We start from the raw sequence: 144179 nt of genomic DNA on the forward strand, positions 1-144179 counted from the left end.
AGTTTCGGAGCCACTGGGAATCATCCCAGACCTGCAACACTATGTGGTCCCAACAGTCTGTGCTTGTTTCCTGGGCCCAGAATTGGCGTTCCATGGCATGAACCTGCCCCATTACCATCATGATGTCCAAATTGCCAGGGCGCATGCTTTGAGAGAAGTCTGTGTCCATGTCCTCATCACTATCATGATCGCGCTGTCGTCGCCTCCTCACCTGCTTTTGCACATTCTGCACATACTGAAGGATAATGCGCGAGGTGTTTGCAATGCTCACAACAGCAGCAGTGAGTTGAGCGGGCTCCATGCTTGCCGTGGTATGGCATCTGCAGGAGAGCAGAGTTGCTGCAGAAGCGGTGGATGACGACGGATGCCATGAGAATAGATATTTATACAGATCGACGAGAGGAACTGCGAGGTGAATTCATGGCACTAGGAGAGCAGAGTTGCAGCAGAAGCAGTGGATGACGATGATGATGGTGGAGGAGGATGATGGTTAGCAGTCCTACTGCACCATCTGCTGACAGCAGTATGGTGACTGCGTGGAAAAAAGGCGCAAAACGATTGTCTGCCATTGCTTTTACGGAAGGAGGGGTGACTGACGACACGTACCCAAAACCACCCATGACAATGTTTTTGCCCCATCAGTCATTGGGAGCTCAATCCAGAATTCCGCAGTCTCCGGGAACTGTGGAATAGCTACCCACAGTGCAACACTCTTAAAGTCGACGCTAGCCATGGTAGTGAGGACTCACTCTACCAACTTAATGCGCTTTGTGTGGACATACGCAATCGACTGTATAAAATCAATTTCTAAAAATTGACTTCTATAAGATTGACCTAATTTCGCAGTGTAGACATACTCTTAGGTACAGCACACTTACTTGCATTAATCTTTTATCAGACGGAATTGCTGTGTTCCCGCTGATTCACTCCTGACACCACCTGGAGTTAAGCAGTTAAGTTACCACTGCTGCGGGTTCTGAAAACCATAGGTAACAGCAGTGCATAAGCAAATCTCACTCAACTCAGGAAGACAAGAATCATCTCTCCAAGAATTGCTATAAGAATCAGCAATTTTAATTATTTAAAACTAAACATTTTTAAGAGTTATTTAATTTACAAAGACTGTTATGAGAACTAAAACCTTTATATAAAAGAATAGGAGTGTTTCAACTTTTTGAAAACAGAATTTCATTTCCTGTCAAATGCTAATAAAATTGGAAGAGTATCTCAGAAAATGGACCAAATAGAAAGTTTTAATTCTCCCTAACTTTAAAAGTTCTCTGATGTTTTCCTGCCACAAGAAGAACAAAGGTAATTAAAGAAATGCAGCATATTCTTTAGGCAGGTTGTATATTCAGAAACTGAAGGTGTCACCTAAGCAAACCTGAAAGGCATGCAACCAATGAAAGTGACACCAACCAACCATGGATCTAAATCAGCTTGAAAGAGGTGTGTTTTCCTATAATTTCTTGGAAATAGGAATGAGAAAAGTATTTTTTTTTAAAAACCTATGCTTAGACAGCAACCCTCAGCAACAAGCACCTCTGCTCAGATAGCAAGCATATCACAATTCAGTCTGTTCATCTCTACAAACAAGCTGCCACTGCCATATAAGAAAAGAAAGAGAAGACCCAAGAAGAAACCATGCTAAGGAGAACCTCCCCAAAACGTCAGTGTGAATTGGTGAGAGAAAGTTAACTAAGAAACTGCCAAGATTGTAGATTTAAATTCATATAATGATTTTACTGGACTATGGAAATATTGTTGTAACTGACCATACTATGTTTCTCCTACTAGTCGCCCAGTGGCTAGACCAGGTGTTCCTGGAGAGGAGACAGGAGCTAAACAAAGAAATAAGACTTAATTAGATTTAAGATTATTAATATTCATAAATTGGCCTCTCAAGACAGTTTCTTAAATGACTTCTTCTAAGTAACTGACTTTTCTTCAACTTCATAGGATGTAGTTAGATTGGTTTCCCATCCTGCCGTTAAACAAATTATTTTGCAGAATTATAAACAGTTTGAGTATGTAATAAGATACTAAAACTGAATTCACAATAATTTGGGGAATCAATATATTCTGATCTTACTTTACCAAACAAAGAATGCCCCCAGGAGGCAATCCACTCAAAGGTGTAATCTCTGCTTCAAACTCTCTGCTCCACAGAGACAAAGACAGAAAAGATTGTGACAGAAGTTGTGTTTTGTCTTGTTTAAAGTTTTCTTTTCCTTGCTTCAATAATAAAATAGCCATGGTTAATAATGGACTTTCTGCGTAGGTGTTCCTTAGGTATGTAAAAGAACCATGACTAAAATAGTGGGGGCCACACCCCTAAGTCGGCAGTAAGAGAAACAATTGGAAGAGCTGCCAACCATTTCTTGTTTCTCTAAACTAAATAGTTCTGGCCGTTCAGTACCAGACTTAAGGATGGCAATTTTGCAACAGAAAAACTTCAAAAACAGACTCCAAAGAGAAACTGCTGATCCTGAATTAATATGCAAACTAGATACCATTAACTTGGGTTTGAATAGAGACTGGGAGTGGCTGGGTCATTACACATATTGAATCTATTTCCTCATGTTAAGTATCCTCACACCTTCTTGTCAACTGTCTAAATGGGCCATCTTGATTATCACTACAAAATTTTTTCTCATGCTGATAATAGCTCATCTTAATTAATTAGCCTCTTACAGTTTGTATGGCAACTCCCACCTTTTCATGATTCTCTGTATGTATATATATATCCTCTTACTATATGTTCCATTATATGCATCAGATGAAGTGGGCTGTAGCCCACGAAAGCTTATGCTCAAATAAATTTGTTAGTCTCCAAGGTGCCACAAGTACTCCTGTTCTTTTTGCGGATACAGACTAACACAGCTGCTATTCTAAATAGTTTTAGTAATTTTTAAAATAAGAGTGACTTGGGATCCCATAGTTAAAATTATCCCTTTCCACTCCATACTTATACACTACAGATTTAGTGTCTTCCATTTACATACTGCCAAATATCCACTTATTTAATGGCTACATATAAACGGTGCACTTACAGACTGGTCAGTTTGGAATGCCTTGGAACTGAAACTGTCAGTGGGAGGAGACTAACACTAATTACAGCCACACAGTACTCAGAGACAGCACACTTTTCTCAAAGATGTAGTAAATTTTTGCTCCCATTCCCAGATGGGCAGGACAGAAGGGATACCTCTCAAGTTTCAGTACATTCAAGAGAGGCAGAGAGAAGATCAGCCACAAGTGCTGCTTCCCCTTTTATCCCAAGCTGGAAGAAACCTCTCCCTTCTTAGTCAACTCTCTGTCTTCCAAGACTTACTTTGGCTCTCTTGTTGCACTTGAGTGTCATTGGTAAGTTCATTGATGAAGCTTTCCCTGCAGCTCAGAGACCAGATCCTCCACAGAACAAAATTCCTAAACACGTGATTCGAGAATAGGAAATGTTTTATTACAATCCCAGCAGTGTGTGAGCTTTGAGAAAACTATTTAAACTGGAAAGAGGTATTGATGTAGAATTTAAATGTGGTCCCACTCTGAAAAGTGACTATTTGAAGATGTTTCTTTTGCACTTAACATATCTGTTCCTTGTGTGTATTCAGTTTTGTAACTGCCTCCTTCCCTGGCCAAAAAAACAAACGAACCAAAAAACCCCCCATTTTTCCCTCTTTTTTCTTCTTGTTGGCTCTGCAGAGCTAACACTACTGAGAGAGCATGAATTGAAGTCTATTCAGGGTCACAGATCAACAGAATTTCTCATTACATTTCAAATATAGGGCCAAATTCTGGCCTCAGTTGTAGCCACTCAACCAAAATGAAAGAAGAAACTGAGGGGGTTGCATAAGATATACCATGCTGAGTCTTTATTATTGATAATGATGCACAAGCCAGAAAGAACCCATCTTGGCCTCCAGCGCCTCAGCTGAGTGTTCTGGGCGCTTCAGCAGTAAGGCCACCCCACTGGAGTTTGCTCATGAGGCCACGCCTGCAATTGCACAGGTGGTACTAGTACTGGGTCCCAGATCCCTCCAGTCCTGGCCAACTCCGGCTGACGCTTCAAGGCCTTGTCCTTCACAGCACTCCTCTTGACAGACTTCCGGGAGTCTCTGACATGTCCCAAAGAAAGAGCCACTCCTCATGTTTCTTGATTGTAGAGGGCTACCTCTGTGGGAATATGATGCACACACCGATCCTACTCCCCCATATACTGTAGAGAATGCAGAGAATGCACCTTATGTGGTCATCTGTTCTTGACACTGTTCAGTCATAGGGGCAGTTCTTGAAGCTGAAGAGCTTGTATCCTTCCCTTTCAAGGACATTCTGTCTATAAGAAAAACTGATAAAAGGGGTGAAGGCTTCAAGGTGGCAAACCACCAAAACAGGCTTCAGGGTGCCAGGGCACCAGAACAGGCCAAAGTCTAGAGACCACAAGTTTGCTGAAGTCATAAAACACTGGAACACTGAGGGCTTGGAGGTGCTGGAGCACTGAAGCTGATGCCCTGCAGCTCCACAGCAGGTATGCTGAAGCACTGAACACCACACCACGGGAATCTTAAAGCAGCTGGACACTGACTAGGAACAGGCCAAAACAATAAAAAGGTATGGTGATCTGTTGATAGCAAAGAGCAGCAGGGAGCTCCTCTGCTCGCCACGATCAAGCGGAAACTAGCATGGAACATCTGGACAGGGGTGTGTGTATATAACCTAAAAGAGGGGTTTGTGAGCGCTAATATGGAGTCTGGCTTACACTCTACCCTACTACTGCTGCCAAAAAGGACCAAAAATCTAGGAAGCGCAAACCCAGAAGTAAGAGTGTTGTATGGGTGGTGTGTTTAAAGGACTTTTTTGCTCTTTACCATCCCCTGGTGATGTCTGGGCCTTCAGCTGTTGATTGCAGGCAACCAACTTCAGGAACACCAAAAAGAAAAAGCAAATGGGAAAGGGTGATTTTTTTGTGTGCATTGCATCCTCAGGAGACATTCAACAGCTTATTTCTGGCCTTAGACAATGACTGGATGAAGACGTATCCTGCAGTGTGATATCCCCCCATCTCCCTCCTGGACAGTGGTGGAAGCAACACTGGAGAAACATTAAGAAAAAAGAAGTTTTAAGACCTAATCAAGCCAAAGCTTGCTATTTAATGATCAATGTCAAATCCTTAGTAGTGTTTCTTTCTTTGCTTGGCTCAAAGAGGACATCACCCAGTGACAACAGGCTGTCTATGAGAATCCCCAAAACTAGAAAGTACACACACCCCAGGGCACCTTGTCCCAATTTTCCTTCAGTTGAGATTCTTCTTTGCTTCTCTCAGCCTCCACCTCAATCTATATAAGTGACTGCAGTATTGCCACTCACTCTCTTGGGTCACTCTGAAGCCAAACAGCTACAAGCATGGCTGAAAGCTCTTTTTGTTCAGAATATCACCACATTCAGTCATCACTAGGATTCATGGTCTATTACAGTCTAGTTTTTAAGTTCTCAGTCATTTTGACATCAGAGCTAAATCAAGCAATCACCATCCTTACTCTACAGCTAATTTGCAGGCAACAATTTCATTAGTTGTACGAGGGAGACTGCACAGATAGTGGATTACTTGGCCCCACTGCCCCACTCATGAGACAGCACAGGCTTTTGGCTACTAGTAATATTAGAGTTACTCTCTTCTTACAAAAAGAAAAGGAGGACTTGTGGCACCTTAGAGACTAACAAATTTATTTGAGCATAAGCTTTCATGAGCTACAGCTGTAGCCCACAAAAGCTTATGCTCAAATAAATGTGTTAGTCTCTAAGGTGCCACAAGTCCTCCTTTTCTTTTTGCGGATACAGACTAACACGGCTGCTACTCTGAAACCTATCTTCTTACAGCACTTTTAAGCCACAGATCACAAAGCTCTTTACAAAAGTGGGCAAGTATCCACATTTTACAAATGGAAAAACTGAGAAATGAAGCAACTTGCCTAAAGTCACACTGCAAGTCAGTGGAACTGCTACAACTAGAACCTAGGTCTTCTGTCCCCCAGCCAGTGCTCTTTCCATGGGAGCATGTCATCTCCCTAAGTTTCCATTAGGGGAGGTACAAGTGTAATCCTCGTGGCTAATAGGGAGATATCTCATTAAGGAAGCTAGAGGGGAAGGAGGAATGAGTTGTGTCTGGGCTACTGTTGTTAGGCAGATGCACAGTTAGCATTTCACACCCATAAGTTTCTGGGCATGCTCAATAGGTTCTTTGTAGCTGGCCTCAGACATTGAGGGCAAGTAGTCAGAGTAGCTGCTTTAGCAAAAGATGTATGACCTGCATGGGTGGCTTGGGAGAAGCTCAGCTGCAGGAGCAGAAGGTAGGCAAGTTGTTTTTCTCCAACTCTGGAGTATTTTGGAGCAGGTTAATGCTATTGTTAACCTCCCAGCACAGGGAAGCCCTGGCAGTACTGGGTTTCATTTATGTACTTAATACTGGTTGGTTCAGTAGTTAGCTAACTGAGTGCGTCCATAGTCTGGCAGAGGAGGAGGAAGAGTCTGCCTGGGTTCTAGTTGGAGATTTCTGCAAGCAAGAGGAGAGAAATAGGATTGCAGTGCTTTTGACTCAGCAGACCGTATAGAACTGATGAACAAAGACTCAGGTGAACTCAACCTAAACTTTTAGAACTCACTACATGTGAGGGAGGGGGGAACTAATCTGTTTAGATTTCATTTGTTTCTTCTATTTACATTGATGTAAACCATGAAGATAATGTATGTGGATTATGAAGTAACCTTGTTATGTAGTAAAAATTAAGTAATTTATTTCTTTATCATTATAAGATTTTTATAAAGTTGGTATTTAAAAATTAAGTTAATTCCTTTTGTTCTTTTGGACCTGACTGAGGGGAGGTTGACCCTGCAATCCTTGCTAAAAATCCTCAGTGACTGAATTCTGGGTTTCCTTGTGCTTTTCTGTGGGAGTTGTGTTTAAGTGCTAGGAGACGGCCAGTAAAGTAAATTCTAGCCCAGGGGTTCTCAACATTTTTCTTTCTGAGGCCCCCCAAACATGCTTTAAAAACCTCCATGGCCCACCTGTGCCACAATCACTGTTTTTTCTGCATATCCAGTAGATTAAAAGCCAGGGCTGGCCTTAAGAGGTGTCAAGGTTCCTCCCCCACTCTGAACTCTAGGGTACAGATGTGGGGACCTGCATGAAAACCTCCTAAGCTTACTTTTACCAGCTTAGGTTAAAACTTCCCCAAGGTACAAATTAATTTTATCCTTTGTCCTTGGAATATCCACTGCCACCACCAAACTCTAACTGGGTTTACTGGGAAACGCAGTTTGGACACGTCTTTCCCCCCAAAATCTTCCCAACCCTTGCACCCCGCGTCCTGGGAAAGGTTTGGTAAAAATCCTCGCCAATTTGCATAGGTGACCACAAACCCAAACTCTTGGATCTGAGAACAATGAAAAAGCATTCAGTTTTCTTACAAGAAGACTTTTAATAGAAGTAAAGAAATCACCTCTGTAAAATCAGGATGGTAGATACCTAACAGGGTAATTAGATTCAAAACATAGAGAATCCCTCTAGGCAAAACCTTAAGTTACAAAAAATACACACAGACAGAAATAGTCATTCTATTCAGCACAATTCTTTTCTCAGCCATTTAAAGAAATCATAATCTAACGCATACCTAGCTAGATTACTTACTAAAAGTTCTAAGACTCCATTCCTGTTCTATCCCCGGCAAAAGCAGCATACCAACAGACACACAGACCCTTTGTTTCTCTCCCTCCTCCCCGCTTTTGAAAGTATCATGTCTCCTCATTGGTCATTTTGGTCAGGTGCCAGCGAGGTTACCTTTAGCTTCTTAACCCTTTACAGGTGAGAGGATTTTTCCTCTGGCCAGGAGGGATTTTAAAGGGGTTTACCCTTCCCTTTATATTTATGACAAGGAGTAGCAAGCAGGGCAATTGTCTGTGGCCCGCCACCACAAGGGGTCCTGCAATGCTGAGTTGCTTGGGTTTTGGCTTCAGCCCCGCGTGGCTTGGGCTTCAGCTTTCTATGCTGAGCCCCAGGGAGTCTAACGCCGGCCCTGCTCTCTGGTTTATTTTGGAGGACCCCCTAAAACCTGCTTGCGGATCCTTAGGGGGCCCCGGACTCATGGTTGAGAACCGCTGCTCTAGCCCACCCAAAGGGTACACAAGGACTCTTCTTTATTTCAGAGGAAGATCTGTTACAAAGCTCACAAAAGTCTTATTACTTTGTCCTTTTGAGATTTTGCAGATTAAGCTTCTTGGAGCAACCCAAGAATGTGGGGATGTCACTAATTTACTCTGGCTGGCTGGCCTGCTCAACACTTCTTATCTTGTTCTCCTCACAACACTCTTACGTGTATTGTGCGGAGAAAGCCTTAAGTACATGTCAGACGGTAATCAGCAGCATTCTGTACATGCAGGAATCTAGACAACTGGACTTGAGGAGGCCAAAAGAGTTGCACTGCTGAAAGCAAAAGGGGATGAAGGATGAATGAGGATAATCTAAGTACTACTTGAAGTACAAGTTTAAGTTTAAGTGTATCAAATAAAGGCAAATTAAGTTTAGTTACCTACTAACTTCTTATATAGGATTTGCCTATCGGTTCTCAACAGTTAGATTGCTCTTCTGCTATGCAGCAACAAAGACACAGTAAAACAGTTAAAGAGCAGAGAGCATCCCTTAACCCTTGTTCTTTGACTCAACTGCAAATTCCCTACCTCCTTTGAAGGAAAAGCACTTCCAAAGAGAGCAAAATACTGGAAAAAATGCAACAGTTATTGTGAGTTATACCCAGATGAAGGGTCTCTTCCCTTTATACCCAAAGAAGAGGAAGGAAAGTCTGGCAACCCAAAGTTATCAGGCTAGATTTTCAAAGGAGCTTCAACCTGGCCGTGGTTTATCTAGATGTAATTTTGCACATGCAGATGCTTGTGTATTCATTCCTTGAGCACTCTCCCCTGTGTGTACAGCTGATAAAGTCTAACATTTGCACATCAAAGTGATGGTGCTCCAAAATAGCCTGTACGGATATTTGGACATGTCCAAATGGAGGGGATGCTTTGAAATGTTCACCCACTATTGTATCATCTTCAAAAGAAACACGTGTATAAACTAGACTGGTCTCTCTCTGATGGGAGTGTGACAGTTTTACCCAACTGTAAAGTAACTACCAGTGAAATACCATGAAGGGAGAGGGAAGAGAAGAAAATAGAAAAACCTCTCTTCATTCTAATCTCCTAGGGAAAATATTAATGATTTATTGCTCTACCATAATTAGTACGGAACACCCTTTGTCTTAAAGCTGCATCTGCCATGGCCCTCAGAACAAACTTGTAATGCTTAGAAACTATGCAGATGCTGGGCCATGTTCCAAATTTCCCATGCCTTAGGTGAACTTTAGGAGGAGGAAGATGAGAATCCATCCCTCGTAGTCCCCTCTAGCTTCTCCATCTCTGACTGCACAGTTGTAGTCTGTTTATTTTTAAAGTCACTTAAACAAATTGACTTACCTGAGGGGGAAGTTACATTGGCAGTTACCGTAAAGCAAAACTCTTAAAAAATAAACAAACCACACTGTGCTGAATGGCAGTATTATTGCCTGAAGATGCTCCTTCTCTGCATTGATTTTGCTGGAGTCCTTGAAGAAAAAGAGAGGAAACAATTTAGATTTTGCCTGTAGAGAATTCAACCCCAACCTGTGCTTAGGGTGACCAGATGTCCCATTTTTATAGGGACAGTCCCATTTTTTGGGACTTTTTCTTATATAGGTGCCTATTACCTCCAACCCCCTGTCCCGTTTTTTCACAGTTGCTATCTGGTCACCCTACCTATGCTAAAACTCGTCACAATCACCCCTAACGTATTTAGTACCAGGGGAAGTGCATTAATGTTAGTTTGCAAGGGGAGGGAAGTGGTTAGGAGAAGCAACTGCAAGGTAGAAAGGTTCACCCTGCCCTGAAAATGCTGATTCGAGTGAGAAGGAGTGGATAGGTCAAGCAGAGGGTGCAAAGCAGTGCTAATTGATTGGAAGGATCTCAGTGGGAGATGCTTCCAATGGGGGAAAAATTTTCCCCATCTGTGGAATGATGTGAGCTAATCAGGCCTGTCCACTGGCATGTATGTATCATATCTGGGGAGCAGCCACCAGAGCCAAGGGTCTGTGTTACTTGTAGTGGAGGCCAAGATCAATAACAAAGGAAGATGCTCATTTATAGTCCATAAGCACTGTGTGGAAATGGGCAACATGCAATGGTTTCATTTTGCAAATCTGCTGCTTTTTTGGAAACTGGTAGTAGGTATTTGTTGTGATCTAAGCCTGGCACTGAATCTCTAGATTCTTTGAAGGCTTTTTATTTTTTCCTTGAAAGCTTTTGGATGGGACTGTCACCAGTGACCAATGTCCATAGGCCTACAGAAATAATAAACAAAAATTGCACCAAATTAAACTTCTGTGCCAAGTTGCTTTAAGAGTATTTAACTCCACTCTTCACAAATAAATGGAAATGAGTAAATATTATTTTTCCTAATTTACAAAAATAAACCTTGGTCTCTGGTTACATATATACAAGCTGTAGCAATGTAGATATAATTCATCCATTGAAATAACATCCATTAACAATATTATGGAGCTCCCCAAAACTACTAAATGTTAAAAAAAAATTAGAAGCAAATTCTCTTAAGCCACACACCTTCTGGGTGTGCTTTTGTGTCCCATCTAGTGGCACTGAGACCACTTAGAGAGAGAGAGAGAGAGAGAGAAAATGAGTCTGCTCTACAGCTTTTGCTAACATCCAGTTGGCTTTTAGCTCATGCAGTAGAGGCTCATGCACTAAGCTCCAGAGGTCCCCAGGTCAGTCCTGCCCACCATTACACGTCCTCTTATCCGACTGAGAGAAATTCCTTAACCCAGTCCTCTCTCGGGGTAGTCAGTCCCCTTTTGTTTCACAGTGCCTTACTTATGCAGGAATCCCATTTTAAAACAACTTATTTTCTTTAATCTTCAAACCTCTTTTTGTTTAAAATTAGAGGTTTTCTTAAATTCCTTGTATACCAGACCCCCTTTTGCAAAACTCTGCTTCTGACATAAACCCCCCCATCCCAAATCTCCTCCTCTTCATCTCTGCTCTCACTGAAAAAAATCCTCTTCACCATCACCCCCAGTCCATACTTGATATCTGATTGGGTAAATTGTATGGTATCACTGAGGATTCAGCCACGCAGCAAAGGGACTCAAGCTAGTGGATTCTACAGCATTCCTTCATGACAATGTTGCAGCTTCAACAGGAACGTGCTGTCCTGGCCAAAGCCCAGACTTGGCTTTAATACTGAAAAGCAGCAGTACAGCTCTGCTGCAGAGCCCTGTGCTACTCTGCCTGGACAAGGGCAGCTGGTTCAAGGAGCAATGGTGCCATAATTGTGCAGACCGTTAACTCAGAGGCCCTTAGAAACCTTGTGGCTATCACAGTATTGGTAACACTACATGAGCTGGAAAATCAGCAGACACAACCAAGAAAAAGAGTTTTTTGTTAAAATCAAAATCCTTTTCTAGGACTATATTTTCTGTGGCTTCCAGGTTGTGAGCCTGGGGTGGGGGTAGCTCCCCTTCCTCCCTCGTGTTGTGTTTATTTCATGTGGAAAATGTGACCTGGACTCCACACGCCAACATGGGGAGGGGCTCCCACTCTTCTTCCTTACCGGTGGGAAGAGCCCTTCCCCCAGTGTCCCATGGGTGCTTCCCTGAACTCCTTTCCCTGCTCCTCCCATGGGCATCCTCTTCTTTTGCTCCTAAGTATCTTTATCTACTCCCCTGTCACCTTCTCGTACTCCCCCAGAGGTCAGTCTTCCTTATCCCCCCACCCGTTTCCTTGCTGGCTACCCTCCTTCCCGCATACAGGAGCTGGGCAGCAGCAAGAGAGGCAGAAGGCAGAGTAGGGGCAGCTGGCCCTGCAGAGAGTTACTTCACCGGGCGGGGGGGGGTGGGGGGGAGGATTTCTACTTTGTTTGTCTCTCTCACTGTAGCAGTAAGTGGGGTGGGAGAGGAGGGGATACAACATGGTGCTACCTTCTCTGCTGCTCTCCCAGCTTGGGCCGGGCTGCCCCACCACAGGCAGCATGTGCAGGGGAGCTGAGTTAGGATAACAGCAACTAGGCAAGGGCAAACAACCTCTGGCAGGAGCTGGAAACTGCAGCCTAACCCAGTAGTGCACCCTTAAAATTCCACCAGGTACCTGCAGCTGCTTGCGTCATTATGAGCACTACAGCATTTAGAAATGCCGTCAGACTGTGAGGCCAATTATAGTTTTGCAAGTCAACAGCACTGGAACCAACTCTCCCCAGAAGTCCTATGGGTGAACACCTGGTGCCCAGTGTTTACTTGGTGCCCAGTGATTCCTTGTGAAGAATCCACATGATACAAATAGACACAATTATTAGATGAAACATGCATGCTCTCATTTGGGAAACGAGGTTAAGAACCTTGGTCCTTTGGCACCAGAAACACAGGCTTTTACCTGTCTTAAAAGAGCATAAGACATCCAATGAAAGCTTGATCCTGCATAGGGCAGGTACAGACTGTTGTATGTGCATCCTGGAAAGGAGATGGCCAGGGGAAGTGTCCTTAACACAACATTTCAGATCCTCATGAAATGTTCGGTTCATATTTAAGTCTAAAAAGGGGAACCAAGTTGGGAAAGGGGAAGGAGGGATATGGGGTGGATCATCTTTTCCAAAGAAAGTTTGCCTTTCTCTTATGGAAAAATGTATTTTTTAAAAGTTATCACTAAATGTATTGTAGCTTTAGATGGTGTCTTATAGTCATGTCGGTGTGAGGATATTAGTGAGAAAAGGTGGGTGAGTAATATCTTTTATTGGACCAACTTCTGTTGGAGAGAGAGAGAGAGAGAGAGAGAGAGAGAGAGGCTTTCAAGCTTACACAGAGCTCTTCTTCAGTTCTGGGAAACTTAAGTCAGAGTATCTAAATACAAGATGGAAGAAGAGTTCTGTGTAAACTCAAAAGCTTCTCTCTCTCTCCAACAGAAGTTGGTCCAATAAAACAGGGGTGGCCAACCTGTGGTTCGGGAGCCCCATGCGGCTCTTCAGAAGTTAATATGCGGCTCCTTGTATAGGCACCAATTCTGGGGCTGGAGCTACAGGTGCCAATTTTCCAGTGTGCCGGGGAGTACTCACTGCTCGACCCCTGGCTCTGCCACAGGCCCTGCCGCCACTCCACCCCTTCCCGCCCCCTCCCCTGAGCCTAATTACTTAGATTAAGACACTCTGACTTAAGTTTCGCAGGCCTAAAGAAGAGCTCTGTGTAAGCTCGAAAGCTTATCTCTCTTTTTCCAACAGAAGTTGGTCCAATAAAAAAATATTACCTCACCCACCTTTTCTTTCTTATAGGTTTAGGGACAGATTTCCCAAAGCTGATATTACTTTTTGTGCCCGCAAATGGGGGTCTTCAACATCTAATTGGCACATATGATAACTTCAATTAATTATAGACTAAGGGTATGTCTACACTAAAAATGCCACAGCAGCACAGCTATAGCCCTCCAACTGCACCGCTGTAGCTTGGACACTTACTATAGCCATGGAAGGGGTTCTTGTGTCACTGTTGTAAATCCATCTCTCTGTGAGGCAGTAGCTAGGATAATGTAAGAATTCTTCTATCAGCCTCGCGCTGCCTACACTGGGGTTTAGGTTGGCTTAACTACATTTCTCAAGGGATGTGAATTTTTCACACCCCTGAGTGATGTAACTAGGTCGACCTACCTTTCTAGTTAGACCAGCCCTAAGTATTGTCAGCTCTCATGATTTTATCACAAACCTCATGACATTTGGTCTTGTCTTAAAGTCCCCAGCTCCTGGAGTCATCTGATTATGTGAGAATCTCAGTATTCTTTTAAAAAAAAATTCAAGTTTTTAGCTGTCATGGTTGTTTGGAAAAGCTTGAAAATGTGACTCTTAAGCACTCAAAAAACAGAAGGCAAATAAAATCCTAACACAACCCACATCTAATTTTTTTTTTTTAAATAACTCATGATTTTTAAGCCTGTGTTGTGATTTTCTTTTTGAATACGTGGTATTCCACGGAACACGGGGCCATAAGGAAAGCCTGATTAAGACCAGGCTTTAAAAATTCATAGGCAGGAGTTGTAGACCAAGCTGGATGAGCAAGCATCTTAGAGAGGTAATTAAGAAAGCATATAGGGAGTGGAAGAAGGGAGGGATCAGTAAGGCAAGCTACCTTATTGAGGTCAGAATATGTAGGGATAAAGTGAGACAGGCTAAAAGTCAAGTAGAGTTGGACCTTGCAAAGGGAATTAAAACCAATAGTAAAAGGTTCTATAGTCATATAAATAGGAAGAAAACAAAGAAAGAAGAAGTGGGACCGCTAAAAACTGAGGATGGAGTGGAGGTCAAGGATAATCTAGGCATGGCCCAATATCTAAACAAATACTTTGCCTCAGTCTTTAATAAGACTAAAGAGGATCTTAGGGATAATGGTAGCATGATAAATGGGAATGAGGATATGGAGGTAGACATCACCATATCTGAGGTAGAAGCGAAACTCAAACAGCTTAATGGGACTAAATCGGGGGGCCCAGATAATCTTCATCCAAGAATATTAAAAGAATTGGCACAAGAAATTGCAAGCCCATTAGCAAGAATTTTTAATGAATCTGTAAACTCAGGGGTTGTACCGTATGATTGGAGGATTGCTAACATAGTTCCTATTTTTAAGAAAGGGAAAAAAAGTGATCCAAGTAATTATAGGCCTGTTAGTTTGACATCTGTAGTATGCAAGGTCTTGGAAAAAATTTTGAAGGAGAAGGTAGTTAAGGACATTGAAGTCAATGGTAAATGGGACAAAATACAACATGGTTTTACAAAAGGTAGATCGTGCCAAACCAACCTGATCTCCTTCTTTGAGAAAGTAACAGATTTTTTAGATAAAGGAAACGCAGTGGATCTAATTTACTTAGATTTTAGTAAGGCGTTTGATATGGTGCCACATGGGGAATTATTAGTTAAATTGGATAAGATGGGCATCAATAGGAATATTGAAAGGTGGATAGGGAATTGGTTAAAGGGGAGACTACAACGGGTCCTACCGAAAGGTGAACTGTCAAGTTGGAGGGAGGTTACCAGTGGAGTTCCTCAGGGATCGGTTTTGGGACCAATCTTATTTAATCTTTTTATTACTGACCTGGGCACAAAAAGTGGGAGTGTGCTACTAAAGTTTGCAGATGATACAAAGCTGGGAGGTATTGCTAATTTAGAGAAGGACAGGGATACCCTACAGGAGGATCTGGATGACCTTGTAAACTGGAGTAATAGGAATAGGATGAAATTTAATAGTGAGAAGTGTAAGGTCATGCATTTAGGGATTAATAACAAGAATTTTAGTTATAAGCTAGGGACGCATCAACTAGAAGTAACGGAGGAGGAAAAGGACCTTGGAGTATTGGTTGATCATAGGATGACTATGAGCTGCCAATGTGATATGGCTGTGAAAAAAGCTAATGTCGTCTTGGGATGCATCAGGAGAGGTATTTCCAGTAGGGATAAGGAGGTTTTAGTACCGTTATATAAGGCACTGGTGAGACCTCACCTGGAGTACTGTGTGCAGTTCTGGTCTCCCATGTTTAAGAAGGATGAATTCAAACTGGAACAGGTACAGAGAAGGGCTACTAGGATGATCCAAGGAATGGAAAACTTGTCTTATGAAAGGAGACTCAGGGAGCTTGGCTTGTTTAGCCTAACTAAAAGAAGGCTAAGGGGAGATATGATTGCTCTCTATAAATATATCAGAGGGATAAATACCAGAGAGGGAGAGGAATTATTTAAACTCAGTACCAATGTGGACACAAGAACAAATGGATATAAACTGGCCACTAGGAAATTTAGATTAGAAATTAGACGAAGGTTTCTAACCATCAGAGGAGTGAAGTTTTGGAATAGCCTTCCGAGGGAAGTAGTGCAGGCAAAAGATCTATCTTGCTTTAAGATTAAACTCGATAAGTTTATGGAGGAGATGGTATGATGGGATAACATGGTTTTGGTAATTAAATATTCATGGTATATAGGCCCAATGGCCTGTGATGGGTTTTAGATGGGGTAAGATCCAAGTTACCTGGGAAAGAATTTTCTGTAGTATCTGGCTGATGAATCTTGCCCATATGCTCAGGGTTTAGCTGATCGCCATATTTGGGGTCGGGAAGGAATTTTCCTCCAGGGCAGATTGGAAGAGGCCCTGGAGGTTTTTCGCCTTCCTCTGTAGCATGGGGCACGGGTCACTTGCTGGAGGATTCTCTGCTCCTTGAGGTCTTTAAACTACAATTTGAGGACTTCAATAGCACAGATATAGGTGTGAGGTTTTTTTTTTGTAGGAGTGGTGGGTGAAATTCTGTGGCCTGCGTTGTGCAGGAGGTCAGACTAGATGATCATAATGGTCCCTTCTGACCTAAATATCTATGAATCTATGAATCTATAAAAAGAAATCCGGTCCTTCGATGTACCTCTCTCTTGAGAGAAGACTGTTATGTGGTCCCATATTTATTTTGTCCTACTGAATTCCAGATGAAACTTGCTCATTGAAAAATGGAGGGGTTTTCTAACTGCCAACACCTCAAACTTTAACACGACTGTGAAAAATCAGGTTGGCCTCTTCCAGCATGTGCACCACAACCACACATTTTTGTGTGTATGCATCCGATGAAGCAGGGTTTTAGCCCACGAAAGCTTATGCTCTGATAAATTTGTTAGTCTCTAAGGTGCCACAAGTCCTCCTGTTCTTTTTGCGGATACAGACTAACACGGCTGCTACTCTGAAACCACACTTTTTTCAGAGCAGAACTATGCTTCTGATGTGCAAAAATCAAAATGGCCACATGGGGGCACCAAACCCTTAGCAGTAAGAAAGCAATGCAGCATGTCACACAGCCGGACTCTCCTGGGCATGTGTTTTATTCATCTACAGTTACACCTTCATTTTCTTCTAAATAGCAACAATCACAGGTATGGAGGGAGAGAGGAGGAGAAAGCGCTGTGGGAAAATGCAGAAAAATCTCTTCTACCAGCTCAGAGAAGTCAGCAGCAGGAACTCTGTGGCTTCGGCGACTGTTTCTTTTCAGTTTGGAGGACCGGTGGTTCTCAAAACTTCAGCTGTCCACTTTTAGGTTGCCGGGTGTCCAGTTTTCGACCCGAACACCCAGTCAAAAAGGGACCCTGGTGATTCTGGTCAGCACCACTGACTGGGCGTTAAAAATCTGGTTGGTGGTGCAGCAGGGCTGGCAAACTCCTTGCCCAGCTCCATGTGGCTCCCAGGAAGCAGCTGGCATGTCCCTCCAGCTCCTAAGAGAAGTGGCAGCCATGGGGCTCTATGCACTGCCCCTCCCTGAGCGCCTGCTCCATAGTTTGTATTGGCTGGGAACTGCGGCAAATGGGAGCTAAGGGGGTGGCACCTGCAGGCAGCGTGCAGAGCCCCCAGCCATCCCTCTGCCTAGGAGCTGAGGGACATGTCGCCAATTTCCAAGAGCCGCCTGAGGTCAGCACTATCTGGAGCCTGTGCCCCAACCCCATCCCGTGCCCCTGCCCCAGCCCTCTCCCTCACCCTCACCCAAAGCCCCAAACCCCCTTCTGCACCTCAAACCCCTGCCTCAGCCCAGAGCCCCCTCCTGCACCCTAAACCCATCATCCCCACCCCCAGCCAGCGCCCTCACCCCCTCCCACCGGCACCCCAAACCCTGCCCCAGGCCGGTGAAAATGAGCAAGTGAGCGAGGGTGGAGGAGAGAGAAGGGGGATGGAGTGAGCGGGGGCAGGGCCTCGGAGAAGAGGTGAGGCAGGGGTGGGGCCTCAGGGAACAGGTGGGGCAGGGGTTTTTGGTTTTCTTCCATTAGAAAGTTGGCAACCCTACGTCCAGTTAATATATTGTTAAAAGGAAACAGTCAGAGACTCTTGTGAAGTTGCAGGTGATTACATGAGCTGATACATCTCTGGAAAACTCCTTAGTATGAACAGTTAGAGAAGGTCCATCTGGACTCACACACGCAACTGGCCGTGAAGCCACATGCGTTCACTGAGGCAAAGGGAGCTAAATGCTCCTGATTTCTCATCTCTACTCTAGATATGGAAGGTGTCATTTCCAGCTTGAGGAGACATACATGCACTAGCTCTGATTGAGCTAGCACACTAAAAACAGAAATGTAGCTGTGGTGGAACAAGCCTGGGAGAGGCTAGCAGCCCTGAGTACATGCCTAGGTTTTGGATGGGCTCTCTCTCTCTCTCTCTCATATACACTATTCTAGGTTACGTCCCTGTTCCTTCCTAAATCTCCTTTCGGACTTTTAAAGGACATTGAATATCAGTGTAGCTAGGGGAGTTAATCACAAATAAATGATGCTCATTGCTAAAAATTGTCTAAGTACTAGTATGTGCTGCCACTGATTGGAGAAGTTTAATACATGTGTGAAGGTTCCTTCCCCACTCTGAACTTTAGGGTACAGATGTGGGGACCTGCATGAAAACCCCCTAAGCTTATTTTTACCAGCTTACGTTAAAACTTCCCCTAGGTACAAACTATTTTACCTTTTGCCCTTGGACTTTATCGCTGCCACCACCAAATGTCTAACAGATATATAACTGGGAAAGAGCCCGCTTGGAAACGTCTTTCCCCCCAAAATCCTCCCAAACCCTACACCCTCTTTCCTGGGGAAGGCTTGATAAAAGTCCTCACCAATTTGCATAGGTGAATACAGACCCAAACCCTTGGATCTTAAGAACAATGAAAAAAGCAATCAGGTTCTTAAAAGAAGAATTTTAATTGAAGAAAAAAAAGTAAAAGAATCACCTCTGTAAAATCAGGATGGTAAATACCTTACAGGGTAATCAGATTCAAAACATAGAGAATTCCTCTAGGCAAAACCTTAAGTTACAAAAAGACACAAAAACAGGAATATACATTCCATTCAGCACAACTTATTTTCTCAGCCATTTAAACAAGACAGAATCTAACGCATATCTAGCTAGATTACTTACTAAGTTCTAAGACTCCATTCCTGTTCTGTTCCCGGCAAAAGCATCACCCAGATAGAGAGAGCCTTTGTTTCTCCCCCCGTCCAGCTTTGAAAGTATCTTGTCTCCTCATTGGTCATTTTGGTCAGGTGCCAGCAAAATTATCTTAGCTTCTTAACCCTTTACAGAGGAAAGGGTTTTTCCTCTGGCCAGGAGGGATTTTAAAGGTGTTTACCCTTCCCTTTATATTTATGACAACATGGATCTATTATGCTGCTAGTGGATAATGTATAAAGAATTCAGTTAAATTAAAAGTACACATTTATAATGATTTATTAAAGCCTAATACAATTTTATGCTTAACAGCTCTGTTTTGTTGTCATGTGAGTGAAGTTTGTATACCCTTGCACAAAAATGCACACACAATTGCTTCAACTGAGAAGACAAATTGCTATTTTGCCACCTGATGAGCCATTTGCACATGCAAGCACCCTCTGATGCTAATAAGAATACGTTGGACTTTCATTATACTTTCCATCTGAGGCTCTCCAAACACTTTTCAGATGTCCATTATTCTAGCCTCACAACACCTGAGAAACTGAGTCACAAACTTACATGACATGCTCAAGGTCACAGAGGAAGTCTGTTGAATTGAAGCTGAGTCTCCCAAGTTGCAGACTAGCCCGCCAACCACTGGACCATCCTTTCTCTCCATGGGATGAAGAGTTGAGAGAGGGTGAGATTTTGATGGTGGTGGCAGATAGCATTGGAAGCAACATAAGAACTGCCATACTGGGTCAGACCAATGGTTTATATAGCCCAGTACCCTCTTTCTGACAGTGGCCAGTACCAGAGCTTCAGGGGCATACAGAACAGGGCAGTTGGAGTGATCCAAGCCTCTCTTCTCCTCCCAGTTTCAGAAGGGTTGCCCTGACCATTGGATTGCATCCCTGACTATCATTGTCAATAGTCATTCATCCTTCAGGAACTTACCTAGTTCTTTTTTTAACCCAGTTGTACTTTTGGCCTTCACAAGATCCCCTGGCAATGAATTCCACCATTAATTGTGCTATGTGTGAAAAAGTACTTTCCCTTGTTTGTATGAAACCTTCCGACTATGAGTTTCATCAGGTGACCTGTGATTTTTGTATTGTGGGAAAGGATAAATAACACTGCTCTATTCACTTTTTCCACACCATTCATGATTTCATAGTCCTCTGTTATATCTCACCCGTAGTAATCTCTTTTCCAAGCTGAACAGCCCTAATCTTGTTACTATCTCCTCTTATAGAAGTTGTTCTGTACGCTTGACCATCTTTATTGCTCTTCTCTGAACCTTTTCCTGTACCACTATATAGAGATGGGTCGACCAGAATAGAACACAGTATTCAAGGTGTGGATGCACCATGGATTTATATAATGGCATTATGATATTTTCTATCTCTTTCCTAATAGTGCCTAACATACTGTTAGCCTTTTTGACCACTGCTACACATGGAGTTGAAGGTTTCTGAGAACAATCTATGGTGACTCCAAGATCTCTTTTTTGAGCGGTAACAGCTAATGAACTGATTTTATATATGTGTAGTTCAGATTATTTTTTCAATGTGCATTGCTTTGCACTGATCAATGTCAAATTGCATCTGCCCAGTCACCTAGTTTTGTGAGATCCCCCGGTAGCTCCTTGCAATCAGCTTTGGACTTAACTATCTTGGATCATTGTATATAGTCTGCAGACATTGCCACTTAACTATTCACTTCCTTTCTCAGATCATTAATGAATATGCTGAACAGCACAGGTCCCATTACAGCTCCTTACAGGGTGCTGCCATTTACCTCTCACCATTGTGCAAACTGACCATTTATTCCTACCCTTTGTTTCCTATCTTTTAACCAATTACTGATCCCTGAGAGGATCTACCCTGTTACCCCTGACTACTTAGTTTCCTTAGGAGCTTTTGGTGAGGGACTTTGTCAAAGGTGTTCTGAAAATCCAAGTACAATATATCAGCTGGATCACCCTTATTCACATGCTTGTTGACACCCTCAGAAAATTTTACTTACAAAAACCATGTTGACTCTTCCCCAGCAAAATTTGTTGATCTATGTGTTCAATAATTCTGTTCTTTACTATAATTTCTACCAATTTGCCCTGTATGGAAGTTAGGCTCGCTCACCTGCCTGTAATTGTTAGGATCCAGCCCTAACTACCCTCCAGTCATCTGGTATAGAGGCTGATTGCAGTGATAGATTACATACCACAGTTAGTAGTTCTGCAATTTTATATGAGTTCCTTTGGAACTCTTGGGTGAATACCATCTGGTCCTGGGGTCTTAGTACAGTTTTATTAATCAATTTGTTCTAAAAACTCATTGACTGACACATCAATGTGGGAAAATACTACAGTGGCCACTAGAGATATTGCCATGACCATAGCTCTTAAAACATAAGTCTTCAGGTTTTTTTTTTCCTTTTTAAATTCTTCTATCTCAAAAAAGAAGGGAAATTCAAAATAGAAAATGTGAGATTAAATCAAAGGCTACTATTCTTACAAGTCAAAGGCTTTCATAGTAATAGCAACCCACAGTGCATACTTGTTATGATTTCCATTCCTGTCTGGTTTTTTTTTTTTTAAATTATTCTTATTTCTTTTGCTGCTACAGCCTTTTCCCGCTGGAATTCCTTGCTTTCTGATATAAGAAGTACTATGGATATAGTGTTGTTTAAATGGGGCTACTCATATGGTGAAATTTTTGCCAGAGGATCATTTGTGTAATTTTAAAAACAATTAGCAGTATTTTCGTTTTCCTGTCTCTTTTGGGTGAGGCATCTACTGCAGAATTCTTGAGCAGAATAGTTCTTGTATCACTAAAATCCACTATATTGTTACTGGTTGCTGCAGGTTGATCACCAATGTCTCATAGTTTCAGAGAATGAATGTTCTTGAAAAGTGGATGATCAGCATTTATAAAGAACTGACACTTGAAATCCCAGCATATCAGTGATATATAGAAGCTATATGATGTGCTGCACAAGCAAACAAACTTTTGACTTTCGTATTGAATTTCTAGCCTATTAATATCACTGCTACCCTGAGAAATGAAGAAAAGCACTAACAGTAGTTTAAAAACATTTCTCTAGTGCCAATGACATTATCAGGCATGAAACAGCTGACACTCCTTTGACCAAAAGAGAAAAACAAATTCACTCTGAGTCACGACATAGGATGTCCATAGAGTACAGTATTTGTCTATTTTTCCGTTGTAGAATGAGAGGTATTTAGTATTGAGTCCCCTTAGTATAATTGGTCTAACATGATTATTAAGTGCATATCGCATTTCTAAGAGATCAAACATTTGGCCCAGTCATAGGCACCTTTGATTAGAATGTCTTATGTTATAAAAGGTTACAAATAATAGATGCAGTGGCAATTCTTCCCCATGGGATAGGGTTATTTGGAGGGCTTTAAGTAGGTCAGGTATTTTACTTAAATAACCTTACAGAGAGCTAGTTGCTGCCGCAAACTAAGCTACACTTATCAAGTAAGTGAAGAAATTACTTTTGTGCTGCATTATCCTTGCTTTTTAAATTCTGTTTGCAGATGCTAACCAATAGGGTCTCCAGTCATTAGTGCAAGGGAACTACTGCAGTAATGGAAACTACACACACATCACTCCATGCACCTACCATTAAGTATGCTGGATACTCAGGTGCATCAAGTAATCCACACTTGGCCCATTGCTAGTAATAATCTTCTTTCTCCACTAAGAGAGATGGGCGACGAGAGAGCCCACAGTCAAATGCCCTGAGCTCACTGCCAGCAAAACAGTTTAAACTAAAAATATTTTCAGAATCATAGTGCTGTTCCAGTATGAGATTGATTTTAAAAGGAACAGAAATGGGGGATTTTTCTGTTACCTGAAAAATGAAAATGTCTTTTCCAGATCTTTCCAACATTCCAGAAATTGTCCCAAGAAAAGGAAGGCATTTTGCATCTAATGGTATTGTAGCAGAGAATCCAGAATATGCTACTGGAAAAACAATGTTACCTTGGAAAACATCTTGGCTGTTCAGTGAAAGAATTAGGCTGTCATTGTGATTGTTAAATTATCTGAAGCAGTGAAAGATACTATTGAAAGGGACATTGGAAATGATGGATTATACCTATTTTCTACGTGCTGGCAAAATAGATGAATAATACTGTATTTTCTAGTGTTCCTCCTTTTTATTTCTCATGATTTGTTGGCAGAACTCCTGTAATAATAAGGGGAAATTGTGTAACTGAAGAAAGCAACCACTTAATACAAAAATGAAAGAGTTTATCTGTTAGAAAACCACGTTTTTATTTGAAATAATATCACTTTTGAAGTGAGGTATAGTATTCTTTGTCTGAAGTCAAAGCAGGTATGCGTTGTTTGCATAATTTATACAGCACACAGTTTTCTTTGTTATTGCTGGAGGTAGAGAACAGCACTGGATGTAGAAGAACTCCAGGATTGCATCCTTAGGGGTGTGTTCTCTTCTTGAAACTCATGCATCTCTCCAACTGGACTTCACACAAATGACCTGTGTATACCTTTGTTGTTTAAACTTATGTGCTGAAAGTCTTCTTCGGGAGGTGATTCTGAATGAGTGGAAATGAAGCTAAACCCCTTTCTGTTTGACATATTCTGCCCTGTTAACAGAAGTACAGTACCTGAGTGGAAGGTCAAGATTATAAAACTACTTTTATGAAAATGAGAGAAAAATATATAAGAGGGAAACAATCGCTAATGCTGGGGTATCTAAACTGTGATTGAAGCCTTATTGCTGACACCCATGGAAATGCATGTTCTGCAGAGTGAGCTACCTCCAGACGTGGAGAAGGAACAAGATTGAAAAATGTCAGAAAATGTGCCAAGATCTAACTTTGTGAAAAGTTTAACTTTGTAGTCAAGTTTTTGTAGGCTGAGGAGCCCCATTTGAAATGTCTGTTTTGACGGTGAAGGATAAAAACTTACACATCAACCACTTAATCATAATCTTCAATAGTCTCTTGGCTGCCAGGCTAAAATTAGATTAACCATACAGCCTAATTTAGTTGGTTCAATTCTTCTCTTGATGGTTTGAATGGCTTAATATCTGCCTCTTTCAATACATGAGCTCCAGTAACACTCATTCCAATCTCTGGAGCATGGCTTCTTATGGAAGAAGGAGATTTCCCCCCCCCCCCAGCAGCAGCATCCCAACAGTTTTCTTATCTTTTAGATTAAGCTGCTGACACAAACACACATTATTTGTGAGATAGTTGTTGACTACATAATTTGATCTAGTTAAAACACTGCATGGACACCAGGAGTCACTAGACTCTTGAATCAAGGAAGGATAGGGTAATGAATTTGGTTGTTTGAGTGTATCTGACTTAAAGTCATACAGTATCACCAGAATGCAGTAATTGATTGATGCATATAATTAGTGTATTTCAGGAAGGCTGTGGGTGTCATGGTTACAGGGCTAGCTTTATGTCTTTCCCTTCTCTGGTCTCCAAGTGCATCTCCAAAGGTGTCAGGCCTTGTGTCTTTACCTCTTCTGGAGTGGAATCCTGCAATTCTCCTACTTGGAGACAGGCCCCTGAGTATCATCTGTGGGTGTCTGTGACCAGTGATGAATACAGTGAACAGACAGCCCCCATAAGCCAAAGGATTGCTTGCTCTTAACAGGAACAGAAGTATAACACAGGTAAGAGGATTTGTAAACAACAGAAGGGCTACATACATGCATGTCTGTCTTATCTAGAGGCCTGCCATCCTGTGGTTGGCAACGTGATGCCTGTGAAGGGTACCTGTCACCCCTAACCTCTGGGTTCTTAGTGTTAGTCTTTCCCTTAAATGTCTCTCCCTTGGTGGAGGGGGTGTGCCCTCTTATATCTAGTCAGATATGTGTTCTCCTGTGTTCACAAGCTTGGATGCCTTGAAAAACTATGACAGTGACTCCCACAGGGGGTCAGAGGTAGAACACCAAAGCAAACAGCTCTTGCGTATCCCTTAAGTCAATGGTGGCTGTATGAGAGGAGTCACCTCCTGTGCACCCTTCCCCCACCCCAAAGGCCTTGAGGTTACACGTCATAGAATCATAGAATATCAGGGTTGGAAGGGACCCCAGAAGGTCATCTAGTCCAACCCCCTGCTCGAAGCTTAAATCATCCCAGCCAGGGCTTTGTCAAGCCTGACCTTAAAAACCTCTAAGGAAGGAGATTTTACCACCTCCCTAGGTAACGCATTCCAGTGTTTCACCACCCTCATAGTGAAAAAGTTTTTCCTAATATCCAATCTAAACCTCCCCCACTGCAACTTGAGACCATTACTCCTCGTTCTGTCATCTGCTACCATTGAGAACAGTCTAGAGCCATCCTCTTTGGAACCCCCTTTCAGGTAGTTGAAAGCAGCTATCAAATCCCCCCTCATTCTTCTCTTCTGCAGACTAAACAATCCCAGCTCCCTCAGCCTCTCCTCATAAGTCATGTGTTCTAGACCCCTAATCATTTTTGTTGCCCTTCGCTGGACTCTCTCCAATTTATCCACATCCTTCTTGTAGTGTGGGGCCCAAAACTGGACACAGTACTCCAGATGAGGCCTCACCAATGTCGAATAGAGGGGAACGATCACGTCCCTCGATCTGCTCGCTATGCCCCTACTTATACATCCCAAAATGCCATTGGCCTTCTTGGCAATAAGGGCACACTGCTGACTCATATCCAGCTTCTCATCCACTGTCACCCCTAGGTCCTTTTCCGCAGAACTGCTGCCTAGCCATTCGGCCCCTAGTCTGTAGCGGTGCATTGGATTCTTCCGTCCTAAGTGCAGGACCCTGCACTTATCCTTATTGAACCTCATCAGATTTCTTTTGGCCCAATCCTCTAATTTGTCTAGGTCCTTCTGTATCCTATCCCTCCCCTCCAGCGTATCTACCACTCCTCCCAGTTTAGTATCATCCGCAAATTTGCTGAGAGTGCAATCTACACCATCCTCCAGATCATTTATGAAGATATTGAAGAAAACCGGCCCCAGGACCGACCCCTGGGGCACTCCACTTGACACCGGCTGCCAACTAGACATGGAGCCATTGATCACTACCCGTTGAGCCCGACAATCTAGCCAGCTTTCTACCCACTTATAGTGCATTCATCCAGCCCATACTTCCTTAACTTGCTGACAAGAATACTGTGGGAGACCGTGTCAAAAGCTTTGCTAAAGTCAAGAAACAATACATCCACTACTTTCCCTTCATCCATAGAACCAGTAATCTCATCATAAAAGGCGATTAGATTAGTCAGGCATGACCTTCCCTTGGTGAATCCATGCTGGCTGTTCCTGATCACTTTCCTCTCATGCAAGTGCTTCAGGATTGATTCTTTGAGGACCTGCTCCATGATTTTTCCAGGGACTGAGGTGAGGCTGACTGGCCTGTAGTTCCCAGGATCGTCCTTCTTCCCTTTTTTAAAGATTGGCACTACATTAGCCTTTTTCCAGTCATCCGGGACTTCCCCCGTTCGCCACGAGTTTTCAAAGATAATGGCCAATGGCTCTGCAATCACAGCCACCAATTCCTTCAGCACTCTCGGATGCAACTCGTCCGGCCCCATGGACTTGTGCATGTCCAGCTTTTCTAAATAGTCCCTAACCACCTCTATCTCCACAGAGGGCTGGCCATCTCTTCCCCATTTTGTGATGCCCAGCGCAGCAGTCTGGGAGCTGACCTTGTTAGTGAAGACAGAGGCAAAAAAAGCATTGAGTACATTAGCTTTTTCCACATCCTCTGTCACTAGGTTGCCTCCCTCATTCAGTAAGGGGCCCACACTTTCCTTGGCTTTCTTCTTGTTGCCAACATACCTGAAGAAACCCTTCTTGTTACTCTTGACATCTCTTGCTAGCTGCAGCTCCAGGTGCGATTTGGCCCTCCTGATATCATTCCTACATGGCCGAGCAATATTTTTATACTCTTCCCTGGTCATATGTCCAACCTTCCACTTCTTGTAAGCACGTCAGGCAGCCTGCCTCAGTTCCCCCCCCTGAAGCTGTTCAAAAATAGAACTTCATCCAGGCTTTCCTGTTGTCAAACTTACCCCTTTTTGGGCTGTGTTTGTTAATGTAAACAAAGCCCAAATCAAACTTAAAACCCCCAAAGTCCATCCAAAAGTCCACACCAAATAAAAATTTCTTTCTCTTCCCATGCCTTCCTGCCTGGGGCTTTTCCAAACAAAAGGTTCTCTTCCTTCCCCCAGTTTTCCTACCTCGGCTATTCATGCTTTGGCAGGTCACGCCACTGGCTGGAGTCTCAGCCCTAACCCCCAGGGCTCTCCTATATCTAGCACCTGCTCACTCCTGTCAGTCTCTGACCCCTGAGCATTTCTTCTTCTTCTGTTTTATGGCCTAACAGACTCACATTCTGAGTCCATAACCATCAAGTGCTAGATTTCATGAATATGTAGTTAGAGACTCTCTCTTTTCCCAGTGTTTTTAAAGAATTGTAATATTGCTTTCTTAGTTGTGCCCCATTTTTCTGATGCTCTTACTAGCTGTTTTGGGGCAAATTGTCACGTTTAAGTGCCTGAGTTTGTCATATAAAATCCCCCTACCAATGTTACATTCTTCATACTCCCAGAGGATGCGATCAACCATTTCTTTGACCTTCCATTTCTCACACAGCCCATCTTTGTATTTATTAATTAAGACCAAACTGTTGTTTAAGCCACAGTGTCCAGTAAGTATTTGGAGAAGAGCTATGTTTCCTCTTAGATTCTTGCACTAGGTCAGCATTTTTTATTCTAGGGCATAGTTCATGTAATCTTGCCCCCCTTGTTTCTTTTGTCCATTCTTCCTGCCACTCTTCTCTTAGTTCACTTTTATCTAGGTTTTTAAACTGTTTATTTAGAGATCCCTGTCAATTTTTTGCATTTTTACAGCATTTTTGCTACTTCGTCTGCCATGTGGTTTCCTGCTGTCCCAGCATGCCCTGGGATCCAGGCTATTTCAGTGTTTACTCCCACCTATGCCGATTCTGTCATTAGTGACTATTTCATTAATTATATTGTTTCTGCTCTCTGAATTCCCATTTTTGATAGCCAGTAGTACTGATAGTGAATCTGACAAGATGAAAACAGAGGCAGGTCATATGTCCAGGATCCAATATAATGCCAGCATTATCCCTACTAATATGGCTGTTTTAATTGCTAACGGTCTAATGAATTTCTTTATTCCAAGTGTTGGGACGCAGAATGCTTTCTCCACTCTCCCGGTTTCCTCATCTTTAGACTCATCCATACATATTTGGCACTGTTTGCTCCATTTATCACATATAAATTGAATATATGTAGTCTACTTTCCCCCTTTTAATTTCATTGTGTAGTTTCACATTTATATGGTGGTGGTGGGAGGGGGGTGATTTTCCACCCATAATACATTTTCCTATGGTTGTATATGCTAATTTCTTTTAGGTCTTTCTTTTCTTTAGCTCCTTTGCCCATACTTTAGTCAAGCATTCTTCATATATGCCTAGTGTTTCTATCTTCCCTGTTTCCTAGGAGTTTTGTCCAAAAGATTAAGTCCATGTGACATACGGTGAGTACCTTTAGGCTGACTTGCCACTCTGGGTACTTCCTCCTTAAGGGCTGAATGATTAACCAATTAACAATGTGGCTCAGCTCATCAGCTGAGGACAGCTAAAAGATGAACAGGAAGAGGGGTAAGTTGGAAGGAGGGTTAGAGAAACCCAGGATCTTAGGAAGGTGAGATCTCTGTCCCCTCTCACTCTGTGTCTAGGAAGAATGTCAGAACATCGAGTTGTGAGGAACTTGTTCTGTTATATTCACACAGTAAATAAAGCACTTGGTGTTTGAACTTGCCAGGAGTTCTGTGTGAGGACTGTTTGCAGTAAGGAACCCAGGGTGAGGGAACCCTGTCCTATCACAGTCCGATAATTTTGTTCTTATTGCTGCAGGCATTTCACCAGCACAACACAAAGAGGTCCTGATGAGGGCACTACATGCAATATGTAATGCTTGGGCTTGCATTGAGTCTAGCTTCCTTAGGTATGTTTTTGATGCTGAACTAAATGGTTGGCATCCATACTCAATGACTGGTTTTATTAATGCTCTATAAAGCATTACCATTGCTTTCTTTTCCACACCCCGGGTGGTTCTGGAAATATTTTTCAGTAGATTGATCACACTGAAAATATTGTAGATAAATGTAAAGGTAAAATCAGTCTGTGTTAGCTTGCTATTAAATGTCAAACCCAAGAATCTGTAGCTTTTAACTATGCCTATTTGCTGCCCATATAGAACCAGTTTACAATCTATTTTCCTTTTAGTGAATTTCATTCCTTTAGTTTTGAGAACTGAAAATTGAAAGCTGCACATTTCCCCATTCTGCATTCTTCCTAAGTACTTCATTAATTTGGTTCTCCTGGTTTCTGTTTTTAGCTCATATGGTGCACTCATCTGCAAATGAGGAAATGCCTATTCCTGCCATCATCCTTCTCAGGAGATTGTTTATCATTATGTTCAATAAGATAGGGCTGATGACACTCCGCTGTGGAGTGCCATTTGCGATCATATATATGCTGGAGTAGGCTTTCCCTGCCCTGACCTGCATAGTTCTTTTACTTAAGAAATCCTTTATCCACCTATATAGTCTTCCTTTTATGACCATGCACGCTGTTTTATGCAATAAGCCCTCTCTTCATACTGTATCATGCTTTTTTCAGCATCTGGGAAAGCTATTCTTTATTTCTCAGACTTTATGCTTCCATCTCCACTCTTACTTTATGATCAACTGTACTCCTTCCTCCTTTGAGCCCACTTTGTACATTGTCTATAAGTCCATTTCTCTCTAGCTATGTTGTTAATCTTTCTATTACCATTCTTTCCATAGCTTTACCCATACATGATATAAGGGCAGAGGGCCTGTAGAAATCACATCTTGTTCACAGCTTACGTGGTTTCTGCTCTGGAACTACAATCGTATGTTTCTACTCCATTGGTTGCTCACCTTTTCCCCATATTCTCTTGTATAGTTTTAGCAATATTTTTCTGACTCCCTTGATCCAGGTGTTTTAGCATTTTGTTACATACACCATCTCTACCTAGTGCAGAGATTTTGCTTTTAGCTATAGCTTTTTGAAGTTCCCTCATGGAAATATTTTTATTTAACATCATATCTTCATCTTCCTCCCATCTCATCTAGTTCTCATTATTCTTTAATGATTTATTTTTCCCTCACATGGATTTCTGAACTCTGATTTTCACCATTACTAATATTGTGGAATATTTCTGCTAAGACTTCTGCTTGTCTTCCTTAGAGCTTTTTATCACTTGGCCTTCTACAATGAGGCCTGTATAGAATTGATCTGACTCCATATTCCATTCATTGTCCTAATCTGCCTATATACACCTCTGATGTTTTAGTGTCTTTCTTTATTTTTCCGCAGTACTTTCTCCAGCTTTCTTTTTCTCCTTTTAAATAGCCCTATGCACAATTGCCTTGTTTCTTTTATATTTCATGAAGCGCTCATTATTCATCGTATTTTTGTCTTACCTTCTTCCTTTCTTTAATTGCCTTTTTACATTCATTTCACCATGTTACATGGGTTCTACTTGTTAGGGTGACTTGATATCTTAGGTATAGCTGGCTTTGCTGGCATTATGAGTCCTTTTGCTATATTGCTATTAACCTCCTCAGTGTCACTTATACATTGTTCATTAATATTTTTATTACATTTGCTTCTAAACAGTTCCCATTCCCTCCTCTTTATCAACGTCCCAGTTGTATTTGCTTGCTATAGTACTTGACACAATTCCCAGGTCTAGACAGGACAGATTTCCTTTGACTACATTAAACCTAGTGGGTGTACCATCATTCTGTTTTACTACATTTTTTTCATCCATGAATTGTTCTAGACATTTACCATTCTTACCATTTTTTCTCCTTCCCCATGATCTGTTATGGCTGTTTATGTCTCTGCATATAGTATACAGGCCTGTTGCATCTTCAGCTATATCTATCAAATCCTTAATCTCTAGCTATCTACAGAGGTTGTATATGATATGTATTCTCAAAGAGGAAGATTTATTTTGCAGTGGAATCTCAATAGCATTATGCTCTATATTTAGTTTCTTCACCTCCATTTCAAGATACTGTAGGTTTTCCTTAATGAGTGTACAAACCCCTCCACCACTTCTTTCTTCTGTCTTGCCTGTGGATGCCATATCCTGGGATTCTGAAATCCAGTTTTCCTATAAACTATGTTACTTATATGCAAATGATATCAAGTTTAGTAGCCTTATCGGGGTATTTTTCTTTAGTTCCTGTCCATGTGCTATTAGGCTGTGATGTGCAGTTTATTACTTTAGTCATACAAGCTATAAACTTCTTTTTGCCTATACATAATATGTCTTCTCCTATTTTCCCTGCATCACTCATTATATCCGTTGAGTTATTCTGTTGCGTGTTTGTCTTTCTCCCTACTGAGTTTCCTTTCCTCTTCCTCTTAAATGCCTCAGGTACCTTCTGCATAGGATATGCTATCTGAAACATGTTTTAAAATCTATCTTGCTTGCTTTGCTGCTATAGACCATCTCTATACTGCATTGTGCTTTCCTCCATAGTTGCTACACTTTAATTCACCCCCCCCCAAAAGAATTGTCATAAGAGTGCTCTCCTCCTCATTTACTTCATCTGATTTTCTCTTTACATATATTTGCCACATGTCCAAACCTTTGGCATCAGTAACACCACACTGGGGTGGGATATATGGCTTCATCCAAAAAATCTGGTATCCTATTTTTATGGTATCTGGAAGGGTTTCTCCTTTAAATGCAGCTGGCACAGCTATTGACGGCTTTTCTTTCCTGTCCTCTCTTGCTAATCAGCGGTTCAGCTATAGTATCTTATCATCCCGTGTCTTGCTTTACTTCATCTTCAGTCATTTTGATCAGTACCGTATATACTACAACTCCTGTCTCCATCAGATACTTGCTACAGTTGGCAGCTTACTTTGTTTGCCTAACAATCTAATCTTTAATAGCTTCCCCATTTGTTCCTTCCTTTTTCATTCAATTAACAGATCTCCTCCTTGTGGCTTTCTAGCTTTTTCTGTGTCTCCAGCACTTTAAAAATCCATTCTGCCACTTTCAGAGGTTTTATAACCCCTGTCTTCACATCTGTGACTAGTGATTTCATTCTTTTCATTTCATAACAGTTTGATTTTTCTCTTTATGCTTTCTGCCTGCTGTTTCTTTTTGTAAGTCTGGCATGTCCACCCTTATCTTTTTCCTAACCTATGACCAGTTTTCCCATCTGCTATCTCCTTCATCACCTTCTAGACTGGCTTCAGCATTCTCCCTTATGTCTTCTGTCTCTCCCCAAAGTGTAGGTCAGCCAGCCTATATCCAGGCATCCCCCTAGCCACCAGCCTTTCTGCTACAAACTTCCTGGCTTTATAATCCTGCCAGCACAGTTCTTCCTGCTGATCTTTACAGAGAAATCACCTGATGCCTATCAGGTCCAGCTCCTTCAGTAATCAGGGTTGGCTGGCTTTATAGGGCAAGCCATTCTGTTTAAAGTGGCTCTCGCATGCCACTGTCCCACTTTCTGCTTATTTGTCCAACAGCCTGCTATTGAATATTCATACAGTAAACATCCCAATAACCAGGTCAACATATAGTATTCAGAAATACTCATGGTCAAGCACAGTGGACAGAATTGGAAATGCTACCGATGAAGGTGACGAACCATTCCCTTCCTTGTCACTCTGGGTATGTCTACACAGCAAAGAAAAACCTGCAGCAGGCCTGTGCCAGCCGACTCAGGCTCACAGGGCTTGGGCTGCGGGGCTATTTCATTGCTGTGTAGATTTCTGGGCTCAGGCTGGAGCCCCAGCTCTGGGAACCTCCCACCCTGCAGGGTCCTAGAGCCCGGGCTCCAGCCCGAGCCCAGAAGACTATGCAGCAATGAAACAGTGCCACAGCCCAAACCCCATGAGCCCGAGTCGGCTGGCATCAGCCACCTGCAGGTGCCTACTTATTATGTAGACATATCTTCTGTAATCTGAGGAATGAAACGTCTTTGAAGCAACTCTTTCAGTCAGTACTTTGTGCTTTTACAATCAAAACTCTCATTGTATTTACATGGGACTTTTCACAAAGGACAGCCGTTTTTGACCCTTTTTATTTTATTAAAGAGCTAGTGTAACTGAATCTGGATAGCAGAGGAAAACAGGAAAAACCATTGGGACTATGCTATATCTGTAAGGGTAATAATGAACTTTCCAAAACATAATCTTTTTCCCACAGTAATGTGTGTGAAGGTACTTGGGTTCTTTATTCCTCACACTTTGAGCTATATCAAATAATTTTTTGCTTTATCCCTCCTGCTTTCATGTGGTGGATGACACAACGCAATATTGTTAAACAACTTTGCTTCTTTTATGTTTTATCTATTACAGTACAGTATAGAGCTCCAAACTTTGCAGAATGTGGTTGTAATGTTTTTCTTGAATATGGTAATACACTTTGCATGCACATAGTTTGATATGAACTAGGGAATGTGCTTTGTTTGTAACCTGGGGACCTTAAACACAGTTTTTAAACACCCATACAAATATGCAGAATTAATCTGAATTAGTAATTGGATGGAAGACCTCTTGGGAACACTTAGTTGCCTCTGGAAATGGTGTTGGTGATTCAATAGAGTGCATTTCATCCTCTGAGTCACAGTGAACCAATCCCCCAGCATGGTGCCAGGGAACACTGATATTGTATTTCAGATACAGCATAGAATTGAGGCCCTGTCTATGGTCATTAAAAAATTAATATTGCTTTTTGTAAGAGCAGGGGTTTGAAAACATGAATGTCCTGACCAAGTGCCCACTTGTGTCATTACATTCCACCTACTTAAATTCCCCTGTTGCTTCAACTGCATGCAATATTATTCTTCGCTTCCGGCTCTAAACTCTTGTAAAGATAACTGTGCATTGTTAAACAGCTGCTGCATTCCATCTCAGAAATGAGTCAAGTTGTCCCTACCTCTCAGGAGTGATGTTAGACTAGGAAATTAATATTTTGAAAGAACTTTGAGATTTCTCAGAAGAAAGACGATACAGAAGAGGAGAAAGGTGGGGGGGGGGAGGTGTGAGTGAGAGAGAGAGAGAGAGAGCAAACACACGTCCTAACTTTGTGAAAATTCAAATCTGGACCCAAAAGTCAGGCCATAACTACCATGAGCCAAACCAAGTCTCTTGAATCCAAACACTCCCAAACATAAAGAAGTTTGCGTCTAGATATGGATTTGAACTCTGTGTCTTGGTCTGTTTCTTCTTTTAACACTATTACCTTCCGTTGACAGATTCACTGAAATCTGCAATAAAATCCCTTAGCTTTCCATCAGATTTTCATATTTGGGATGATTTACTCTTCCAGCATCTCAACACATGGCACTGTGGAAATGACGAGGAAGTGGTGGACCAGGAAGCTGGCAGCCAGCCAGTTTCTCTTGCTGTAGAACACTGATAGCTGCAAGCTAGGACTGTGGCTTTTGGTACATTGCTGGGAGGTACCTTTTGAATTTAACAGCTTTTTTTATATACTGCTTATCTGCGTTGTACTAGCTCAGCCTGTTTTCTGGATTTTCCAGAGGGAGGGGATTGTATGTTGTCATTACTGGTATGTGCTTGCTGAGCTCTGTATATTTCAACCTTGCAAACTGAGCTTTTTTGGATCGTTTTGCCTTAATGTTAGCCACATTATGTCCACCTCCAAAAATGAACACGAACCCCCTGGGAAGCTCTTCCAGTACTTATGTTCATTGGAGCCTTTACTGAAGTCTGCTGCTGGTGCTCAGATTGGAAGCAGCAATCCAGTATGGCTTCACTGTGGCAGCTATTTATTTCTCCCCTGTACTCTGTTACAATGTCCAATGAGTTGTTTTGTTTTGAATGGAAACAAACCTGGCACAGCTTTTTTGCAAATAATCGGAGCAGGAATTATCTGACTGGAAACTTAAATGGATACTTATAAACCTTGCCTAAGTGGAATCTATGAGGGAAACCATCCTGGAAAATGTATTGGCTGCTAGTCATGTACAGACAAAAGTAGTGATAGTAGATTTAAGCCTCTTCAGAGAAACTTAAATCTCACCTACCTCCAGCCAAGGCAGTACGTGCTGCAGCTCCTGTAGAACACAAAATAACTGCCTGTTAAGAAAAACTGAGATATTAGTGCTAAATGCTCAACATCAGTGTGCTGGGTATGAAAGGTGGGACTGGTAGCATACAATCTACTGGAGGAAAAAGAGATGTAACTGAAACCTTATTTGAAACAAAATTCCATCAATCTCTGTCACCCAGCAAAGATTTTCAAATACCAGGGCCTTCTGCAGGTGCAAGAAATATCATGAGCGGGACAAGAAAATTTCAGTGGTGACTTACTTTATCTGGGCTAGAGAAAGTTATTGCTATAATGAGGAAAAATAAAGGTTATGTTTCAGTATTGTCAGATTAGTGTTTGTGCATCTGGAACATATTTCTGGATCTATAAATGCAGCTGGATCGTGATTCAGTGCCGGCTGAAGACAACAGGAGTCTCTCAATTGACTTCAGTGGGCTTTGGATCAGGCCTTTTAGAGCATTTTGTCTGGCACATCAGATACAGAAGTTCTAAATTAATAAGTGTCCAGCTAATTTCAGGGGTCTGTCTGGTGTCAGATATATTTTCTGGGATTTCTGATGGAGAAGGAGAAAAGTTGACATAAAAGGATTTTGCTTTTGTTGGAATATTGTGGGGCCTGAGGGGCAAAACCCTCAGCCACAAAAACAGGCTGCATGCATAGCCAGGCCACTACTAAAGGCCATAGGGAAGATTAGCACATGTGGCCTAGTCACTATAAGCTTGACCGTACAGAATGCTGAGTGCTCAGGCCCTGTGCATTTAACGTTAGGCATATGCTTAAAGGCTTCACTAGATCAGACCCCAAGTGCTCAACATTTTGCATGATCAAACCTTAAGTCCTCATTCAGCATGGGGATTCTGCAGAGACCTGCAATAGAAATCTCAAGGGTATAGGGTACTCACTGTTGCTACATCTCCTATGCAGCTGGCTTGCCATTTTTAAATATCTTTGGGGCCTTTCATGTGCAGGCAGTGACCCAGTATTTGACCCAGAATGAAGAGCAGGAGCATTAAATGCTCTTAAGTTCTCCAAAAAAGAAGCCATTATTGAAATACACTCATTTTATCCTAATTACAATGTATTTCCTGCCAATACCTTAAAATACACCTTTATTCTTCCTGGTAAAAAAATCAGGGTCTTAACTTTAAAATAAGACTCTGGGAATGATACAATGTAAACATGTGCTGACACTAATTACAGTAATATTTATCTATAAAACAGATGGTAACGCTTTCCAAAATGTGTAAGTAATGATCAGAATGAATTCATTAGGATTTATATTTCTGTCATGTACTTGCATAGGTGTTGCCTTGGATGCTGCTACATGTGAAGGGCTCGGTTTTGTTTTAAAAAAAAGTGAGGAGGTTTTACCAAACAGATGGAAAACATTATTAACTACTGGTTTCCTTTCATGTCAAAAATGTTTTATCTAATCATCAACATAATTACACAGCCACATTGTAGTAAATCACACTGTATAAACATTTAGAATAGAGAAGACTATTAGAGTGAAATGCACAGTATTCCAGACTTGAAAACAAAGTAAATATGAATTGGACTCTGCTGAATAAGAAAATTCCAAAAATCAAGGACAGACAAAAACGTAATTGTACAGATTTGGCATCACTTTCTTCCATCTATATCCTCTTATTCTGCATGTTACTGTGTGTGCTTTCAGTTGCTTTTCCCCAACTCTTTGTGTGAATGTTCTATTAGTGACGAGACATTCGCTTCCACGCTGTAGTTCATTTCAAAGTTTTGATATCTCCCATTGCTCCTTTCATTTAATACTTTCTCACAGTAACATTCAGGAACACAGGAAGACACAAGACCAATCTAATGCAGGTCCTTCTGCTTTCTCTGTTGTTCACAAAGTCCTGTGTTTCATATCCAGTGCATTGTATTTTATTGACATAGGGCACAGAGTGAAATTGAAAGGATGGTAATCAGTAAATGCGTCTGATCAGCTGAGTTAGGTATCTTTGGGTTAGATGTTTATTCTGTGTCCATTATCCATTAAGGGCTCAATCCTTCAATCATGGCCTATAAGAGACAGCACACTAAAATGGATGGGGCAGTGCACCTGAATAAGAGTTACAGGACTGAGCCCTAAGTTCTGTTTCACTGCAAACTTTGAGGTTATAATTGACACAGCATATCCACCCATTTGTTTCTTAATTAGAAGCAAAGCCATTGCTTTTTCAAATATCAGTCGAGATTTGCTTCTAGTAATACTTTGTAGCTTTCTTTATCCATTTTAATTTCTAACATGATTCATATTATAATGTATATCTTAAAGGCAACCTCTAAAGATGCACCCAAACCTGTTTGTTTGTGCAAATGCTGGCTATTGAGCACACGTGTGTAAATGCAAATTTTGGAAAGGTGCTATAGCAGTACAAAACGTTATTTTTTTTTGTATTGTTAGAAGTGTCATCCTGTAGATGAAAGGTTACACTAAAGTCCCCTCTGCCTACTTTTGGTGGCTGGTAGAAGTTAAATATTTCACGGTCCTTTAAAGAAAAAAAAAAGGGGGGGGGAACTGCCTAAACCAGATGTCATGGTTGATGACAACATTCCTCCCCCTCCCCCCTTCAATAAAACAAGTTTCTAATATCCAACATTCTGCATGAAGTCTTGCTGAGTGCATAATGGCTTCCCTGTTTGTCTCGTCAATGCATGTCCGGTATCTCTGTAATTTAATGCTCTCTAAAGTACTTTGGGATACCTCCCATATGGAAGGTGCCATACAAAACTAAATTCTGCGCTAAAAATGATATTTCCCAAAGGGTTCAGTGAGCCCATTCTTAACATTTTTTGAAAGCTATGGAAGAGGAACGAGCGCTGACATTCTTGTATGAAAGCCACCAGGAAAGATGAATTTGTCTGTACAACTTCCATAGGAAAGGTTCATAGATGGCCAGTGTTTGGAAGATCATTTGTTTACACACGCAAATATTCCTCCCTAGGAGAACATTAGAAGCTGTGAAATTTTCAGGACGGTGGCCTCCAGTTTAAAGGCACATGTTACACCCACATTTTTGTACCTACAATTCAGTTACAAGTATAGCTACTTATATGTACTCCCATGGTTCATCTTGTTTGTAGATAACTGCAAGTACAAATTACTCCAACTGCAGTGACTAGATCTTTGGCTAACTGAAAATATACTCCATAACATTTAAACTCCAAGTTGCTGGGTCTGATTCAAAACTGCATTACTGCAGTTTTAGGTCAGTGAAAGTCCAGTGATTTCCATGGAATTCAACTGACATAAGACTGGAACACAGTGATGAATCAAGCCCCTTATTAGAGCTGATTGAAACACTGGAAAACAATTTCATGAACAATTGTGATGTCATTTCCATTTGAGGAGTCTGAAATGGTGCAATTTACCATTTTTTTTTAAATTTTCAATTTTTTAAAATTATTTTTTCTCCTTTCTACCTGGTTTCTCTCTTTTTTTAAAAAAAAGTTTTCCCTTTTTTTTTTTTAAATTTCCACTGCATGAAATAAAATGAATACTGTCCAGGGTATTGCTCCCTCCAGACATTTATTCCTTTTCTACTTGAACTTTTCAAAACTTGTCCAACTTAACTCTGCCCCTCTAACTTTGTAAATATTGGGGAAGTTTTGAAAAGCAACAGAATAGAAAAAGTAAATTGGTGAGGGGGGGAAAAAACCCACTAAACAGGAAAAAAAAAAGGGAACCTTTCCCTGCATCATTCACTCTGTTGCTTTAAGTGACAAAAAAGAAAAAACTGTAAAGAGAAATATTTTAAAAAGGTGATTTTCAAAAACTGAAATACATTTTTCACTTTTTAAAACTAAATGAAAATTTTCATTTACAAATTTCCCATAGGAAAAATATAATTAAAGCACGTTTTCTGGTGAAAAATCTTACTTCCATTAAAATTCTGTTTTTGATGGGAACATTTTTCTGTCAAAAATCTCAGCCATCTCTACCTACTCTATATTTCTCAGAGACCTTTTATTTATTTGAGACCCAGTGTTCCCACTGTTTTCATGATATATATCTTCCAGCCACTGATGGCCTTAAAGCATGACAACCATCCCTTTTGTCAAAGAGGGCTGGGGGAAACTCCCTCTGGACCTTATCAGAATCACTCCAAGTGTTGCAAGAAAGACACATTAGAGATGAGCAAGGCACAGCCTCCAGTTAGGGTTAGCACAGGCAAGCTTAGGGGTTCAGGAACAAAACCTAGATCTGTATATGACAGTGCAACGTGTAGCCACTAGACCAACACACCACCACTCTAGCTGCTTTAAAGGTGACCTGAAAAAACAAATCAAGCAAATAAAAGGGGGTTGTGTCTTCACCCTTCTACCCCTCCCCCCCCCATGATGTGTAATGAAGACTTGGAAGGGTTGTGTTGTTTGGGTTTTTTTTTTACTTTTTCTGCATGTCTGTCCTGTTTTTCCTGGAAGAGTCTCTGGACAACTGGAGAACTAGTAGTTTTATGACATCACACATACCACACTAGTGCATTACATAAGTATATGCAGAAACAAAGAAAAAAAGGGAATTTAAACAATAAACATCAAATTTGCTATAAATAGTGTAAGAAAGGCTGTTTGTAAAGATTGGACTCTCCAGTCACGAAGTGCTTGATCCTACTCCTATTGATGCCAATGCTAAAACTCCCATTGACTTCTATGGGGCAGGATTAGGGCCTAATTAAGGGCTAAGAAATCTCCCAATTCAAATCTGTGTCCTCAAATACAGAAAATAAAAAACATGGAAAAGTTAGATTGAATATTCCTGATATTTCTAAGGTAAGAAATATATAGAAACATAGAATCATAGAATCATAGAATATCAGGGTTGGAAGGGACCCCTGAAGGTCATCCAGTCCAACCCCCCGCTCGAAGCAGGACCAATTCCCAGTTAAATCATCCCAGCCAGGGCTTTGTCAAGCCTGACCTTAAAAACTTCCAAGGAAGGAGATTCCACCACCTCCCTAGGCAACGCATTCCAGTGTTTCACCACCCTCTTAGTGAAAAAGTTTTTCCTAATATCCAATCTAAACCTCCCCCACTGCAACTTGAGGCCATTACTCCTCGTTCTGTCATCTGCTACATCTTCATCCCAACACTATTTTTAGACCTGTCAGGACGCTATATACATCATAGAGCAGCAAAAAAGGGCATAAACCATGTTTTACCTTTGCAGGTTAGTGTAATTATAACCACATACATTTACATTGCCATATCATTCCAGAAGAGGATCACAGTTTAGATTTTTAACAGCAGTGTTCTTTTTGCATTTGCCTTTGTTATTCTTCCATAAGTCATAAAGAAAAAACAAAGATAGTATGCAATAGTTGTTATTTATGCAACAAAACGGGAAAAAATCTAACACAATATGGGAGTTGGGGCCCTGATCTCTGATAGGGGCCCCAAAGTATTACTGCAGTACAAACAATAGCTATAATTACTAGTACAGTAAAATAAGGTGGAAGGTCAGTAACTCTTACACCTTCTTTCAGTTACTTTTCCAGCTATCACCCTTATGTACAACTCTTCGTATAAATTACACAACCTTACCTTCCCTTAGATTCAGTGGACCTACTTCTGATTTGTCTCTCACCAATTTTACAATGTTTCAGCATCATTAACTTCACTGACGTTGCTCCTGATTTACACCAGTGTGAGTTCATAATCAGGATGCCAAATTCAGAGGTGATGTGTAAATTACAGTATGTGAGTGTGAGTCTAAGGCAATCTAAGCTGATGTAACTTATATGCGGAGTGGGTGGAAGAAGGTGTAAGTTAAAGCAATTTAGACTCGCATCTCAGAATCTGATCCAGTGATTTGTGCTGCAAAGCAGAGCTTCTGAACTACCCAGGATGGCAGAGGCTGAAAGCACTGCAGTGGCAACACATCCAGCCCCTGATGTGTATATGGGAGCGGACAGGTCTCACATTCCACTTCAGCTACCTCCTCCTCCATATTGTATTCAGCATGAAGTTTACGAGCAATAGGAGAAGGAACCTCCATCTTCTCTTAGCTGGAAGGAGATTTTTCAGGAGATGGGGCTCACAGCAAGGTTGGGAAGGAAGTAAATGGAGAGGCTTTTTCAGACAGCAATTGTGTGTGTGTGTGTGTGTGTGTGTATTTAACAGCATATATATATGTGTATATATACACACATACTAGTCTATTAACTTAATTCTGAGGCACATATATATCTCCCAAAGGGCAGTTAAAGGCTGGATCAATTCAATACATAGGAAACAAGTTATGGACATATCATGTTCTATTTTTCAGCAGACTGAAGTCTGAGTCCATGGACACTAAATTGTCATATTATTTTACCAGCACATATATACCCCTTGCTGTGCCAAAAGGTGATGTGCCAAACAGTAGGATTGCAGACATACAAAGGTATGGGATGGAGAAAAAAATGTTTTTAAGCAGAACATTGTTTACATAATGGCAGCTTGACCCAAAACTTGGCTTAGAAACTGTGAAATGTATAACACAGAGTAGAGATGGCTGCATTGTGATACTGCCAATGAGCCATCCACACACTGAGAAACAAGTATTAATAAAGACTTTGCAGAATTAGTGGGAAAAATCAGCGTTATTTTATTGGTTTTCAAGGATGCATGCAATGAGATGATGAGGCATTCTAGCAGATAAAGTCCATCTGTCCATCCATCCAATGGATACTCAGGCGGAAGGATTATACAATTAAGACACAGATCTGACTCCTCTCAGTGTGGGAGCTGAGTATTATTGTCTTTAATTCAGTGCTTCAATCACACAGTCTTTCCAGCATGATCAGAGGTTAGTTCCACAGAGCACTTATTTTGCATGTTGGACCTGTTGAAACTTTGCATGCCTTTTGCTCTGAGAAGAAAGTACTAAGTCCACATGTTGTAGGTGCAATAAATCTTCACTGCGCTAGCACAAGATGAGAATTTTGATTATTTTGCATATTATTCATCCATTACTTAACTTTACAAGAATACAATTCATGTGCTGCTAAATTTTTCCTAGACATCTTTTGCTGCAACAGGAAAATTTTGAATTATTAGGACAATCTGTTATTTTAGGTTTTTGAAATATTGAATTATTGCTAAACCAAAACAATATTTAACTATATGGGGTGAAATTCTGACCCTATTGACTGCAAAAAGGACAGGATTTACTCATGGAATTCAAAGGAATGGAAAATCAGCAGCGCACAAGATTTATTAATACCTGTTTTAAAAATAATTCTGAATTATTCTTAGCAAGTGATCAAATTAAGAGTCTTTTGAACAGTGCTCTTGAACAAATAAGTCTTTAGAACCTTCCTGTTCTTACTTGGATTGCATCAGTCTCCAATCACTGCTGAAAAACCAGACAATAAGGCTGAGGTGACATGTGCCCCAGAATTAATTTAAAATTAAACTGGAAGATTATATCATCTCATGGATATATGAACTTCATTATACCAACTCCAGTGATATCACAGCGAGCACTGTGATGTATGTGACATGTAGAAGAGGGGTCATCACTTCACAGAAGCTGCTGGTTAACTGTTTCGTGCACCCAGGTCAGTCAATTAGAGTGTATTCTGAGGATGTAACACTTACAACTCTATATCCTGTTTCCATAGCTTTGGTAGGTGGCATTTCTGAACTGGACTTAGCTCTTTCCTGCTTGCATAGATGAATTAATTTCTCTTATTAAACATTTTTTTTTCTAATTTTCCTCCAAACAAATAAGTACATTCCTTATCACTATGCATGGACTCTGTATTACAGATTCATACTCATATTCATGAATCATGACAGAACAGTGGACTGTGCAAAAAATGTTGTTCCTGTTGAAGTCACTGGAAGATTTTCTATTAGCTTCAATAGGAGGAATCTCAAGCACTGTCTTAGTGGATAGAGACTGAAAATAAGGAGCTCTATACTGGGAATGTTAGGTGCTGAAATTCTCTGATTTCTGGTTTGCAGACCCAGATGTTAAAAAAAAACAAACAAACAAACAAAAAAAACCATGAACAAGTTCAGGCATCTGTAATTCTACAAGAAACCCACTAAGTAATCCAGATCACCATGGGAAAAAATAAGAACTGAGTTTTTGTTCTAATATGGAGCATTCAACAGAAAGTATATATTACTCTTCAGACACAAACACTGTACAGTTGTGTTTTATTTCTATATTGAGGTATTGTAAACCCAGAACCAATACTGCAACTAAAAAACTGGATTAGGGCCTTGTCTTGCTGACAGTGAAGTCAGAGATTTGTCCCACTGACCTCAATGGAAGCTGGATCAAGCTCGAAATCTGGAACCAGTATAACTCATGATGATCACTAATAACACAGTGGTGCTTTTTCATCTTTGACAGCCTCCAAATAAATGAACAACTGCAAAGCTGAAATTAAGTTAAAAAATAAGGTAATAGATTGCCGAGGGAAAATTCTGGAAACAAATTTGTTCAAATACCATAGGAATGAGTATTTATATATTGGCAAATCTCAGTAAAGCTATGTTGTATAACCCAAAAAGTTGATAAGGAAATGTTCTGCATGAGGAAGGCATCAGACTGTTAAAAGTTTAGAGACAGCAGGAAATGATTCATATCACAGTACTGTGGAATCTAGAATCACTTATATTGGTGAACATACTGTGCCTCACCAGCTCAGATTATCATGAAGAATAGTTTAGGTTTAAATCATCTTGTTAAAACAATTGCTAATAGCTAAAGATACTTAAGAGTCCCCTAGAAATTAGGGATCAAACAAAGGCATGAAGATCTGCAAAAGTGCTTCCAAAGTTCAGTTTGCTCTAAGTACTCTATGTACAAAAGCTCAAATGACAAATGAAAACCAGAGTCTTTTGAAGTCCATAACAAATACTTCATATTGACACATAATTGAAATACTCATTGAAAAGCTATCCAGACACAATGGATGGCATGTGATATGAACAGGAGAAGTTAAAAACAGAATACAAGACTCTGGGGACTATAGTGAAGACTATCCAAAGGCTAAATGACAAATCTAAAAAACTCTAACTGCATTCAAGTTACCAGATGCTTCATAAACAGACAATTGAGCAACGGAATCCAGAGAATCAAGGGGGAATACTACCAAGATGCAGGAAACCCAGTGGAAAAGTAATCTTTGCAAATTAACAAGACACAAAAAAAGTATGTGTAACTATATATACTTATAACAGGGATGGAATAGGTAAAACAGAGAATAATCCTCTCAATGCCAGGAAAACTCAGTCACCTAATTCAAACTCCTGATACAGAAGAAATGTCTTGGTTTATTTGTAAGCATTTTGGCTTACATGTTGTTATGAGAAGATGAAATTGCATATGTTGTTCTTGAAATTAGTACTGTGCATTGTATCACCACCAGGATTGTGACTGGGAATGTGAATGGGCGACAGGGGATGGATCACTTGATTACCTGTTCTGTTCATTCCCTGTAGGACACCTGACATTGGCCACGATCGGAAGACAGAATACTGGGCAAGATGGACCTTTGGTCTGACCCAGAATGGCTGTTCTTATCTCATGAGTTAAAGAGGGTCAAGCCTGGTCAGTATTTGAAGGAGCAGTTCACCAAGAAAACTCAAGGTGGCATAGGCAATATTATTCCCTACCTAATAGATGGTGCTTTTCTCTCTGGATCAGCTCTTCAGGACATAGACCTGTGGCCATACAGCACCTAAACACAGTAGGGTCCAATCCCGAGGCAAGCCTCTGAACACTAAAGCAATAGAAATATTAAAAATAATAGTAAATCAATATCCCAGCCTGGTGTGAAAAAGGATTGTTTAATTAGTAGGTATTTTACATCAAATAAAATGTAAAAACAAGGCTTTGAACATTAGTTGTGACTAAGGCTACATTTTAGTCATGGTATTTTTAGTAAAAGTAATGGACAGGTCACGGGCCATAAATAAAATAACAAAATAATTCCTGTCTATGACTTGTACGATACCCCTGACTAAATCTTGAGAGTGCCGCAGGTGCTTGTGGGGTGGGGACGGTGGGGGGGGAGGGTGTATTTTTCTTTGCTCCCTGTCCTAAATGGTACTGCAGTGTGTTGTTAAACAACTGCTGTCTTCTACAGCGGGGATAGCTTCACAACAAGCAGTTGTTAAAAAGATTCCTAAGGAGTTTGCAAATCACTTTGGGATTAAAGGCATTATGTAACTGTGAGACACTATAATAATAACTACAACTATAATAGACTTCATTGTGAAGGGTGAACACTCCCACTTCCCATTGAAAGGGAGTTGCAGCTGCTAAGAATGCTCCAGCATAAGCCCCCAAAATAATAAAATATTAGAAATGAAAAAGTAACATGATGAAACAGAAAACATAGATACTCAATAGCTATATAGAAGGAAATCTTTTCAAGACTCTTCGTTGCTGCAATTTTTATAGAGGAAGATGTAAGAAAGGATATACAATATGTGCTGTTATGCTGCCATGGCTACTTAGTGATGAAAGGGCATAGGAGAGAATTGAATAATGGCAGCTGACTTGGGCCAGCCTCGGCATCTAGTATTGGCCTTTTACATAATACACAGAAACTTGGGTTCCAATTCCCAGTCCTTGCTGTCTAAGCCTGGAAATATATGGATGCAGCATTATCTGCAACTACAGGAGAGAGCAGATATATTACTCAGGCATCCTTGCTTACGCTACACCTTCCATCCAGCACCTGAACTTTAGGGGCACTGCATTCAGACTCTCAACCTGTCAGACACAGCACTGCCAGATAGATGGGCCCATTCCCTCTGGTATCACGGGCCCTCGTCACTTCCTCACTTTCTCACATCCATATTCCTGTGCCAGAAAAGGATCTCTTCACTTGGTTGGTTGTATTCCTAACTTACCAGATGGCTTGTATTCTGTGGCAGCCTTTGAACCATATGTTGCAGACACATATGAGGGCAAAGGCTCTTGTGAGGTGCTGCATTATCCTTATTAAGTCATGAGACCAACTGGTAAATGAGGGTATTTGTTTTCAGGCCCATTGCTGACTTTCTTCCTTTTAAAAACCTCTAGTCCAGGGTCAATCTATTTTTTAAAAAAGTGGTCTATTTCTCTTCTTTCCCAGAACAATTACTCTCTAAAAAATGACTTGATTTAGTTTGCTTGCAGACACATACCAGCCTAATCTGCACCCAAAAGCAAGGGTTTCCTATAGTCAGAAAAATATTCTCCACCCACAAGCAAGAGTTTCCTATATTCAGAAAAATATCTCTTGCTCTACCACCACCATTATAAATCTGCAGGAAGTCTTGAGTTAGCCTTTCAGAAATGAATGCAGTGAGGTGGAGATAGTAAGCTTTGGAAATGTGTTACTAATTCTTTTTATAACTCCTCAAAACCCATGCATATATACTTTATGTGAAATTGACTTGTCATCTTGGTCTGTTCTATGAATAGTCCTTTCTTTAACTTCTACTTTTTTATGGTGTTAGGTAAATTATTTCTAAGATTACTGTACTGGATAAAAATATACTTGCTATGAACAAAGAAATGTCATCACAACCCTAATTGTTTCAGTATGCTTACAAGGCGCACACCTCTGCCTTACTGACATTTGGCTACCGTTCAGAAGTAGCCACGTGTGTCACTGGTCCTTCTGTGATCTTTTACTGATTGTTGCCCCATCCTTTTCACTGTTGGTACTTTTACTGTAATTAAAAATATAAAAGATATTTTGCTCCTTTTTAAGATGTAATGAATGCACAGCTGAAATTGATGCCTAAACAGAGGTACACTTGTGCATTGCTATGTTTATGCCTTTTTAATGATAGCTTTACAGATATTTTTAAAAGTGTATTTAGAGCATCCAGTCAGTGTCAAAAGTCAGTTCTTGCTTGAACTGAAAGGTTATTGACACAATGCTGAAAAATTTCAGGTTTCAGAGTAACAGCCGTGTTAGTCTGCATTCGCAAAAAGAAAAGGAGTATATGTGGCACCTTAGAGACTAACCAATTTATTTGAGCATAAGCTTTCGTGAGCTACGGCTCACTTCATCGGATGCATACTGTGGAAAGTGTAGAAGATCTATTTATACACACAAACATGAAAAAATACCTCCCCCCACCCCACTCTCCTGCTGGTAATAGCTTATCTAAAGTGACCACTCTCCTTACAATGTGTATGATAATCAAGGTGGGCCATTTCCAGCACAAATCCAGGGTTTAACAAGAACGTCGGGGGGGGGGGGGGTAGGAAAAAACAAGGGGAAATAGGTTACCTTGCATAATGACTTAGCCACTCCCAGTCTCTATTCAAGCCTAAGTTAATTGTATCCAATTTGCAAATGAATTCCAATTCAGCAGTCTCTCGCTGGAGTCTGGATTTCTAGTTTTTTTGTTGTAATATCGCAATTTTCATGTCTGTAATCGCGTGACCAGAGAGATTGAAGTGTTCTCCAACTGGTTTATGAATGTTATAATTCTAGACATCTGATTTGTGTCCATTTATTCTTTTATGTAGAGACAGTCCAGTTTGACCAATGTACATGGCAGAGGGGCATTGCTGGCACATGATGGCATATATCACATTGGTGGATGTGCAGGTGAACGAGCCTCTGATAGTGTGGCTGATGTGATTAGGCCCTGTGATGGTGTCCCCTGAATAGATATGTGGGCACAGTTGGCAACGGGCTTTGTTGCAAGGATAGGTTCCTGGGTTAGTGGTTCAGGTGTGTGGTATGTGGTTGCTGGTGAGTATTTGCTTCAGGTTGGGGGGTTGTCTGTAGGCAAGGACTGGCCTGTCTCCCAAGATTTGTGAGAGTGTTGGGTCATCCTTCAGGATAGGTGTAGATCCTTAATAATGCGTTGGAGGGATTTTAGTTGGGGGCTGAAGGTGACGGCTAGTGGTGTTCTGTTATTTTCTTTGTTAGGCCTGTCCTGTAGCAGGTGACTTCTGGGAACTCTTCTGGCTCTATCAATCTGTTTCTTCATTTCCGCAGGTGGGCATTGTAGTTGTAAGAATGCTTGATAGAGATCTTGTAGGTGTTTATCTCTGTCTGAGGGGTTGGAGCAAATGCGGTTGTATCGCAGAGCTTGCCCTAGGCAATGGATTGTGTGGTGTGATCAGGGTGAAAGCTGGAGGCATGTAGGTAGGAATAGCGGTCAGTAGGTTTCCGGTATAGGGTGGTGTTTATGTGACCATCGTTTATTAGCACTGTGGTGTCCAGGAAGTGGATCTTTTGTGTGGACTGGACCAGGCTGAGGTTGATGGTGGGATGGAAATTGTTGAAATCATGGTGGAATTCCTCAAGGGCTTCTTTTCCATGGGTCCAGATGATGAAGATATCATCAATATAGCGCAAGTAGAGTAGGGGCATTAGGGGACGAGAGCTGAGGAAGCGTTGTTCTAAGTCAGCCATAAAAATGTTGGCATACTGTGGGGCCATGCAGGTACCCATAGCAGTGCCGCTGATTTGAAGGTATACTTTGTCCCCAAATGTAAAATAGTTATGGGTAAGGACAAAGTCACAAAGTTCAGCCACCAGGTTAGCCGTGACATTCTGTGCCCACATATCTATTCAGGAGACACCATCACAGGGCCTAATAACATCAGCCACACTATCAGAGGCTCGTTCACCTGCACATCCACCAATGTGATATATGCCATCATGTGCCAGCAATGCCCCTCTCCCATGTACATTGGTCAAACTGGACAGGCTCTACGTAAAAGAATCAATGGACACAAATCAGATGTCAAGAATTATAACATTCATAAACCAGTCAGAGAACACTTCAATCTCTCTGGTCACGCGATTACAGACATGAAAGTTGCGATATTACAACAAAAAAACTAGAAATCCAGACTCCAGCGAGAGACTGCTGAATTGGAACTCATTTGCAAATTGGATACAATTAACTTAGGCTTGAATAGAAACTGCGAGTGGCTAAGTCATTATGCAAGGTAACCTATTTCCCCTTGTTTTTTCCTACCCCCCCTCCCCCCCACGACGTTCTTGTTAAACCCTGGATTTGTGCTGGAAATGGCCCACCTTGATTATCATACACATTGTAAGGAGAGTAGTCACTTTAGATAAGCTATTACCAACAGGAGAGTGGGTTTGTGTGTGCGGGGGGGAGAGAAAACCTGGATTTGTGCTGGAAATGGCCCAACTTGATTATCATATACATTGTAAGGAGAGGTTTCAGAGTAACAGCCGTGTTAGTCTGTATTCGCAAAAAGAAAAGGAGTACTTGTGGCACCTTAGAGACTAACCAATTTATTTGAGCATGAGCTTTCGTGAGCTACAGCTCATGCTCAAATAAATTGGTTAGTCTCTAAGGTGCCACAAGTACTCCTTTTCTTTTTATTGTAAGGAGAGTGATCACTTTAGATAAGCTATTACCAGCAGGAGAGTGGGGTGGGGGGAGGTATTTTTTCATGCTTTGTGTGTATAAAAGGATCTTCTACACTTTCCACAGTATGCATCCGATGAAGTGAGCTGTAGCTTATGAAAGCTTATGCTCAAATAAATCGGTTAGTCTCTAAGGTGCCACAAGTACTCCTTTTCTTAATGCTGAAAAAGTGGCTTTGAGTTTTAAAACTACTGCTTGCACTTGTTGGGATTAAATGATTAGTCCTGTCATAAATATAAGGGGAAGGGTAAACCCCTTTGAAATTCCTCCTGGCCAGGGGAAAGCTCCTCTCACCTGTAAAGGGTTAAGAAGCTAAAGGTAACCTCGCTGGCACCTGACCAAAATGACCAATGAGGAGACAAGATACTTTCAAAAGCTGGGAGGAGGGAGAGAAACAAAGGGTCTGTGTCTGTCTGTATGCTGCTTTTGCCAGGGACAGAACAGGAATGGAGTCTTAGAACTTTTAGTAAGTAATCTAGCTAGGTATGTGTTAGATTATGATTTCTTTAAATGGCTGAGAAAAGAATTGTGCTGAATAGAATAACTATTTCTGTCTGTGTATCTTTTTTGTAACTTAAGGTTTTGCCTAGAGGGGTTCTCTATGTTTTTGAATCTAATTACCCTGTAAGATATCTACCATCCTGATTTTACAGGGGGGATTTCTTTATTTCTATTTACTTCTATTTTCTATTAAAAGTCTTCTTATAAAAAACTGAATGCTTTTTCATTGTTCTCAGATCCAAGGGTTTGGGTCTGTGGTCACCTATGCAAATTGGTGAGGCTTTTTACCAAACCTTGTCCAGGAAGTGGGGTGCAGGGTTTTGGGAAGTATTTTGGGGGGAAAGACGCGTCCAAACAGCTCTTCCCCAGTAACCAGTATTAGTTTGGTGGTGGTAGCGGCCATTCCAAGGACCACGGGTGGAATACTTTGTACCTTGGGGAAGTTTTGACCTAAGCTGGTAAAGATAAGCTTAGGAGGTTTTTCATGCAGGTCCCCACATCTGTACCCTAGAGTTCAGAGTGGGGGAGGAACCTTGACATGGTGGCATAGTGGTGGGATTAACCTGAAATCATTTTGAGATCCAGTTGAGATTTTTTGAACTAGAAATACAGATTTTAAAAAGGAATTTTTTTTTCCTGTGGCTTTGAAGCAGCTTTGAAACTGAAAGCAGCTTGGGTTTTCCCTGCTTTGTGGCCAAGCAGAGACAAAAGGGGATTATCTTTGTGAATTGCAGGTTTTCTTTGCCTGGAGGCAGGGTACTTAACTCCTGCAGGGAAATTCACAATCTTCCAACCCAGAGTTTTTTTTTTTTTCTTTTCTTCCAAAAAGTAAATAGGGGGGGTGTGCTCTACCCATTTGCCTGGAGACAAAAGTGGCAGGGTGTTTTTTTTAGGATTTTGATTTTTTTTGTTTTACAAGGAGCACAGGTTTGAAAGGGAATTTTTTTTCTTTGGGCTGGGTAAGCAGGTTTCCAAGTAGTTGGAGGTTTTTTGCTTTAATTTGGGCCCAGAGCAGAGACAAGGGAATTGTCTTTTTCTGTAGGCTGACAATCACTATCAGAGAATAGGTATTCTATTCCAGCACAGCAAAATTTTACAGCCAAGTTTTGTTTGTTTATTTCTAAACCTCGGGTGTAAAGTTAGTTAAAAACAGAGAGGTTAGAATGGCAAAATCCGCGGCTCGACTACAGCTCGAATTAGCCAAATTTCAGGCTGAGGAAAGACAAAGGGAACATGAAAGACAGATAGAACTCATGCAGCTGAAGAAGGAACAAGAAAGGGAGGCAGAACAACACCAAGCGGCTGCTCACAGGAGAGCTATGGAAGCGAGGGACAAAGAACTGGAGGAGAAGGAAAAAGAGAGGAAGTATGTGGAGGAGATGGAGAAGATAAAGGCTCAGCAGAATATCCCAACAAACCCTAGTAATCCTTCTCCAAGTACCACTTCCCATCCCAGAAAGTTCCCCACCTACAAGGCAGGCGATGATACTGAGGCCTTCCTAGAAAACTTCGAAAGGGCCTGCCTTGGGTACAACATCTCTACTGACCAATACATGGTAGAGCTGAGGCCGCAGCTCAGTGGACCCTTAGCTGAGGTGGCAGCTGAAATGCCTAAAGAACACATGAACAAGTATGAACTGTTTAAATCCAAGGCGAGAGTCAGAATGGGGATAACACCCGAGCAGTCTCGTCGGAGGTTCAGAGCCCTAAGGTGGAAACCAGACATGTCATTTACCCGACATGCCTACCACATTGTGAAACATTGGGATGCCTGGATATCAGGAGCAAGTGTTGAATCTCCAGTAAATTTGCCCTTCCTAATGCAAATGGAACAATTCTTAGAGGGTGTTCCTGAGGAAATAGAAAGATACATCCTAGATGGGAAACCCAAAACTGTAATCGAGGCAGGAGAGATTGGAGCCAGATGGGTGGAGGTGGCAGAGAAGAAGAAAACTGGTCGCAGTTGGAGCGGAGACCAGAAGGGACCACCCCAGACCACACCCTATTACCGGGGGCCGCCCAAGGCCCCACCTACCTCCCAAAGAACCCTCCAGACCCCTTATCGTCCCACCACCCCGTTCTCCAGCAACCCTCCTCGCCCCAGTGACCCGTCAGCTGGACGATGTTTTAAATGTAACGAGCTGGGGCATGTAAAGGCCAACTGCCCCAAGAATCCCAACAGATTACAGTTCATTGCACCGGAATCACACCAGAGGTCCACAGGCCCAGATACTTCCCAGATACCCTTGGAGCGGAAGGAAACTGTGAGTGTGGGCGGGAAGAAGGTCACCGCGTGGAGGGACACCGGAGCACAAGTGTCAGCTATCCATGCTTCCTTAGTGGACCCCAATATAATCAACCCAGAGATCCAAGTGACGATTCAACCCTTCAAGTCCAACTCTTTCAATTTGCCTACAGCCAAGTTGCCTGTCCAGTACAAGGGCTGGTCAGGAATGTGGACTTTTGCAGTCTATGATGATTATCCCATCCCCATGCTGTTGGGGGAAGACTTGGCCAATCATGTGAAGCAGGCCAAGAGGGTGGGAACGGTCACCCGCAGCCAGGCTAAACAAGCCGTGAGGCCTAGCTCTGTTCCGGAAACTGCTATCAGGACCCAGTCAGAGGTGATGGACCTGGACCTTAGGCCAATGTCTGCAACAGCAGTAGTGGATCCAGTCCCAGAGACCCAGACGGAACCAGTCCCAGAACCGGAACCAGCCGAACAACCAACACCAGACCCTGTGTCAGCACTGAATCCAGTACTTGCAACCTCAACACCAGAGGGCCCCACTGAACCTGAACTGGCAGCAGCCGATAACCCTACACAAGAGGCTCAGCCGGAGCCTGAATCCCAACATAGTGCACCAGCGGAGAGCGGTTCACAGTCAACAGAAACAGCTCCATCCCCTATATTGCTTCCAGAGGGACCAAGCCTAGGTCCACAATCCAATGAGGGACTGATGTCTCCAGCATCAAGGGAACAGTTCCAGACCGAACAGGAAGCAGATGAAAGCCTCCAGAGAGCTTGGACAGCGGCACGGAGCAACCCACCGCCTCTCAGCTCTTCTAATCGATCCAGGTTTGTTGTAGAAAGAGGACTTTTATACAAGGAAACTCTTTCTGGTGGACACCAGGAAGACTGGCATCCTCAGAGACAGTTGGTAGTTCCAACTAAATACCGGGCCAAGCTCTTGAGCTTAGCCCACGATCACCCTAGTGGCCATGCTGGGGTGAACAGGACCAAAGACCGTTTGGGGGGGTCATTCCACTGGGAGGGAATGGGCAAGGATGTTTCTACCTGTGTCCAGTCTTGTGAGGTGTGCCAAAGAGTGGGAAAACCCCAAGACCAGGTCAAAGCCCCTCTACAACCACTCCCCATCATTGAAGTTCCATTTCAGCGAGTAGCTGTGGATATTCTGGGTCCTTTTCCGAAAAAGACAGCCAGAGGAAAGCAGTACATACTGACTTTCATGGATTTTGCCACCCGATGGCCGGAAGCAGTAGCTCTAAGCAACACCAGGGCTAAAAGTGTATGCCAGGCACTAGCAGACATTTTTGCCAGGGTAGGTTGGCCCTCCGACATCCTCACAGATGCAGGGACTAATTTCCTGGCAGGAACTATGAAAAACCTTTGGGAAGCTCATGGGGTAAATCACTTGGTTGCCACTCCTTACCACCATCAAACAAATGGCATGGTGGAGAAGTTTAATGGAACTTTGGGGGCCATGATACGTAAATTTGTAAATGAGCACTCCAATGATTGGGACCTAGTGTTGCAGCAGTTGCTCTTTGCCTACAGAGCTGTACCACATCCCAGTTTAGGGTTTTCCCCATTTGAACTTGTATATGGCCGTGAGGTTAAGGGGCCATTGCAGTTGGTGAAGCAGCAATGGGAGGGATTTACACCTTCTCCAGGAACTAACATTCTGGACTTTGTAACCAACCTACAAAACACCCTCCGAACCTCTTTAGCCCTTGCTAGAGAAAACTTACAGGATGCTCAAAAAGAGCAAAAAGCCTGGTATGATAAACATGCCAGAGAGCGTTCCTTCAAAGTAGGAGACCAGGTCATGGTCTTAAGGGCGCTCCAGGCCCATAAAATGGAAGCATCGTGGGAAGGGCCATTCACGGTCCAGGAGCGCCTGGGAGCTGTTAATTATCTCATAGCATTCCCCACCTCCAACCGAAAGCCTAAGGTGTACCATATTAATTCTCTAAAGCCCTTTTATTCCAGAGAATTAAAGGTTTGTCAGTTTACAGCCCACGGAGGAGACGATGCTGAGTGGCCTGAAGGTGTCTACTACGAAGGGAAATGTGCTGGTGGTGTGGAAGAGGTGAACCTCTCCATGACCCTTGGGCGTATGCAGCGACAGCAGATCCAGGAGCTGTGCACTAGCTACGCGCCAACGTTCTCAGCCACCCCAGGACTGACTGAACGGGCATACCACTCCATTGACACAGGTAATGCTCACCCAATTAGGGTCCAACCTTACTGGGTGTCTCCTCAAGCTAAAACTGCTATAGAACGGGAGATCCAGGATATGTTACAGATGGGTGTAATCCGCCCCTCTGAAAGTGCATGGGCATCTCCAGTGGTTCTAGTTCCCAAACCAGATGGGGAAATACGTTTTTGCGTGGACTACCGTAAGCTAAATGCTGTAACTCGCCCAGACAACTATCCAATGCCACGCACAGATGAACTATTAGAGAAACTGGGACGGGCCCAGTTCATCTCTACCTTGGACTTAACCAAGGGGTACTGGCAGGTACCGCTAGATGAATCTGCCAAGGAAAGGTCAGCCTTCATCACGCATCTCGGGCTGTATGAATTTAATGTACTCCCTTTCGGGCTGCGAAATGCACCCGCCACTTTCCAAAGACTTGTAGATGGTCTCCTAGCGGGATTAGGAGAATATGCAGTCGCCTACCTTGACGATGTGGCCATATTTTCGGATTCCTGGGCAGACCACCTGGAACATCTACAAAAAGTCCTTGAGCGCATAAGGGAGGCAGGACTAACTGTTAAGGCTAAGAAGTGTCAAATAGGCCTAAACAGAGTGACTTACCTTGGACACCAGGTGGGTCAAGGAACTATCAGCCCCCTACAGGCCAAAGTGGATGCTATCCAAAAGTGGCCTGTCCCAAAGTCAAAGAAACAGGTTCAATCCTTCTTAGGCTTGGCCGGTTATTACAGACGATTTGTACCGCACTACAGCCAAATCGCTGCCCCACTGACAGACCTAACCAAAAAGAAACAGCCAAATGCTGTTCAGTGGACCGGAAAGTGTCAGAAGGCCTTTAACAAGCTTAAAGCGACACTCATGTCTGACCCTGTACTAAGGGCCCCAGACTTTGACAAACCGTTCCTAGTAACCACAGATGCATCCGAGCGTGGTGTGGGAGCAGTTTTAATGCAAAAAGGACCTGATCAAGAATTCCACCCTGTAGTGTTTCTCAGCAAAAAACTGTCTGAGAGGGAAAGCAACTGGTCAGTCACTGAAAAAGAATGTTATGCCATTGTCTACGCTCTGGAAAAGCTACGCCCATATGTTTGGGGACGGCGTTTCCACCTGCAAACCGACCATGCTGCACTAAAATGGCTTCACACCGTCAAAGAAACTAACAAAAAACTTCTTCGGTGGAGTTTAGCTCTCCAAGATTTTGATTTCGACATCCAACACATCTCAGGAGCTTCTAACAAAGTGGCTGATGCACTCTCCCGTGAAAGTTTCCCAGAATCAACTGGTTAAAATCGTCCTTAAGATGTGGAAAATATTGTTAGTCTTTATGTAATTGGTAGTATATTTAGAGATGCATGTGTCTTATTAACTCTGTTTTTCCTAGAGCTCCAGGAAGAAATCCCAGCCAGTGTTTCACCCTAGCTGAGATTTGGGGGGCGTGTCATAAATATAAGGGGAAGGGTAAACCCCTTTGAAATTCCTCCTGGCCAGGGGAAAGCTCCTCTCACCTGTAAAGGGTTAAGAAGCTAAAGGTAACCTCGCTGGCACCTGACCAAAATGACCAATGAGGAGACAAGATACTTTCAAAAGCTGGGAGGAGGGAGAGAAACAAAGGGTCTGTGTCTGTCTGTATGCTGCTTTTGCCAGGGACAGAACAGGAATGGAGTCTTAGAACTTTTAGTAAGTAATCTAGCTAGGTATGTGTTAGATTATGATTTCTTTAAATGGCTGAGAAAAGAATTGTGCTGAATAGAATAACTATTTCTGTCTGTGTATCTTTTTTGTAACTTAAGGTTTTGCCTAGAGGGGTTCTCTATGTTTTTGAATCTAATTACCCTGTAAGATATCTACCATCCTGATTTTACAGAGGGGATTTTTTTATTTCTATTTACTTCTATTTTCTATTAAAAGTCTTCTTGTAAAAAACTGAATGCTTTTTCATTGTTCTCAGATCCAAGGGTTTGGGTCTGTGGTCACCTATGCAAATTGGTGAGGCTTTTTACCAAACCTTGTCCAGGAAGTGGGGTGCAGGGTTTTGGGAAGTATTTTGGGGGGAAAGACGCGTCCAAACAGCTCTTCCCCAGTAACCAGTATTAGTTTGGTGGTGGTAGCGGCCATTCCAAGGACCACGGGTGGAATACTTTGTACCTTGGGGAAGTTTTGACCTAAGCTGGTAAAGATAAGCTTAGGAGGTTTTTCATGCAGGTCCCCACATCTGTACCCTAGAGTTCAGAGTGGGGGAGGAACCTTGACAAGTCCATTTATTTTAACAGAATTCAATAGAATGGAGAGTTGGTCAGCCTTTTACAAAATCTTCCAGCTGAGATAAAAAGTGTGATGAGTCGCGAAATGAGCACTGAAGCCTAAAATTTAGTTAGTAAATTTGCCACATTTAACAGCACGCAACTAAACTTGAACACTATGTAAGGTAACCAAATTCCTTTAGCACAAAACCAGGATAGTCTATAAATGATTAATATAGAGTACCTTTTTAATTATCTTAAAAATGGTTGATTTTCACTACCAGCAAGGACTGAGTTTTCCTGAAAAATGTTCAAAGTTATGATGTCACTATCAAAAGCAGCCTTAGCATTTTTGGGTAGGCCTGTAACACAATTTCTCCTGTTACCCACCTAGCAAATAGCCAGTTCCTGTCCATCATTATCACAACAGTGTGTAATCCATCTCTTAAAAGTGTGTTGACTATGAGCAGTTTACTTTAATTGCTCAATGTTACATGCCTGGCTCCATAGTCCTCTGTGCTGGTCACGGAAACTCACTGAGCATGTGTAGGCTTGTGAATCTCTGCAGGAGAGGCAGTGCTCAATCTGGCTGCTGACAGGAGGCAGAGAAACAGTATTATCATGAATCTCCTTCATAAAAATAGGTTGGAGCCTTCAAAGGAGAGGTCAGCCACAGCAGGCTCATTTTCATTATACTCAGGACTCCAGAAAAGGCCTGGGCCCCAGCTGGGCCTCCTGAACGTTCCTCCACTCCCGCCCGAGGGGCACGCCCCACAATTTGGGGACCTCTGCTTCAGAGGGTTTTGTGTGCAACCCGGAGTAAATGCATAAATACTACCTAATCAATCGCTGGAACATCCTCTGAGGTAAGTTTTATTATCCCCACTTTACGGATGTAGCAATTAAAACAGAAAGGTTAAGTGATTTGGCAAAACTGTCAAAGGAGTCTGTCACACCCAGGACTAGAATGCAACAGCCCATAGTTGTTAATCCCATACTTTACATTGCATCTCACCTTACTGAGTCACCCATCCTTGTGGCTAGAAGTTACATCTTCTGCTCAGCATAGGAGCTGGTCCAGCTGCAGACAGCTGGCTGAGAGTGCCTCACAGAGTGGTATCAGCATTAAATCAGTAGTGACCTAGATGGCACTTATCCATGCATCCATCAATCAAGGAGTCCAGCAGCCCTGTTTTTCATAGATCAGCTCTAGGTAAAGGTGTGGAGAGGCTGTCACTGGCTTTCAGGAAAAGAAGCAACAAACCTTCAATCCTGGTAATCAGTTTATTTTTTCAAAGATATCTTTGAAAGCAAAACCGCTAGAAACTTTCTTTTATTTAAATGGAAACTGAGATGTAAGGTCTGATTCTGTGAGGTGCTAAGAGCCTTCAACAGGCCCGGATTAAACAATGTGCACTCAGTATATTAACTCAATATGCACTGGCATATGGTTCCCATCTCAGTGGAGCCCCCAACCACCGGAGGGAAAAAACACCCTCCCACACCCACACACAAAGCAACTCAGGACCACAAAGGGGATGTGACAGGGCATCACATCACAGTGGGATTGTCACTCCTGAACAATGTGGAGAAAGCCAACAGGTCAGAGTGAAGAGCCAGGCCGGTCAGGAGCTGCTGTGCGATGAGGGAAGGGAGGGCTTGCTCTCTCACCCTCCGGGAGCTCCCACCCTCCAGAAGCAGGGAAGGGGGGAGAGCAACTGCCACGGTGCACAGGGCCCCAAAATTCTATGGATTTATATACATAATATAATAAAATAATATGTAACATCTTCAACACATCTCAGAATATTACTATAAAGAGAGACAGCCATAGTAATCTATTTGCACAGGTTTAAATAAGGGATGTGCCTGTAACATCTAATAGTAAGATAATGATTGTTTTTGTGTTCATACAGTACAATCATTGGGAGTTAGGATCCCTGAGGGAATTACAGAACTTTAGGACTGAAAGGGACCTCAAGAGGTCATATAGCCCAGCCCTCTGTGCTGACGTGAGACCAAGTAGACTTAGATCATCCCCGATAGGTATTCATCTAACTTGTTCTTAAAAACCTCTAATTACAGGGATCCCACAACTTCCCTTAGAAGCCTATTCCAGTGCTTACCTATCCTTATAATTAGAACGTGTCCCCTAATGTCTAAGCTAAATCTCCCTTGCTGCAGATTAAACCCATTACTTCTTATCCCGATCAAGTGTCTCCCAGGGAAGGGCCTGTGTCATCAAGTGTGTCCAGAAGGGGGATGGGTCATGTTAACCTGAAAAAAAAGATATCTCAAAATATGCAATATGTGTGAGACAGGAGATGGGGGAAGTGAATGGAGAACATTGGGAAACCAATACATTTATTGATATACCTGTAACCAGCCCGGAAAAGCAGATACTGTATAGGCAAAGAGGTACAGTTGGTACAGAAAAGGTACTGGTACAATATTGTATCATGTCCATGTAACTTTTATATATGAGCTTGTATGCATTTATATTCCTAGATTCCATGGCTAGATGGAACTATTGTGATCATCTAGTCTGACATCCTGTATAACACAAGCCATAGACCTTCCCCCAAATAATACTCAGAGCATCTCTTTTAGAAAACATCTGCTATTGATTTAAAAATTGTCAGTGATGGAGAATCCACCACAATCCTTGGTAAATTGTTCCAGTGAACTACCTCGCTGTTAAAAAGGTACACCTTTTTTCCAGTCTGAATGTGTCTAGCTTTAACTTCCAGTCATTGGATCGTGTTATACCTTTCTCTGTTAAAGAGCCCATTGTTAAATATTTGTTCTCTATGTACGTACTTATAGACTGTAAACAAGTCACCCCTTAATGTTTTCTTTGTTAAACAAAATAGATTGAGCTAAATACTATCACTTTAAGGCAGGTTTTCTAATCCTTTAATCATTCTTGTGGCTCTTCTCTGAACCCTTTCCAATTTTTCAATATCCTTCTTGAACTGCGGACAACAAAATTGAATACAGTATTCCAGCAGTGATTGCATCAATATTAATGTTTGTAAGGATAGGATGACCAAATGCTCCAATTACGTACTGGAATATTTCAGTTTTGAGGGGTAGCATGGGTGCCCCAGCTCTTTGGGAGAGAACTTTGGGAGAGGTTTCATTCTCCATTTCAACATGATTTGCTTGCTAATCTCCATTTGGTAGCCCTGAGAATATCCTCTTGGGCGACTTGTCATCCACCCTTATCCCCAAATTTATCTAAGTAATCTGGGGAGGGGAGGGATAATTTAGACCTTATTTTAAATCAAGAAAATAATTTATTCTCAGTTTTCAGATGAAACCCTGAAGACAGGCAGGTATGGATGGCAACCCCTCCTCACTTTTAAAGGAATCATGGTGCTAAACTGCTTCTCAGCTGGACCCTGAAACTTCAGCCAGTACAGAATGGCTGTGAGAGCAGGATGGAAGGGGTCTATCTATCTATCTATCTATATGCACTTGCCCTTTTGGGTCTGAGTCAGGTGACTAGCCCGAGCTGCCACCCTCGTCATAACACCCATGCTGCAATTTTTGGCATGCTGGAGCGGAGCTAGCGCGAGTTCGTTTATGGGGGGGTGGGGAGGCTGATCCCCCAGCCGCAGCACAGCCATACCCCCGGGCAGCAGCCAATGGCCCCAGTCTGTGCGCGGGTGACGCAGCGCACGGGGCTGTTCGCTGAGGAGCTGAGCGGGGCGCGCAGACCCCGCCGCGCGGTAACAGCGCGTCGCCGAACGCACCTGTCTATAAGCTGCAAGAGACGTTCCCGTCAGCCTTCTCTGGCGCATGCGCCACAAGGGAGGCTTCGGAAATTCGGACTCAGATTGGAGGCGGGTCAAAGCGCATGCGTAGAAGGGCTGCAACAGAAAACAAAAAGGGTTGAGGGCGCATGCGCAATCTCGAGCGGAGTAAACTAGGCTGCGCAAGGAGACGAGAGTTGGGGTCGGCTGGGCTCGCTCGGGATGGACGAGGACATACTGACCACGCTGAAGATCCTCATCATCGGCGAGAGCGGCGTCGGCAAGTCCAGGTGAGGCGGCGGCGCCAGTCTGCCGGGCCGGCTTGTCACGACTGGGCCCGGTGCCGTGCTAGCCACCCCCTCCCGAGGGGCCCGGCGAGGCCTCCGGGTGCAGGGCTGCCGGTCTCGGGTTCCGTCTCGCCCCCTTCCCCCCCGGCCCTGTTGACAGCCTGCGCGGGGGGGCTCTAAGGTCCGGGCCCCTCCCCTCCCGCCCTGGTGACAGCCAGCGCCCCCTCCCGCCCCCAGGTCCGGACCGTCTCCCCTTCAGGTCCGGGCCCCTCCCTTGTTTACATTCAACGGGAGGATCCGGGCCCCTCCCCTCCGGCCCTGGCGACAGCAGAGGTCCCCCAGGTACGGGCCCCTCCTCCCCGGCCCTGGTCACGTCCTGGCCCTGGTCACAGCCTGCCTCAGGTTTGGGACTCTACCCTCTGCCCCTCCTCATTTAGGTGCCTCCTGTGCCTTGTCTGGGACCTTCCTCCTTGTTCCTCCTCACAGTCAGGCTATCTTCCCCCCTGTTTATCCTTGGCGGACCCTCTTACCTAGCTGTCTCCTCAGTTTCTGTTCAGAGGCAGGCTCCCTCTTCACTTCCCCACCCACGATGCTTTAGGTGCAACTTGTTAAATTTCTTCTGAACCACTGCTTCCCAGTACCCGAGGATCATACTAGCATGAACCTTCTGGCAGTGAGTGAGTAGGGGTTCTTTGAACAGTGCCCTGACCTAGTTAAAACAGGGACTAAATAAAAATATCAAAACTGTCCTACTCAGACATATCTGTTGATTCCCCTCCATTTTACTATGCATGCATCTTTCAAATGAGATCTGAAAAGAGGGTCCTGACCACACTGTGTCGAAAAGATGTATGTGCTGTACAGGTGAGGTTATCATAGTTAGGCTTGGCAGAATTTGATTTTTATTTTTTATCTTTTTGGTGGATAATAGTGTTTTTATTGATTTTAATTTATTTTCACAGTTGTGGGAAATTATGTGGGGTTGGACAGTTGCGGGTGTCACAGTAATTACTTAATGGCAGTTGACCTTGAGAGATACAATGTTCAAGCTTTAGAATATTCACTTATTGTGATTTTGTACATTTTGACTTGTAATGTTCAATATCCTTAAATCAAAAGCAGTTCTGAAGCATCATTTTTTCTTCTTTTGCCTATCTGTAAATTTCTGCTATTATCAAGTGAAATATTTTTTGGTTTCTGTTTGTTTTAAATTACTGTTTATTGACCTTTACTAATAACAAATCTAATCATTCCAAGCCTAACTATATTACATTTAGAAATAAATGCTTTTAAAAACAATAACTTAATTCTGCTATCTTGCATCAGATAAAAGGGAAGAGTCTTGCCTTCTAATAGTTTCAACAAGGTGACAGCTAGTCACTGCTTCTTTCTAATCCTCAATGTAAAGGATCTGTAAAGTTTTGCAATAATCCTGTGATGACAGACATGACTTGAGCAAATTTCTTTTAGATTAGGTAATGTCTTGTTCATGTGACTTTGTGAAAGTTTACACTTAGATAAATAACTCCCATGTCTTGGTTACCTATTATATGTATTTAATATCTCAAAACAGACGTTTTAAAATCTCTTATTTCTATGTCATAAGGATTTTAATATTTTGTATCCAAGAATAGCATTAAAGCCACTTAGCATTTAAAGTTCTCTTCATTTATTTGGAAGGTAAACTGCAGCTTTGTGTCAAGTAGTGTTGTTTTTAGTGTAAAAAATAACACTTCTTGTGCTCAGACAATTTAACCATTCCTTAATTAAGCTCTTTTTTTTTTTTTTTGTAGGTAAAAGAAGCAGTTAGGACTCGCAATACACCCATACAGCAGATAAAGTTGAGGAAGTACTGTAGTCACATTTCTGGCCATACCAACACTTTAAGTTCAAACTCTCTGTAAAATAAACTTGGCTTCTATATGTGACAGTATCACACTTCAGATGCCCTATATTTTGCTGCACTAGACAGTGAAATTCAATACAGGATGTCCATCATAGTTATCGGCTGTCTGCCACATGGTTATAAACTCTTGTCACAAACGTAAAATCACTGATCAGTATCTTAAAAGGAACTTTTTCAGTGTAGTATTATGGTTAGTATGCCAAAATGAGAATCTTTATACATAGGTTTCAGAGTAACAGCCGTGTTAGTCTGTATTCTCAAAAAGAAAAGGAGTACTTGTGGCACCTTAGAGACTAACCAATTTATTTGAGCATGAGCTTTGAGCTGTAGCTCACGAAAGCTCATGCTCAAATAAATTGGTTAGTCTCTAAGGTGCCACAAGTACTCCTTTTCTTTTTGCGAATCTTTATACATAGACTTTAAGGCCAGAAGGCACTATCCTGATCGTCTGGTCTGACCACCTGCATATTACAGGCCACAGAACCTCACCCTGTAACAGAAACACAACCTCTGGCTGAATTATTGAAGTCCTCAAATCATGATTTAAAGCCTTCAAGTTACAGAGAATCCACCATTTACACTAGTTTAAGTCTGAAAGTGACCCATGCCCCATGTTGCAGAGGAAGGCAAAAAAATCCCAGGGTCTCTGTCAGTCTGACCCAGGAGAAAATTCCTTTCCAACCCCAAATACAGGAATTAGTTAGACCCTGAGAATGTAGGCAAGACCCACCAGCCAGACACCTGGGAAAGAATTCTCTGTAGTAACTTAGAGCCCTCCCCATGTAGTGTTCCATGACCAACCATTGGAGATATTTGCTGCTAGCAGTCACAGATTGGCTGCTTGCCAGCGTAAACAGTCTTATCATACTAGCCCCTCTGTAAACTTATCAAGCTCAGTCTTGAAGCCAATTAGGTTTTTTGCCCCCACTGTTTCCCTTGGAAAGCTGTTCCAGAACCATCACTCCTCTGATAGTTAGAAACCTTTGAATAATTTTAAGCCTAAACTTGTTGATAGCCAGTTTATATCCATTTGTTTTTGTGTGCGTGTTTGGCACTTAACTTAAATAACCCCTCTCTCTCCCTGGTGTTTATCCCTCTGATGTATTTATAGAGAACAATCATATCTCCCTATAGCCTTCTTTTGGTTAGGCTAAACAAGCCAAGCTCTTTGAGTCTCCTCTCATAAGGTAGGTTTTTCATTCATCGATCATCCTAGTAGCCCTTCTCTTCACCTGTTCCGCTTTGAATTAATCTTTCTTAGTCCTTGTCTACACTACGAAATTAGGTTGAATTTATAGAAGTCAGTTTTGTAGAAAGCGTTTTTATACAGTCGATTGTGTGTGTGTGTCCACACAAATGCTCTAAGTGCATGTAGTCGGCGGAGTGCGTCCATAGTACCGAGGCAACCATCAGCTTCCAGAGCGTTGCACTGTAGGTAGCTATCCCACAGTTCCCGCAGTCTCTGCTGCCCATTTGAATTCTGGGTAGAAATCCCAATGCCTGATGGGGCTAAAACATTGTCGCGAGTGGTTCTGGGTACAATTCGTCAGGTCCCCCTTTCCTTCCTCCCTCTCTCCGTGAAAGCAACTGCAGACAATCATTTTGCGCCTTTTTTCCTGCGTTACCTGTGCAGACATCATACCACAGCAAGCATGGAGCCCGCTCAGTTAACTGTCACCGTATGTCTCCTGGATGCTGGCAGATGCGGTACTGCATTGCTACACGGCAGCAGGTTATTGCCTTTTGGCAGCAGACAGTGCAGTATGACTGGTAGCCGTCATCGACATAGTCCAGGGTTCTCTTTTAACCAACCTCGTTGCGGTCAGGGGCGCCTGGGAAAACATGGAATTGACTCAGCCAGGCCATTTCCCTTTTAAGTTTTGTCTCATGGCGATTCAGTCCTACTGGCAGTGTGCTGTCTTTTAATCAGCAGCCAGGAGAAGACGATGGCCAGCAGTCATGCTGCACCGTCTTTTGCCGAGCACCCAGGAGATAACTCTGGCTAGTACTGCACAGTCTGCTGCCAGCAAGATGTATAAAGATAGATGAAGTGGATTAAAACAAGAAATAGACCAGGTTTGTTTTGTATTCATTTTCTCCTACCTCCCTCCATGAAACGCATGGCCTGCTAAACCCAGTTTTGAGTTCTATCCTTGAGGGGGCCATTCTGTTTCTCGCAAAGCCACCCCCTTTGTTGATTTTAATTCCCTATAAGCCAACCCTGTAAGCCATGTTGTCAGTTGCCCCTCCCTCCATCAGAGCAACGGCAAACAATTGTTTTGCACCCTTTTCCCTGGATTGCCCAAGCAGGAGCAGACGCCATAGCATAGCAAGCATAGAGCCCGTTCAGCTCACCGGAGCAGTTATGACCATGGTAAACACCTCGCGCATTATCGTGCAGTGTATGCAGAACCAGCACCTGAAAATCCAGGCAAGGAGGCGACGGCAGTGCGGTGATGAGGACATGAACACACTTTTCTCTAAAACCGCGTTCCCCTGCAAGTTGGAGATCATGGTGTTAATGGGGCAAGCTCATGCCGTGGAACGCCGATTCTGGGCCCGGGAAACAAGCACAGAGTGGTGGGACTGCATAGTGTTGCAGGTCTGGGATGATTCGCAGTGGCTGCAAAACTTTCGCATGCGTAAGGGCATTTTCATAGAACTTTGTGATTTGCTTTCCCCTGCCCTGAAGCGCAAGAATAGCAAGATGAGAGCAGCCCTCACAGTTCACAAGCAAGTTGCAGCCCTGTGGAAGCTTGCAACGCCAGACAGCTACCGGTCAGTCAATAATCAATTTTGGAGTGGGCAAATCTACTGTGGGGGTTGCTGTGAAGCAAGTAGCCAATTCAATCATTGAGCTGCTGCTACTATCAAAGGTAGTGACTCTGGGAAATGTGCCGGTCATACTAGATGGCTTTGCTGCAAAGGGATTCCCTAACTGTGGTGGGGCTATAGACGGAACGCATATCCCTATCTTGGGACTGGACCACCAGAGCAGCCAGTACATAAACTGCCAGGGGTACTTTTCAATGGTGCTGCAAGCACTGGTGGATCACAAGGGACGTTTCACCAACATCAACGTGGGATGGCCGGGAAAGGTTCATAACACTCGCATCTTCAAGAACTCTGGTCTGTTTAAGCAGCTGCAGGAAGGGATTTACTTCCCAGACCAGAAAATAACTGTTGGGGATGTTGAAATGCCTATAGTTCTCCGTGGTGACCCAGCCCACCCCTTAATGCCATGGCTCATGAAGCCGTACGCAGGTACCCTAGACAGTAGTAAGGAGCTGTTCAACTATAGGCTGAGCAAGTGCAGAATGGTGGTAGAGTGTGCATTTGGACATTTAAAGGGTTGCTTGATCAGTTTGCTGGCTCACTCAGACCTCAGCGAAACCAATATTCCCATTGTTATTGCTGCTTGCTGTGCGCTCCACAATCTCTGTGAGAGTAAGGGGGAGACGTTTATGGCGGGGTGGGAGGTTGATGGAAATTGCCTGGCGGCTGAATACGCACAGCCAGACACGAGGGCGGTTAGAAGAGCACAGCAGGAAGCGCTGTGCATCAGAGAAGCTTTGAAAACCAGTTTCATGACTGGCCAAGGTACTGTGTGACACTTCTGTTTGTTTCTCCTTGATGAAAACCCGCCCCCTTGGTTGCCTCTAAATTCCCTATAAGCCACCTGCCCCCTCCCCCCTTCGATCACAGCTTGCTTGCAAAGGAAATAAAGTCACTATCGTTTAAAAAAATGTATTCTTTATTAATTATAAAAATAGGGAGATAACTCACAAGGTAGCCCAGGTGGGGTGTGGGAGGAGGGAAGGAAAAGGCCACTTTAAAACTTGTTGAATGCCAGCCTTCTGTTGCTTGGGCTGTCCACTGGGGTGGAGTCGTTGGGTGCCTGGAGCCTCCCACCCCGTGTTCTTGGGCATCTGGGTGATGAGGCTATGGAACTTGGGGAGGACGGAGGGCAGTTAAGCAGGGGCTGCAGTGGCAGTTTGTGATCCTGCTGCCGTTCATGAACCTCCACGAGACGCCAGAGCATGTCTGTTTGATCCTGCAGTAGCCCCAGCGTTGCCTCATGCCTCCTCTGATCTTCCTGCCACCACCTCTCCTCACGTTCATCGGCCACTGTCCTGTACTCTGCTATTGTGTCGCTCCATACAGCTCTGTCAGTGCCAGATGACTGCATGAGCTCAGAGAACATGTCATCGCGTGTGCGTTTTTTGAGAGAGCCTTTGGGACGGAGGAGGGAGGCTTGAAATATTTGCAGCTGTTGGAGGAAAAAAGAGAGTGAAATATTTAAAAAGATACATTTTACAGAACAATGGCTGTACTCTTTCATGGTGAACAACACTATTCACATTACAGAGCACATGTGATTTGGGTACAAGGTCGCATTTTGCATCTTATATTGAGTGCCTGCGGCTTTGGTGTTAGAGATCGCACACGCAGGGCCGGGCAACAGAATTCGGCTTGCAGGCGGCCATGGTAAGCTATGGCTTTTGGTTTTTTGGACTTCTGCAACCTTCATAACAGCAGTCCCCTTCTTTCCCGTACCAAGCAAAGCCCATTGAGTTGGCCATTTAGTGCTGCAGTTTTCCTGTTAACGTACAGCAGCAAAAACCAAACTGACCCCCTCCCGCCCCCCCATCCAGTTCTCTGGGATGATTGCTTTTCCCCTCCCCCCACCACCTGGCTGGCATCAGGGAAGATCCCTGCTAGCCAAACGCGAACAGCTCAGCGCCCTCCTCCCCCGTGCTCAGCGCCCTCCTCCCCCATGGTAAAGTGTCCTACCATCGAGGACAGAATAAGGTTGCTCTCCCCAAAAACCTTCTGCAAAGGGTTTTAGAGTACCTCCGGGAGAGCTTCATGGAGATGTCCCTGGAGGATTTCTGCCCATCCCCAGATACATTAACAGACTTTTCCAGGAGCAGTACTGGCCACGAATGCATCCCAAGTCCTCAGGGCTACTTAATCATGTTTAAAAAACGCTTGCTTTTATATGTATTATATTTAAAAAGGTACACTCACCAGAGGTCCCTTCTCTGGCTTCACTGGGTTGGGAAGGTATTTCAGTCAGGGTGATAAAAAGATCCTGGCTGTCAGGGAGAATGGTGTACTGTGTGCTCTCCCCAACCTCGTCGTCCTCCTCATCTTACCCATCTGCAAAATCCTCAGCCATGGTGGAGAGTCATTGGAGTCCACGGACAGGGGTGGGGTGGTGGTGGCAGCCGCCCCCAAGAATTGCATGCAGGTCAGCGCAGAAGCGGCATGTCTGCGGCTCTGTCCCGGAGCTTCCGTTTGATTCTTTGGTTTTCTGGTACACTTGTCTGAGCTCCTTAAGTTTCAGGCGGCACTGTGTTGCGTCCCTGATGTAGCCTTTGTCTCTCATGGCCTCTGAGATTTTTTTGAAATGTTTTGGCATTTTGTCTTTTGGAACGTAGTTCTGATAGCACGGATTCCTCTCCCCATACAGTGATCAGATCCAGTACCTCCCACTCGGTCCATACTGGAGCTCTTTTTCGATTCTGGGACTGCATGGTCACCTGTGCTGATGAGCTCGCCTGGCCAAAGAGGAAATGAGATTCAAAAGTTCCCAGGGCTTTTCCTGTACACCTGGCCAGTGCATCCGAGTTCAGAGCGCTCTCCAGAGCGATCACAATGGTGCACTGTGGGATAGCTCCCGGAGGCCAATACCTTCGAATTGCATCCACACTAACCCTAATTCGAAACGGCGATGTCGATTTCAGCACTAATCCCCTCGTTGAGGAGGAGTACAGAAATTGGTTTTAATAGCCCTTTATGTTGAAAAAAATGGCTTTGTTGTGTGGATGGGTGCAGGGTTAATTCGGATTTAACGCTGCTAAGTCCGACATAAACTCGTAGTGTAGACCAGGCCTTAAACATGGGAGACCAGAATTGCATACAGTATTCCAGATGAAATCTCCCCAGTGCATTGTATAATGATGCTAACGCTTCCCTGTCTACGAAAATACCTTGTCTGATGCATCGTAGGACTGCATTAACCTTTTTCACTGCCACATCACGTTGGCCGCTCATAGTCATCCTGTAATCAAGCAGTACCCCCAGGTCTTTCTCCTCCTCTGTCACTTCCAATGGATACGTCCCTAGCTTATAGCAAACATTATTTTTGTTCACTGAGTGCATGACTTTGAACTATTAAATTTCATCCCATTTCTATTAGTCCAGTTTCAAGGTCATCCAGATCTTCTTGTATGATATTCTGGTCCTCCTCCATATTGGCAATACCTCCCAATTTTGTGTAATCCACAAATTTTGTTTGCACACTCCCACTTTTTGTTTCAGGTTTATTAGTAAAAACGTTAAATAAGGTAGGTCCCAAGACTGATCCCTGAGGAACTCCACTAGTAACCTCCCTCCAGCCTGACAATTCACCTTTCATTATGACCTGTTGTAGTCTCCCTTTTAACCAGTTCCTTATCCTCCTTTCAATTCTCATATTAATCCCATCTTCTCCAGTTTAACTAATAATGTCTCAGGTGGAAGTATATCAGGTATCTTACTGGAACCAAGTAGATTAGATCTAATGCATTTCCTTTTGAGATGTTAACCGAGTTTTTAGATAAAGAAGGAGATCAGGTTGGTTTGGACGCTCTACCTTTTGTAAAACCATGTTGTATTTTATCCCAATTACTGTTTACCTCTATGTCCTTAGCTGCTTTCTCTTTCAAAATTTGTTCCAAGGCCTTGCATCGGTGGATAAAAATCAGTTATTTTTTTTATTTAAATAAAATGCTTTTTCAGGAAAAACTTATAAAAAAAAATCCAATCTAAAGATATCTTAATTAAAACTACATTATAGCTCAAAGATATCTCATCATAGAATAGGGATTATAAATTCTAATTCTATAGGATGAGACAATATATTCATGTAATGTTTAAGAAAAGTTTTATAAATGAGTTCCAATAGTTCATGGATTAGGGACCCAATCTTATGGGGTTCCAGGGGCTTCTGTACAGATTATTTAGGTTAATCTTTCTATGTACCCAGTGGGGCTCAGTGTAGAAGATACCATCAGAGATGCTCAGTTTTGCAGTTCTCAAACTGTGGATTTGTGATCTCCAGAGAAAACATGTTTGTTAACAGCAAAAATGTTTTAAATAAATAATATATAGAAGTGAGAAATAACAGACCTCTGCAAATTTGTGTACCCAGTGACAATCCCTTACCTCTCTCTAAAAGTGCAAAGGTTCAAAAAGTTCAATGAATAGAAGATTGAGGGTAGAATAGATCCGGACAAGGAGAAGAAGTCTGGAAATAAATGTGAGAAGGGGCGGACAGGCAGTAGAAACAAAAGTGAAACTGTTTGAGCAGTATATTCCAGAAATCTAGAGGTCTGAGCGTAGCCTTCGTTGATTTGAGATCTACCATACCATTCTCTCACGAGAAGGGAAAACCTATAATGGCAGCAGGCCGTAAAAGAGACCCAGTTTGGGAATAAGAACCATTCAAGAAGTATATATTTGCTGATGATCATTTAAAGAAAGTCACACCAGTGAACTGGTAGAAGTCACTTAAAAACTTGGATTTAGAGACTGAAGTGATAATCTCACTTTTAACAGTAGCAGCTGCTTCTGCCGGTGTAGAAAGAATATTTTCTTCCTTCGGACTAATTCATTCCAAATTGAGAAATTGGGACCTGAAAAAGCAGGAAAGATTGTTTTTCTTTTCCAGATTATGAGCAAACAGGAAAATGAAGGTGAAGACGACTGAGTTAGCTGCCGAAGCCAATATTTTAAGTTTCTCATGTTGACCTGACTGACATAGTAGATTTAATTTTTGTTTTTCATTAACAATTTTAGTTTTTTTAACAAATCAAACCTGATTTAAAAAAAAACTTGAATGTTAAAATAAATTCATATGTTTGTTTTGTTAAAATATGATATGTTTGCTGTTGAAGAAAAAAATCCAGAATACATAATATTGTTGTTTTAGTTAAATAAAACAATTTAAATGTCTGTCTGGTGGTGATCTCCTAATACAGCCTGGCAAGAAAATCCTCCAAATAATTAATTATTAACCTGTTGAATTGGAGATAACCAAACAATCATTCATTTCAGATTAGTTTTACAGCTATATCAGAAAAAGTTTTCAAAATAAATCACTCTAAAAATGTATTGTGTGTACCTTCTAAAAATGAAACCTATGTCTATCTCTGAGTTGTGAAGAATATGTATTAAGGTTATAACAACCAACAAGAATGCACTTTTATATAGAAATCCATGATTAAATCAAGTCTTCCTGACTAGTTACTTAAAATCAAATCCACCCTGCGTTGCATACAGTTCAAGTCAAACTAACAGCCCTGTAGTTTTCCAGATCTCTTTTTTTACCCTTTCTTATAAATAGGAACTGTATTAGCAATTTTCCAGTCATAGGATATAATCCCCAGGTTTACAGATGCATTAAAAATCCTTGCTATTGGGCTTGCAATTTCATGTGCCAATTACTTTAATGTTCTTGGATGGAGATTATCTGGGTCCCCAGATTTAGTCCCATTAAACTATTTGAGTTTGACTTCCCCCTCGGATGTGGTCATTTCTACTTCCATATACTCATTCCTATTAGCCACCCTGCCATTGCCCCTAAGCTATTCATTAGTCATATTAAAAACTGAGGCAAAGTATTCATTTAGGTGTCAGGACATGTCTAGATTATCTTTAATCTCCACCCCATCCTCTATGCTTAGCAGTCCCACTACTTTCCTTTTTTCATCCTACTTACAGGGTTATAGACCTCTTTACTATTGGTTTTAATTTCCTTTGCAAGGTCCAACTCTGCTTGGCTTTTGACCGTTCTCATTTTATACCTACACTTCCTGACCTCCAAGAGGTAGTTTTCCTTGCTCATCCATCCCATCTTCCATTCCTTGTAGGCTTTCTCTTAATTATCTGTTTGAGATGCTTGGTCTGCAACTCCAACAAAATTTTTCCCCTTGCTTGGGATGCAGGCTTCAGATAGTTTCTTCAGCTTTGACTTAAGGTAATTCCAAGCCTCCTCCACGTTCAGATCTTTGAGTTCTTCAGTCCAGTCCACTTCCCTAACTAATTCCTTCAATTTTATTTAAAGTTTGCCCTTTTGAAATCAAGGGCTCTAGTTGCAGATCTGTTTTTGTTTACCCTTCCATTTAGTTTATACTGGGTTAGCTCATGATCACTTGAACCAGGGTTGTCCCCTACAACCCACTCTTCTGTGAGGTCCTCACTATTTACCAATATCAAATCTAAAATGGCATCACCTCTTGTTCATTCAGCAACTGTTTGGTGAATAGATCTGTCAGCTATCATATGCAGGAAAATCTGGGCCCTACTATAATTAGTAGCAATTGTTCTCCAGTCTATATCTGGGAAGTTAACATCTCCCATAGTCACGCAATTCCTAGTAGTATTTATTTCACCAAAAACGTTAAAGAGATCTCTGTCTATATTCAAATTGGATCCTGGAGTTCTGTAGCATACCCCTAGTACTATCCCAGGGAAACCTCTAGTAGCTTTCTTCCCCAAAGTGATTTTGGCCAAAACCGATTCTGTCTTAGTCATTCCATCACTTCTGATTTCTTTACAGTCTACCTCATTATTAGCATACAGTGCTATTCTACCACCTTTACCTTTATTTCGGTCTTTCCTGAACAACATGTACCCTTAAATACCTGTACTCCAGTCATGACTACTGTTCCACCATGTTTCTGTTATCCCTATAATATCTGGTTTCACTTCCTGCCCCTGTCGTTCTAGTTCTTCCATTTTGTTACCAAGGTTCCTTGCAATGGTGTACAAACGTCTTAGTTAGTTCTACTTGGCGTCACCCAGATTCCTCAGCCAAATGCATAATCATTCTACTTTTACTATCCTCTACCTAACTGTTAGCTTCATTGGTATCAGCACTGTCTTTCCTCTTAATGTCCATTCTCCAGCCTCTGCTGTTCCTTTCTCCATTCCTGTATCCTTCCTTACTTGATTTTCCTCCTGTGTTCAAATCAGGCATGAAGATTACATGAGCATCTCCCAACTGTCTCCTCCGAGTTCCTATTTTAAATTCTTAATCAGTTGTGCCAGCACCCATCCCAGAAGTTTATTTCCTTCCCTGCTCAGGTGGAGTCCATCCCAGGAGAACAGTCCTCTGTCCACGACTGCCTTCCAGTGGTCAAACATCCCAAAGTTGTGCTTTATAACACCACTGCCTGAACCAACTGTTGATCATCATCATCATCTTGTCTCCCCTTCATTCTCCCACTCTAGGGGCAGGTAGAATCCCACTGAAGATCATTTAAGCCTCCATTTCCTTAAGCATCTTTCCTAGCCTCACATAACCTCCCTGATTACATTCCAGTGAGAATCTTGCTGTATCATTTGTTCCCACATGAAGGACAATCAGTGGATTCTTTCCTGCTCCCATCAGGATCAGTCCCAAGTCTTAGCTTCTGGCAGACATCACACCCTTCTGTTTTCCGGATCAGCTCTGGTGACAGGCCTGTCTGTTCTTAGTAGGAAGTCACCAATCACATAGATCTGCCTTTTCCTGGTGATAGGAAAAACAGGAGGAAGGCCAGAGAATCACACTGACTGCAAGTTCTCTTGTCTTTTATTCTCCCTTGCAATCTTCTGCAAGTCATCATGTATTCCTCCAGGGGCTCTGAAATCTGGGTGTCTTCATTGACTCTTCCCCTCTTCTTATAGGACAAGCTGCTCTTGGATAATAGATTTTAGCTGGCCCAGTTACTGAATTTTCTATAATTTGATATGCCATCCACACCTGTTCAATGTAAAATTTAACTTTAGTGCTCACAGTTTCATCAGAACTTTAATTTGTGTGAGGTTGCATTTGTATTTTTCAAAGTATTTTGGAACTTGTACATGAGGAATAGAAATAATTTTGGGGTTTTTCATAATACTTACCACTAAAGTTCTGTGGCTAAGAAGTTTTGCACATGTGTTGTTCCTTAGATTCTTCCTACTGTGGTAAGTTAACTTGCACTCTGGAACCTTCTTTCAAACTTTGAAAAATGTTGTGCTTTTTTTTGAAGTAGTTTTAACTCCCAACGAGTTTTAGGAGACTTGAAATAGAAATAAAATATTCTGAACAGTAGAGGATGTGACATTGTTTTGGACAACCCTAGTCAGGGACAGAGATTGAGGCCTACCCTCAAAGAGGCTTACTTGGTATTGGAATTGAAAAGTAAAAATAACTACTCCTTTTCTCAAAACATAGTTAATGGTAGTTATACAGCAAGCTGACATGCATTACTTTTATTTGCACTGTCTTGAAGATGACACTCAGGTTTACCTTGTTTTATATTAATGTAATGTTGCTTTCCGATTTGTAGTATACAATAAAGCACGCATCTGGCAAGCTACAGTTATGCTGCAACAACAAAATACTTAAGTGTTCTAATAGTATCTTTTTTTTCTCCCTCCATCAGCCTTTTATTGCGGTTCACAGATGATACATTTGACCCAGAACTTGCAGCAACAATTGGTAAGTGGGTGCTAACACTACTTCATAAAAATTCAAACTAACTTAGGTAGAAGACCATGACTTGCTGTGCTTGCATAACTGGTAATGAGGTTCAGCCTCATCTGCCCTTCAGTAAAGGGGGAGGGGATGATCTTACTCAGTCATTAGCCTGGTCTACACTAGAAATGAAGTCGGTTTAACTACGTTGCTTGAGGGTGTAAAAAATCCACACCCCCAAGTGGCGTAGTTTAGCTGACCTAGCCCCCACTGTAGACAATGCTAGGTTGACGGAAGACCTACCTACTGTCTGTTGGGGAGGTGGATTACCTACGCCAACGGGAGAATGCTTCCTGTCTGCATAGGTAGTGTCTACATTGAAGCACTACTGTGGCGCAGAAGTGCCGCTGAAGCCTTTTAGGCGTAGACATACGCATAGTGTATGGAGTTAAACACTACAGAAGTTGAGTGCTGTAATACTTTGCACAAAATTAGTTCAGAATTGAGACAATGTTGTCCTGTGTACTCTGTATTCTTGAAGATGGAAGCTATAGACATGGACTGTCACTGAAGAAGACCTGCATCTGTAGGCACTATAACCACATGCATGGTGTTAGTGAATTTATTAGATCCGTGTGCAAAAGATTGTTGCTAACCTCTGTGAGAAATCTGTAAAATCTCTCAAAAGTAATAGGAGATTGGAACTTAGTTTAATAATCATAAAAGTACTGCACAGGATTCCTGTTAGAGTAGGTTGCATAGATGGCCACCTAGGGAACTGAATATTTTGGAGAAAGATTCAAGCACTCTAGATCCAAGGCAGGTAGTTTCTCCTGCTCCAGAGAAACTCTAAGTTTTACTGGGCACTGAACTCTTCTCTCCCACTCCTCCCCCTTCAAGGAACAGATGTCTGAATAGTAGGAAGTGGCTCCTTTCTTACCTACCCCAAAACAACTATTAGCTCCTAGGCAAATGGCCCAAGAGGAGAGGGGAGTGCCCAGAGCTGCTAAAAAACTGTGTTCTGGGAGGGTGTGGATGATGTGGGCAGCAGTAAGGGCCAAGCATTAATTGAATTGTATTTAGGAGGAAGAGACAGACCCCAGAATGGGAGGGATGCTGGTGTGGATATTGAAGTTTGCAAAAGGCAGTAAAATGCCTACAACCCGTCCTGCTATTATGTGATATATCTCATGACCCATAATCCAAGCTAAACAAATAACTGATGAACTGGGAGTACATTAAGGTAACTTTCCAGCACAAAGAACAGGAGTACTTGTGGCACCTTAGAGACTAACATTTATTTGAGCATAAGCTTTTGTGAGCTACAGCCCACTTCATCGGATACACAGAATGGAACATATAGTAAGAAGATATTTTCATACAGAGAACATGAAAAGGTGGAAGCACCCATACCAACTGTAAGAGGCTGTTTAATTAAGAGAAGGTATTATCAGCATCTGATGAAGTGGGCTGTAGCCCACGAAAGCTTATGCTCAAATAAATTCATTAGTGTCTAAGGTGCCACAAGTACTCTTGTTCTTTCTGCTGATACAGACTAACACGGCTGCTACTCTGTTTCCTGTACAAGGTATTAGAATTCTAACATTAGACTTACTGCAATGGAGGTTCTAACTAAAGACCTTGAAGACAGCAAGTAATTTTCCTTAAACTCTTGATCAGTCAAGGTGGCTACTGAGAGAGAAACACTAATGTAAAGCCAAAAATAACTGTTTAGTTGTCTAATGTATTTGACTAGCTAAATTAAATATTGGCGGGGTGGGTAGGAAACTATTTAACTGAATTATTGTTTAGGGATAGCCATGTTTTAATTCCAACTCCTATTGCAGAAATACTAACACTTCGTTTCTTTTGGATGTCCCAACTACTAATTTGGGCAATTGAGACTTGTTGACAAGGCATTGCTTGATACCCTCCCTTGAATCTACCTTCTGTTAATGGCTTGTGGAGTGAGAAAAAGCCGTACCTTTCTTTTCAGTGATAACCCCTGGCACTAGCTGCCATCTCTAGCATAAACTGTATTGTTAGATTAAGGTTACAAGCCAATTACATATAGATTGTAGCAAAAATGTATACATAAGGAGGCAGAATTAAGGTTCTGTGGACAACCTTACTTGTCACTTCCTAACTTCTGAATGCCTTTCAATCTTAGTCTGTTAAAGTGGAATATTAATGTTAGATTAGCATACAGAGACCCTGATAAGAGCTGGGGCCCTCATGCTAGATGCCACTCAAATATGGGAAGACACAGATTACTCTTTTGAGCTAGGAACAGCTGTTGAGTTTCTTTTTACTCGGGGCTACCGGCCGGATCGACAGGCAGCAATCGATCCAACAGGGGTCAATTTATTGTGTCTAGTATAGATGCGATAAATCGACTGCCAATCGCTCTGGTGGCTACTCCGGTACTCCACCTCAACGAGAGCGCAAGGGGAATTGACGGGAGAGCGTCTCCCGTCGACACACCACAGTGAAGACACGGCGGTAAGTAGATCTAAGTACGTTGACTTCAGCTATATTATTCACGTAACTGAAATTGCGTAACTTAGATCAATTCCTCTCCTCCCACCTCCCGCCCTGTAGTATAGACCAGCCCAAAGGAAACTTAATTTTTTAAAAAGTTTTCCTACCATCTGACTTGACGTGTCTGACCAGCAGTACAGTATTATGGACAATCATCAGTGTGATGACAAAAATGTCAGTACTTTGTCAGCTCACTTGCTTTCATGTGGGTAGTGAGTATAAATATATTTCCACATCAATTAAAGAACTGCTTGAGCTCATCCTAGCAAGAAAAAAGGAGGTATTTGAGCTCCTGCTGCTTTTTCCCTAAACAATGCAGGCCCTGAAGGAAGCCATTAATGGAACATGCATTGAGGATAAAACTCATGATGCAGGTCAACTTGTCTGAGTTTTGAAAATGTCTCTTCTCAAGGAGCCAAATCCATATAAAGCTGATAGTTGTCAACTATTTCATAAACTCCCAAATATTAAAACTTTTCAGTAAAGGAATCAAAAATTGATTCTGTATCAACCTAAAGTTAACAAAGTTTAACTTGAAGCGTATTATTTAACTTCATTAACCATATCATTAGTTGATGTAGATTACTAGTTAGTTTTACTACTACATTCTGCTGCTAGCCCCGTGGACACTATAACTCCACAGTTGTATAAGGAGCCACAGTATCCACCCTTTACTCTGGAACAAAGCTTGACTTCAATAACACTGATGTTCTAAACTGTTTTGCAAGAGAACCTTCCCAACAGGTGCCTAGCATAAATCAAAGAAATACTATGTAAAACAGACTCAAAAAAATTTATGTGAGAGCTTTCACCGTTCATCTCAATGAAGTGTTGACTCTAAAATCTAATAAAATCTAAATAGTTAATATGGAGATCTATATCACCATTTCACTGCTGATTTCCTAAGCAGACACAGCTATCAAATGTGTGTTTTAGCTACTTCACATACGTTCTTGGGCACCCAAACATCCAGCTCTTTCTTTTACAAGACTTAATAATGAAGTCTTCAGTATTAAATTCTGCAAAAAGTCTGTTAAACTAAAGCATTTCAGTCCTCAGGAGACTAAACTGTCATCAGAGTAGCAGTCGTGTTAGTCTGTATCCGCAAAAAGAAAAGGAGTACTTGTGGCACCTTAGAGTCTAACGAATTTATTTGAGCATAAGCTTTTGTGAGCTACAGCTCACTTCATCGGATGCATGCAGTGGAAAATACAGTGGGGAGATTTTATATACACAGAGAACATGAAACAGTAGGTGTTACCATACACACTGTAACGAGAGTGATCGGGTAAGGTGAACTATTACCAGCAGGAGAGGAAAAAAACCACCTTTTGTAGTGATAATCAAGGTGGGCCATTTCCAGCAGTTGACAAGAACGTCTGAGGAACATTGTGTGTGTGGGGGGAATAAACATGGGGAAATACTTTTACTTTGTGTAATGGCACGTCCACTCCCAGTCTTTATTCAATCCTAATGTAATGGTGTCCGGTTTGCAAATTAATTCCAATTCAGCAGTCTCTCGTTGGAGTCTGTCTTTGAAGTTTTTTTGTTGAAGAATTGCCACTTTTAGGGCTGTAATCGAGTGACCAGAGAGATTGAAGTGTTGTCCGACTAATTTTTGAATGTTATAATTCCTGATGTCTGATTCGTGTCCATTTATTCTTTTACGTAGAGACTGTCTGTCTGGTTTGGCCAATGTACATGGCAGAGGGGCATTGCTGGCACATGATGGCATATATCACATTGGTAGATGTGCAGGTGAACGAGCTTCTGATAGCGTGGCTGATGTGATTAGGCCCTATGATGGTGTCCCCTGAATAGATATGTGGACACAGTTGGCAACGGGCTTTGTTGCAAGGATAGGTTCCTGGGTTAGTGGTTCAGGTGTGTGGTTGCTGGTGAGTATTTGCTTCAGGTTGCGGGGCTGTCTGTAGACAAGGACTGGCCTGTCTCCCAAGATCTGTGAGAGTGATGGGTCGTTCTTCAGGATAGGTTGTAGATCCTTGATGCGTTGGAGAGGTTTTAGTTGGGGGCTGAAGGTGATGGCTAGTGGCGTTCTGTTATTTTCTTTGTTGGGCCTGTCCTGTAGTAGGTAACTTCTGGGTACTCTTCTGGTTCTGTCCATCTGTTTCTTCACTTCAACAGGTGGGTATTGTAGTTGTAAGGATGCTTGATAGAGATCTTGTAGGTGTTTTGCCTCTGTCTGAGGGGTTGGAGCAAATGTGGTTATATTGCAGAGCTTGGCTGTAGACAATGAATCGTGTGGTGTGGATGAAAGCTGGAGGTATGTAGGTAAGTATAGTGGTCAGTAGGTTTCCGGTATAGGGTGGTGATTATGTGACCATCACTTATTAGCACTGGAGTATAAGGAAGTGGATCTCTTGTGTGGACTGGTCCAGGCTGAGGTTGATGGTGGGATGGAAATTGTTGAAATCGTGGTGGAATTCCTCAAGGGCTTCTTTTCCGTGGGTCCAAATGATGAAGATGTCATCAATGTAGCGCAAGTAGAGTAGGGGCATTAGGGGATGAGAGTTGAGAAGCGTTGTTCTAAGTCAGCCATAAAAATGTTGGCATACTGTGGGCTATGTGGGTATCCATAGGAGGGCCGCTGATTTGAAGGTATACATTGTCCCCAAATGTGAAATAGTTATGGGTGAGGACAAAGCCACAAAGTTCACCCACCAGGTTTGCCATGACATTATTGGAGATACTGTTCCTGACGGGTTGTAGTCCATTTTTGCATGGAATGTTGGTGTAGAGGGCTTCTACATCCATAGTCGATAGGATGGTGTTTTCAGGAAGAGCACCGATGGATTGTAGTTTCCTCAGGAAGTCGGTGGTGTCTCGAAGATAGCTAGGAGTGCTGGTAGTGTAGGGCCTGAGGAGGGAGTCTACATAGCCAGACAATCCTGCTGTCAGGGTGCCTGAGATGATGGGGCGTCCAGGATGGTGTAGATTGCACTCTCAGCAAATTTGCGGATGATACTAAACTGGGAGGAGTGGTAGATACGCTGGAGGGGAGGGATAGGATACAGAAGGACCTAGACAAATTGGAGGATTGGGCCAAAAGAAATCTGATGAGGTTCAATAAGGATAAGTGCAGGGTCCTGCACTTAGGACGGAAGAATCCAATGCACCGCTACAGACTAGGGGCCGAATGGCTAGGCAGCAGTTCTGCGGAAAAGGACCTAGGGGTGACAGTGGACGAGAAGCTGGATATGAGTCAGCAGTGTGCCCTTGTTGCCAAGAAGGCCAATGGCATTCTGGGATGTATAAGTAGGGGCATAGCGAGCAGATCGAGGGACGTGATCATTCCCCTCTATTCGACATTGGTGAGGCCTCATCTGGAGTACTGTGTCCAGTTTTGGGCCCCACACTACAAGAAGGATGTGGATAAATTGGAGAGAGTCCAGTGAAGGGTAACAAAAATGATTAGGGGTCTAGAACACATGACTTATGAGGAGAGGCTGAGGGAGCTGGGATTGTTTAGTCTGCAGAAGAGAAGAATGAGGGGGGATTTGATAGCTGCTTTCAACTACCTGAAAGGGGGTTCCAAAGAGGATGGCTCTAGACTGTTCTCAATGGTAGCAGATGACAGAACGAGGAGTAATGGTCTCAAGTTGCAGTGGGGGAGGTTTAGATTGGATATTAGGAAAAACTTTTTCACTATGAGGGTGGCGAAACACTGGAATGCGTTACCTAGGGAGGTGGTAGAATCTCCTTCCTTAGAGGTTTTTAAGGTCAGGCTTGACAAAGCCCTGGCTGGGATGATTTAACTGGGAATTGGTCCTGCTTCGAGCAGGGGGTTGGACTAGATGACCTTCTGGGGTCCCTTCCAACCCTGATATTCTATGATTTCCAGGTTTATGGATCTTGGGTAGCGGATAGAATACCCCCACGTCGGGGTTCTAGGGGTGTGTCTGTGCGGATTTGTTGTGCTTTTTCAGGGAGTTTCTTGAGCAGATGGTGTAGTTTATTTTGGTAACCCTCAGTGGGATCAGAGGGTAATGTCTTGTAGAAAGTGGTGTTGGAGAGCTCCCTAGCAGCCTCTTGTTCATTTTCCGACCTATTCATGATAACGACAGCACCTCCTTTGTCAGCCTTTTTGATTATGATGTCAGAGTTGTTTCTGAGGCTGTGGATGGCATTGTGTTGTGGGGCAAGTGATGCCGCTTTTCCACAATTTCAGCTCGTGCATGTCGGCAGAAGCACTCTGTGTAGAAGTCCAGTCTGTTTCAACCTTCAGGAGGAGTCCGCCCAGAATCCTTCTTTTTGTAGTGTTGATAGGAAGGTCTCTGTGAGTTAGTTTGCTGTTCAGAGGTGTGTTGGAAATATTCATTGAGTTGGAGATGTCGAAAATAGGATTCTAGGTCAACACAGAACTGTATCATGTTTGTGGAGGTGGAGGGGCAGAAAGTGGGGCCCCGAGATAGCACCGATTCTTCTGCTGGGCGAAGAGTATAGCTGGATAGATTAACGGTATTGCTGGGTGGGTTAAGGGAACGACTGTTGTGGCCCCTTGTGGCATGTAGTAGTTTAGATAGTTTAGTGTCCTTTTTCTTCTGTAGAGAAGCAAAGTGTGTGTCTAGTTTTTGTAAAGTCCAGCCATGAGGAAGTTTGTGTGGAGGTTGGTTTTTTTATGACAGTATCCAGTTTTGAGTGCTCATGCTTAATCTTTCCCTGTTTGCTGTATAGGATGTTGATCAGGTGGTTCCACAGTTTCTTTGAGTGTTTGGCACAATCTCTCCTGCTCACCTTACCTGATCACTCTCGTTACAGTGTGTATGGTAACACCCATTGTTTCATGTTCTCTGTGTATATAAAATCTCCCCACTGTATTTTCCACTGCATGCATCTGATGAAGTGAGCTGTAGCTCATGAAAGTTTATGCTCAAATAAATTTGTTAGTCTCTAAGGTGCCACAAGTACTCCTTTTCTTTAAACTGTTATGTGTCACAGACAGAAAACAGGATGGTCTGAGGTGTCACCAGTGCCTGAAGTCCTTGTAATAGTGGGGAATCGACTTGGTGAGAGATTAATACCTTCCATTAAATCTTGCTGACTGGCATTAATCATATTTTTAACCTCTTTGTTGATGGTCCTGGGTTAACCATTCCATTGTAGTTGTAACTCTGCCCATGCGGAATTCCAGATCTTGTCTTTATGCCCACATTTTCTGTTCTTATGAAAAGCCTGCAGGTGCCCCCAGAGAAGGAATGATTTAGTCTAGTAACAGGTCTTTGGGAGCCAATAGGACCAAATTTCATGTTTGAAATTTTGCTATCACTTAATATGCACAATTGGCCTGACTTCTGGTTCTAACGTGCGTCTTTGTAGACTGTTCACTTTCTGAAGTTGGTGCACGTACCATGTAACAACGCAAAACCTAGTATCAATGAAAGATTTGAGAAATATGGAGCAATCAGTTCAGAAAATAAGGAACTTAAAGAAAGTGGCAACATTAATGTCAAGCATAGTAGCGCTAACTTACATTGTAGACTACATAGCAACAAATATAGCCTTACAAAGGACAGGAATACATTAGAAATGCTTATATGTAATTAATTGGCATAAGCTGAAATCTTAAATTATCAAACTCCTAACTCAAAAGGTGACTTCTCAACCGAGCATTGCTACAATGCTGACTTTTGGCACTTAATTTATTTGCTGGGTGTAATAGCTCTCAAAAAAAGGTGGCTTGAACTATGCATGGCCAGTGTTCTGAAATGCTCTAAAGGGGAGGGGGAAAAGCAAATTCTAGTATATGCATACATAAACACAGACTAAAGCTTCAATGTGCTTAGTTTAAAAAAATCCTGAAACCACTTTTCCAGTAATGGATATAAGACTCTCTTAATGGATGGAGGAGGGAGAACTGAGGTTCCAAAGGGTTGACTTACGTGGCTAACGTTATTGTAAAAGTATCTCCTTTTATGCTCTTGTTCCATTGTTTTGGGACGGGGTGGGGGCTGTGCTGAGCTAACAGAAATGTAGGAGCTGAGCTATTTTATTGTGCTGTTAGAACTGTGTTCCTTTTTTGGAATGGGGGTTTAAAAATGTTAAGACCTTCCTCCTGGGAATGAACTCCACTTGTGAAATACATACAAAGTGCAGTGCCCTGTCCACTTTGGAGAGGGATTACATTGTGAAATAGTTAGCTTTCTTTTCTCTTAGCCTCTGCTAAGGCATAACTGCTATTGTCTGCATATTTGTATGCATACCAATGATCATGCTCAACTCAGGGAAGGCCTCTGAAATTCTAGGCTGAACTGTGGCATGAGGTCTTCAGTGGCTATTGCCCTTTGGGGGTCCTAGCTTGTGACACTGTCAGCTTGGTTGGTCAGAGAATAGCTCTGCGGATCTGCAGGGCTCTACTGATCCAGTAAACATCTAAATATCGAATTTATATTCACAGATATCCACATCCGTGGACCATTTTTGTGGATTGTGGATGGATTCAGATCCATATTTTATATCTAAAGCTCTGCAAATCTGCAGATGTCCATGGATCACTTTTTGCAGATCACATGCGGATACCAATTTTGTATCCTCGCAGGGCTCTATGGTCCAGTACTCCAGCATGGTGTTGTATAGTGTTATGAAGCTGAGGCATGCCATTGTCATGTACTAGCTCAGGGTTCTCAAACTGGGGTTCGGGGCCCCTTGGGGTTGTGAGGTTATTACATGGTGGGTCAGGAGCTGTTAGCCTCCACCCCCAAGTCCTGCTTTGCCTCCAGCATTATAATGGCATTAAATATACTAAAAGGTGTTTTTAAATTGTAAGGGGGGGGTCCCACTCATAGGCTTGATATGTGAAAGGGTTCACCAGTACAAAAATCTGAGAACCACTGTACTAGCTGGTGAGTAGCACTGCCTTCTACTGGATTAAGTGTCGGACTGCTTTGTTTAGTCACTTATGATGATTACTGTCAGCTCTCCGTCAGCTCAAATGGCTGAAGGCTGGGAGTAGAAAGTCCAGAGTTACTAATGTGCTGCATATGTAATTACTGTGGATGAAATCATGGCTCCATTAAAGTAAATGGGAGTCTTTCCACTGACTTCACTGGGCCAGGATTTCACCCTGTGTAGCCATGTATTTGTACATAGTCTTCTGGTGGCACTGTGAAATGAAAGCCCAAACAGATTCATTAAGTATCCAAAGATACTCTTTTATAAGAAGAAAAGGAGTACTTGTGGCACCTTAGAGACTAACAAATTTATTTGAGCATAAGCTTTCGAAAGCTTATGCTCAAATAAATTTGTTAGTCTCTAAGGTGCCACAAGTACTCCTTTTCTTTTTGCGGATACAGACTAACACGGCTGCTACTCTGAAACCTATCTTTTATAAGAGTAGATTTACCTGGCCAAAGTCCAACCAGAGGGCAAGTTACATTCTAAATAACTTAATAATCCCCAGTATTTCCAGCTGGATAAACCTTTTGCTCACTTCCTCATCCTACCATCCCCCCGCACCCCACAATTGCTGTGTAGCATGGTGTCTCACATGCACTCTCAGACAATTTACTTCAGTAGTGGATGAAGTAATATTTGCATTCATTTCAAAGTTCTTGAGATCTTTCTGGATGAAAGGAACTAGATACAGTATAAATACAAATATCTTTTATGTGTTCTGAATCTGTGCTGGTGGATTGCGCGTTTGCTGTGTTTGTACCAGTAGACTTTTTTAAATTGTTGACCCTTTTTGCATCAGTCTGTCTGTGGAATCTAGCTATGTTACAAATGTGCTTTTCAGCAATTTCACTTTTTTTGTATTAGGCTTCTTATAATCAAATTAATGAAGACTAAAGTAGCAACAGCTCAAATATTAATGTGTGTCAGTGATACATTTACAGAGATCATAGCTATGTTTAGCGTTATGATAACGGGTTTCTTTTGTACAAGTTAAGGTGATAGTCTTGTTGCATCAAGAGCCCTTCAGTTTGTTAGAAACATAGGTCAATTTACTATTTATTTCTTCTGCTATACTGTAACTATGCTCTCCTTCCCTTTATCACCTAAAAGGGTTAAAGTATACAATTTGGTGTAATGCTAAGCAGTATGCTTTATTTAAAAATACTTTTTCTTATGCAGTTTATTTAAGCAGGGGTGGCCAACCTGTGGCTCCAGAGCCCCATGCGGCTCTTCAGAAGTTCATATGCGGCTCCCTGTCTAGGCACCGACTCCGGGGCTGGAGCTACAGGCGCCAACTTTCCAGTGTGCCGGGGGGTGCTCACTGCTCAACCCCTGGCTCTGCCACAGGGCCTACCCTGACTCCACCCCTTCCCACCCCCTCTCCTGAGCCTGCCATGCCCTCACTCCTTCCACCCCCCTGCCCCAGAGCCTCTGGCACACCACAAAACAGCGGATGGTGAGGGAGGGGGAGGCGCTGATTGGCAGGATGCTGGTGGAAGGGAGACACTGGGAGCAAGTGTGGGGAGCTACTGGGGGGGCTGCTGACACATTACTGTGGCTCTTTGGCAATGTACACTGGTAAATTCTGGCTCCTTCTCAGGCTCAGGTTGGCCACCACTGTATTAAAGGAAAACAGTATAATAATAATAAAAACAATGAGGAGTCCTTGTGGTACCTTAGACTAACATTTATTTTAGCCCACAAAAGCTTATGTCCAAATAAATGTGTTAGTCTCTAAGGTGCCACAAGGACTCCTTGTTTTTGCTGTCACAGACTAACACGGCTACCACTCTGAAACCTGTATAATAATAATAATAAATATAACACTAAGTTTACATTTTTAAATACCTGCATCAAATTCAAAATTAAGATTTTTGTTAATCTTGATTGGCTTGTATTGCTCAGAAGGAGCATTTTGGATTCAGTTTAGAGTAACTGAGTGCCAATCTTTAAAAAAGGGAAGGAGGAGGATCCTGGGAACTACAGGCCAGTCAGCCTCACCTCAGTCCCTGGAAAAATCATGGAGCAGGTCCTCAACGAATCAATCCTGAAGCACTTGCATGAGAGGAAAGTGATCAGGAACAGCCAGCATGGATTCACCAAGGGAAGGTCATGCCTGACTAATCTAATCGCCTTTTATGATGAGATTACTGGTTCTGTGGATGAAGGGAAAGCAGTGGATGTATTGTTTCTTGACTTTAGCAAAGCTTTTGACACGGTCTCCCACAGTATTCTTGTCAGCAAGTTAAGGAAGTATGGGCTGGATGAATGCACTATAAGATGGGTAGAAAGCTGGCTAGATTGTCGGGCTCAACGGGTAGTGATCAACGGCTCCATGTCTAGCTGGCAGCTGGTGTCAAGTGGAGTGCCCCAGGGGTCGGTCCTGGGGCCGGTTTTGTTCAATATCTTCATAAATGATCTGGAGGATGGTGTAGATTGCACTCTCAGCAAATTTGCGGATGATACTAAACTGGGAGGAGTGGTAGATACGCTGGAGGGGAGGGATAGGATACAGAAGGACCTAGACAAATTGGAGGATTGGGCCAAAAGAAATCTGATGAAGTTCAATAAGGATAAGTGCAGGGTCCTGCACTTAGGACGGAAGAATCCAATGCACCGCTACAGACTAGGGGCCGAATGGCTAGGCAGCAGTTCTGCGGAAAAGGACCTAGGGGTGACAGTGGACGAGAAGCTGGATATGAGTCAGCAATGTGCCCTTGTTGCCAAGAAGGCCAATGGCATTCTGGGATGTATAAGTAGGGGCATAGCGAGCAGATCAAGGGACGTGATCGTTCCCCTCTATTCGACATTGGTGAGGCCTCATCTGGAGTACTGTGTCCAGTTTTGGGCCCCACACTACAAGAAGGATGTGGATAAATTGGAGAGAGTCCAGCGAAGGGCAACAAAAATGATTAGGGGTCTAGAACACATGACTTATGAGGAGAGGCTGAGGGAGCTGGGATTGTTTAGTCTGCAGAAGAGAAGAATGAGGGGGGATTTGATAGCTGCTTTCAACTACCTGAAAGGGGGTTCCAAAGAGGATGGCTCTAGACTGTTCTCAATGGTAGCAGATGACAGAACGAGGAGTAATGGTCTCAAGTTGCAGTGGGGGAGGTTTAGATTGGATATTAGGAAAAACTTTTTCATTATGAGGGTGGCGAAACACTGGAATGCGTTACCTAGGGAGGTGGTAGAATCTCCTTCCTTAGAGGTTTTTAAGGTCAGGCTTGACAAAGCCCTGGCTGGGATGATTTAACTGGGAATTGGTCCTGCTTCGAGCAGGGGGTTGGACTAGATGACCTTCTGGGGTCCCTTCCAACCCTGATATTCTATGATTCTATGATAATGGGGATAAATAATGTCAAAGATGTGTGTGTGCATCTCCAGTTGAAGTTGCATAACTATATCCAGGAACAAAATCTTGGGCCTGTTTGTGGAATGTGAGCAAGGTGCCATTACGTCAGAGTTCACTTAAACTTTTTGTAGCGGTATAGACAAGTTACACTCACTTCCTGAAACTTATAATTGGACTGAGAATGAAAGAAATTTCAGCTAAAGTGGCTTGTTTTTTTTTGTTTTTTGTTTAGATGGTCATGATCATGTAAAAACAGGGTAGTAAAAAAACATAATTGTAGCTTAAAGTATATTAGGCTCTCCAAATATCTGTTTAAAAACCTATACGACTTAGCTGTTTGTTAAGGCTGTCATGGCTCCTCTTAGCAGAGGTGCTCTTTGATGCAGCTTGGCATAGAATGCTATTAGTTTTAAGAGCCAACTCTTTTTATGTTGAATGCTGAAAATTGACAAGGCAACAGGTTATTTAGGCTTAATCTAAATCAAATTGTAAGCATGGCAAGTTCCTGTTTTACCTACTTACAGCACATTTGCCACTGACTTGTAGTTGGAGATATAGTGATTAGAATTTCTGGCTCTGCAGCCTGTTCATTCAACAGTAATTATGTGCTAAACCAATCTTAATAAAACATGTGGTACTGTTATAAACTGTCAATTATGGATTAAGAATCTTCATTTAAAAAACACTTAAACTAGACCTTTGTGTACTTTTTTTTGTTATAAAAGTAGTTTTAATGCCAGAGTAAAACAAAAAACAAACAGCCTCTGTAATGTTCAGTGCATTCTAAAATCATGATTGAGATAAATGTTATAGCCATAATCTAGGTGCTTCACACTGCAGTGTGCCTAGAAAATTAATGAATCCAAGCTGTGGAGCACTAAAGCAAGGAGAGAGTTCCAAAGTAGAGGACCCATAAGAAAATTGAGTTAGACTCCAGCTGTAGTGACTCCATCGATTGTAACAGCAGCATCCCCACATGAAAGCAGTGTGCCAGGTAACCAGGCTCTCATTTGTGACTTGATAAACTGAAAATACCTTGAACTCCATTCAAACTTATTAACAGTGTATGTGACTTAGGAAGCATATTACATTAGCATTTCCAATGTGAAGCACTGCTTCATAAAATACATTCCACACTAAAGTTTCTAAAAGGTATGGTTGTAATCCCATGTAGAACAGTCTAATCTAGTCTGTAGGTGACAAATCATGGGTAATTGAGCCCAGGTCTTCATCAACTAGGAACTGATCCACTCTCCTAGCCGGGGTGGAGAGGAAGTCTTGACCAAGCCAATGCCTAGGCATTCAGGAGCAACCCAGAACCTAATAGTACTCAAACTTTCATTGAAGGTGACATACATACTCTTCCCTCACAACCTGGTAATATTATTTCCATTTTATCTGGACTGAGCTTTGGGCAGCTTGCCCTCATGCAAACAGTAAGCCATTAGTTCCACTGCAATAGCTGGGTCAAATGTGTGGAAGACTGTTGAGTGTCATCAGCAATGAGTATGCCACAAACCATCTTTCCTGTTTAATCCTCCCAGTGGCTTTCTAAGCAAGAAGTAATAGAATAGACCCAGGTGATATCCTTGAGCTTCCCTGGGACAGAGAAGCAATTGACCTGTACTGTCTGCCAGGACTTTTCTAAGAGGCATTATAGCATCTTCATCTGAATGGTCTTTAACTGTTAGATTGGTGTCCTAGATCTTAAGACCAGAAGGGGGACCATTATGACCTCCTAGTCTGATCTCCTGCATAACATGTGCTATAGAATTGCATCAAGGTCATAGCTTCTGGTATAGCACACTGGGTAATGGTGGAATGAAAGGGTAGAAATCAGAATCTAGACTGGAGCAAGCTATGTGGAGGAGGGAATTTGGAGTTCATTTAAACAATTAACTTTAACAGCATACTCAAGAATACTACACTTCATGAAGGAAATATTAGTACCTGCTTCACTTCCGTGATATGCCTATTGGCCCATGGCCCAAGGTTCCTGAAGACTCTTCTAAGCTCTAACTTCAAAGCCTGGTGTAGGACCATAGAGGGAAAGTAGGAGAGGTAAGGGATTTGGGGCGCAAATAGTAACTGATTAATCCGTTCCTCCTGCTACTGTCAAAGCACAACTTCAGTTCTGACTTACTTAGATCTTTCACTGTCTTCCATCTGACAAAATTAATCATAGCACATGTCTGAAGGAAAATTTAAAACTTTTTATTCTTCCAGGTGTTGACTTCAAGGTGAAAACAATTTCAGTTGATGGGAATAAAGCTAAACTGGCAATATGGGTAAGTTCTGAACATAGTAAAACACCAGAGCTTTACATAGTTTATCGCTTTGTACTAGTGGTGATGGTTTGTATGGAAATATGCAGTTGAAGGAATTTGCCATGTTAATAGGCTTTGTTAGTAGTGGGGTGGGGTTTTTTTTTTGTACTGGGTCATTCATGAAAATGTTACTGATGGGATTTTTCCATTTTCAGGATAGGTAACATAGCTATCGTATCAGCTCTGGTATCTGAAAGTAGAGGATGGGACTCTTCTGTAGAATTCTTTTATGGGAAGAGACTTTACTGTTATCAAACAAAATTTAGACTCCAACAAGTATACTGGAGAATATGGAGTTACATTAGAAGGAAAAGTCCTTAATTTGACTACAGATAAATATTACCTGTGCCTCTTATAACATTCTACTTGAGTTTTGTGATATATCAGACTATACAGTTTAAGCCTGATAACTAAGCATGTTAAATTACGTATAAAGCTTCTCACGCTGAATATTCACATTTCTAAAGAAAACCTCTTCTGAACTAAGATTTTACATTTTCTGTACGTAATACTAATACTGCATAAATTATATAGCTTGAGAATTGCCACAATTGTGCATGTTTAATTTACATTAGTAACTTTAATGTAACTTTAAAGTGACAAGAAAATGGAAACACCCAGGTGAACCAAAAGGCGTTTGCCTGCTAAGGTTTGAGTTCAGGATTGCCTCTATTAGCATAGCAGCTAAAATGGACCAAGAAGCTCTGTATCCTGCATAACTCGGTTTAAGTACAGTACTTGTGATGACTTTGACTGTTGATGGGAAATCTCAAACCTTGAACTATGGAAAGTAAGGGAGGGAAAAGTTTTTCCCAATAACTCTTGATGATATATTTGCTTTTTAATCCGTAAGCAAGGCTCATGTTCTATCGTCACAGAATCCACCTCTGGTATGGAACAACCCACTGGAATTCCAGGGCTGTGTCAGTTGCTCTGTATTGGCTGGCTGCTTGAAACTCTCTCACTGCTGAGAAGAGTGGAGCAATTCTGCTGATGCCTGGTCTGCCTGAGGAAAGAAGCAGAGTGCAGGAGGGAGAAAAATACAAATCAGGGATACTTCCCTTGCTTTGATATCAAGAGTGCTTCATACCTCAAGTACCAAATTGTAGGCTCTGAGGTAGGCAATGACAGTCAGATCTCCAAACGCATCCTCAATCAAGCAAAGCAGAGAGGATATGATGACTGAGAAAATGGACACAGCCATATAAGAAGGAACAGGAGCCAATGGAACATTTCTTCTCTGCAGTAGAACAGAGCAGCAGAACTCTTTCCTGAGAGGAAGAAAATGAGCCAGATAGGACACCTGCATACTCTTTCCTGAAGAGACAGGGTGACTCATTCTGTCCTCTTTTCGTGGAGAGAACCCTACTCAAAGGGAAAGATAACTTCTCTTTCCTCTTATGCCCTGTATCTCAAAAACTCTGGCTCTAGTTTGAGAGGGAGAGTATGGGGGTGGGGGTAGACTTCTCTTCACCAAAGTGTTCTGCACTCCACTCACATAGAGCCTGAATATTCAGGATCTGTGGTGGTGGAGTGAATTTTGAACCTGAATGAAAAACGTTGCTGATATCTTAGTTATTGGAATGACTGCTCTTTTGGAGTTAGATTGGGTGTCATTTACTTTTTATTTGTTTGTAAGCAATATGCTTCTAAACTGAGACAGAGTTTGAGTGAATGAGCTTCTCTGTCTCTGATGCATATATATTCTCATGATCTGTGGTGCTTATAGTTCACTGTAGTTTCAAGGATCTACAACAAAGCATATGTAATCAGCATTTTAATACATGGTTTCTGCAGACCCATTCATCCTTTAAGTTCATAAAGTCCTAAGATATAAATCTGATTTCACAAGCTACTTCAGTTTAAGAAGAAACATGGTCAGTTTTTTGGTACTTCTGCTGCAGCTGGGTTTGCTGTAATTCATGTTAAACTTGTTTTCTGTGGTTTGAAGCTAATTATCAAATACTGGGCAGTGAAAAGCCATATATCTTGTCTTATTATCACAAGACCTAAAATGTTCATTTAGAAACAAGCGCAGCTGTTGTACTGGTGTCTCACTTTATCTGCTAGCTGTAGAGCAGCAATAGCCTCAGTGGAAATGTGAGTGCCCTATATCGTTGTAGAGTGGCTTATTTTACTTATATGCTAAGATTTTAAAAGCCACTTCCTAAAGCAAAAGTCAATCATCTCTGCATCTAATCTTAATTGTATTGCATCTAAAGTTAATATTGATTCCTTTGGTGGTGTTACATTCCATGATTGTTCTGAAGTTTCTTTTTAATTGTGTTAATTAGATCTTGCAGATGCTGTACTTTCAGTAGCACGTAGAGTAGATTATTTTGTGAAAGTACAGTAATGGAAAACGTTCTGAATATTTTTAGGATACCGCAGGTCAGGAGCGGTTCAGAACATTAACACCCAGCTACTATAGAGGAGCACAGGGTGTTATCCTAGGTAAGTATGCTACTCAGCGTACCACTTTGTACTCCTAGAATCTCAGGGTTGGAAGGGACCTCAGGAGGTCATCTAGTCCAACCTGCTGCTCAAAGCAGGACCAATCCCCAATTTTTGCCCCAGATCCCTAAAGGGCCCCCTCAAGGATTGAACTCACAACTCTGGGTTTAGCAGGCCAATGCTCAAACCACAGAGCTATCCTTCCCTCAGTACCTTAGATTTTTTTTTTCTAGTTTTACGAAAAAGTTAAAGACAAACTAATTCTTCTCCAACTACATTTGGCTGTTCAATACTGAAATTCTTGGCCTCTAGTTGTATACACTCATACTCCCAATTACTGGAGTATCTAAGTATCTTGAGCATCGCTTTCTGTCAGGAAAGCGCCTCCCATCTTTCCATTGCTCCTTGTATACGCAGCGCCACAGTTCTGACTACAGGGATGTGAAATGTAGAGCACACTGAAATGTTGTGCTCTTACTATCCCATGTAAACTCTGCTGGCACATACTAAAAGGTACCAACAATACATGCTCCCCCCATAATCTGGATGAAAAGTGCCAAATAGACCATTCTTAATGTTTTATTTTACTAAAATATATCATCCATTGTGCTCCCAACATTGATGACCTTTTTATCATACCCCCAATGTCATTTGGAAAAGACTGTGCATGAAATTGAGAAGTCTATGCTTCAAATAGAAGGAAAGGAGAACTGGCCCAAAAAAACCCTTAACTTCAGAGGGCAGATGCAAGAAGTAACTGTTGTTTTGCTTTTGGGTATTTGCCTCACTGTGTGTTGGAAGCCTCCTTACTAGGCACTTGGAGCTCAATGTCTGTTTCACTATTGCTGGAGTTGAGTGGTAGATAGGAAATCCAGGGGCAAAAATAATTTTGGTGCTTTGTATGCAAGGCTAACAATCACCTTGGCTCTAAGAGGATTCTCAGCCTCACTCGTGTCCTACTGTATATGCAATAACTTGAAATTAGGTCTGTCTACAAATCAGCATATCTTTTTAAAAGTAATTCAGATTTTGAATGTCTGCAATCACTTAATAGTTGCAATAAATTATATGGAAACTTCTTTAAAATAATATGTTAAATCAGGTTAGTGACCATTGGCAATATTTTTCAGTTTATGATGTCACAAGAAGAGATACCTTTGTCAAACTGGACAATTGGCTAAATGAATTGGAGACATACTGCACAAGGAATGACATAGTTAAAATGTTAGTTGGAAACAAGATTGATAAGGTAAGCAGACTTATATAACTACTGAAGGTAATTTTTCCGTCTGTCACAGCATATAATATACTGTTTCTTCTTGCAGGAAAACCGTGCAGTTGACAGGAATGAAGGTCTCAAATTTGCAAGAAAACATTCCATGTTGTTCATAGGTATGCTCTTGAAGATATATGTAAAGCCTACATGATACTTTAAAATATCATTATGTAACAAATAACACTGTGGCTGGATTCCATTTTTACAGAATTGCCAAGGTGACCATTTTACTGTATCAGCTAAGTAATCTAATAGTATCTTTCAGCTGCAGTGTTTAAGTGCTTTACAAAATTAATTTAAGCCTCAAAATAGGTATTCCCATCTTATTTAGACTGGTCTTAAAATGACTCTATCCAAATTTATAGACTCATGGCAGATGAGTAAAATAAACACAAAGTCTAAAGATGAAATCCTGGCCTCATTGAAGTCAATGGGATTATTGCCATTGACTTCAATGGAACCAGGATTTCACCCTCTGACAAGTGCCCAAAGCAACATATTGACTTGATGGCAGAATCAGAACTAGAGAGAGAAAACTAAATAAATGGCCAACCCTCAGCATATCAAAAAGATTAGATATATGCCAAGGATCTGTATTAGGGTTGGTGTCTAAATGTATTGATCTGTAAATGAGGGATGGGGTAGAATAATGAGGTGGCAAACTTGCAGATAATTAAGTCTTTTGGGACTGGAGAAAACCATTGCACTTCAGGGGGACCTGACAAAGCTAGGTGTATGGGCAGCACAGGGGCAAACAAGCTAGTATTGACAGATATAAAGTAATTCAGGTTGGAAGGAATAACTTCTTCAGTGCTCTTGCCCATTGCTGAGTTCTAAATTAAATAACCACTGTCGGTGGGGACCTGGATGTCATTGTGGCATAACATGGTCAGTTAAATTCTCTGCTTTATGTAGCAGATGTGACCAAAAATCAAATCATGTTACGCAGGGATGGAGTGACATGTCATAAATAATGGTATGCCTTCATCTGGTTCCTTGCTGTGTTTAACTCTGGTCACACATACTCAAAGATATTGCAGAAACAAAGCACAGGAGATGGGACACAAACTATTAGAATCAGGGGACTATCTAAAGGGGACACCAGGGGAAAAAATGAATGGCATAGAGAAGGCAAATCAGATGCTTTATGTATACCTGCCCTTGTAATACAAGAACAAGGGAACACTTAATGAAACTGAAAGGTAACAAATTTGAAAACTGTAAAAATACATACTACGTTATACAACGCATAATAAACCTGCAGAACCTGTTGCTACAGGATATCCTAGAAGTCAAGATCTTAAGTTGTTGAGAACATCCACTCTGAAACAATATATTTTATTTAATTTAATTTCCTGTAGAAACTCCCTTAATGCAAGGCATAAATCAACCAGTATTGTGTAAGGCTAGGAAGAAACTTAACATAGGCACATTACTCCAGAACTGTCCAGTATGGAGTTTCTCCAAGGTACTGCCCACAGTCAGTAAACGGAAATAGATTGAGCTCTCACCTGATCAGCACCTAGAAACAGCCTGACTGGAGCTGGAGTCATTCTTTTCAATCTGTACACTTCCAGTGCATCCATCACCTTAGTATTTAAATGCTATGGTCAAAATAAAGGCTGTTTTAAGTTCCTAATCACATTCTCTATTCCACTCTCCCATATTAAGAGACCTCTCTAAGTGGCATTAAACTTGGTGGTGTCTAGTAGAAACCTCAATGACTCTGGCTACTCTGACTGGACCATATATCCGGCTAACTCAGTACCACTAGCTTATTACAAGACTTATGTCAGTACAAGGCTTTGCTGTAAAGTATAATAGACCCTTTAACATTGCTAGACTTTCAAGTTAAAAAATATTGAACATGCCAATTGTTAGAATAACATTTCACATAGCTTGTCAAAGCTCATATCTGTCTGTAGAGAGTACAAGTCAGCCTACTGCCGTAAATACTAGGACTTGCTGTTCATCTGTGGCTACTTTCCCTTCTATACCGAAAGTGTAGGATACATGTTGAGACTAACACCTGTTGGTTCTCTCCAGTTAAAGTAAGAAGATGGAAGATACATTAACACTTGCTTGACTTCTTAAATCTCTCTTCCCCCAGAGGCAAGTGCAAAAACGTGTGATGGTGTACAGTGTGCCTTTGAAGAACTTGTTGAAAAAATCATTCAGACTCCTGGACTGTGGGAAAGTGAGAGCCAAAACCGAGGCGTAAAGTTATCAAACCAGGAAGAAGGCTATGGAGGAAGAGCCTGTGGTGGATACTGCTCTATGTTATAAACTCTGGGAAGTTTATCCTCTTGCATATTTAAACAGATAGTGTCACCTTTCTGTAAATTCATTAACTGCTATTTTTAGGGACCTTGCAGTTTGCACATATTTGTTTTGTATCATGGCGATGAACATTTGTAAGAAAACATGCTCAGCAGCTTTCCCAGTTGAAAAATGTTATGGTTAGCATGCCCAACGTGCAATCTTCAGGTTTTTTATATGTAGCATAAGATAGTGTGCAAGAACGAATGCACTCAAATTTTATGACCTTATACATTCATCATGTAACTGTTCTTTAAAAAAAATCTATCTAACAAATATACATTTCTGCATTCTGTCTGCTTTTTGTCTGGATTATTTTTTATGGGTTTTTTTGTTTAAGTATTGTTGGAATTCTAGAATTGCTTTATATGCACACATCCTAAAAATGATGCAAGCTAAAATGTGGTATCTTGTACTGGTAAATGCTTGTCCTTGTTGATATAACAACATAAACAGTATGATTACACAATTCTTACTGCCAAGTCTGTTAAATTCTTTTTCATTAAGCAGAGCTATTTAAACTATGGCCTCTGCCAGTTTATAGTTAATCTGAACACTTTTTGAAGAGATTTCTAAAATTTCCTTTGAGAAGTTGAGCAAACACAGTAGATGATTTTTTTAAAAATCGTCACTTTAGTTGATAACTTGATTGCTTAACTGGAGTTTTAATCCTGTCATATTTATATACTAAACTCATGGCATTCTTGCACAGTAGTCTTTATGATGCTGCCCACTATAGTCCTGCTGTAGAGTCTTCATTTTTTTGGCCATGGATTTGAATGGTGTCTCTTCTTTCATTGTGAATCAGCTTGCCACACTTAAGTACAGATGCTCTTTTCCTAAACTTTGGTAATGTACATGTATCTCAAACTGTAGCTCACTTACAGCTATGAAGTTCTATATCACACAACTGCTGTGTGTGGCTATTTGTTCAGAAACAATTTCCTGTCAGACACTAAATATGGGGGAAGTCATGCTGCTTTTGGCTCTCTGGGGAAAATACTACTGCAATGAGTATTTCACTTGGGTTTACTGTAAACAGTCAATGGTTTATCTGTTTCAGAAGACTTACCTGTATAGACTAATAAATTTTTTCCACAGTATTCAATTTTTCTATCCTCTTCCTATTGTACAATTGTATATTTTCTAGTACACTTTTTGTGGAGGGATTATTTCTGGTGCATTAAAACAAAAACAAGCCTAGGCACATCCTTCTTAAAATGAATCAGGTAACTGATCTCCCTATTGGAACACACTGCTAAGCAGTTTCTTGTAAATATACATTAAAATATCTTTAATACTGCATTTTGTGTAGATGTCAGCACTCCATTATAGTAAGTCTGTATTTTGCAGCCAGTTGGGTTGTTTCTGTTTAAATACACTCATTCATCTATGGAAACCTTGCTTTCTACTCTTACACTTGGTAGAAAACATTACAAAAATTTGAAGACTTAAATAGACTAGCTGTTTTTACCAAATATTGTATCTTGAGTACTATTACTGTAAGTAGGATCATTTAAATATGTAAATGTAATCAATTTAATACACTTCCATGTTGCATTAAAGCTTTAGATGTGTCTTCCTGTGTCTTGATACAGCATACGTTTGCTAACCTAATCTTAATTATTCATCAGTGGTGAGGTTGTCCTGGGTCTATGCTTTGAATGCTTGATTAGGGTAGGTACACATTTACAAAAATATTAACCTAAAATCTCAGCTGCTGAAATGCAACTTTCTGATAATACTAATTGTGTAACTTTTAGCTACTTGTCAGTTTCAGGGCTAGCTGCTGCTCTGTCCTGTCTGGGCCGTGTGCATCCCCTCAGGTTTCAGGCATTGTACCTTTTTTACATTCCAGCATAGACTTCTGCCACTTCGCTGAGCCCTGGACTACAGTTCCCTGTGTATCAACTGTTACCCTGCAGGTCTGACTGTCTTTGGGAGGCTGTGACCAGTGGGCTATAGTGATCCAGCTCCTTTAAAATTATTTTTATTTTCCCATTTAAAAAAAAATTAAAGGAAAGATTTTAAACTGGTGTGCAAGCATATATACCTTACCATCCCCTGCTAACTTAGGCAGGCCTAACTTCTTCAGCCACCCTCTCAGTGGGTTTCAGTGCAGTTTTGAACAGCAATAATTAACCCCCAACACACATTTAAATGCCAATTTTTAACCCTGCTATAGTCCTTTTGATCTTCTGTGCCTATTTCCTGAGGGGTGACTTATCTTAAGCCATTCTTTCCCTTCCTCATTTTTCCTGACAACCCTCTGTTAAACTATACCAACATTTATGCACTGAACTTCTCAATAACCTGGACAACACACTGTACCGTCTAGTACAGAGCAGCTCCAAATCCTTCATACCAGTTAACTGAATAAAAAAATCCCATTCTATCTTGCTTACATTGCTGGTGCTTGCAATTGTGTTGCAAATTAGACTTGTCATCTGCGCTCTGACTTACATGTGTTTGAAAGCTGTTTAGCAGCTATTTGACAGTCTGTATGTTGCCACCAGCTACCTCCATAGGAGCGGAGTTCGGCAAATCAATTTGCAAAATGAAGGATTGTGCCTAAGCTATAATGCTAACTCAATCAATAGTCTATACTTCATGCTTGTGGGAGCTCTTGGATAAACTCTGGGTCCAGCAGCAACTGCTGAAATAGTAGGATTTGTGAAGTTAGTATGTGGTGGGGAGGAGATAAAGGGGGCAACATAAGTCTTAATTTGGAATGGTCTCACTTTGCATTCTTGGGAAGGTGTGCTTGAACTAGTCTCCCCGCTCCATAAACTGGGAATTTCAGTGGCCACAACTAATGGGAGTTCTCTGTTGTGCTGAGAATACCCAGTAGAGCTATTCTGGGCAGGAAGCCACAGTAACTGGGCTCCCTTGTATTACAGAACTCAGTACGATTGTTACCTGTGCCTGTGGTGGACTATTTTAGTGACTCAATTAGCCAGCCATGTGCCTAGCTTATTGCTCTCTCCACAATTTTGCCTACCTATGTAGGACATCCAGTAAACACTGAAGAAAATGCAAGTCACCACTTGTGACTCTTTTATTGTCTCCTTTGTGACTGAAAGACTGCCTGAACCTTCCAGTAACAGACTGCACTAAGGAAGGATTAGAAGTCTACCTTCCACCTTAAAATTTGCTATTGTCTGACCAATATGCAAGAAATAGGTTCTTGATGCTACATATCCCACTACTATCTGTCAGTATTTTCCATTCCTGAGCAAAGTCTGGAAGTTCACATATTCTCCATGACAGTCAGAAAATGGTCCAACAAGGCTCTAGACCAGGCCATAGCACAATTGTTTTGTATATTAGTGGAAGATAACTGTCACTGAAAACTGCTTAATACTTGCTCATTCTACTGGATATCTGCAGAATTTCAGTCTTCGATTTCTTTTGCCACTGGATGGTGCTAAGAATAGGTGGAGATGGTTCAAATCCTTTCTCTCAGACCGGTAGAAGGTTGAGATGGGCAGTTACACCACTACTTGTAAAGCTTACATTTGTGGAATACCACAAAGCTTCATTCTTTCACAAGATTCAACCTTTCTACCATAACCTCCTGCGGGAGATTGAAAGCATATCTTGCAATGTTTGTACTGGTGGTGCTTAGCAGCCCATGAGGGAAGTGAGTCTCAGAGACCATGCTCCAGCCTGAGTGGGAACATTTACACTGTAATTTTATAGCCCCACCCCCAAGCCCTATGAGAGAGTCAACTTACCTGGGCTCTGAGTCTGTACTGCAGAGTTTGTTAACTCAGTGTAGACATACCCATAGCAGTGGTGACTGCATCAGTGCTAAATAAGACAGTGTCATCTGCATATTGTTGGCAGCTGAGTCCATAACATCTCGCAGTATTTCCCAGTGGTTTCATGTAGATATTGAAGAGGGGATCACTGTGGGATAATGCAGGTGATGGCCTGCAGAGACAAGGAGCAATTACCCATCACCACTTCAAGTTGTGCTGGAGACGAATGATTAAAGCCACTGCAGTGCTGGACCATCTTCTGTTGTTTGATGTAAGCAGGTTAACTTCTGTGTTTTATTGTGTCAAAAGCCGAAGAGAAGCTCAGCATTATGAGCGTGGAGATTTTGCCTGTGTTCACTGACTGAGGTGCTCCTCTAGGGCTATTAGTGTTGTCTCTGCACTGTGCTCTGCTCTGAACCCTGATTTGTGAGGCATCCAGGATGTTGGCTGATGTCACATGTTGGAGCTTGCTGGCTTCTATTTTCTCAATTATTTTGTCCAGGAATGGGACATTGCAGGTGAGATGGCAGTTGGACAGGTCTTTCAAGATCAAATGATGGTTTCTTGAGGGTTGATTAAACTATTGCATTTGAGTAAGAGTTCTTCCCTGGAAAAGGCATTGAAAACTTCTATTAATAGTGAGCGTAGTTGTTCACTGGCTTTTACCAGCCAGGAGAGGTATGGATTTGTTTCACAGGTTGTGGCACTAATATTGTTTAGAGTTCCTTGAATTTTGACCCTTGTGTTGGGGTGTGGCAACTCAATCAAGGGTGATGGGGTGAATAATGCAATTGGATTGGGGTGGAGTTTTCTTTCCGAGTTAAGATCAAATGAATACGCATGGAACTATCAAAGTATGCTGATAGTTTTTTCACATCGGTTGATACTTGGGTTGGATTTCTGGGCTATGCAGATTGGGATGATGAGCTAGTTCTCTGTGCTAGCTGTGAGTCTGCTGCATTGACTGTGAGGGGGGTGGGGGGAGTAAAAGGTTCATTTTTCCTCTTTTACTAGAGCGGTATAGTTCTGGAAGAGTTGTTTATGCTACTGGTAGGTATATTCAGAATTTACAATAAAACTGGTGTTGTGACTTTCTGCCTGTGCGTTTCATCTGCCATAGTTCATCTGTGACCCCTGGTGATCCTCTAGGTCAGTATGGAGGGAGTGGGCGGCTTGATGCCAAGATGTCTATGGTAGTGGACATTAGGTGATTGTACTGTTCGCATTAACTCATCAGCACCTTGGCCTTGTATTCGGATAACTGCTTTCCTATGGTTAATTGAAAACCTAGAGGGCTCCAGAGCTTCCATAGGTGGACCAGCTTTGGCTGTATAGTTGTATTGATGTAATCTACCAATACAACTCCTGAAGTAGAGGCTCATCTTGAGGATCCCCAGTAAGTCTACTCCAGCAGATTCTACACATGTTAAAAAACCTATACCCAGCAGAAAGAGACTATCAAGCATTTCATGGGGAATACTGGCTGTGATCAGCTGCTGACAACATTACCTATAAGCCTGGGTGTTACTAGAGTTCACCAGAACATATGGCTAACTGACAGAGGAGTCTGGCATGCTGGTGGAGAGATACTGGCCTAAGTGACAACACGCTTGAGTCTGGATGCAGGGTTACCAAAGGGCTATTGTAGAGATAAAGAGGAAATGGACTCTCTGCCATGGATGCAATAACTAATTACTTAGTTATTCAGGTTGAGGGAGTAGTCTGGATACACCAGGCAGATGTGATGGCTGTGACCATTCTTCTATCTTTGCTGACTCTCGTGCCAGAGACAACCCGAGCAAGGAAACAAAAATTGCCCCTGCTAGGTTTCAGCATCACCCCAGGGCGTACTTCATGAGGGTGTGGAACCCTAGGTTTGCCATTCATGGGTGAGAGCCTTATTCCTCCTGGTTTATGAAAGTAGGTAAGGAATATCTCATTGGATAGGATAGGATCTACTGTCTCCTGAAAGGGAGAATAATTGGCTAATATAGCCTAAGGTTTGGTAGTTAAGCAGATGTCATTGAGAACCTATCCATCTACAGCCCTACTTTAACCCTCCTTTCTTTCTCTAGGGGAATAAAGGAGAATGCTGATTGGAGAACATTAGAACCATTTAAAAATTTGGTTTCAGGTCTTGACACTGGCAACTGTGTTGAACTCCAGGATTATCCTTTTGAGTAGATGTACAACATATTGATCATAAAGCCCTGCTTGACTGGCATAGAATGATGTGTGAGGTCTGCTCATGATGTAAACTTGAGTAAACTTTACTTTTTGAAAGGGTAGAAGTGGGTAGCACTTGTTTATGGTAATGAAGTAGTTACTAAAGGAGCATTGCCTGCCTTCTGTATGGAGCCCTACAGCTACACATTTATTTATTTCTATTTTGATCTATACTACACGTGGAGCTAAATGGAAATCTGATAATGTAGCGTAACAGAGCTCCAACTTTGTCCCCATGGGTCCCGCACTTCCAGGCGGTTTATGCTAGCTTCAGAGGCTCACTGCAACCCTCCAATTAGCTCTTCTCTCTCTAGGGCCAGGGTTACAGTCTACTGAGCCCTTTACATCATAAGCCACAAATGGAGCTTGGTCAGAGAATTCCCACAGTCTCTGTTGCTCCTACGGCCTCATGCCAAAACAGTTTAGCCTCCTGTCCTGACAGGAATCTGTTTTCCCCTCCCAGGAGGTGTTTCTGTAGTGGTGGGTTGGGGGGAACCCAGATCCGCCCTCTACTCCAGGTTCCGGCCTAGGGACCCTAATGGTAGCAGCTGTTGGCAGCCAACCTTTTACTGCCAGAGTTGCTACATTTCCTTGGGCCACTTCCCCACAGCGCTCCTGCTTCTCCCTTCTTCATTCTTACCTTAGGGCTCCTTACCAATGACTTGAGGGTGTCTTCATTAACCAGCCCTTCTGCCACACTTCCGCACCTCTGGCTCCTCTCTGCCTGACTGGAGTGAGCCCTTTCATATTATCAGAGGGGCCTTAGAGTCAGGTGGTCACATTAGCTTAATGGCCTCACCTGACTCTTTGCAGGTTAATTGGAGTCAGGTATTCTCATTAGCCTGGAGCAGCATCTGCTCTGGTCAGTTGGGGAACAGAAAACTGTTAATCCAGTGGCCAGTATATCTGCCTTCTGCTACTCTGGTGTACCCAAGTGGCCTGGGTTTATCACATATCGCTCCCCCCTGCTCAACACCACAGGGTTGGGCAGCTTGGGATGTGAGACGGTGTAGGAGTGATAAGCCATCAGCATTGCCATGGCAACTTCCTGCTGTATGCAGAACTAGAAAGGTTGGAGGGATAAGAACCACCTGGTTACCCTTGTGTTCTTTTCCTTGTTCTGTTGCATCCATTAAAGAGGGACATAATCAGTCACAAGGATAAATCTGCGCCCCAGTAGGTAATAACACAACGTTTCCATGGCCCATTTTACGGCGAGGCTCTCTCTCTCTACCACTGTGTATTTTTGTTCCCTCAGAAGGAGTTTCCTACTGAGGTAGAGAATTGGGTGTTCCTCTTCCGCAACCATCTGCGACAGGACGGCCCCTAACCCCACCTTGGATGCATCTGTCTTTAGGATGAATTCCTTGGTGAAATCCAGGGCTAGCAGTATGGGGTTACTGCAGAGGGCGGTCCATAGGTCCACAAATGTCCCCTCTGCTGCATCGGACCATCTGACTGGATCAGGACCACGGGCCTTCACTAAGTCCATTAGGAGACTTGCCCTTGTGGCAAAATGGGGGATGAAACACCAGTAATACCGCACCACCCCTAGGAATGCTCAGACCTGCTTTTTAAGACTCAGCCATGGCCAATTTTGGATGGCCTCTAACTTATTCAGTTCGGATTTTACCAGACCTTTTCCTACCATGTAGCCAAGATATTTGGCCTTATGGTGAACCCTGTTAAGTGCGCCGTAGGGTTCACTGTAAGGCCAGCTTGCCTGAAGGTATCAAGGACCGCCCCCACTTTTTTCAAGTGGGTCTCCCCATCTGGGGTATGTATCACCACGTCATCCAAGTAGGCCGCAGCATAACTGGCATGGGAGCATAATAACTTGTCCACGAGGTGCTGAAAGGTAGCTGGGGCCCCATGTAGTCCAAAAGGGAGAACCGTATATTGGAAGAGACCCTCTAGTGTAGAAAACGCCGTCTTTTCCTTTGCATCTTCGGCTAGGGAAATCTGCCAGTACCCCTTTGTCAAGTCTAGGGTTGTCAAGTACCAGGCATTCCCCAGACGGTCCACTCTTTCATCTATGCAGGGTATAGGGTAGGTAAACTGGGATATCTCATTTAGTAGACGGAAGTCGTTGCAGAACCTCATGGTGCCATCAGGTTTGGGGACCAACACTGTTGGTCTGGACCACTGACTGTGGGATTCTTCAATGATCCCCATCTCCAGCATTTTCCTGACTTCCACTTTTATTTCCTCCCTTTTGGCTGCTGGCACCTGGTAGGGCCTCATAGTTACTCTGGCCCCAGGGTTTGTGATGATGTGGTGATATGTCCTGGTTGTGCGACCCAGCTTTGTTGAGAATACATCTTGATATTGGGTGATCATCTCAGTTATCTTTCTTCTGGGCTTTTGTTCGATCAGGAGACACCCTCACCTGTTCAGGATTTTTGTTCCCTGGGTGCAGCTCTTTTCAAACCACTCTGCATGCCTCTCACGCATGCCAGGGTTTCAGAAGGTTGATGTGGTATATCTGCTCTACTTTTTGACGTCCCGGTTGTCACACCTTGTAATTTACTTCCCCTATGGGTTTGACTATTTCGTAGGGCCCTTGCCACTGGGCCAACAGCTTACTTTCAGCCGTGGGTACCAGTACCATTACTTGGTCACCGGGTTGAAACGGACTAAACCTTGGCTTGATGGTTGGAGTAGGTTCTCTGGGTCTCGGGCTTCTCTAGGTGCTCCCTCACTATGGGAGTGACCCAGGCTATCCGGTCCCTCATCCATAGCACATGATCTATTACATTCTTCCCCTCACTGGGTTCCTCCTCCTAAATTTCCTTGGCTATGTCCAGGATACCTCAGGGGTTGCATCCATACAATAGCTCAAAGGGGGAGAATCCAGTGGAAGCTTGGAGGAACCTCACGGATGGTGAGCATGAGGTACGGTAGTAGGTTGTCCTAATCTTTCCCATCCTTGCTTACCACCTTTCTTATTATGGTCTTGAAGGTCCAGTTAAATCTTTCCACCAGACCATCGGTTTGTGGATGGTAAACCGAGGTCCGTAGGGTCTAGACATGGAGCAGGGAAACACAGGTCCTTCATCAACTTGGACATGAATGGTGTTCCCTGGTTTGTGAGGATTTCTTTTGGTAGCCCTACCGAGGCAAAGATTGCCACTAATTCTTTGGCAATGCTCTTGGAAGCTGTTTTGTAAGGGGACAGCTTCTGGGTACCTGGTTGCATAGTCTAGGATGACAAGCACATACTGGTGGCCTTGGGACGTTTTCTCTAGCAGCCCCACAAGATCCATGGCAATCTGCTCGAATGGAACTTCAATTATCAGCAGGGGTACCAGAGGAGCTCTTAGATATGGACGAGGGCTATGCAGTTGGCATTCAGGGCAAGAGGCACTGTACCGCCGGATGTCTTAATGTACCCCCGGCCAGAAGAATCTTTGTAAGATTTGCACCTGGGTTTTCTCCACTCCCAGGTGCCCTCCAAAAAGGCGATTGTGAGTGAGGCTTAATATTGCCTTCTGGGGTACTAGGAGCTGGTGTATCTCTTGCTCCTGCATTTGCATGAACTGGTATAGGAGATTCCTCTTGATCACAAAATAAGGCCCTGGCCCCTGGGTCTTTCCTTCTATAGGTACCCCATCTATCTCAGCCACTTCCTTCCTGGCATTCTCATACTTTGGGTCTTCTACCTGGTCCTGTCCAAAAGTCTCTCCCCCGGGGCTTATCAGTCTGAACTCTGAGGGATCTGTCTCTGCCCTCTCGGCTGGGTCCATGAGGTTGGTTGGAAGTGGTCTCTGACCCCTCCTCCATCTCTGAGCCCTCCCCTTCGGTTGCCCATGTACATCTGCCTACACAGGCTGCCCTGTCCTTGTATCAGGATTCAGGTACCCAAGACCTTGGCCTCCCTTCTTTCTCTCTTGGTCTTCCTGCCTTTCCCCGGGACAGAGAATAGTTCCTGGGACATTTCTACAAAAAAGGGAGATGACATTCTGCTGCAGAAGCCTCCTGAAGTTCGCAGAGCTCCTCTCTCTCTCTCTCCAATTCCTCCTCGGGGAGCAAGTTTCCAAACCCAGGGAAATCTCTACCTATGAGCATGGGGTATTGGAGGTTTGCTTTCACCCTGGTGACATTTCCCTGAATTTCAATTTTCATTGGTATGAGGGGGTAGTAACTAGCAGTCCCATAGACACAGGTCACGCCCGTACGCTTATCATACATTAACTGGCTACGCTTCACTAATTTACCTGAAATTAGGGAGATAGCACTCCCCGCATCTACGAGTGCCATGGTTTCTACCCCATTCAACTTTATCTGCCTTGTATATTTATGTGGGGTGACTGCAACCCATACAATATTGAGTAGGCTGCATGGGTCTGTCCTGTCCCCCAGGTTACACTGCATGGACTCTACAACATTGGGACACTGGGCCACTATGTGCCCCAACTCCCATAACACTTCTAGTCACTCCCCTATCACGTGGGTTAAGGGGTTTAGTCCCAGGGTTCCCCCCACTCAGGCCTTTTCCTTCCTTCTGGGTTCCCTGCTGGTTTTTGGTCCCACTCTTCTTCCACCTAGGACTCCCTGGGGATTTAGCCACCCAACCCTCCAGGGTCAGGGTCGAGTGTTTGCTTCATGAGGGGCCTTCCTTGGAGTTTGGTCAATTCCCTGGCTATCCTCAGTCTTTCCACCAACGTGATCATTTCATCATAGGTGGACAGATCATTCTGGCATACCCATTTGCGGAGATCTGGCGGCAGTCCCCACATGTAATGGTCCACTACCAAAGTCCCCAAAATCTTCTCTGGGCTGCATGCCTCGGGGCGTAGCCACTTCTGAGTGAGGTGTATGAGGTCGAATAGTTGGGACCTCAGAGGTTTATTCTCCCTGTTTTTCCACTCCTGGAACCTTTGGGCCCATACTGCTGCTGTCACCCCCGATCGTGCTAGGATCTCTGCCCTCAGCCGGGAATAGTGAGCAGAGTCCTCGGTCGGCTGATCAAAGTAGGCCTTCTGGGCCTCTCTGCACAAAAAAGGGGCAAGAATGCTGGCCCACTGCTCCTGGGGCCATGCGTCATGCTGAGCAGACCTTTCAAATGATGAGATATGCCTCTAATTCATCCTCTGCTGTCATCTTTGGCAGACAACTGGTGGCCCTCAGCGTTCGGGTCCCACCAGACCTGAGTGGCGAGGATCTTCAGCTGGTCCATTTCCTCACGCAGGAGGCCTTGATCTTGATCTGGCTTATTAATAATTGGTTGGTTTTCTGCTGTAGACTCATGCAATCCTGTTGCGCCATCGCCTGAGCCCGGGTTGCCTCCTGCTGGGCCGCCGTGGCTTGCACCAGCACTCTCACCACCTCCTCCATTGTGGTGGAAACAAAAATCCAACACCAAAAACCCTAGTGCACTTTTTTTTAAACCTCTTTGTTCTGCCACACTCTGAACAATCACAATCCCACTGCTCACAACAGTTGTGGCAGAGCTCCAACCTTGTTCCCATGGGTCCCATGCTTCCCAGCAGTTTATGCTAGCTTCAGAGGCTCACTGCAACCCTCCAATTAGCCCTTCTGGCCCTAGAGAGAGGGATACAGCCTGAGCCCTTTCCATCATAAGCCAGCAATGGAGGTCGGTGAGAGAATTCCCACAGTCTCTGTTGCTCCTACAGCCTCATGCCAAAACAGTTTAGCTTCCTGTCCTGACAGGGATCTGTTTTCCCCTCCCAGGAGATGTTTCTGTAGTGGTGGGTTGAGGGGAACCCAGGCCCACCCTCTACTCTGGGTTCCAGCCCAGGGACCCTAATGGTAGCAGCTGTTAGCAGCCAACCTTTTACTGCCAGAGTTGCTACATTTCTCTGGGTCACTTCCCCACAGCTCTCCTGCTTCTCCCTTCTCTTACCTTAGGGCTCCCTTACCAATGTCTTGAGGGTGTCTTCATTAACCAGCCCTTCAGCTGCACTTCCTCTCTGCCTGACTGGAGTGAGCCCTTTCATATTATCAGAGGGGCCTTAATTAGAATCAGGTGGTCACATTAGCTTAATGGCCTCACCTGACTCTTTGCAGGTTAATTGGAGTCAGGTGTTCTCATTAGCCTGGAGTAGCCCCTACTCTGACCAGTCAGGGAACAGAACCCTGTTCATCCAGTGGTCAGTAGACCCGTCTTCGGCTCCTCTGCTGAATCTGACTGGCCTGGAGGGAGATGGCTGCTCCTACTGGGCCTTCGGCCCTTGCTGCTGTCGCTACTGCCACTGCTCCAGCTGCTCCCCTGGCCGGGCCGGACGCCACCCACCCACCCCCCTTCTCCGCTACCTGGTTGCTGGCTAGCTGCTGCACTCCCCCACCCACCCACCCACCCTTGGGTGCTGCTGTTACTGCTCCAACTACAGCCCCTTTGGGGGGGAGCTGCTGGCCCACTCCCCAGAGGGGGGGGAATGAGTGACCCCTACCCCAGCGGTTGCTGCTACCGCTGCTGTGGATACCACCACCACCATCAACACCACCTGTGAGGGGTCCTCTCTCCCTGCCTGGCCACCGGGCTGCTGCCTGGAGCTGCTGCTGCTGCCTGGAGCTGCTGCCTGAGAGCTGCCGGACCCCGAAGGAGGAGGGGACGAGGCCATCTGCTGCTGGGGGAGCGCACAGGGACTCTGCAGACCACTGTGGAGGGGGCCTGAAGGCTGAGTAACTTCTGAACTGTACTCTTCTGGTGGGAGTTTTGACTGTGTGTGTGGGGACACGGGGTGTGGCGTGGAGCCTGCCCCCCAATCCCTCTGTGTGTCGTCCCCCACCACCACCACCACCGTCGGCGCTGCCCCCTCCACCACCCCCAGTGGACGCTTACCATCTGCCTCAAGCTCCTGCTTCTGGGACTCTGCTGCTTGCTTGGCCTGCTGCCCCCTTTCACCACCTTTTGGGCCTGAAGCAGCAGCCAGCCCGCACTGACTCTTTACAAGCGCACGTAGGCGCACGTGCCCCCCCGCCCCATCCTGGACTGACCCCCTTCAGCAAGCCCCCAGCTTTCTCCCTTGTTACCTGCCCCATTTTGCCCCTTGCAGCCTTTTTGCCCTCCCCTTTACCCCAACACTTCGCTGGCTTCAGTGTGTTTGCCTGCCCCGCCCTTCTCCCTCTGCAGCTTTTGTTTGTTTGCCCCGCCCCTGCCTCTGAAGCTAGCCCCTCGGTTCCCTGTCCTGCCTCCAGCCTGGTTCTCCCCCCTTCCCATGTGATACCCCTGCCCTGATTGGTCCCTTACTCGGTGCGCCCATGCCCCCTTCCATGCGCTTGTGCCCTTCCCCTGTTTGAGTTTGCCCCTATCTCACTGCACCCCCCAATGTTGTTATGACCCCCCCTCCCCTAGTGCAGCTAGAGGAGCCGGATTCCTATCCTGAGTTGGTGGCTGTCCCCCACAAGCCCTTGATAGCCCCCCTGTCCAGCCCACCCCCCTTTGGCGCCCTCCCTCCCCTGCCTGCAGCCTAGCAGAGAGATGTGGTTGGCCTGCCTCCCTTTTCCTCTCCTCTCTCTGGTGTTTTCTCCTCCCTCCCCGCTCATTATGGCGGGGGACATGATGGGTGGGCCCCCTCCAGCAGCCCTAAATACCCCTCCCCCGCCTGCCCCTCCGTCACCCCCCCCAAGCCTCTACCTGAACCGCTGCTGCCAAACCAGCTGCCACAGCCCCCGCCGGGGCGCAAGCCACGGAGGGCACTGGGGTGACCTCTGCTGCTTCGCCGTCCCTCCCCCGTTCAGATTCTGGGGGATTCTCAGAATCTGATTCTAGTTCTGCTGGCAAGTGCAGCTTCAACTGCCGCCAGCAGCGCGGGATGGAGAAGCGCTTGAGGGGTCATTTTTGATCCCCTACCAGGGGGCCCATTACCGGGTGCACTATTCCACGGTGGAGGCCCAGTGCTACCTCTGCCGGGCGATGGGGCACGTCCGGAGGGACTGCCCCTTGGCCTGGCAAGGAGAGGCATCCGGGACCCCTGAGCCCCGGCAGGGCGCCGGCCCCGTCATTGCCGGCGCCCCTGGCTGCCTGGCGCCCGAAGCCGCCCCTCCTCCTACTCAGTCCATCACTGCTCCTGCTCGGGCCCAAGGGGCGCTACCCCCAGCACGCCCAGACGTGCGGGAGAGCCCCGCCTCTGCTGCCTGCAATCCGGCGGGGCCCCTAGAGGAGGGTGCGGCAGGGATTCCGTCGAGCATGGGAGAGGGCCCGCCCCAGGGGGAATCTTCCCTCTCTCATGCCACCCCACTGCTGCATCCCATGGTCCCTGAGCCATCGTCCTTGCCCCCCGACCTGACCCCTGTTAGCCGGCCCCCCGATGATGCCATGGAGGGCTGGGCCCTAGTCCAGGGGAAGCGGGGCAAGCGGAAGGCTCGAGCTCCACTCCCCTCCAAGCCCCCAGTGGAGCTCCTCCTGCCCCGTTACCATCTGGAGCCCCTGTGAGCCCTGGGGCGAGCGTCGCTTCGGGCACTGGCGGGGAGACCTCCGGGGTGGTGGAAGGATCGCGCCCCTCCATCTACGAGGAGATCGAGGCCCTGAGTCTGACCCTGGTCACCCAGGAGGAGGACGACCCTCTGCCAGCGGGCCTCGATCTGAGCGACCTCACCCTGGCCCCACCTTCTCCATGCTCCCTCCCCCTAACCACTGTTTCTGCTCCTGCCTCCAAGGGTTCCCTGGGCTCCTCCATCTTCCCGGCCATGGGTGGCACCCTGCTGTTGGCTGCCGAGCCCACCGAGGCAACTGCCGGCGCCATGCGGCTGGGACCCGAGCCGCACAGGCTGTCCCTCGTGGGCGTGGGGCGACCAACCTCCTTCCCGGGCGGGAACCCCACTGAAGATGCCATGGCTACTATGCTGGCCGTGGTGCCGGAGCCCAGCGTCACGGAGACCCCCCTTCCCCGCCCCCAGCTCCCTGAGCTCGATCGAGAGGGGCCATTTCCCAGCAGCCTGGCTACTGGGGCCCAGGATTCTGCCTTTGCCCCTCTCTCTGACTCTGCACCCGACCCCTGTCTTGCCCCTACTCTGGATCCCTGCCCTGCCCCTGATGTCAACCCCCTCCCTGTCCACCTCCCGTGCTATCATTGCCGCCCCTGGGGCCATCATCTCCTCGCTCCTAGAGGATAGCCCCCACGGAGCAGCCTCTGTATTTCCCAGTCCCAACTCACCAGGGGCTGCTATCTTCCCTCTGCCACCCGCAATCGAGCCGGGGTTTGAGGAGGCTGTGTGACGACAGCCCATCGGGCGCCACGTCGGGGGTCTGCCCCTTGCCTGCCCATTTCGGTGGGCCATGGGGCTGTGTCAGTGGTCCCTCCAGAGGAAAGCTGGGGGCTAGTGACCCCAGCCCCCCATACACTGCGAGAGGAGCTGTGGGAGTTCCTTGAGGACGTCCGGGGCTCCCGTAACAAGATGCAGCTCGCTCTCCAGCAATGGGGGGACTTTCATCAAATCCTCTGGGCTGCGAGGGCCCTCATGTGGGCGGGTAAAAGGACCGGGAAGCAGGCCTCTGTGGCCTACCAGCAGGTCCGCCTCTTCCATGACCCTACTCACCTACGGGGTAGGTCACGGATTGTTGCATGGCCCATTGGGAACCACGAGTGTCCCTGCCGGCGAGGATGCCCCCCAGCCCTCCTCATGGAACCTCTTACCATCATCACGTTAAACACCCGGGGCTGTAGGATGGGTCTCCGCAGTTGCCAGGTGCTCTCCTTCCTTCGGGAGGGGGGTACTCTGTGATTTTCCTGCAGGAGACCCATACGGATCCGGCCGCTGAAGCTAGCTGGCGGCTGGAATGGGGGGACAGGGTCTACTGTAGCCATCTCATAGTTCGTACGGCTGGAGTGGCGAACGTGTTCTCCCCCGACCTATGGCCCGAGGTGCTGGGGGTCGCTGAGGCTGTGCCGGGCCACCTACTGCACCTCCGGGTCCGTTTGGAGGGGCTCGTGGTCAATCTTGTCAACGTCTATGCCCCGACATCGGGCCCGGAGCGGCTGCGTTTCTTTCAGCAGGTGTCCACCTTCCTCGGCACTTTGGATCCTCACGAGTGCCTGGTCCTGGGCGGGGACTTTAATACGACCCTCGAGGAGCAGGACCACTCGGGGACCGAGCAGTGCCCGGCTGCCGCGGACATCCTCCGGGAGATAGTCGACCATCACTCCCTGGTGGACGTCTGGCACGACCACCACCCGGATGACGTCTCGACGTTCACTTTTGTCCGGGTGGAGGCCCGTCGGTCACGCCACTCCCGGTTGGACCGCATCTACTTATCATGTTTCCACCTTTCACGGGCCCTCTCCCCAGCATCCAACCGGCCCCGTTCTCCGATCATCATTTAGCCAGCGTGATGGCCTCTCTCTGGGCAGAGAGGCCGGGACCGGCCTATTGGCATTTTAACAACAGCTTGTTGGAGGATGTGGGCTTCGTGGCGTCCTTCTGGGAGTTCTGGCTGGCCTGGCGAGGGCAGCGGCGTGCCTTTCCCTCGGCGCGGCGGTGGTGGGACCTGGGGAAGGTGTGCGCCTGGCTCTTCTGCCGTGACTACACCTGGGGCGCCAGCCGACGGAGGGATGCGGCGATAGGGCAGTTGGAACGGGGGGTCTTAGAGCTGGAGAGGCGTCTGGCCGCCAGCCTAGAGGATCCATCCTTCTGTGGGGCATGCCGGGAGAAGTGGGAGGAATCCCACCCTGTGTCGGTGATTGACCCCTAGCCCCTGATTTGCCCCTCCATCCAGCCCACCCCTTTTGGTGCCCTCCTCCCCTGCCTGCAGCCTAGTGGGGAGGAGTGGTCGACCTGCTTCCCCTTCCCCCCCCCCCCGGTGTTTTTTTCCCCTTCCCTCCCTGTTCATGATGGCGGGGGATAAGGCAGGTGGGACCCCTCCAGAAGACCCTGCCACCTCTCCCCCACCTTCCGCCCCATTGCCCCCCCCCAAGCCTCTACCTCCACTGCCGCAGCCGCTGGGGTACCAGCAGCAGTGGATACCGGGATGACCTCTGTTGCTGCCATGTCCCTCGTCCCTTCTGACTCTGGGGAAGCCCCCCAGCCAGCAGAAAGGGCCAGGGAAAAAAGAAGGGTAAGGGCCCCACAAAAAAGATCAAGCCCTGCATGGCAGGGGCTTCCCCCACTGCTGCCGTCCCGCCATTAGCCACGGCATCTCTCCCTGCTGTTCCCTCCACCAGCTCTGCAGGTGCCCCTCCTCCGGCCCACAGGTCGTGCGTCTACTTGGTGGCAGCCCCCCCCACCCCCGCCTGCTGCTACGTCATCTCTCCCACCCACCGCCTCTGCTACCATCGATAGCGGCCAGGGCACCTTCCCGACCTTGACCAGGAAGCATGGCGGCCGTTGCCTCCTGGTACCCATCTCGCCCTACGTAGAGACCTATGTGTGGGTGTTGGCGAGGGTGGTGGGGCCAACGGCCATTGTGGTGGCCTCCAAAATATATGGAAAGCTCTTCTTCTTTTTGGCATCGGAGGCTGCCACCCAGGAGGCGGTGGAGAAGGGCCTGGCAGTGGGAGTGGGGGAGGCGGTGTTCGTCCCCCTAGAGCCGCTAGAGCACCTGGGCATCCATCTGGTCCTGACCTCTGTCCCTCCCTTCCTTCCCAATGCCGCCCTATTACTGGCTCTCTCTACCCTGGGGAAGCCCATCTCCGTTGTCAGCCCCCTCCTGTTGGGCTGCAAAGACCCTGCCCTCCGTCACGTCCTCTCGTTCCACGGGCAGGTGCAGTTTCAACTGCCACCAGCGGCACGTGACGGAGAGGCGCTCGAGGGGTCATTCCTGGTCCCATACCAGGGGGCCCGTTACCTGGTGCATTATTCAACGGGGGAGGCCTGGTGCTACCTCTGTCGGGCGATGGGGCACGTCCGGAGGGACTGCCCCTTGGCCCGGCAAGGAGGGGCATCCAGGACCCCTGAGCCCTGGCAGGGCACCGGCCCCATCATTGCCGGTGCCCAAAGCCACCTCTCCTCCTTCCCAGCCCATCACTGCTCCTGCTCGGGCCCAAGGGGCAACTCCCGCACTATGCCCAGACAAGCAGGAGAGCCCCACCTCCGCTGCATACAATCTGGCGGGGCCTGTGGAGAAGGGTGCGGCAGGAACACCCCCGGGCATAGAAGAAGGCCCGCCCCAGAGGGAATCTTCCCTTCCTTATGTTACCCCACCATTACCTCCCCAAGTCCCTGAGCCATCGCCCCTGCCTCCTGACCTGACCCCTGCTAGCCAACCCCCAGATGATGCCATGGAGGGCTGGGCCCTAGTCCAGGGGAAGCAGGGCAAGCGGAAGGCTTGTGCTCTGCTCCTTCCATCCGATGCAGAGGCCCCCCGAAGACCAGAAAGGGGGCACCAATGCTGAGCCTTCCGCTTTGCCCAGGGGTGTATTCCACTTCCTGGATCTCAATAAGGCTCCTCTGTTGAACCCAACTGGCCTGGAGGGAGGAGGGAGACTGGGAGGGGGGATCCTTTATCCATTTCCTGGATCCCAATAGGGCTACTCTGCTGTACCCAACTGGCCTGGGTCTATCACAGTAGTTAGAGGCAGCTCCACTATTCTGCTGATGCTTTGGTGTCTGTCACAGTGCTTCTGTCTTGGCACCTGGCTGGTTGAAATCAGAGTGAGCAACAATGAAGCTGTAACGTCTAACCTACTTAAGCAGAGCCAAGATCATTAGGATTTTGCATGCTCAGTGGAATGAGACCCCGACCCAGGCTAATATTCTTCAAATAAGGGGTCAGTTATTTGAGATCTAACATGGGGGCTCAGTTTTCAGGCTAGTATTTTTACTTTTTTTAAGTTGCAACCTTAGAGTTGTCTCACAGATCTAACTTCCTGAAATGTGCTCTTGTTGGGACTGCCTTGTAACTGCTTCTGGGTCTTTGCTTATAAATTAGTGACATCTGGCTGCCTCTTCTTCAGTAGGGGCCTTTCAAGATCTCTTAATGTATCATGTTTCAGCATACAGGTCTTTTCCTGGGGACAGTTTATGGACCCTTTATATCATGGCAGTGACTATTGCTGGATGGCAACTGCTGCCTTTTCTTTGTCATAATCTCAAAAAGATTTGAACTGGAACCTTTGAGGATTCCTTTCTTTGAAACAAACTGAGAAAGGGTTTGGGAAGCCAAAAGTGATGTGTATCGTATGATAATCTTGAGGGCAAACCAAAGTTTCCCCCCAACCCAATGGCTCATTGGGCTGACACAGTTAAAGCATGTTAGTTTCATGGCCAATGGTATGCAAGGGACTGATGTGGCCAGCATCATATCCAACTGCAAGGAGAAGAGTTATTTTCAATTCTGTCCCAACAGGTTATATTGCTCCTTCTTTCCAAGAAGGTAGATGCCCATGGCCCCCAGGGTTAAAGAGCTATAATAAAACTTTTATTACAAAATGCAAATTCCTCTTTTAAATTGAAGTAAACTTCTAAATTTTAACTGACTTGTATAATTTGCCTTAAATTCAAATGTCTTGGCTAGAAATAGCAGATCTAGAACCTATTAAAAATTGTTGTAAGCTTCCCTTAACTAAGAAATCTAATGTGCAGATGAACTCGCAGATGACCAACTTAGTATTTGTAACCACAATCCTACTGCAAACTAATTACAGTACCAGCACTACTCTCTTTCTAGCTTAGTTTTAACAACACTCTCCTTTCAAATGCATAGGGCACTAGTCTGTAAAGTATTCCTAATCCAGCCATCTGGTGGAACCCTGTAGAAAACAAAGACTTGTGAGGTTACCGTTAGGGTAGGTAGGTTGATACCTGAATTACTGCAGGTTCTTGTTTTGTCTCAAGATGGAAATTGCTCCTTTATATATAAAAAATAGATTTAATAAAAAAATCATTTTTCCCCTTCAAGATTGAGGGGATTCTACATGTATTCTTTCTGCTTATGTTAAGTGTCAATTTACTGCTCTATTTTTGTCTAGTAAACTGGACAGTAGACTACTGCACATGTTAGTCTCATTTTTAAAAACAGTGTCTCTATCTGACTAAGTAAATATGGATGTCATTATACAATCTTTCTTTTATACAAGACCTTATTCCATTAGCATGCATTTATTCACTGTACTGGGTACTGAAACAATGATTAAACTGACAATCTGTTATTAGCCAATAACAAATACCCTGTTCATACTATCAGCTAGTCCCTCCCTGGTGTGTGCACACCCACACTTGTCAATTTAGAGTGAAATCAATGAGAATTCATTGATATGGTAAGTTATATAAGTGTTGTGAAAGTCTGTGAATAAACTAAAAACAATCCTATTCTCTGAGCCAGCTGTCAGAGGTAGGTATGATCCACCTGCGATGGGGATACACTGTGGGTTTGGAATCTGATCTGTGTCAATTTACCATTTCTGTCTATTCCTGATCCAGTGGCAGCTTGCAATGTAGGACGGGCCATCTCTGTCATCTTTTTCCTTTCTTGTAGCATGAGGTACAGGTTTTTCTCATCATTCACCTTTTAAATCACTACTCCTAACTCTCAATAAAACCATCACCCCAAATGCCTGTGAGAAAGGATAGGTCTTGGAATGTGATTGGAAGGCTTATAGATCTAGACTATGATGGACTAAACCAGGAAATGAGTTCCGGAGCCAAGGGGTCTTCATGCAGAGCACCCTGTCGGCATCTCCTTTCTCTCTCATAGCAAGAGAATGCCATCTTCTGTGCCTCTCCTGATTTCAGAAGAATGTGGGAGAATGACATGAGGAGAGTCAGTTCCTCAGTAACCAGCTCCCCAACTATTTAGGGCTTTAGCAGTTAAAACTAATGCACTGAATTTCCCCTGGCAACTCTGAGGTAATAAAGCATTGAGGCACCTGAAGCATTGGCCTGATGTGCTCACAGTGTGACAGTCCATTCAACCAATGAACGGTAGTATTCTGCCCTCATTGCTTTCGAGGTGGAATTAAACTGTAGCTTCCCTAATGTATACTGTACATTAGCCATCTGAAAGATGTCAAGGGCATGGGGAAGTGCAGCAAGCTCTATATTCCAGAGTAGTATCACTTGCCTCATCAAATGCAGATTGGAGAAAAATGCCTTCAAGCCTGGGTCTGTTCCCTGAGTATCCAGTAACAGCTTTGAGTCTAACCATGGCCCTAATTTGCAAACCTTAGTAACAAGTAAAAAGTGTTCTCCTTCGACCAGAGCTGTTGCTATAATCCTCTGTAATGCTTGCACTGAGCGCTCTCATTCCAGGTGTACTTTTCTATAGTGTGAGAGCTCTTCATTGATTCCACTTCAATTTTATATAAGTCATCAAACTGACGACTGGATGGGAAAGAGCATTGCAGAGTGATGTTTAAAACTTTTACTGTGGCCAGTTTAACCTTTTCCCCCTTGTCAGGCAATACAGTACTGAGCCTGAAAATGTAGTTCCACTTACACTAAGCGCATCCACGCACGCACACACACCCAGAGTTCTTGCAGAGATTAAGCATAGTATAATAGAGTTAAACCTGAAAGTAGGTAGTGAATTCAGTTTTGTATGACTGTGGGGAAAGCCACCTAGGACTATCGTGGTAAAGAGAGGCTATTTTATGCAGAGGGAAGGCTACATCTCAAAGGTGTTATGAGACTTAATTGTTAATAAAAACACCTTGACTTCTTTTAATTACTCTATAGTAAGGCAAGTATTCCAGGATATCTTCCCTAGAGTTCTGCTTCATAACTGAACTCAGACAACTAGCAGCTGGATGACTGGCTTTCTAGGGGCTGTGCCTGAGGTCAGGCCTATATAGGGGATCACCAATTGTGCCCTGCTTAGTTGAAGTAGGAATCGTAGAGCAAGGGAACCTGGAGCCACATGGAAATATGTTAAGGGAAAACAAATGCTGGAGACACCATAATTTGTATGGCAGATGGTGTTTTAAGTAGTTTGAATGTTTTTTCCATCTAAGTAAATTATACATTTTAAAGTCATTTTACTTTAGATTTTAATTGAATGTTTTCCCATTCCTTCTGCAATTCCATTGTGTCTTGGGCCTCCACATTAAAATGCTCCACAAATCTGGGCATCTAACTGCAGAAGTTAGCCCTGTCAACACTGTATAGTTGAAACCATACTAGAATGGTTCTATTAATACACTAGCAACCGCATGCCAGTAATTAACAGTAGTGCGGTTTTCCCTATACTTAATGGAAAATTTTAGGTCTAAATTTAATTCAGTGGTAAGAAAGTATCAGACAGGAAACATTTCAGGGGTGCTCAACCTCATAGGCATGGCTTGAGCATGTATAGTGGCTAAAGATGAGAAAGGAAAAAAATTATGTAGCATGATGACTGTAATTTAGTTTATGAAAGGGAACTAAACTTGCTTATTTGGGGAAATACTGAGATATTCCCTAATTACCGGCAAGCGCTTAATGCTGACATTTGATTGGAGATTCCTGCAATACCTGTTTAAACACAGTTGCTGTTATCATTGTTCTCCTGTCCATTAGACACAAGATTATTTTCTTTCTGAACATTGTGCTCACTAAACCCTGCTCCCAAAACTACTATCTAACTCATGCAGAACACTGGCTCCTAGCGCAGTTCTCGGGAAAAGAAAAATGTCCCCACTGGTCAGAGAAACCAGAATGGTAACAACCCTGCCTAAGATAGGTGCTCCTAGCATCGTTTCAGCTGTTGTGTGCAGATAAAGGCTGAAGTATGTGTTCCCCTCCCTGTATTTAACATGCTCCCTTCTGTCCTTGGCCATAAGGTATGCTTAGGCCATACAGTGTGATATTTTTTATTAGGTGAAACAATTCAGGCCTAGAATTTTTCAAGGCTGAGTGAGTTTTAAAGTGCCTTTTCTCTCTACCTCAACTGCTAGCAGAACAGATTAACATAAAGGTCCATTTTTGGGACTATGCCATTGTTCAACAAATGGCAACAATTTGTTGAACAATGGTTCAAATGTTGCAACAAAAATTACATACAACGACTTTAGATTGCGTGTTCTCACCCTCTCTAAGCCCACCTCCCCAGAAGACTTTTCTGTAGCGTTACTGAGGGTTGTAGGAGTTTGCCACCTAGCCTGGGCTCTATTCCTGCAAAGCTTTAGTCTTTAAAAGGAAGGAAAGAAAAACTGCTCCTATGCCTGTGCAGAATTGGTTTGCATGAAGTCCTGTCAAATCTCCTAATCTCATTTTGGTGCTTTGGAACAATTTACTTTTATCCCAAAACCCAGTTTTCCATATCTGCCAAAGAAAACACTGGCACTGTACAAGCCTGTTTCAAAACAAAGCAATTCAGAGGAGCCTGATAGGAAAGAAAAAGTTAAAATGATGAAGTCAATGTGTTTTTCATATCTGTTTAAAAATCATTTTTAATGCTCTGATTACAAGAGATGAGGTGAAGCCTTGAAACTGTAATTTTGTTCTTTACTGAAACTTTATACTGCCCTGTTAATATAGGGTCTTGCATGTACTGGAATTTTTATTTAAAAAACACAGTCTGAACATTATCATAAAACATCTGCACATGTAAAAAGAGACTTTACAAACTGATATATGGAGAAAGCATATTATATGATACTTATATGGCACCTATTACCGTAATATGTGTGTGCTTCACAGTCTTTAACATATTTAACCTCTGACCACTCTGTGAGATCAGGAACTCATATTATGTCCATTTTACAGATGGGGAACTGAGGTACAGAGAGATTAAGTGTCGTGCACAGAGCAAGGCTGTGGCAGAGCAAGGAACTGAGCCAGCATCTCCCAAGGCCCATTTTATTGTTCTTATCACTAAACCATCCTTCCTCTCTAATCCTTTCAAGCATTCCATGCTGCTACCCTTTCAATTTAGCACTAAATGTGCAAAGCCATCAAGGATAATCCACCACTGAAAGATGAAGGTGGGTGGGTGGGCGGGTATTAGGTGGTCTGCAAAGAATTCTGCACTGCTATTTGAGTGCACCTTCCAATCTTCTCATTCATTGTATGAGGGTCTGTTGTATTAGTACCTCTTAGGGCTTGATTGGGACTTTGTCACAAGCCCTGAGTAAGGGGCAGGATGTAGTTATGATGCCTCAGGACCAGAGCAGGGCTCAGACTGAGAGTTAGAATCACAAATTAATTCTAGTTCTGTCCCCCCATCAATTTTGCTTTGCTCCAGAACGGAGGTAATCTGTACCTATACCATATACATCAGTCCTATACCGGCTGCTGATTAGTTCCCTCTCCATACCAGCTCAGTTTTGCTGATAGGCAGGATGGAGCCAATACTCCATCCAGTCCCTGCCCACCTATATGGGAAAAGAGTAGCAGCTCTATGGAGGCTGGTCGCTGCCTCCCATAACCCCAAGGCATAGACTAACAATATGGGTAGCTCATGTAGGAGTATAAGGTGGCTCCTTTCTCATAGATTCATAGAGTTTAAGGCCAGATGGGAACATTTAAATCTTCTAATCTAGCCACTTATTTAACACAGGCCATTAAATTTCACCTAGTTACCCCTGGATGGAGCCCAATAACTTGTCTGGCTAAAGCATGTTTTCCAGAAAGGTATCCAGTCTTGATCTGAAGACATAAAGAAATAGATAATCCACAACCGCATCCCTTGGTAGTTTGAGCGGTTAATCACCCTCAGTCTTTCAAAAATTGTGCCTTATTTCTAATTTGAATTTGTCTGGCTTCAGCAACGGTTCCAGCCGTTGGTTCTTGTTTTGCCTTTCTCCACAAGATAAATGAGCCCTTTAGTATCCAGTATTTTCTCCATGTGAAGGTACTCATACACTGTGATGTCATCACCTCTCAAGCTTCTTTTTGATCAACCATACAGATTGAGTTCATTATGTCTCTGTCAGGCACTTTCTCCAGCTCTTGAATCATTTTTGTGCCTCTTTCCCGCACCTTTTCCAACATCTTTTTTTAAAGTGTGTGTAGAGATATGTTTATGAAAGATTGTGAGTTGGAGACACTCCCTCATAAGGGACAGTGCTGTGATTGTGGCAATTTGGAAACGTACCCTGGAGGTGGGGGGTTGAGAACACTGCATGGCCTTGTGCAGCAGTTCACCATAGTAGCTCTCCAGTTTGTTTTATCAAAGTTGTATTCCTTTCTAATTCACTGCTTTGTTATTTAATGAACCCCAAGATCACTATAAGGTGTCAGAAGTGCTGAATGAGAAGGAAACTGCAGTCATTTTGAAGTTAACTCCTGTTTTGCAACTGAAAGCAGAGACAAAGGGAGGCAGCGGAGAAGCGTGTGGAGCACCAAGCACAGAGGCTTTTACATGTATTTGGTGAGCACAATTGTAGCTTGACTAGCTTAAGAAGGGGGAAAGAGCCAGAAATGGATGTGTTGCAATCTCCATCCAGTCTGTAGTTGTCCAGTCAATGTTGCAGAGAACTGAAAAAAATTCAGACAGAGATTTGAATTGTATTTAGCAGCCATTGGAGCAAAGGATAAATATGATAAAGTGAAATCATCTATTTTTTTGGATGTTCTTGGGGAGGAAGCATTGGATATTTATAATAACTTTAAGTTTGAAGAAGGTGAAAGCATGAAGTTAAGTAAAATACAGACTAAATTTGAGGAACATTGCATGCCAAAAAGGAATGAAACCTGTGAGAGAGACACATTTTTTACTAGTATGCAAAAAACTGATGACACCACAGTGCAATATGTCACTGAATTAAGGAAACTCAGTAAAACCTCTGACTTTGGTGAACTGACAGAGTCTCTGGTTGGCAATAGAATCATTTGTGGCATTAAAGACAATGTGTTAAGAGAGCAACAGCTTTGTGCGGGAGACTTAACTTTAGAAAAAGCTCTCCAAATATGTAGAGCAGCGGAAACAAGCCAAAGAGCCGAGCTCACCAGAAGGTTTTATCCATGTACTAAACACAAATAATACAGCCAGAATAGGTCAAATCAAAGAGTGGAACCACTTGCTATGAAAACCACTGCTGGGGGAAGACTGGGTACAGATGACTATATGGAAAGTGTGGATCACAGCATGGCCCCACACGGTTTGTTGCCTTTGGGAAACTCTGTCATAAATGTGAGAAAAATAATCATTTTGCAAAATGCTGCAGATCCCAAATGCAGAAAAGTTACGTGCATCCAGTTCTCCAAAGGCCTAGTGAGAAGGTCAGCACTGATTTATTTACCTGGCAAACAAAGGATTATTTAATAGTGTGAGATTATTATTCTCTGTATCCAGAAATTTGCACACTGCACAGTACTAATAGTAAATCAGTGATAGCCAGCTGAAGGGAATCTTCTCCAGACATGGAATTCCAGGTGAAGTCTTTAGTGACAAGGGGCCACAATTTTCCAGTGCAGATTTTAGGCAATTGGCTATCAATTGAGATTTTCACCACAAAACATCAAATCCAAATTACCCACAATAAAATGAAATTTCATAGAAGCCATACGGAAGACGAAAGAAAATCAGAAGTGGAAGCAGACTTTTTTTTTTTTTTTTTTTACAAAAGGGCCCATAAATTCCCATTTCTTAACCCGGGTGACAGAGTGTGGCCTGAAGAATCACACCATTAATGCTTGGGGCCAAAGAGGTACCATTAAAGAACAGCTGCATCCAATGTCTTATGTAGCCCAGACGGACTGGGGCACTCATTTTTATGTAATTAAAGGGATCTATGAGTAATCCCACAAAGTTCCAACACATTGACAGTAGATGTGGACTTTGGCATTTCCAGTCTCACTGATCCTTTTTCATCCATGCACAGAAGAGAAACTCACAAGGAACAAGAGAACAATGCAGACTCTAATGAAAGGCTGATACTAAGAAGATTAGAGCAGGAGATTTAATGTCCTGAAAGACTCATAGAGATTTGCTAACCTGCCTGGAGAAGGGATATTTGAGGAAAGTGAGTGGTAAAGACTCACTCTAGAGTGATGTGATAGTAACTTCTCCTCTCTAGATAGTTGACACATTGGGTTTATGGAAATGTACTAAATGGGTTGAGAATTTAATGCATCTGTTATTAGATTGTTGTTAACTTTTTTTATGAGAGAGAGAGAGAGAGAGAGAGAGAGAGAGTTAATTTGTTTTTCATTAAGAGGGTAGATGTAGAGATATGAAAGATTGTGATTTGGAGATGCTCCCTTATAAGGGACAGTGTTGTGAGTGTGGCAATTTGGAGATGTGCCCTGGAAGCATGGGTTGGGAACACTGCATGGCTGTGCGCAGCAGATCACCACAGTTGCTCTCCAGTTTTATTAAAGTGTTATTCTCATTCACTTCTTTGTTATTTAATGAACCCCATAATTGTTACAATGTGGACATCAGAACTGGGTGCAGTACTCCAGTACTTATCTCCTCAGTGCTGTATAGAGAGGTAAAATCACCTCCTGCTCCTACTTGCTACTCCCCCATTTGTACATCCAAGGATCACATTAGCCCTTTTTGCCACAGCATCACACTGGGAGCTCATCTTGAGTTGTTTTTCTGCTATGACCATAGGGTTGCCAGGCGCCCAGTTTTCAAACGGAAAGTCTGTTCGAAAGGGGACCTGCACTTACCGGACACCAAAAGTCCAGTTCCCACAGGCAGGGGGAGGCGCTGGGTCATCAACCTGCACCAGGCCCTGTTCAGCTGGGGCCACCTCCTACCTGCATCTCGTGGACAGGCTGGCTCTACGTCAGGGGCTGCAGCTCCTGTCCCAGCCCCGGAGCAGAGGGAGCCCAGCTCGGAGGTGGGAAGGAGGAAGGTGGGGGAGAGCAGTGAGCAACAGGGAAGAGGAGTGAGCAGGGGACAGGACCCCAAGGGATGAGGCATGGCAGGGGTGGGGATCTAGGCGAAGTGGCAGAGCAGGGGGTGGGATCTCAAGCGAAGAGGTGGGGCGGGAGGGGGAGGTTCTGATTTTCCGAAATTAGAAAGTTAGCAACCCTAGCTATGGCCACTAGATCCTTTTCAGAATCATTGCTTTCCAGGATACAGCCCCCCATTCTGAAAGTATGGCTTGTATGCGTTTGTTCTAAATGTATAACTTTGGATTTGGCTATATTAAAGTGTATTTTGTTTGGGTCCATCTTACCGAGTGATCCAGATGACTCCATATGTCTGCTCAGTCCTTATCATTATTTACCATTATGCCAATCTTTGATTCATCCACAAATTTTATCAGCAGCAATTTTATATTTACTTCCAAATCATTAATGAAAATGGTGAATAGAGTCAGGTGTTGAACCCCCACTATTCAGTGATGATCCTCACTGATGACTACTTCTTGAGATCTGTCAGCTAGCCAATTCTTAATCCATTTATCGTGTGGTCTTTTGAAATTGTATAGTGCTAATTTTTTAATCACAATGTCATGCGATTAATCACATTTTTAATCACAATGTCACTGACTGAGCCAGACACCTTACAGAAGTCTATTACACCTACGCAGGCATCACATCAGTCAACATGATTTTATGGAAAATAGGCCTTGTTAAAGAAACCTGATTTCATTCTTTGAGGAGATGACCTACACACACGCACTATTTGTTTCATCCTGTAGATTTTCTGTTTTGTATATTTTACAATCTCTTAATTTGCACCTGGCTCAGTATGCAGCTAAGGCATGCAATACACAAATAGCAAGACAGGGAGATAGATGTCCGTTACCTCCTGCCTGAAAGGAACATTCCAATGTATGTCACCTCCTTGTGACCTGCCTTAAATCCAAGTTGTTAAGAACATAATTTTCAGTGTGTGTATACATATATAACTTCTTAAATATTATCCATACAGCCATTTCACAGTGATTATGATGACCAGTGGGCTAAGGACTCTTAAGAGAAAACTCATACCACTCTTTGGTGAATTATTATGCATATATCTGACAAAGGGGATTCCTGCACAACACTATCCACCCCCTGTGCCCTCTCCAAGTTGGCACCCAGTGGTCCCTGGGTCACAACTGGCATTAATTATATTCCTATCCTTTAATTCTTTATTAACTGAATCCTATTTTTCCATTACCTCGCCCAGGATTGATGTCCAGCTAACTGGCGGGTAGCTACCCAGTCATCATCCTTGCCCTTTTTGAATATTGGCACAAAATTAGCATTCTTCTGGAAGTTCCATAGTATTCCAAGACATTAAAAATCAACCTCAGCAAGCCAGAGATCTCCGCCAGTTTTTTTAGGACTCTTGGGTACAAGTTATCCAGGCCGGCTGATTTTAAAACTGTTTATCCCTTGCAGATGTTGTTTAACATCCTCTTTGGTTACTAATGAACTGGAAAGTACTTCATCATCTTCATGTGATACAAGCACATCATCCTGTTTCTTTCCAAGTACAGAACAGAACTATTCCTTGATCATTTCTGCCTTTTCTGCATCATTAACAATGTTACTATCGCCTTCTAGTAAGGGGTCCATACTATTGCTAGGATTTACTATGGTTCCTAATATACTTTAAAAACGCCTACTGATTGTCCTTAATCCTGCCAACCATGGATTTTTCCCTGTTGTCTTTAGCTTCCCTTATTATTCACCCTCTTACTTCTCTGCATGAATGTACATCAAGGGTCACAATCTGGCCATAAGCATGTAAGTGCCTGGGGGCAGAAATTGTCTAAATAAACCCTTTAGAAACTAACTGCTTCCAGGTGTCTGCCAGACCCTGCCAGAACAACAGATGCAAAACCTGCAGACATGTCTGAACTGCTGTAATGATCAATACCCACCACAACATAGGTTTCAAGATCCATGGTTCCTACACATGTCTATTACAGTATGTGTACCTCATCCAGTGCACTAAATGCCCCCAACAACAGCTGTGTGGGTGAAACCAGACAATCACTACTCTCTCGAATGAACTCACACAAAAAATGATAAATGACCAAAGATATCATCCATGGGCAGACACTTTTCACAAAGCAATCACGTCATCTTTGACCTCTCCAGCCCTCATCATCAAAGGAAACCTGCACAATACTTTCAAAAGACGAGATTGGGAACTGATATTCATACCTCTGATAGACACTAAAAACCATGGACTTAACAGAGACACTAGTTTCATAGCTCATTATAGCAATTTGTAATTCACCCCACTACCTGCTGACTCTTAATTGCCAGTTCATTTTTAAGTGGGCTCCTACAGCATATGTGAACCCCATATGCTTAACAATCTGTCCCCACTTGTATTTAGCTTAGACACTCTGGTTACCTTCCCCAGACCTGAAGAAGATCTCTGTGAAGAGCGAAAGCCTGTCTCTTCCACCAACTGAAGTTGGTCCAATAAAAAATTGCCTCACCTACTTGGTGTCTCTACTCCCAGATCGACATTGTAAGCTGTGAGGTGGGTAGCGTCCAGGGTTTAAGGTATCACTGCCTGGTGATGGTGTACCTTGGAGAAAGGGCCATTCTGGGACTTTTGGGAGGAGCCTCAGCCTGTATGAACACCACAAAACAGCAGCAGGGGCAGTTTGGTCCAAAATGTAGTGAGGTGGAAGAGGGGAAACCAATGGGTTTATGCTGCTCTCAGGCAGGGCAGCAGGGCCCCAGAATGTGTGTGGGCTAGGAGAGGCAGCCAGCGGTGAGTATTGGTAAGATATATAAGGCACTCTGCCTACTCTAAAGCGCATCTGCCCTTTCTTGACGGGAGGTGTTCCTTTTCTACAGAGGAAGAAGGGGGAAGGAGGAAGCAGGGTTCCTACTGGGTCATGGAGAAATAGGCTGACGGAGTAAAAAATGAACATATTCTTTAGCTCCTCAGTGCTAAACCCAGGTGAGTGTGCTCAGCCTCAGAGCCCCAACGTTAAATGCTACACAAGGCAGAGGGGACTTAGGCCCAGATCCTCAAAAGTATTTAGGTGCCTAACTCCCATTGATTTCAAAACCACTTGAGAGCTAGCTGGGCCCTGGAATCACTGATGCTGCTGCTTGGGAAGACTGGAATTTTCTATTTGGAGGAGATTCTGCTTCTCTCATACATATATGTTTCTGATGCTGGGCCCATCCATGTGAAACCTTCTTTGGTTTTACTGGTCACAATCTGATCTTGGATCCTTGGCTATCCTTCACATTAAGGTCAGTGAGAGTCTCATGCAAATGCAGGTGGAAGCGTTTGTCCTCAATGATTTCTCTCTTGCTCAAGCCTGATCTGAAATCATACTCCTCTGTTGCATGCTAATATTTAGCAGTTCTAAAGGGCTTTGCATTTTCAAATCAATACATTAATTCTCATAGCCAGAGGTAGATTATAGTTTTGTGGGACCCTGAGCCAGAGCAAGTGGGGGCCCCTCCCTACCCCTTCTGCCAGGAGTTCCCCCTCCCTTCCCCCCTCAGCTAGGGTTGCCAATCCTCCAGGATTGGTCTGGAGTCTCCAGGAATTAAAGATTAATCTTCAATTAAAGATTATGTCATGTGAAGAAACCTCCAGGAGTACATCCAACCAAAACTGGCAACCATACGCGCAGCACTCCTGCTGGGGAGCATGGTCGGGGCTCTCCAGCACTAGCTAGGCAGAGCAGAGCAGGAGCGCCGGGCAGGTGAGGGATTGTCCATTTTTCTGGAGCCCCCAATTGGCCGGGGCCTCTGGGCATGTGCCCCATTGGACCAGTGGCTAAACCATCACTGCTCACAGCAAACCTCTGAGGTCAGTAAATACAGCTCTCATGTTTACAATTGTGGAAACTGAGGCCTTCTCTACACACACAAGTTGCCTCAATTTTACCTCTGATTTCAGTTTAAGAATGGCCTGTTTTACTTTAAACACATTCCTAAGTGACTTAAGTTAAACCAAAATAAGTCAGGTTTAAGCCAAAATAAGAGAGCTTGCACAGGGGCTTGCATCTATTTAACTACATGAGTTAAAAACCACAACTGTAGTTAAGCAGGTTCAACTTTATTATATACAGAAGATACAGTTAATTAACTTCCCCAAGGCTATATAATGAAGACTTGATCCTAGTCTCATAGAGGTAAATGGCAAAGCTCCCACTGAATTTAATAGTGCAGGATTAGGGCCTGAGTCTGTGATAGAGGCACAAATAGAACTCAGAATGGCCTACCCCCTTTCTCAGGCCACTAGACCATGTTGTCTCCCATTTGCTCTGAAAATTACTGTAATGTCCCAGACAGGCATGTGACTTCAAGTGAGGAATAGGCAGCAGCAGTAAGTAGTGGGTCTCCAAAGCAACAACATAAATAATAAGACAGTTTTTTTAGATGTAAATATCTTTCTTATTCAAGGAGTAAAGTACATAAGAAAACAGCAAAGATATAAGAGCAGAATTATGTGTTTTTAGAAAGAATGTTTTTCAAAGTCTTCCATAAGATGGCAGCAGCTTGTCAAGGGAAGTGGGCTGGGAGATGTGAAATAGTATGCAAAGATCTGCTAATCTAAAAAAATATCCAATTTTCATGTGTTTTATTTTCATTTGCTTGGTGCGGGTCCCTTGTGATTTTCCTGGCATAGATCAGTCAGGTATCTTATTTTTATTCGATAAAATACTTTCTATTGTCTTTAAAAAAAAACCCTGCAGACACAGATGTTCGCAGGCAAACTTCATAAGAGAGTTATTAGTGTCAAGTTACATTCTAACATTCACAGTGGTTGACTGTGCAGAATGTAGGGGAAAGTGACAGAATAATTCAGTCTTTTTTTTTTTTATATTTCATTTTGTGTGGTTATTTCTTTAAAGGGAGAGACTTAGAGTCTGGAAGCAAGAGGAGGTAGAAAAACAGTAGGGATATTTTCCCCCCTAAACTAAGAAGGGGATTTGTCTCATGTTGTGGTCAAACGAATTTTCTCAATTTACTATTGTTTTTTAAAGAAAAAGTGTTTTGTAGTTTTGGGGGCAGAGTCTTTTGTTTGTTTTATCTGAGAGAAGATAATAGGAGGAGAAGCCATTTGAGAGGAGAGCTCTGTTTTCTGAAAGCATTTATCTTAAAAGGTTTCAAATCTCAGGTATTTAAATTTTGTCTTATAATTTATGTGTTTCTATAGTGGCATCTACAGTTGAAATACACATGCACATATTTATGCAGTGAGATTATATATATATATTATTACTCAGATGTATTTTCACAATCATGCAGGTAAGAAACTGACATTTTTCTGAGCATAGTACAGTGTAGTTAATATCCATAAAGTGCTTTGAGATACTCAGGTGGAAGGTGCTATATAAGTGCAAAGTATTGTTATTTATTTATTTACTTATTTATTTAGCTTGAATGACTAGGGATTGAGAGTGCTAATAGTCACTTCTTTTTAATTTCCCTGGTGCTTATGTTTACTGGCTAATATTAGTCATCTGTTTTTGTTTCCTGTGCACCATTAGAATCCAATCAAGCAAATGCACAGGAATCACAGTTAAAAATTTGGACACTTCAGTTTCAAACTGGAAAAGATTTGAGGGGGGAAATAAAATATCACAGATATTTATTTTCCATTCAAATCTTCCTTTTTTAATAAACAAAACTTTCCAGCTTTTTTTTATTTCGATCCCTGTGTGTTTGATGGATTTTATTCAAGTGGGCATCTTACTCCAAATGGATTCAGTTAGAGGCAAATTCTGTCAATGTTCCCCTGTCCTCCCTTAATATTAAAAAATGCAGTCTGATGATGACCCCAGTTTGAGGCCTGTGTTGAAGTAAAGGAGCCAGATCCAAGAAGTGTGAATGGTTTACATAGGTATTCTGGGAAGGAGGTGAACCCAAATTACTGATGACTGGAAGTCTGATATTGTAATCGTAGAAAGAACATTAAGGACTGGAGGCCAAGAACAGTGTTTTGATATGGCAGAGATATCTCTTTATGAAATATTGGACCTGCTTTCCTGTAGGAAACAGCAGCTGAAGTGAGTGGCTTTTTCTAGTTTCTCCCGCTCTGTAAAATTTTTCCCAACCCCAGCTAACTTTGTCTGTGACAAAGTTTAGAGCTATAATTGAGGTTATGTTTGGCAGTTGACCTTGTATGTTAAGGAGTCATTTCACTGTTACCGGTCCACAAGATGCTTGCTGCCTGACTTGCTTTGAGGAGACTCCTGGCGTTTTCCCCTGCGACTGCATTCTGTCCCTTTTTTCTAACGAGATGGAAGCAAGTTATCAGGATCTACATTTTGGAAAGTTTATTTTAGAAAGGTTTTAACTTTCTTTTTAGAATCCATTTCCCACGGGTTTTGTGGTGGTGAGCCATACCCATCAGGAATTGTTATTTGTATTGTGGCAGCATCTAGAGACCCAGATCAGGAGCACCCAGAGGAGGCTAAGGGAAGCAAATTAAGTGAAGTGAAATGATGTGTAAATTAGAGCAGTCTCATGTGGCCCTAGAATGTGGAGGATGCAAAGGTAACTTAAAGCCACCTCTGCCCCATCCCCCTCCACTCCTGCCCCGACCACAGGAACTAACACACTGAGTCTGGGCCTGAATGTAGAGGATTGGAGCCAAAATAAATCACCCAACGTTTTCAGCCTAGCGCAGTCCATCTATGACAAAGCATAGGTGGAGTACGCTAGGGTGCATGAGAGTCCAACATCTAGCTGTATACGAGGCATAGGATAGGCCTCCCAATGGCCACACAAAGTGCTTTCCCTATCAAATTTTTGCTAATGGAACGAGTTAATGGCAATAATTTTGGTCAGTAACTAGCTCTTTAGAATAAATGGCATTAAGTAAACTATGTATCATGTGTTGCCACATATTACTGGTGTTTAACCACAGAAATAACTCATGAGGACAATATTTTTTTATTACCAGACACCATAATTTACTTCTTGCAAGTATGTAATTCGTGAGAGAGTTTTGTTCAGCCTATATGTTCTTTGGTACATTTTCTATTTAGTCCAACACAATGGGTGCAGTAGAAAGATTTAATATCATCCTGAAAGAATGCGCACAGAGTGCTGAAAAAGGAAAATGGAAATAATCTGTAATTGAATGTATTTAAATATGTGTCTACAATGCATGCAACAGCAGAATGACACTGAGGAGCTTTTATTTAGTCATGGAACCGTAATTTCTTGTGACACAAGAGAAAATTCATCCTGTTGGTTGGATTCTGTTAAATAACACTGAATCCCTGTAAAAAAGATACTCCTTTCCTTTAGGATAGGTGAAATTTTAAGACTTCAGGACAGAATAGGGGAAAGAAGAGAATAATACAAAACATGAATTATTCTGTTTATGACATATTGGTATGAAACAGAGTTAGAAATCCAAGAAGTATGCTGATATATCGGATTCAAAGGTTTCAGGATTCTGTGTATCAAAAAGGAGTTGGATGGGCTTGGTGAGTCATTGAGAATCCAGAGAAAACAAACTTTAGATGATTGATTTTAGCCTCAGCTGTGCTACATTTTACATCCATCTTGCATTGGGATTTGGTACAGCTGTAGCTGTTCCTGTAGAAAGTTTCTTGCCTGAAATCCTGCTCACTGAAATCAACAGAAATGACAGTAGCCAGCACCGCTCGGGATCAGACCCAGATTGAACACAGTGTTGTCAGCAACCATATGATGTGATGTTTGGTTCATAGAGACAGGACTTTGACTAAGGGAAGGTCCACACTTAAAACACTGCCGTGGCACAGCTGCACCGGTGCAGGTGTGCCATTGTAGCGCTTCAGTGAGGACGTTGAGAACAGAAGAGCTTCTCCTGTCAACATAGTTAATCCACCTCCACGAGAGGCTGTAGCTATGTTGACAGGAGAAGCCCTCCTATTGACATAGAGCTGTCTACACCGGTGGCTAAACTGGTATAACTGCATCACTCAGGGGGGTGGATTTTTCAGACTCCTCTGTGACATAGTTATATCAGTCATAGAATCATAGAATATTAGGGTTGGAAGAGACCTCAGGAGGTCATCTAGTCCAATCCCCTGCTCAAAGCAGGACCAACACCAACTAAATCATCCCAGCCAGGGCTTTGTCAAGCCAGGCCTTAAAAATCTCTAAGGATGGAGATTCTACCACCTCCCTAGGAACCCATTCCACTGCTTCACCACCCTTCTGGTAAAATAATCTGTAAATTTGTAGTGTAGACCTGGCTGGAAATGGCATTACTCCTGATTTACACCGGTGAGAGAGAGGAGTGAGACCCAATCTATCTTACATCTGATACAACAAATGGGGCACCATTTTTATAAAACTGGTTCTATTTTAGGGGGATTTCAGATGTGATTATTTGGAATTTTTAAATATTGAAGAAACGTACATCATATTTGCCAGAGGAATAAAGTGATTCTGCACACTGACCTTTATTACTTCCTTTTTACCTTTTCAAATGCCTACTGGAAATTATTAGAGCAACTTTGGTGCCAGGTAGTTCGGTGTGCCTCAGAAAAATTTGTTATTCCATTTATTGTATTGTTTTCTATTTCCCGTATGCTCTAATTATTCTATCTATTTAAAAAGATGTTTACATTAAATATCACCAAGCAAGTGGAATATGCTATATGGCTTTTTATGTTGCTCCTGAAATAGTACCACTGGCAACATTAAATCAGTCAAGATCTTTTACTAAAATAGTCCCCAGTGCAGCAGCAGGATCTGCTAGCATTAAACTTTTCAACTGCCAGAATCCCATTCAAGTCAGTATGACTTTGTGTAAATTTAAGGGTCTGCACTTGTGAATCCTGTTGCAGAATCGGAGCCTTTCTTTTGGATTGAGAATTCAGAACACAATCCTCTTGCAGTATGTTCTGTAGATAGCACAGCATCTTTACAGCTTTGGAGGCTTGAAATGTCTTGCTATTTTACTACCCTTTATAATGTTTTAAGGTAATACAAACTAAATTAAAAAGTCAAAACACAAATAGAAGTGTCCCTTACCCAATGCACTAGTATGGATTATTGCTGATTATGTTAAAGGTGCAAGTTCTTTAAGGAATCTGTACATACCAATAAAAATCCAATTTATGTACCAGAAATGACTACATGAGTTACATAATTAGAATACCTGCACTGTCTTCTGAAATGTATCTCTGTTGGGCCTGCTTTAAATCTAGTGTCATCTCTTCAGATTATGAAATGAAATATAGCTCTAGGGCATATTATGAGAACCATATGGAAAGCTGGCTGGTTGGCTTGAATTTAAGGGAGTACCTTGGGCTACTCACAGCAAAGCATACTGTATACCTTTAAATGATACCTTAATTCATGGTAAAGAGTGACAGCTCACTTTTCTGAAATCAAAACCACATTTAAGAGTGATAACCTCTTTCTAAAACAGAATAAAATCAGAGCATACACTATCCTCTCTGAATAGTGGTTATTACTAGAACCAGATAACTAATATATGGATATGATAAAATCATACAACTACTTAATACAGTGCATTAATTTGAAAGAGACTCCGAGTTGATGCAAATTCAAATACTAACTTGATTTATTAGCCCACTGAGAAATTTGCTCCACCTTTCAGCCATCTGACCCAGATTTATAGTACATATTTCTCTAACTCTTATTAAAGAGGGAAAACATTTACAATTTATAGTATGTATTTCTATAATTCTTTGTAAAGGGGGGAAAACATTTAAAACTTTTAAAATATAGGCAGACAAATCTCTCCCCCCAACTTCATTCTACTTAAATTAATAGAACTTGCTCAAAATTATAGTCAAATGGATGGGATTTTAAGACAGTGAGGATCTAGTGTTGGTAACCAAATGTTATTCCTACATACCAGCAGAAGTAAAGTCAATAAACTCCAAAGGAAAATATATTAAAGAATCCTTATGCATCATGATTTTCCTCTTGCCATCGAGGGAAAAGATTGTATTTTATACAGGAACTGAGATGTTTCCCTTTCTGTAGTCCTGTGTGGATTTAACTAAAGCAGCAACTAAAAGAAACAAGACTTTTAATAAAGAAAGCCTTGTTGATAATTATAGAGTGGTTGTAAGCGTATGTTCATAGCCTTTATTTTTCTTGTTCAGAACTTTATTATGAATTTTTAAGTTTCAAATGGCTCTTGATACTTTGCATGTGTGAGACAGATTTTAGGTAAATAAACATAACTTATTATTTTGGGACAATACTTCAAATATATATTTGAAAAAGGGTGCCTTTTTGTTTGACCAGATACGATTGATATAAATCTATAAACTAGCTATTCTAAAACAGATTATCAGATTGTAAATAGCACCGGGTAAAAAGAGTGAAAGGAAGGCATAAATACTGTTTCTAATTAACACTAAAGTAAATCACTCTTAAATTAAGCTGGTGGGATTTATTTATTCAAAGTTTTCAGCAGTCACAGTTAGAAAATTAAGCATAAAAGTGTAAACATTCTGCATTCAATTGTCAAATTATAAGTAATATTTATGGTTCCTGTAAAATAAAAGTCCCAGAAAGTCTTCATTTCAGTTGATTCGCTGTTCTTTGTCTTTTGCATCTACTAGAGTGAAACTAGTAATTAACTGAGGAAAGTGAAACTTAATAATGTTTAACAGGTTTTTTTTTTCTGTTCAAAGATCAAATATATTTTTGGCTGTTTCCATATGTCATTCTATCCATTTTGTTGCCTTTTTGTACCTCTTCAACTATTGTGTGTCATTTTAACAATGTAGAATGACAGATGTGAACAATTCGGAGGAAATTGTAACTACCTTCAAACATAAGGTACTCATTGATCTGGAAGAAAAACTTTGATCTGTGGAACTTTTAAAAATTTCTTTTCAGGTGTGGCTTCCCTTAGTAAACATTTTTTTTAAGCCCATGCTCTTCTGAACACTAACTGATATGACTAATGCAAACCCAGTTTCTGTGTTATATATCACTGGTTTTGTTGAAAGTATTTGGGGGGGGGGAATTATTTTCACAGACCATTGGTTCAAAAGACTGTGGATTTGAGACCAGCATCATCCGACTCTTGGAAAGTTGGTTGGTTGGTTTGTTTTTTAAGACTCTTAGTGCATTACAAGATCTGGATTTGATGTTCACAGGTTGCAGTGTTGTTGTTTACAACATCAGCACATTTGTTGTAGATCCAGATACAATTCCATAGAATTGTATTTGCTGTAGCCCGTCCCCCTCACTCTTCTCCCCAGATTAGTCCTTAGTGTGAAGTAATTAAATGTACTAGTCTTTGGATCAAAATCAGGTATAAAAGATTAAAATTGCAGAGGTCTAAAACTGAAATTATATTTCGTTGCTTTTAACCAGGTATTTCTTCATTTCCATGTAATACCTTGAATGTATCTCATCTCTGTAGGTTAGCATTTTAGTGCGGTCATGGAGAAAATTATAAAAGGCCATTTAGAAGTTCTAAGAAACAATACCATTTGCAAAGCCATTACTGATCTGTTATGTGTTGAAAAAGCCAAGAGTCTGAACTGTAGCAGGGTCAGTTCAGAAACTGTCTCCCAGTAAGTAATACAACTCTTGGAGATATTTAATTTATTCCTTAGTAATCCTTGATTTGGTATTATAAACCGTTAAAATGGATGTTAGTCTGCTAACACATAATGTGCATTTATTTTCAGTGATTAATGTTGTCCTTATAATTAATTACTTTATTATTTTACATACACCCCCAAAGTTTGCTAGGTGCAGAGGTGAAAGTAAGCTGGTACGGGCCGGTCCTGTGTACCGGCAAGAGCCGGTGCACCATATCGGACCGGCTTCCCCAGGTCAGTGATTTAAAGGGCCTGGGGCTCCCAGCAGCAGCTGGAGCCCTGGGCCCTAAAATTGCCACCAGAGCCCCGCTGCCCGAGCCCCGGGGTAGCGGAGGTGGCCGATTTAAAGGGCCCTGGGCTCCCGGCTGCCACTACCATAGCGGAGCCCCGAGCCCTTTAAATCACCGCTGGAGCAGGGCGGCTCCGGCAGTGATTTAAAGGGCCAGGGGTTCCCAGCCGCCGCTACCGCAGCGGAGCCCCGGGCCCTTTAAATCAAGCCTGTGCCCTTTAAATCTTGATTTAAAGGGCCTGGGGATTTAAAAGCCCACCTCTTCTGGTTGAGGCCACACCCCTTCCAGTTTAGGTCCCGCCCCCTGCTCAGGACTCCAGCATACCGGTAAGTCCTTTAAGTTACTTTCACCCCTGGCTAGGTGCCTCAGAATACAAATAAGAGCCCTGTCCCAGTCATGAACAACTTACAAACTTAAATGAGACATGATACAATAAAGGGGGGAAATACCAGCAGGGAGCTGGTGTTGTTGGATGTGATAGCAATAAGATTATCTGGATATTTAGCCCAGCAAATGTTAAGTGTGACTATAGATACAAATTTTTAAACAGTTTACCAAGGGTCATGGTGGATTCTCCATCACTGTCAATTTTTAAATCAAGGCTGGATGTTTCTAAAAGATATGCTCTAGCAATTATTTTTGGGAAGCTCTATAGCCTGTGTTATAGAGCAGGTCAGACTGGATTATTACAATGGTCTCTTCTGTCTTTGGATGTTAGGAACCTCTATGAAAGTGAGTGAAATGTGTGGGTGTTGGCCTTGCAAACCATCTCAGGAAGAGCATCCCATGTGAGGGCAGGTGGTAGGGAAGACAATGTGATGATGGGTGTGGAAAAGGCAGCTAGGGATTGGGGGTGATATAATAAGAAATGAGGCTGGATAAGTAGGGTGGGTCAGAGTTATGAAAGTGAGGACAAGAAATTGAAACTTGATGCAGTATAGAAGGGGGAGCCCTGGTGGAAATCAAAGGCAGGGGGTGACATGGTCATATTGATGGACCAGGCAAATGATATTTGTGCGGCTACATTTTATACAGCTTGAGGGGATAATGCAGGTGTTGGGGGAAACAAGAGAGGAGGTGGTTGCAATAATTAAGACAGGAAATGCAGAAGGCATAGATGAGTTAACATTCTCCCCTGGGGTAACACTCTTGTTTTTTAGTGCCATAACCATGTAATTCTTCACCCCAATCCCTTCCTCCTGTTGGTCCCCCTCTACTGTTGCATCACATTTAAAATTAGACTATTAGAGCTCTTTGGGGCAGGGTCCGGACCTTTCCATTTGCTCTGGAAAGTGCCTAGCATGCCTTTGGGTGCTGTACAAATAATAATAACCTGCAAGTTACACGATATGACACTGTTTAGGAAAATAAGAGTGCTTCAGTGTGTACGCTGGATTCCTGGAGTCTGATCAGGAGGGTATTATTTATAATAAACAAGAGTATCACTGCTCACCACAGCAACTAACTACCATGTTGAATGTAGATTAGCTTGTGCACTTGCATTACGCACAGACATATACAAAGTCTAGATTGTCGTTCTGGTAACTAACTAAAGGAATAAACATACAATCTTCCAGGAGCTGGCAGTGCAGCATCTAGCTCTCATTACTCTCTTTGTGTCTTTGGCTCTAGCCATAATTGAAGACAACTGCTCTGGCCATTCAGCAAAAGCATCTGCAAGATGAAGTTATATACCACTCAAGAATTAACAGCTCCAGATATGGCACCCACTTGCCAGTTTATTTCCCTCCTCTGATGTCCTCCTGGCCTCTCACTTGGCTTGACAGCTGCGTACCTGCCTGCAAGGCAGCTGAAGGTGCTATTTTGGCTGTTGTGGATGATGTGGTGGTGGCTAGGTTGCTTTCAAACAAGGAAAAGAATGGGGAATGTGGTGTTCACACAGAGCTCAGTGCAATTACAAATACATGCAAAGCATTTAGGTTATTCCCAGAGCTCTGGCACTGGCATGCCCATGAAATAGCAGTGAGCTACAAGAGCTTTCTGGGTCTATGCATTCCAGTGAGCACACCAAGCATCATGCTTTGCTTCAGAAGCCCCATGGACAGTTCCCCCACAACATGGGCTGATTCTGTTTTCTATTTGTTTTTCAAGAATTAAGCAGGGCTACAAGTGATGTTAATATTTATGTATAGAAGGATGATTCTGTTAGAGGCTTCCTGCCATGAAGATGGAACTGTATTCCCCAATGATAATGTATACAGCAGAGAGCAAAAAGAACTGGTGCTATGCTGGAACCACGCGGGAACGCCGAAGTAAACTGAAATTACAGGGCTCCAGGTTTTAAAAGCACATGTACACAAGTCAGGGTTGGCTCATGCACATACCTGCCTGGAACATGAAACCAGATTACCATGAGTGCACTGGAGTTTGCACAAACACAAAAGTGCACTTTTAAAAATTTGGCAAAAAGAATATAAGACCAACAGAGATTTTTGTCTGGTAATGCATCCATTCGCCACTCAAACAGATTTTAAGTGTTTTCTGTTTTCTTTAGTTGGCAGATACCATACAGGGCAGCTGTTCATAACTCAGCAAGAAAAACTCACGCATGGAGACTGCAGTGCTTTGTTTTCTGAATTTTATATCACTATAGGGAGCATGGACCTCTCAAGTGTGGTCTGTAAATGCAGAAGTACTGTGAGTGCAATGACATTTCACACACTGTCTGTCTGCAAGTCTAACTTGAAGTTTATTATTGCTTGTTTCAGAACTAAAATGTGTCTTCTTTCCCCTCTGGTGTTATTGACATATTTGAATTTTTGTTCATTTACTAATTAGCTTAGTTGGCAGCTTCATACTGCTTTTACTGAAATCCACTGATTTCCTCTTGAAAAGCGTGTGTATTATTAATGTAATAATGTCTAGATGCCTGACTCCTTCTGACAATACTGGACACACTTTTTGTGTTATAGAATGTGCTGATCTGATTTGGTGTTAGGAAATAATCACATTTGTGAATCTACATTTTTAGTAATGGTATTATTATTAATAAACATTGATATAGGTGCTTAAAGGTCTCAATAAGGATTCGGGCCTCATTGTTCTGTATAAACAGAGATTGACTCTGCTCCAAACCCCTTACAATCTAACAGACTTAAGAACAGACAGAGCAAACTCTACAGCTGCTGAATTCCTGTTTATGTATTATATTTTTGTATCTTTTTCTCTGAAATGGGGGAAAGCTCCACAGAATGTCTGTGTTGCCATTTACTCTACGCATGTGCACACACATTTCCCAGCTAATTCCTAATAGCTTTTAAAAGTTAGTTTTTAAAAAATATATTTGAAAAAGACTCATGAGGTGGCTTTTCCAATAACATCTTAAACTTGTAATTCTGCAATGTTGTCTTTGAGCCATTAATGAAATCCATATTGCAAAGACAGCCTTGAAATAGAGGGAGGAAGGAAAAAGCAGCTGTATTTGCTATCCTTTGGCTCTAAATTCTTCATTATGTTTTTTTTTATTTTTTGTTTTTGAGCTATTTTGTGGAGCATGCAGCATTCATGTGGTTTGTCTGTTGCAGACACTGCAACCTGTTAAGCAAGGCACAAACATGCCTGAGAAACTATTTCAGTATTTTCCTGTGCAAAAAGCAATGCATGTGGATGAAAATTCTACTACAAATATTTGACTTAAAATGCCAATAAATAAATAAACTAAAAACAAACCAAAACAGCCATTACCAAAATTAGCTTAATGAAACCAAGCATTTTATATGACTGATGACCAATTAAATAGGAGAATTTGATTCTCACTTAAAAACTACACTATGGAATAATTAGTTAGTTAATTAACTGGTGTCCAGTGGGAGAGGAGTGACTCATTTTAGGTACATCAGTATAATTATTATTGTTATCTCTCTCATGCTGTAGTAGTTCCAAGCTGCAGGGCTGCTGTGTATGAAATTTACCCAGTAGGCTTTCCAGAGAGCACTGAAACTGTTCAGCCTTCAACTTACGTCTGATGGAGGAGTGGGAGGTGTTCAACTGACAATGTATGGAGGAGTGCAAATTTTAAATATGTGCATGCTAGTTAATAGATGCCTTATAGCCTTACAGGACACTTTAAATAAGCAGTATTGACATGCTGCCACAATTGGTTAAAAGCCCTTCTCTAACAAAGGCTTGTCACAGATAAATAAAGTTCAAACTTATCTTTATTTTGGGTTGCAGAACTCACACTGCTGTCCTTCCTCCATACCAACCTTCCACGTACTCTGTGCTGACCATGTATGGGCACCTGCTTGCCCATGTCACTGTACACCTGCTGCAGAATTAATCTCGGATCACAGCACTGTGGCCATTAACCTTCCACTTTGATTATGGTGAAATCCTGGCCCCCCTGAAGTGAAAAGGAGTTTTGCTGTTGACTTCAGTGGGGCCAGGATTTTGCCCATAACTATAGAAGTCTGGGTATAGATATGTCTATGGCTTGTCTACATGGGTTTTTTGCATCCAAGCAGTGATACCGAAGTGGCTGCACCAGTGCAAGCCCCTAAAGTAGATAATATCCAGCTCTTATAGAGTGCCTTTTGGCTATAGCTCTCAAACAAGGTAAGTATCATTAGCCCCACTGTCCAGGGAATGGGGAAACCAACGCACGGGGGGGCTGAAGTGACTTGCCCAATGTCACCCATCAATCCAGCGACAGAGAAGGAAATAGAACCCAGCTGTCCTGAGTTCCAACCTGGGCAGAGCTGTAGCCTCCATGCCACACTGCCTCCTTAGCCATGCAAAAAATGACTAATAGTGGTGTTGCTTACTCTGGTTTCAAACTAGAGTAAGCGGTAGTGATGCAAGCGCCATATTATACTGGTACAAGGCATCCATGCTGGAAATCTGCACAAACAGAGCTAAATCATTACAAATATCCCCAGGATAGACAGGCCCAGAGGCTGCAAGAGCACAGGTGCAGCAGATTGGGCTTCCAGTGGAAGAGCAGAAGCAGTAGGGGCAGTTTTAGGCATAGTCAGCCACGTATGTCTGTCTTTGGACCTCCCACATGAGGAAGGGTGGCAGCACTGAGCCCTGTTTTTTGTAAGCAAAGTTAGTGGAAAGTATTGGATGCCAGCTGCATATCAAGAAAAATACAAACTAAAATCAGCGTGTGTCTCTTTGATTTTTTTGCTGCTCATGTAGCTAGTTCCACTCATTTCAGATTAATATCTACTACACCGATGCTGCAAATTTGTAACTCAAACTGTTTTACTTCACATTAAGGTAAGAGTGCTTATTTATGCAGCTTCACTTCCAATAACAGCTCAACTTTACAGTGCATTATATGGGATGACATTGGTGCACCATATTACAGGGTCATGCTATCGATCATGGGTGCCCTGCCAACACCCAGCAAGGAATTTTGAAGTAAACTGTATTAAGAGGCTGAGACGAAAGTGGAGCCAGAAACAATATAGGTTAGAAAAATATTTATTTTATTTAGCAAAAGAAGAAAGAGTTTGACTTATTAGCTATATTTTTCCTACCATATTAACTCCTGGAAAAATGATTGCAACGGGACTTCCTGGAGTTGACCCAATTCTGTCTCCAAAAAGCAGGATACCAAATGTGTTTGAGGAGCTACTAGCAGCTTATGTGCGAAGCTATTCTGCTGCAGGCATTCTGCCATCCACCATAATGTGTGCTAGGCTACATAAAGCACACACCCTGCACCTTGGTGATAAAAGATCCCCACACTAGGGTAAGGTCTGGTGAACAGTGGGAAGTTTCACCACCTGAGCACACATGCTATTGGCATGCTACTGTACATCTGATTATTAAAGTAGTAAAAGTAACTAATCCCAGATATTTGCTGGAATACTCTACATGCTTGAGGCAGAATTCACCCAGGGTAGAGGGGCTGTGGAAGGTAATGCAACATAATGGAACCACAGGATGGGCTTGTAGAGGATCTCTGCAACCACCATGTGCAGCAGCACTGGGTTCAGTGCCAGATCTCTATCAGCCACCCAGAGGGATTGTATAGGGTCAGAAGAGGAGGCAATGCAGGGCCAGTGTGGGTCTCTCAGCAAGTATGTTCTTGGCCCCTACTCCAAGTGCAGGGCAAGAATAGCAGCCATTTACCCTATGCACGCAGTGAAAGTCTCAACAAGCTGCTGTCACACTGCCCAAAATTAGATTAAAAGGTTGAAGAAAAATCCACACTTAAAATAATTCTGCTCAGCAAGGCTGGTGAGCTTCTGTAAGCCCAGAGATCTGAGTCATCAATTGTCTATAAACTTGGCATCTCAGCACAACAAATGCCAAGGTTTCATTGAGTCACTTTATTTGTCCTTTTAAAACTTTGAGGAGTAGCAGCCTCTGGGGAAATGCAGCAGCCAATGGGCTTGCTGTATTCCAGTGGATTTGGTGTGGCAGAGTGGAGGATGTCAGCAAACTTCCACCCTTACCAGAAGCCAGTTGTTCTAGTATATTAATGGTATAGACCAGAGCATCTTCACTCTCCCTCACCAAGCCTTGTTACTCCAGGCTCTGTCCTCTCAATTGATCACATGCTATTTAAACACACTTCTGTACCAAAGAGCTGGTACCACCCTTGCAACAGGCATAAGGTCTCCCCATTGTTCTCCCCAGCCATATCTCATTCTCTCCCTCTAGAACATAGCTCTCCACTACACTGGCAGGTGTGGTAATCTGCTTTTTTCCTAAGGATCTGGCCTTGTGGCTGGTGTCTTCTGCTTAGTGATAGTGGAGTTTTCAGTGCATTAAGGTGACGTCCCTGCCAACAAGGTCTGGTGTAGATCTTCAAACTCCTTTCAGTGAATCCAGGTCATCCTGGATGCTCTCCTTGCTCCAGATTGCAGGCAGGGTTTGGAATTGTCTGTCAGGCCAGGCACTCAACTGTGACTTCACCATTTCAGATTAGTAGCTCTCTGACAGAAGTGGACATGTTCACTATGACCAGCAATACGATGTGCTGGATGTTTAAACAGGCCTGCCACTTCCTGGTTAGATATCCCGCAAAACCCTGTGGGATGGTTGTGTGCTGGGGATAGAGCACATGGATGGTATTTACATTGACTGGATCCACATGCTTTGTGCTGTCCTACAACACAAAGAGTGTCAGGAATGGCAAGCTGGCTCAAATGGTTAGAGGGTCATGTCTATCTTGCAAAACAGCTGTGTTTGGGACCTGGATGTAGAACAGTAATCAGTCTAGGATCCAGCCCACTGGCAAGGTCTAGACACAATTAGTCACCACAGTAATGAACTGTGTCTTAATGTGTTGTGTGTGGATAAGAGCCATATTTAGGATCGCTGTGTCACAACCTGGTTCTGCATACAGTTATAGTGTGTGATGGGGAGCCCAGATTCACAAAGGTACTTAAGTGCCTAACTCCCACTGAAATCAATGAGGGTTAGGTGTCCAAATACCTTTGTGGATCTGGGCTCAGTGGCCTACACTTTGGACTCTTCAGTGAAATCTGTGTGTTCTAGCACACGTATAAAAAGCAACAAATATCATTACACTGCAGACAAGTATGTCAGTATTGGTCAAAGCAGCATGAGGAAAATATAGCTTTTGCTGGAGGCCATTATAATCAAATGTGGAGAAAGATATTCCCTGGATACGCTTCATGTTTGTGTCACAGGGTTATGCTGGTTAATTTCACAACCCCCTTAGCAAGGAATAGGTGCAAAAGCAGTAGATTTAAACAGAGCAGAATAGAATGGATTTGTGGAGCAGTTCTTAAATTAATGTCTTGCTGGCTGTTTCAGTCCTTTCCATTTAGATGTTTTCCCCTGACTGACAGAAGAAAAAAGAGAAAATGGTGGTTTAATTCATGCTACATAACATAATGACAAGAGATTGTTTCCATACGTACTGTTTTTGTTGACCTTTTCACATTTTAAATGTCAGGAAATACCATGACTGTAGGTCTATCCAGCTTTAAGGCTACACTAACTTTGTGGCAGTTCACAAGGGAAATTATTATATATTATGAATTGCCTAAAACCGGGAACGTGTGTGTGTGTACGTACATGTATGCATATACACACTCCACTCTCTCTCTCAACTTCTTTCTCCATAATAATATCTATATTAAAGCTGAAGCCAACCTCCACTATAAAATCCTGCTTTTGCTTCCCCATAACACTGACTTGAAGAATTAGTTTGGCCTCAAAATTGCCAGATTTACTGTGAAGGTAAGTTTGAAGAACTGTCAAACAGTTTTGAAATACAGGTCATTTTAAAAGTACTCTGATTTGAAATTCTGGCTTTTGTCTAACGTTTCTTAGCACATTAGGATTAGCCACTTTTTTTCAGATGGGGCAACTATGATTCAGAGCGAGTCAGTAAGCTGGATGAGAGGCGCTTGGGGGGGGGGTGTTATGCACTGGCTATTAAACTAAGCAATGGGGATTCTAGTCATGGGTCTGGCACTTGAGAAAATGTTCTCAGGTTTTGCTATGAATGCAATACCAGCAGCCCCCTGTATGTGTTGTTTTAGAGCTGTGTTTTGCAGACACCGCGGGTCTGACTGATCGCCTGTTTTGGATGTCAAGAAGGAATTTTTTCTTCCTGTTAAGGCCAAATTAGAAGAGGCCTGAGGGGTTCTTTCCTCTCGCCATCCTGGAGGCACAGTCAGGTTAAGAAGGAATAAATTTTAGTAATTAGTAGTAGTACTTGGTGGGGATGTTAGTTCATAGCAACTTGCAGCCAGTTGCCAGTGTGGTTAAAAGAGATGGTGCCAAGAAATAAAAGACCTGGCTGGAATTTTTGCTGATGAGCCTTATACTCATGGGATAGGGCAGGGTCATTGTGGCCTTCACAGGCCAAGATGCCCCCCTTTTAGCGCTCTCTGTCCCCCTCTCAGGGAAGGGGAGTGAAGGGATTCAGAAGAGCAAGCTGAGTTTTGTGATACAGCAAGACAATCCTAACTGTCAGGTGTAATTTATTACTTGGCAGAACTTTGGAAATGAAAACTGGCTACCCATAAGTATAAAAATCTTTTCGGCTGGCTGAGATCAAGCTTAGAGCTGAATTTCACATTGGATTATTCCAAAGACTATATGACACATGTTTAGATGATGACACATTTTATTAGGTTTCTATACATAGTCTATCTTATATGTGTGTGTGTATATATACATATAATATGACAATCTGACTGCCCTAGTAAAGTTCTCAGTTTGTATTAATTTGTATG

At 43.1% G+C, this 144179-nt stretch overlaps 1 protein-coding gene and 1 long non-coding RNA gene across 14 annotated transcripts; one reads left to right on the forward strand and one right to left on the reverse strand.

Annotated features, from left to right (window-relative positions):
* Positions 1–23356: 23356 nt before the first annotated feature.
* LOC144259926 (uncharacterized) lies at positions 23357–61051 on the reverse strand. 13 transcript variants are annotated; one of them, XR_013344940.1, is made up of 8 exons: positions 60832–61051; positions 60590–60706; positions 59030–59108; positions 57847–58071; positions 57222–57423; positions 44873–44979; positions 35204–35233; positions 23357–23703 (listed from the first exon to the last, which is right to left on the reverse strand). It is a non-coding gene; the product is annotated as an uncharacterized LOC144259926 (long non-coding RNA). The 13 variants fall into 13 exon arrangements; XR_013344939.1 differs by having other exon boundaries at positions 57847–58040; positions 58958–59108; XR_013344941.1 differs by lacking the exon at positions 59030–59108.
* Positions 60710–96563, forward strand: RAB18 (RAB18, member RAS oncogene family). Its single transcript, XM_077808262.1, has 7 exons — positions 60710–60879; positions 74245–74300; positions 89311–89372; positions 91793–91865; positions 92996–93114; positions 93191–93257; positions 95252–96563. The coding sequence occupies exons 1-7, from the start codon at positions 60812–60814 to the stop codon at positions 95425–95427; spliced, it is 621 nt and encodes a 206-aa protein (XP_077664388.1). The 5' UTR covers positions 60710–60811; the 3' UTR covers positions 95428–96563.
* The last annotated feature ends 47616 nt before the right edge of the window (positions 96564–144179 follow it).

Source organism: Eretmochelys imbricata, chromosome 2 (assembly GCF_965152235.1).
Source record: "Eretmochelys imbricata isolate rEreImb1 chromosome 2, rEreImb1.hap1, whole genome shotgun sequence".
NCBI classification, from domain to species: domain Eukaryota; kingdom Metazoa; phylum Chordata; order Testudines; family Cheloniidae; genus Eretmochelys; species Eretmochelys imbricata.

What these genes read in the sequence shown, in the direction of transcription:
- RAB18 (XM_077808262.1), top strand. Translation starts at nt 60,812, where the DNA reads ATGGACGAGGACATACTGACCACGCTGAAGATCCTCATCATCGGCGAG. An exon ending in AGCGGCGTCGGCAAGTCCAG is followed by an intron (nt 60,880 to 74,244) that starts GTGAGGCGGCGG and finishes TCCCTCCATCAG; the next exon opens with CCTTTTATTGCGGTTCACAG. An exon ending in AAGCTAAACTGGCAATATGG is followed by an intron (nt 89,373 to 91,792) that starts GTAAGTTCTGAA and finishes GAATATTTTTAG; the next exon opens with GATACCGCAGGTCAGGAGCG.